Source organism: Tachysurus vachellii, chromosome 1 (genome assembly GCF_030014155.1).
Source record: "Tachysurus vachellii isolate PV-2020 chromosome 1, HZAU_Pvac_v1, whole genome shotgun sequence".
NCBI lineage: Eukaryota > Metazoa > Chordata > Actinopteri > Siluriformes > Bagridae > Tachysurus > Tachysurus vachellii.
Window position 1 is genome coordinate 13,185,322 of NC_083460.1, and position 144,179 is coordinate 13,329,500.

Sequence of the window (144,179 nt, forward strand, 5' to 3'; positions counted from 1 at the left end):
GTGTATTGCTTAAGAAGCTGTTTCATGCATTATTCATGTCTGCCTCCCACCGGCGCATTTCTTACCTGACACTTCATGATCCAATTAGTCCTGAAAATGACTCTGTTTGTACAGGGTGTGTGTGTGTGTGTGTGTGTGTGGTTTTGAAGATAACACTCGTGTAATGGCAGCATTCACATCCTTAAAGCATTGAATGTTCGATGTTTGGATGCATGATGAGATGAATGGATTTGGATACGGAAAATAAGCTTCTGTGATCGGTACACACATACACACACCCTCACACTACACTGCACATCTAAATATGTCTGTGTGTGTGAGATGTACAGACATTTCTTTTGGTGCTTCAGTGATTTTCAAGCTTATACAGAAATAATGCTACACCTCCTTCACTGTAATTGGCACATAACCACACCTTTTTAACTGAATGTTACTATGTTTCTTCCACTGAAACTTATTATATAAGCCGCACCCCCTTCATCAGGACTGACATGAACAGAATCCACACCTTCTTCACTGATACTGGCATATAGGCCACACCCCCTTTAGCAGGACTGACATGAACAGAGGCCACACCTTCTTCACTGAGACTGGCACATAGGCCACACCCCCGTCAGCAGGACTGACATCAACAGAAGCCACACCTTCTTCACTGATACTGGCACACAGGCCACACCTGTATTGTGACAAGCATAAAGGCCACACCTCCTTCCCCAAAACTGAAAGTCCACGCTTCAGCTCAGCAGTCTGTTTGGCTGTACGATGTACGATGCTCAAGGTCCACGCTATTGACTGTTAGATAACACACCTTCAAACACAATGAGAAAAGCTCTGAGTGAGAAATGAAGAGAACTGAAAAGCTTTTTTTCCTGCTAGTACAGTGTCTCGCTATCCTGTACTCATCCTGTATGCATCTCTGATAGTACTCTTAACACATCTGAAGTTCAACACTGACTTTGATCAAAATATTTCCACCTACATAATCACCCAATTTCTCTGTGCATTTGTTTGATAAAATCTGGTTTGTACAAAGACGTCTACAGTCTCGGTTTTAGTGTTAGAGAAACCAAAATACCATAACAAAGTACCATAACACTATTTATACAACAACATTGATTCTTTTTTATATCAGCCGCTCTGACTGTACTGCAGCTACAAAATCAAACTATTATTATAATAATATGAATGCACTGGTTCTAATATGTTATCGTTTCTATAGCAACAGCTCATTCACAGGGATGTGTACTGCAGAAAATCCACTGATAATAAAAAAGATTTAAAAAAAATAATTGCTGTAACAAGAGTTTTCTGTAAAGAGATATTTATTTAACATTTTATGTTAGGAGTCTCCAGCATCAGTGCTTTATAACAGTCAAAGGTAAAGCAGGAAAGAGGAATAAATCACTAGAGGGCATGCTGCTATAGAAAAATAATCAACTTCAGGATGGTAAAAGTAACTCCACCTCACTGTTACGTATTTAGCAAGCTATTACTTAAAACCATGCCTGCTTACTGTATATACAGCATGAACATTGTACCATCATCTGCACACAAATCTCAATGAATGTTGTTAAAATCCAAACTTCATGCTGTTTTTAAGAACATAGAATAAAAAACAAACTCTGTTCTGTTTGTCCTTCATGCTTGGCGATTTTCAGCTTGTCAGATTAATATCTGCGTTTTCAACAGTATAATATAACTGTGTGAAAAATAACTATTCACAGCGAAGGCCATAAAAATCATTCAGAAGCCTGAGGGAAAAGAACTCAAATTCCTGCTTCAGTGTTATATTTTCAGCTCTAAATATTCACATTTCATTTATTACTTCATTACTTGCAAACTTTGTTTGCTTAATGGATTCTTCATAAGATGACGCAGAAGTCATCACATCAACATTTAAAACGCTTAGCTAGAAATTCATACAAAGCATGAAACAACTCCAAGATTGTCAAATTTTCCAGAAATCCTCCTTTTTATACCATTGCATTGTGGGAAGTCTCTAGAAAGGATCATATTTTCAGAGGAATTCACCAGAAATTATAAGTTGTCTAAGAATTCCATGATCCCAGATGGCTTTAGGCTGCCTTTGCAATTAAAAATAAAAATGCAGCTCACCACAGGAAGTGCACACTGTAACCATAGCAACACCCACACCAGTCTAGCTAATACAGACTAATTAACTAGCCTAGTGTTAACTAGACTGATTTATCATCAGTAATAATGATGACAAAGATTTCTCAGCAAGTGCTGGATTACGAATTGGGAGAGTAGTAAATATAGCATTGTTAGCAGTGATAGAGTGTTAGCATGGACTCATGCTAGCTGAATGCTGAATTCATCATACATGAGGCTCACACTGTAATCTGCCTGTGTAATCTTTACATATAAAATAGGAAAGTAATTAAGTTGTTTATCTATCTTAGGTTTTACTTAGAAAAAATGCTTATGATAATTTATCATGTAGTTCTGTAAACAGATCATCTTCATGCTAATTCTTTTTTCTTGGCTGCTAGTTTCCATCACTAATTAATTTTTGTTAGCATGATGCTAGTTTGTGATCGTTCATTAGCGCTGCTTGTTGAAGAGGTTCCTGAAGGCGCTGTTGTAATTCTTGTTAAAGGCCGTGTAGATGAGCGGGTTAAAGAACGAGTTGGAGTAGCCGAGCCAGAGGAAGACGCTCTTCCAGGTGGGTGGTATGTGCCATGAGAAGAGTGGCGTGATCAGCTCAGTCAGGAAGAATGGAATCCAGCAGAGGACGAAAACTCCGATCAGGATTCCGACCATCAGTGCAGCACGACGTTCCTTCTGCTCCCGCCATGTCTCGCTGTCTGTCTGGAACGTTACAGTGGCACGACGGACCGTAAACGCCGTCTGAGGACGCTGCCGAGTTGCCTCTTTTGACTATAGTACAAATTGTGAAAAATAAAAATAAAAAACCTCAGTGATGCAGAGAAGATCTGCTACAACACTTCCTACTTTGATCCCAAAGCTCCATGCTAGCTACTTCTATATGAAATTAACATTTAGCTAGTGGGAAATTAGTTACCATTGTCTAATTAATCTTAGCATCTGTCTGATTAATTATTCTGATTTTATGGTATAAATTCATAAAAAAGATGACCACAGTATCATTGTTAATTCTTTTTATATTTTGAATTAGAATTTTTTTCATGATTTAAGACATGGTCATAATTTCTCCTCTGGATAAAAAACTGCATTTTGCTGCTTTCCTGATGTCATTAACGTTTTCTAAGCACCACACATATGACCCTGTGATATGTTTTAAGCCTTTGCAGTAACAGTAATAATGTGTTTATATATAATACTGTGATATATAATATTGTGATTGAAAATATTGTAAACTAAGTATTGGCACGTTTGTACTCTGTATGTAAAAGAAACCCAGTAGACTTGTGACATGACAGAGAACCAGGATCTCCTCAGAGGAAACAAAAGAATCCTTTTAGCCTCTGCAGGCTTTCATTTCTCTTGAGTGCTGTGGACATATCACTCGTTAAAGAATGAACAGGCCGGACGCTGTTTGACTTAACGGAGTCCTTAGAGATGTTGTGGAATATTAACAGCCTGCAATAAGCCACTGAAGCAATTACTAATGAGGTCGCAATACCAGGAATTGTAACTGAAATAAAAACCTATTTTCATCATATAACACCAGCTAAGTGAGACTATTCTAATGAAGGGTTTACATCATTCTTCCAGGAGTCGTAAGACTAGGGGTTGCAATTTATATTCCAGGAAGTGCAACTGTGGAAGATCCTCAGAGAAGGTCAGAAATGTCTACACCAAAACTCCAGTTTTTTCCAATTCATAAGGAAATTAGTGACATTAAACTGACCTGTACATGATTGTTTGAAGGTGTGTTTAAAGTGCCATGTGATAGACTGTCGTCCCACCAGTTGTACAGTATATTCCCACCTCTCACCAAGTGTTCCCGGGTTTAATCTCTGGATCCACCACCACTCTGACCAGGATAATGCGCCAGTGAAGATGATGAACGACTGAATGAATGAACCTTGAGAATAATTGTGGACAGACTTCATGTTTTTGCTTGCAATTATTTCAAGTAAACAGAAAGTAACACAAACCTCGACAGCCTCTGGAGCTGGAGTAACGGTATTGTTCTTCTTGGATCCGATGCGAAATTTGGCCGCTTTATAGATCTTCCAGTAAACGAACAGCACAACACTGAGCGGCAAATAGAAAGCACCAAAGGTGGAGAAGATGGTGTAGGATGGCTCCTGGCTCACCTGGCACTCCATCGCTTCTTCCGAGTATGTCTCTCCCCATCCGAACTGCGGTGAGAAGGAAATGATTGAGGAGAGCATCCATGTTAATCCGATCATCACGTTGGAGATCCTCTTGCGTCTCTTCAGAGTGTATTCGAGGTGACGGGTGATGGACCAGTAGCGATCAAGTGCAATGGCGGTAACATTCCAGATACTGGCCGTGCAGCAGAGAACATCAAAGGAGATCCACATTTGACACAGAGCTCGCCCGAGTATCCACCGTCGGCCATACAGCTCCCGGACGAGGCTCAGGGGCATCACCAGTCCAGCTACCATGACATCTGAGATGGCCATGGAGGCCACCAGATTGTGAGGAACACGATGGAAAGTGCGGACCCTTAAGATGGTCACGAGGACCAGCATGTTCCACATGAATGTGGCCAAAACCAGCATGGCTAGCAGGGTAAAGATCAGGACGCTGAACACTGTCACAGGTCTGTACAGGTTTCCATAAAGTGAGCTGTGATTGGACGATATGGAGAGGCTGGAATTGGACATCCTCAGGATGTGTTTATGAATCTTAATTAACACAGAATTCCTCAGAACTGCAACAGGCAAACAAAGAAAAGTTAGCTCAGGAAAACGTTACAGGCAGGGGGTTACATTTAGAGGTGAAGGATCTAGAAATTAAAATATTGGCAGAGTAATTTAGTGTGTCAAATAACAGCAAGAAGCCTCATCTCTCGAGTTTACAGATATCAGGATCCTTGCTGAGATTTTGTGAGTGTAAGTCTTTCCTAAGCTTTCGTCTCATCTCACTCCACATTTGCATTTTGATGCATAACCTGCTGTGAGAGAAAGTAAGCTTTTGATGATTTATTCATGATTAAAAAGGCTTACATTTATTTTTTTTAGGCTCAGGTCTTTCAAAATGACTCATGAACAACTTGAAAAATGTCTCCTTACTGTAATGGCTACTAATGGCATGCAGTGGAACCTCAACATTTGAGGTCTTTTGCTCCTGTGCACTGGTGTCATTGTATGCATTTCAAGTGGGTCCTCGGGTTTCCTCCCACCTCAAAAAACATGCCGATATGTGCGCTGATGATGCTACATTGCACCCTAGGTGTAAACTTAATTCATAGAGATAGTTGTGGATCATGAAAAATAATTTTTATATATTTCACACTGTATTCTCTGATGCTCCTGGACTGGATTTTGCCTGGTGTGTTTGGATCATATTTGGATAATTGGCACTTTTAAGAAGCCAGTCCAAATGCAGCTAAGTAGTTAAGGAAGTAATTAAACTGCAGATGCTGTATTTGATGGTAATGATATGAGGCTGATATGTGTTTCACTCAATATTCAGATGATAAACTCAGCAACTGATTGCCTTCCTATAATGAAAAGTTTTTTTTTTACATTTACATTTACATTTACAGCATTTGGCAGACGCCCTTATCCAGAGCGACGTACTTAAGTGCTTAAATCTCTAACATTGGATACATTAATGCTGGCTCACTAAGTTACATACTTAAGATACCATGAGTTTAAAACATTTGTTCAAAGTTACAATGAAAAAGTGACAAAGGTGTTTTTTTTTAATGCAAAAGATAAGGAAAGAAGTGCTAGTTGAAGTGTTTCCTGAATAAGTAGGTCTTCAACCGCCGCTTGAAAATAGCCAGTGACTCAGCTGTCCGGACCTCTAGGGGAAGTTCATTCCACCACCTTGGTGCCAGTACAGAGAAGAGTCTTGTAGTATGCTTGCCTCTTACCCTGAGAGATGGAGGAACCAGTCGAGCAGTGCTGGTAGATCGGAGGGTGCGGGGTGCAGTGCGCGGAGTGATGAGGGCTTTGAGGTAAGAGGGAGCTGGTCCATTTTTGGCTTTGTAGGCCAGTATCAGTGTATTGAATCTGATGTGTGCAGCTACCAGAAGCCAGTGGAGGGATCGCAGCAGCGGGGTGGTATGCAAGAACTTTGGCAGGTTGAAAACAAGCCGGGCAGCTGCATTTTGGATCATTTGCAGAGGACGGATTGCGTTCATAGGTAGACCTGCCAGCAGTGCGTTGCAGTAATCCAGTCTAGAAATGTCAAGAGACTGAACAAGTACCTGAGCAGCCTGTGTGGACAAAAATGGCCGAATCCTTCTAATGTTGTAGAGAAGAAACCGACATGAGTGAGTCACATTAGCAACATGAGAGGAAAAGGACAGTTGATTGTCCATGGTTACCCCAAGGTTGCGAGCTGTGGCTGAAGGGGAGATCAGATCATTGTGCAAGGATATACTGTAGCAAGATCAAGACCTGGGGATGACTCACCTGGGATGAACAGCAGTTCAGTTTTGCTAGGATTGAGCTTTAACTGATGAGCAGTCATCCATGATGAAATTTCTGCCAGACAAGCTATGGCATCTGAGGGTGGGAAAGAGAAGATAAGTTGTGTATCATCAGCATAGCAGTGGTAAGAAAACCCACGTGAGGAAATAACTTCACCAAGAGAGTGAGTATACAGGGAGAAAAGAAGAGGACCAAGTACTGAGCCCTGTGGGACGCCATTGGAGAGTCTGCGTTTTTTAACTCAGATGCAAAGATGGAAATCTAAATGAAGTCAGTACAAAAAATGTAAGATACAGGATTTAATTAATAAATATTGTGTTCAGTACACCACAGGTGACAGTGACAGCAGGAATGACTTCCTGTTAAACTCCTAATGAAGCACTGGGCTTGATTTTCTTTTAAAGACTTTGCAGGCTACAACAAACAGGTTAATCAAAGAGTGATTAAACCTCATTAAGATTGGAATAATCACCTTAAGTCCATGACCATAAAGTTCAAACATTACTACACAAGGAGCTTAGAAATGCTCAAGGTTGCTTAGTTACTTAAACCCCAGGAGAAATTTCTGATGCCGTGCCAACCGGCAGCAGCAACATCAGCTCTGGCTCTGAATAACTGAACACCGAGCACTTATGTATCAGACATACTGTACATGCATATATGCATAAATAAACACTCATCCAGGAACCTTTATGTTATGTACTATTAGCTGTGTGTTAGAAAGAATGATATATACTACAACAAAAGTCCATTCATTTATATACTGAGTATAAATTACGCCTTTCTTTAGACATCCCTAAAGCACTGTGGCCTTCAAACTCCTCCATGCGTGAAGAAAATGCTCCATGCTCTGAGTGCAGACTTTGGAAAATCATCTTTGTATTCGTGTGTAGGAGGCTTCAACCCACACTGACGCCACCTTCAACCCTTAATCAGTATCAAATGGCTGAAGTCTCATCAAATCATTTCTTTAATGACCAGATTGGAGATATATCTGAAACTGCTTAGAACTGTTAATCATACAGTGACCAGGGAAACAGCTCAGAAGCTTTAGCAGTTAACAAAATATCAATCACAGCATTATTACATTTTCACCTGCCAAGTATCAACTGTAGAAATGTTTAGCTAACAATACGAACATATGTTAATGTACCTTATATTCATATATTATATATGTTTCTATTTATGCAAATTAAAAATAAATAAATAAATAAATGCAATCTGTAATTGCTGGGAAAAGTTACACGTACAAGTAAGTATGATAATTTTTTTTTTCATAATAACTATACTTTTCTCAAAGTAACAAAATAATCTTTTTGAAACAACAATATGGTTTTCTTGTAATAATGATATGCTTTATCTGTAATAACAATATACTTTTCTCATAATAGCTTCATGGTTTTCTTGTAATGAACCCTTCATGTTAGAAATCAAAAAATAAATAAATAAATAAATAAAAATAAAAAATACACTATTATTTAGTAACAGCAATATGTTCATTTGTAAAAACAAGACATGTGATAATGAGTTGCTTTTCTTATAACAAGCTGTCTCATAATAATATGCCCAGATGTTTATGTGCTTTTCTCGCAAGAACATCATGTTTTCTCATAATAACGAGATGTTTCTTAATAGTAACGACCTGATTTTTCATGCTGATGAGACATAATGCAGAATGAAATCTCAGCTCAGAGTAAATTAATTTGATTTATCGTGTCTTACACTATGTGGTAACGGTTTGGAATTTAATGACATTTCATGCATTATCAAAACTTCTACAGAACAATCAGGACTCAGGAGAAAACCCAGTACGCACCTCAGAGAGACTCGCTTCATTTCCTAATTAAAGACGCACGCGCGCTCATGTATCACGGCGAACAGGATTACAGAATCTCAGCAAACTGGGAGAAACCGGGAGACGGAGGAAGAAGCGCGCGCCACCGACACTCACTCACGCGCGCGCTCACTCACTCACTCACTCACTGTTTCAAAGGCACGCGGACTGCAGCCGGTTTGCAGTTATTACCGTGCAGCTTCAACATACATCCTGAAACAGGTAAGGGTTTATTAGCACACGCTTTCTGTCCTGAAGAAACAACATGCAAAATGTTGAAGTATCAACACTGATAAACACATTATAGCCTACAGTGTTAGATAAACACGTGCACCATGTTTGATCACGTGTTTATCACGTACAGTATTGCTTACCTTAGGACAATTGACTCTATCCTAACACGGTGTTAAGTGACACCTTATTCTAATGAATTAACACCTTTTTTATTAGCACTTAGGGGTTCTGACTACTCCTAGTGATGAATTGAACTTGAATTGAATTGCTGATGTTCAATGACTTATCACAGTGTTTGGCTGACAACTTCAATAATAAATGGACACTTCAGATGAATGGAGACTGAATGGAGTCACAGTATTCAATGAAATTATATAGTGCTATATATCAGTAGTGCTCGATTGATTCATATTTAATTAACACTATACAACCTTGAGGAAACTGAGTGTTGAAATAAGGCCTACAATGTTTAATGGTTATTTAACATCTTAGTTGTTAGTATTGTGGTTACTCAGTGTGTTAAATGAATACAAAGTAGAACTAAATTAACACACTGGTAAATTACTCATATGGTGACCATTTTACAATGTTGAACATATCGGAATAAAGGATTAATTAACACCTTTGTGTTAGGAGGCAAGGTGTTTAATTAAATCATCCACATTATTTAGTGTTGCATAAACATCGACCTAATTAACGCAACATTACATTATGGCCAACAGTGTTTTACTTAATATTGCTCTGAGATACACCTTATAAAATGTTAAATGAAATTAGTGTTAAATACCTATGCATTTAATTGACCGATGGACACGTCCTCCTTTGGCACTCAACGTTTCAAGATCTCATTAGCACTTTCTACCAGAGAAAAACAAGGCGATCGCTCGTTGTTGATTAGGACAACTGATGACGCCGTGGTGATGCCACACTTAGCAACATGAGAATGATTCATCTTTCACAATTATTAGAGGTTGAGTTATTGGCAGAATGTTAAAAAAGAATGAAATCTTAAGCTAGGCTTCAGTGTGAATGTATTATGACTAATGCTGGTGTCAGTCAAGTGGTTAAAGTGTTGGACTATTGATCAGAAGGTCATGAGTTCAAATTCCAGGTTAGGGTAAAGAACAGCTTTAGCCTTCTGCTAAATTGTACATTTTCACCTGCTTGAGGACTTCATTGCAATTTTCATTCATGAGCTCAGAAGTACTAATACATTTTAATTTTCGATTTCTTTCTTTCAGCTTTCAAACTTTTAGATAATATTTTCTCCGAAAAAAAAAGACATATGTACTTCATCGTCTTTTCCAGTATTTCCAGCAATTCACGCCTTCATATTTGGCGCCTTAACTAGTCAGTGCGCGCGCGAATAAGAGTTTTCTCCGCCCACAAATGCTCCATGTTCCATTTTATGAGGGGTGCTTGAAATTTACATAATCATTTTTCTCTCTAAAAAACACAGGTTTTTGTTCTAATAAATACGCATGACAACACGTTATTTTTTTACATTGAAAAGCTATATATGAATGACATTGACGTAATTTGAGGTTAATGTGATACAAGCAGAAAACTATTTTCTTTCACCCTACTATCGTGCATGTATATCTTCCTACCGCCGAATCCTCTTTGGCGCTTTAGATACGTTTTTCGCCCATCCGTATTCCGACAGACCCCACCTTCTCTAATCGTATTGGCTACTACATAATAAAACGACGAAACTACAGCTGTATTACCCAATCATTGTACATGTTTTTGTAGCCAACAACCCAATGCTATCAAAGATCTCTGAATACGGGTAGGAAAACAAACGATGCGTCCAGTCACCTCTCTTCAGTCGCGAAGCTGTTCAGGAGACTCAATAATGTTTCTGTTATCGGCATAAGTTAATTCAAAAGTTTTGTGTTATTTATTACAATATAATAATGGTGGAAGAAGAGTTGAAAGTTCCTAATGAGCTTTTTAAGGACGTGAAGTTTTATGTCGTCGGGGATATTGACCAAAAGGTGAAGTTTTTTTCTGTCAATGTTAGCATGTTAGCATGTTTTCAGTGCTAGCTAGTTGTGCTATAAAGAAAACTGACTAGCATTATAAACGTACAGCTTTAACGTTAGCTTCTAATCCGGCGCCAATTTTAGTTCAGCTCATGAATGACGTTAAATACAATTATGTGCTAAAGTGTGATTTATGGAAGCTTTGGTATAGAGCTAACGCTAACTAGCCAGCCACCTATAATGAATAGTAAGGCGTGTTAGCTAGCATGCTAATAAATAAATGCCAGTTCTTGTTCGATGTGTTAATAAGACTTGTATTAACACTTGATATAATATATTAGCATTATAGTTTATTTATTAGATCGAGAGACGTTTGCAGGAAGACTAGCTTGCTAGCCCAAAGGCTAATATACGAAACTGTTCTGAGAGCTCAAAGTTTGTCTGAAACTGATTTAAATCAACAAGATTTAAGGTTTGAAAAAAGTTTTTAAGCCATACATTTCCTCAGCGAGTCTCTGTATACAGTGCTAGTCTCAAAAAAGTGTGATCACACACAAATCCATTTTCAGGTAGAAGCATATTCATTTTTATTTATTTTAATACCATGTATGTTGTTGACTGAAACTTCAAAGTAACAATTTCGTTAATATAAATGTAAGATTTTAACTGTGATTTGACTCATTAGAATAAGAGATGCAGAGATTTAATTTTAAGTAATTTCTGTCAATACTTAAATTTTGTAAATCACAAAATTTGAAGAACAAAAAAAAAACCCTCAGCTGTGAGTTGAAATGTGCCATCACGTTATCTGCGAACTAGAAGACGGACAAAACAAAGAGGGATGATCGCAGAATTCTGTGATACAGAAGCATTTTTTAATCTCAGTTCTATGGTTAGAAGATACATTCTAGTTCTATGGTTAGAAGATGCTTCATTGTGCAGTGTGATCTGTAAAAAAAAACATGCTGAGTGAGAGAGAGAGAGAGAGAGAGGGATCTTGTGCAGTTTGATGAGAAATAATTTCTAAAGAATCAAGTAGTCTGCTGAACTCTGAATGATTTCTTGGTGTGATTTCAGGTGGTGCAGCTACTAAAGTCGGGGAAAGGAAAGGAAGTGTCCTACATTGCCCTTGCCACGCACATCATCACAGAGGATGGAGACAACTCGGAGGTCAGCGAGGCACGCGAGGTCTTCTTCTTACCTGTAGTAAAGGTAAAGTTCACAAGAACCTCACAATCACTTAAGTAAATGGGGATGTGGTAGCTTCACTACTTTCATAATAACGGTTTTAATAATATATGTTGCGTTTTATTCCTTATTTTTTTTTTTTTTTTTTTTTTTTTCCCAGCCCACATGGGTGATTCTGTCAGTCAGATGTGGAGACTTGCTGCCGTATCCTTTCTTCAAATTTCTTCAAATGTCTATAAGAAGTACATTTTAATAAGAATGTGTACATGATAAAAATGTATGTGTGCATGTGATCCTGTGCCTCTGTGAATTTTTCAGATTACAGTTTTTGATTACTCTGAATAACAAATAATTGAAATGTGCAGCTCATTTATTGTCCCCTTGACCAGCTGTTAATCAGTGTTACAGGTTTTTCTCCCGAGTCCGGCCAGTTGTTCTCTGGTGTGCGGGCATGTTTGTCTCATGTAAGTTTTTGTGCCTCATTCCCAGTAATTAGAAAATGCATCCCAGTTTTTTCTCCCTTTTGTGTTTATTTTCAGTTTGTTCCTCTGTCTGTCTTGCAGCTGAAGGAGGATCTTAGCACCCTGTGGGCTTTTATTACGTTTTATGGAGGAGACTGTCAGCTGAATTTCAACAAGAAGTGTACACATCTGGTGGTTCCTGAACCCAAGGGGGTAAATAGCCATTCATTTTTTTTTTCTTTTCACCCCAGCTTTGGAGTTTATAACTGGTGTCTTTGATTTGCATTTAGATTTGACTTGTCCTTGTGAAAGCTGAACGTCGTGTTTTGTCTTGTTATTCGCGTTGTTTTATGGTTGAAGAGTGCGTTTAAGCTGCTTATAAATGGAGTTATGGTGGTGTTTAAGAGGCAGACACCTGCAGATCTTGTGTGTGTGTGTGTATGTGTAGCCTATATACTACTCGGATTTTATTGTTTTAAAGCAGGGTTTATTGGCCTGCATTTGGTGTTGCTGGTTTTTAGAGCTGTATTTGAGGATGAATGTATTTTATAGCCCTCACCCTGATATCTGCTCTAAACATTTATTCACTGTTAAGACAAAATCCAACCCCAATCCCCTGTTTCTCAGTTCTTGAGTTAATTATTCAGTTCCCGGTTTGTTCTGTTTAGCTAATGTTATATAATTTTAGTCATTGTTTACTGAAAACACAAGTTCACCATAATTCTTGTCGAAACAGACACACTTTCATACTTTTTAAATTTTTTTTAAGGATGCTTTTACACTAACTGCTCGTAAGAAAATAATGAACGGAAAAATAATTGACTGGATTGTTGGATGTTGGGATCGAAACACTGAAAATGGAAAAACAAGAACACAAAAAAAGAAAGTTGTTTATTTGCAAAGATTTAAACCTTTAGCCCAATCTCTCTCTCTCATAAAATAAAGCGAAGAATTGTAAGTATGAAGCAGCTGTTTGCAATAACTGATTTTTAAAAATGTAATTCTTGTACAAATTACCTGCAAAAATATTTCCATAGAGCTGCATAAAATAATGACTAAAGTCAAGACCTCAGTATATAATGTGGATGAGAAGTCCCCATTTGTAAAACCGATTTCTGGTCTGGAATGCTTGTTGTTGTATGCTTAGTCATTTTATAGACACTTTTCTGCGGGTTGCTGTAGATCCTGTGGGCAAAGCTTTGTGAACATGGCTGGGAATGGATGGTGTGGGCCCAAGGTTATACTTGGAATTCATTAAAAATAGTTAGCTGCCATTTAAACTGTGGCTCAAACTCTATATGTCCCTTTATTTCATTTTTTTATTTCCAGATCAATACTGCATGACAGATGTATAAAAGCAAGCGTTCAAATGTTATTTTATGCATTTTAAAAAGTTTTGCTCTGCTCTCAGGCGAAATACGAATGTGCACTGAGGTACAGTGGGATTAAAATCGTCACCCCGGAGTGGATCACCGACTCCGTTAAAGGCAAGAACAGGAAGGATGAGGCAGTTTACCACCCAAGGCTCACTTACTATGAGGAAGAGGAAGAAGAGGAGGAAGATGAGGTCAGCGAGGACGATCGTAGTTCACGCTCTGAAGGAAGCAAGCGCTCTAGCCCTGCCTCATCGCGAGGGCCGTCGCCTTCCAGACGTGCACGCTCACCCTCGCCCAAAGCTGAGGTCATGTTCGATGACTCAGACGAATCGGACAAAGAGGAGCTCAACCTGAACTGGACACTCTCTAAGCACCGCCTCCAACCAGGCAAGGACACGGCACTAATTAACCTGTGTGACAGCGTTCCTCCTGTACCAGGTAACGGCCAGGGGTCAGAGCGTCCAGAGATGGTTGGTGGGTGGAATTCAGGGCCACGACCATTACGGAATATTAATAAGAGCGGAGAGCAGCAGCAGCAGCTCCCACGACCGCCCAATGTTGCACATGTAAGAGACAGATATTTTATGTTTGAATAATGGATGAATTAAAAGTATATATTAAGTAATTAAACATTTAAACATAGTGCGGTTGAATTCATAGTGCTTAAACATAGTGCGGTTTTGTTGTTATTCATGCTTACAAATTAGTGTTGTTTTTGTAATTACAATTTAAGATTCTTCAGAGTCTGACTTCTAAAAGTGTGGAACCGCAGGGGAACCAATCTCGCGTCCCGAATCAGCTTCTCTTCAATGCGTCAAAACCTGCACAGCACACAGCACCACAGCATGCTCCTGAAGTGCAGCAGCAGGTACTCCAACACCAGCAGCAACAGTTGCAGCAGCAACAGCAGCAGCAAGCACACCCAATCCAACCACCACAGCAGCAACAACAGCAGCAGCAACATCCGCAGCAGATGCTCCAGCAGCAAACTATGATGCACCTGCAGCCGCAGGGCATGCAAATACATCATTCGCAGCAGCAGCAACAGCAGCAGCAACAGCAGGCAGGGTTTTCACAAATGCCCCAACAACCACATCAGTTCCTCCCTCAACAGATACACCAGCAGATCTACTCTCAGCATCAGCATCAGCAACAGCAGCATGGCTTCCTGCAGCAGCCACTGCGACCGCCACAGCAACAGCATCTCCGACCGCCCTTGCAGCAGCAGCAGCAGCAGCAACATCTTGCATTACAACAGCAGTTGCTGCAACAAAGACTCCAGCAGCAGCAGCAACAACAACAACAGCAAACTCAACAGCAGATGCATCATCAACATTTACAACAGCAACAGCACATGCAGCAACAGCACATGCAGCACCTGCAGCAGCAACACTTGCAGCAGCAGCAACAGCAGCAGCAACAAATGCAGAATATGCAGGCTCCGCAGCATCAGACACAGACACCACTGCAGCTTGTGCAGCTGCATCAGCTGCTGGGCCATGAACCAGGACAGGAGAGTAAGTAGGACAGTGATCATACATGCTGGGTACCAGTTTTTGTATGTAGTTTTTGTCGTGTATTGAAAACAAAACCTGTTTGCTTATTTTTTTATGTTTTATGGAGTTCATGTCTTCAGTTTGAATCTTAATTTAGTTTAATGATCGATTGTGCTGTAAAATCTTTACTTTCAGTTCCTGATGATGCTTTCCTTGTGGGGTGTGTCTTTGCCATCGTTGATTATCCAGAGCAGATGGCTGATAAACAGCTATTAGCCACGTGGAAGCGGGTATGATTCAGGATCTTTATCCAGCAGTTTATTCAAACTTAAACTGTTTTCCTGTCTGCTCTCTAATTAAAAAAATCTGGTTGTTACACAGTAGGTACATTTTCATTATTTTGTATACTGTAGATCATTCAGGTGTATGGAGGCTCTGTAGACTCCTCTTTGAATCGCTGCACTCATCTACTTTGTGAAAGTCAGGCCAGCAGCATGTACGTGCAGGTAAGCACACCCGCCTTGTGTTATAACAAAATGTAATAACATGTGGATTAATATTGAACATGCTGTAATATGAAGCTGTTTGAGCTATAAAGGCATTATTTTCAGTAATGTTTTGTGCTGTATTGCATCAGGCTTTGAGGGATGGAAAGCGCTGTGTTACAGCTCACTGGCTCAACACGGTGCTGAAGAAGAAGAGAATGGTTCCTCCTCATCGCACACTCCATCTGCCGTTCAATTTCCCTCATGGAGCCAAACCCTGCTCGCAACACGTACGAATACCACCACACTTAGTTACCTTCAGGATGATGTATATATCTCGATGGGTGATATCATTTTTTTTAACAATCTGATCCTCAGATTATTTCAGTCACTGGGTTTGTGGACAGCGATCGAGAGGACTTGAAACTTATGTCTTACTTAGCTGGAGCTCGCTACACGGGATACCTGTGTCGCAGCAACACTGTTCTCATCTGCAAAGAGTAAGCCTATAATCGTTTACTTATTCAGTCAGTTGGTGAACTTGGGGTTGTGACCTTGCCCTAAAAACAGGCTTTTTTTTAAAAAAAAATTGTGTGTATTATTTCTAGGCCAAGTGGACTAAAATATGAGAAGGCGAAGGAGTGGAGAATCCCTTGTGTAAACGCTCAGTGGCTGTGTGACATCCTGTTGGGACATTTCGAGGCCTTACGGCAGATACAGCACAGCCGATACACTCAGTTCAACTTAGCTGAACCGCTCGCTCCTAACACACATTATGTCCAGAACCTGTTGGGTACGAGTCTGATGATCTTCACTACTTTGTTATTGGAGGATTTTCCCCCTGAAATTCTTAAAAGAATTAAGTTAGCATTGCCAAAATTGTCTTAATAATCTGATGTCTATTTTTGTGTTTTACTGTCTTAAACTTGATCATGTATGAAATTGAGCACTATATCGCATTTACATTTATGGCATCTGGCAGATGCCCTTATCCAGAGCAACTTAGATTATCTCGTTTTTATACAACTGAGCAATTGATGGTTAATATCCTTGCTCAGGGGCCCAGTACTGGCACCTTGGTGGATTTGAACTTACAACCTTATGATTGGTAGTCCAACACCTTAGACACCAGGCTACCACATCTTGCATTGCTGTGAATAATGTGAAGACTTTTATGTTCTGTCATTTATTTGAAGAAATGTCTGTCTATTGTATTCTTTAGCTGCTTGGAGAAATCCTGTAAAAGTTTTGCCGGAAGCGTTGGTGGTAAGAGACTTTCTAAAAATGTTCTTTTTTTAACTGGACAAACGAAATTGAGACAAACAGGAAAAAAAAATATTTATTAGAATAGGTCTTAGTCTTGTGACTGGTGTGCTCTCTCTCTCTCTTTCTCTCTCTCTCTCTCTCTCTCTCTCTCTCTCTCTCTCTCTCGGTAGAGTTTTATAATGAGTTAATGATGAACCTTTCCAGTATCATTTGTGTACTGTCTCATTGTTAGAGTTTGTCTGAGTTATTTTACTCTGTGTACAGAGTCTCCGTCTGCAGCAGAAACAGAAACAAGCCGAGGGAACCTCACAGCCACCTGCCAAGAAGCCTAAGTGAGTTCTGGATTTAACTTAAGTGTGCTTATCCGATGAGTGTGTGTGTCCATGTGTGTCCGTGGTGTGTTTATGTTGTATTAATATATACGTGATTCTGATATTATAGTATTGATGCCATGGATAATTGCTTTGTCCAATTTCCTCTTTAAAAGGCTTTTTGTCATGAGCTCCTACTTAAAACCCTCAAATATCGGCTAGATCCTAAGATGGTCCTTGTGTGGTAAATAATCCAATCATTATTTCTCTCTTTAGAATAGAGGAACTGCCCCCACCATCTAAAAAGCTTCCTCCAGAGTCGACCCCGTATGTTTTCTTCACTGGTTTTGAACCTGTGCAGACCCAGCAGTATATAAAGGTAACTGAACATGCGGCCTCCTCATTTTTCAGTCATAGAGCTAGTTTATCATGTTGGTCTCCTGAGTACCAGAGACTATAGAGCATTTTCACCGACTCGTTCTCCAGAACACATTCAGGGCAGAGTACAGACTTAACTGCAGCTCGAGAAATCAATATTTGATCTGAGATGACACTCGAGCATTTGTGATGACACACAGCCTCTCACAGGCGTCTTCTTTCTGTTTCAGAGATTGTACGAGCTTGGCGGTGAAGTGGCAGAGAGTGTCCAAAAGTGCACTCATCTGGTGGCCAGCAAAGTGATTCGCACGGTCAAGTTCCTGACAGCCATCTCTGTTGTTAAGCACATCGTCACCCCAGAGTGGCTTCAGGAGAGCTGGAACTGCCAGAAATTTGTGGGTGAGTTTGAGTGGAGTAGGGTTTTAAGACGAAATGGTTTATACAGAGGTGCTGCTGTTTGTGAGGAAAGAAAAGGCAAAAGGTTTTTTAAACATAGTTTTTTAGAATTTTATCTTAAATCTAAAGATACAAGTAATATAACTAAACAAATAAAACCAAAGGAAAGTCTCTTAAATGACCTGTAAAATGTAATTTCAAAAAAATCCACCTTCTTGTGAGGAAACAGGAAGGACACCCCCACATTTATTTGTGCTTAAAAATAAAGTGACCTACAGGTGCATCTCATCAGCTGAAATATATTAGGACAATGTTACAGAACATTTTGAAGGAGTCTTGCCTTATTTAAACCTCAGAAATGTAATTTGGTTTGCTCTTACTTGTTGAATTGTGAGGTATCACCATGGTGAGACCCAAAGAGCTCTCTGAGGCCTTCAGAAAGAAGATTGATGCTAATGAGTCTGTTAAGGCATATAAAAAGAATTTCTCAAAAGATTTGTAATCAGCCATTCCACTGTCCAGAAAATCATTTAGTGGAGAACATTTAAAACAATTGCCAACATTGCCAGGTCTGAACATCCAAGCAAATTAACCCATAAGGGCAGACTGCAAGATGCTTAATGAAGTCTCCAAAAACCCTAAAATATCATCACCGGACCTACAGCAAGCTCTTGCTACACTTAATGTCAGTGAGACTGAACAACTTTAATTTTCATATGTGCATGGAGGAAACCTTTCGTGTCTAAGAAAAACATGAGGCAAGACTGAAGTTTGCAAAAGAACACAGCGACAATGCCCAAGACTTTTGGCCAAAAATGTAATTATTTGAAGACCATAACAGAGGGCATGTTTGGGTTTGGTGTAAACCAAATACAGCAAAAGAACCCCATACCAGCTGTGAAACATGGAGATGGAAGTGTTGTGGTTTGGGAAAGCTTTACTGCAGCAGGACCCGGCCAACTCATCATCATAGAATCCACTATAGATTCTATATTGTTATCAAAAGGTGCTTGAGGAACATGTGAGAGCATCTGTCAAAAAATTGAAGCAGAACAAGATAGTCAAAGCTCAGGTTTAAATCCTACTCAGATCCTGTGGGTGATGTGAAACGGACTGTGCATGCAAGAAACCCATCAAACATCACAATGCTGAAAGAATTCTGCATTGAGGAGTGGCTGAAATTTTCTTCTAGTTGATGTCACAAACCTGAAGGTGGCTACAAGAAACATCTAATTGAAGTTATTTCAGCCAAAGGCGGAATACTAGCTATTAGACCATATTGTGTCCTAACTTTTTCCTCAGTTGAAATACTCATTTTTGTTCATTTATTTTGTTTAATAAGTGAAAAATAGATTTTTTTTGTTTGTTTACATGCAATTACATGTGTACACTTCCATCTATGTGTACAAATTAAATCAAGATCGGAAATCGACATGTTAACATTTCTTAATAAAGAACTGAATATTTAATGGCGGTGTCCTAATTATTTCACACTATTTACCTTACTTGACTATTTACCTTAATTATTAATAATAAGTATAATTTCTGCTTGGAAGCAGAGATGTTTGGTTATATAAAATCACTTTTTTGGTTGGTCAGATCTGTTGGATTGCATTTCCAGGCAAGAGCCCTGTAACTGTGTGTGTCTGTGTGTAGATGAACAGAGTTACATGCTGCGGGATGCTGAGGCTGAGGTGCTTTTCACTTTTAGTCTGGAGGAGTCACTGAAGAAAGCTCATGTTGCTCCACTCTTCAAGGTAACTACCACCGTATTACACCACTATCACTGTCCCCCTCTCTCTTTTTTATTTATTTTTATTTCTATTTCTCCTTTTATTTTAGTTTTTCCTCCCACCTTTCTCATCTTTTCTTCTTCAGTCCATTCTCTCTTTCCTTTTCTACCTTCCTTCTTCCGTTTTCTCTTCTCTATCTCCTCTCCCTTTCTCTGCACTTTTCACATTTTCTCTGATTTTCTTCCTTTTCTTTCTTTTTTTTTCTTCATACCTTTTACCCTAACCATTCTTCCCATTGTATCTTTTCTCTTCTAGCTTTCTTGATCTTTCTTGTTCTCTCCTTACCTATTTGGTTCTCCCTCTCTTCTTTTCTTTATTAACTTTCCTCTGCTTTTCTCTTCTTCCTTTCCCACCTTGCCTCTTTTTTCACTGAATGTGATTTTCTGTCTTTAACTTTTCATTTCTCACTTCAACCATATCCTGTCCTCCCTTTTTTTTCTTTGGTCCTCTCTTCTGTTTGCACTTCTTTCCTATTACTCCGTTCTCCCTCCTCTCTCCCTCCCCTTTCTCCATCTCTGCCGACCAGCGCTGCCGTCCTGCGCTGACGTGTGGTGTAATTGGATGTCGCAGAGGACTTGCAGTGACTGAGATGTACGTGTATTAAAGATGTCCGTTATGTCTCCTCAGGGTAAATTCTTCTACATAACGCCGGGAATCTGTCCGAGCCTCAGCACCATGAGAGCCATCGTAGAGAGTGCTGGAGGGAAACTGCTATCCAGACAGCCGTCTTTCCGAAAAATCATGGAGCACAAGCAGAACAAGGTACTTTCTCTTTTTCCTCTCATACCTTTTAATATTCTTGCTAAAGCAGCTTTGGTATCAAAGTACCGTTTTCAGAAAGCAGCAAATCTGAATATTTAGTTCTCTATTTCAGAACCTACCAGAAATCATACTCATCTCTTGCGACAATGACCTGCATCTGTGTCGTGAATATTTTCTAAAGAACATTGGTAAGGACACAAAGAAAGAAATAAAACTCTTTAACTGTGCCGAAGCCATGGGTTTATACTATAGAGCTGTTGTATTCTGGATTCTGATTAGTCAGCAGGTGTTTATTAATTTTCTATAAAGTCATCTCTCACAGTAGTGCAGGTTTATTTTAATGTACTCATGTTCTTATGCCTTGCCGTTTCCATAGTAACAGCTTTTTCACATGTATTTGTACACATCTTACAAGATAAACAGATTTATAATTGATCTCAGTTTGCTATTTACTTATATATTTATACACATCTCTAATTGAAAGAACCCCAAGAAATAATTTTAATTGATGATCACAATTTGCTTAAATATTATCATTACCTTTAACATGAACAATGTTTATAGATCCATAGAGTTATTCATTATAGAAGGAAATTTTATATATTTATAATCACTCCCTTAACTTGAAGCTCATCATTTTTTGACTGTTCTTTTTTTCTCTCCCTATTTCTGTTAATAGAAGTACACAATGCTGAGTTCATCCTCACAGGAGTACTGACACAGACATTGGATTATCAAGCATATCCTTTTCACCAGGCAATAAAACCCACACAGCTCTCTTTTTTTACTTGTACTTCATCTGTCTAACCTGAACCTTTTTCTCCCTCTTTCTCTCTCTCTGTCTCTTCCTCACTTACCCTGTTTCACTACCATTTAAAAAATGTAGACCTCTTATATTACCTTGTATCAGTCTTGTCCTTAACATTCTCACTTATAAATTCACATGATCGTGGAAACATCCCCAGGAAGAGAACACTAAGCTCTCTCTGTGTTGGTTGACCCTGAAGGTTGCTTTTTTTAAATAAATATATCTAAAAGAAAGACAATACAATTTTTTTTTTGTTTGTTTTTTGTGTGTGTTTTTTGTACCGGTTGACAAGTCTTTTTTGTAGAAATTACTGGTGGAAAAAAATAAATAAATTGTTATTTTTTATGATTGTTTTAAATCATTGCAAATTTTCCCTGATTTGTTTTTGTCTCGATTTTTGGAATAAGTCTTGTTATTGTGACCAAACCAAACTCATTTTACATAAACTGTGCAGTATATGTAGAAAGACAAGCAATAAAAATCTATGTAAAATACTCTACTACTATGATGATGCTAATATGATTTATTTCCTTCTCAGTATAATTGCCTTTTTATATTTTTTTTAAAAATATATTTTAATTGAAAGCAGTGTTTAAATAAGACAAGATTTTCACCTCAGTCCAATCAGCAGCCCCCTAAATTTGCCCATTATTTAGAATGATTTATTTCTTATTGAACTATTTTATTTAATTTGTTTTGCCATATAATTCAATTTTATGCAGTTCTATTGTATGCAGTTTTATTCTCTGAGAAGGATTGGTCAGAACTAGGGAAGGCAGAAGAATAAAAAAGGTACTAAAGAACAATTACAGTATTCAGTATTTCATTGTAATAGTTTATAATATATATGATTTCATAGGCCGTCTATTTACTCTCCAGTTCTGATGTAGATCATTTTTGGTGTATGGGGGTAGACCTCTCTTTAAACTGTTATTCCTGATAGACGGAATTCAATTAATTGTTAATGAAGTGTTACGGGTACTTACCGGTGGAAGGGAATTGTGCGCTATGAGCAGTTTTGCCCTGGGCGATCCCCGTGCCCCTGCGCTGGGCTATAGGGGGGAAAGAACCTCTGCTAGTGCCCTTCTAAAAATGGAGAAATTAAAATGCACACAGCCAAGGTCATGTAGTACAAAAGCTACTGGGACATGGAGCGATGAACACTGCTGATCGGAACATGTCCGCTAAAGAAAATAAGAAAATGGTTGTTCCTAAGATGGCTTTTGTTATTCAGCAGAAAATAATAATAATAATAAAAAAATCTTTGAGTTTATCAATGTACCTTTCAAAAAAAATGGCAAATTCTCCATTCATTGTCCCAATTAATCATTATTATATTTTATTATTATAAACTTATGTTCCTGTTATTTACCTCTACAGAGATTTATTATAAACCTCCCTTGATATAATATGTATGTATATCTTTTATATATTATATATATATATATATATATATATATATATATATATATATATATATATATATATATATATATTTGCTTTAAATAATGCACTTATTTATTATAGGATTTATTAAAAGAGCAGTCTTTATCTCAGGAGGACTAATTTATATTTAGATTTAATATCTATGCATGAAACACTAACGGTATAATTAGTAAAACAGTCAGCACAAAAAAGAGTATGTGCTGATATTTAAAATGTCATACTTTTTTTTATCACAATATTTAATGATCTAATACACATGCATCATGATGTATAAGGACCACAGAATGAAGGAGAATGTGTAATTAAACAAAAATATGTTTACTCTTTACTGTGTACCTTTAGTTGTGAAACACAATAATGATACTTGAAGTGACTCATTTTTCTGTGCTGTGAGGCTATATTTACAAAATGTTATTGCAGTTTTTGAACAGCTGCAGATTAGAGATGGAGACGAAAGCACAGACACATTACTAACCACGTCACATATCTGGTGCCACCTTTGTCCTGCAATGCATGATGGGACAGGTCAGTACAAAATATGTCTGTCACGGAACATCTGATGATGTGATCTGTCTTTTAGTGTTGTACTTTGTTTAGAAATGTTAATGGATTGATGTGATAAAGTGGACTTAGTGTTAATACCCTGATACTTTGATAACACCGTGGCTCCATGTGGTTTATTACTCTTATAACACTGTAATAAGAACCTCATTTAATGTCCACCAAACTGGTTCATTCCTGTTGTTACTTGCATTATAGCAGGTATAAACAGTCTCTCCTTCACCAGCCTCTCTTTTATCAACCTTATCAAAGATTATGCACATTTTTATGTTTATGTGGACCATCTACTGTTTGAGTCACTGTGACTCAAGATTAAGATGTTACTTTAGAAACCATAACTTATTAGAAAGAGTGAATTAATATACCAGATTATTTATTTATTTATTTATTTATTTATCTATTTATTTATTTATTATTTTTAAACATACAACTCTTCTACGGTACTTTTTACTTCTCCATGTTGGGAAGTAACTTGAATTAAACAATTTGTCTGCAGCCTGAATGGAATCGTACCTAATTATTTGCCTTAATTGACGCACGGTTTAATTGCAATTAAAAATGCAAATGATAGTGCAGATCTTTGATTAAACTCTCTAAGTTCCTTGTTGGTTTGTGAATGTCCTGGAAGATTTGTGGCTGTTGACGCTCTGCTGCAATAAAACATCAGGAGACGGCGTAATTAACCTTAAACACTAAAAAGGATGTGTGTTTTAATTACCGTCCTCTCAGCAGCAATGCAGCGTTCGGCCTTGTCTTAGTGGTGTGTTATAATACACAAATTACATGCTAATTAGGCAGAACAATGCTTTGGGATTCACAGTTACATTTGCATATGAGCTAATTAACTTTCATTAAGGAGTGAGCTAATTACTAATTTCAGGAAGATTAGCTTGAGTGTGTAGAAGTGATCTGTGCGAACAGAGCTGTGTCTTTTCGTCTCATTTATTACAAATATTGGATGTACTCGGTTCTTATAAAATAATTATTTCTCTGATAACTACACAATTAATAATCAGAGCTGAGATTAAAAACAATGCTGTTTCTCAGACAGAACATTCGAGAAGATAAACGTTCTTTATGATCTTCTGTTATAATTTAGTGCATTTAACTAGCACTAATTAAACCCCATCACTGCAGAGTTTATCTTCACCCCACTGATAATGAAGTACATACATATGAGCAATTTAATGAATTATGTAAAAACTAAATCGAGCTTGTCAAAAAGGAAAAAAAAGTCACGCCCGACACAGGAGAAGAAAAAAAACCCTCCAAATTAATAGATGTGCCAATCATTTGTCTCAGAGGAATTTCCCTGTCCATATACATTAACAAAGGTATATGACTTTTACATCAATCAGATGATAATTGCTTTTGTGTCTGCTTAAATGAAGTTAGTGCTGAGGGGCATGAGCACCATTCCAAAACGCCCCTTTTTTCCCCTCAAAACCCATTTTTAAAGACTTTTGTTTAAGACGCTGATCGAAAGACAGGCGCTGCAGTTCTCTGCTGATATCTCAATATACTGTCTCGAAAATTTAGTTAAAACGTGTAAAGCGGTGAATAGCGAGCTCTCTGTGAGGCTTTCTGCTGTGACGAGCATGAAAAAGTGGCGCTTTGAGAGTTTTCCAGGATTTTAAACAAGCAGGTTCTTTAGTCTAGTCTCAGCTGTGTGCTTATTCCAATTTTTTATTTTAAAAAAGTCATGTCCTACATTTCCATAATACACCTATGCGTTTGTTTTTGAAGACTAATTTGTTTTGTTCTTACTTATGCTACATCAGCGAAAAAAGCAGTTTGTCATGTTACTGTGACGTCACAAACCGTAAAGTCTGTCCTGAAGATCGAAGATTACACAGTATTTCTTTTTTTTTACATTTTTTAGTCTGTTTACTATTAATAAAGCACCCGCTCAAGACAAAGCGCCTTGTTGTATGAAGCTGCTACTGTAGAAACTATAACCTTAATATGGACCAAAAAAGATTCAGGAACTGTAATGTCATCATCAATTCCTTCAAATTTTAAGAACTCTTGAAATCATGTACACATTTTTTAAAATCATGTACACTTGTTATTTATTAGTACATGGTCATAATATACTTCTGAAACATTTATATACATACTAATTAGTCTTGTATAGATTTATTTCTGTTACTTTAGTTCAACAAATCCAGTAAATTACATAAATCTCAAATGCATATTTCACAATAGAGGGTATATAACGTATATTTGAGGCCTAATTTGTCGTTTTTTGTCTTTAAAATAACTCAGCTTGCTCAGTCTGAATTGTTTATTAGATAAGTGTGTGAGTGCTGCCGTCTACTGGCCGGTTTGAGAATTACAAACGCTCACAACTGAGATCAGATTTACAGTAGATAGAAGTTTAATACTTGTCTAGAATATACAGAATATATCTAGAGTTCCAATGTGAAAGTAATTGATTTAAGCTAAATACGGCATATGGTTAACATTTATTTTGCTCATAGTGTTACAAAGAAATGTAATGTATTGGTGAATTATGCTGTGGATTAAATTTATGAACTGTAGCATTCAAATCTGCTGCACTGACCTGAGGTTTCTGACTGAAGTGTAAAAACAACACAAATGTATTTTAATCTGCAACATACAACTATTCTTTCATTACTGGGAATGGTAAAACAGCAGTTTGTTTTGTATTAGGACCACAGGAATAAATCTAAACTACAGTGCATAAACTTTGACCTTGCGAATCATTACAAATTGCATCTCAGGTCTTAAACTTGGTAGAAGACTATTATAGAAAATCTTTAACTTTAGAACGTTTATTTTGTTCCTTGTGATTTTATGGCTGCTTTTCTTAGGGCTAATTTTTCAGGGAACAAAAATTCTAGGTCTTAGTGTCCTTGTGCTTGTTCAAGTGAGGAATTTAATCATCAGGTTTTCTTTATTTGGACAAACTTGTGAAATGAACACAGAGAGCAGTGCTAAGTGACAGTCCTTTATTGCATAGACACCTTTTGTAAGAGCGTTCCTCCACACAGCCTTTGTACACGTTTTACAAAACCCAAGAACATATTTACAGCATTATTTTTTGTGCAAACTTGAGATTCTTTATGATGAAATACCTAGAAGACATGCATAGCAGAGAACTTTGGCCAGGTAAGTGAACACAGTTTTCTTTTATTATTAAACACATCACTTGTGTATGCAGTTTAACACACTATTAATGGCACAAAAATATCTAAACTACTAAGGATACTTTAGTAATAAGATATTTAAACATCAAACACACTCTTTCTCTACAGGTGGATTCTAACAGTATATAAGTCCTAAAATATAACTTTGGTGGTGTAAGTAAAATACTTAAAAAGAAAAAAAAACAAAAAAACTGAATCTGGCAGTGTGAAAAACCCTTAAGTTAAAACACTGATTAAACAGTTTACCTCTATAGGCTTCTTCTCAGCTTTCTACAATAAGGATAAAGAAAACAATGTCATACTTTTTTTTGTACACGTATGTTATTTTCCAACCTTGCAATTCTTGCAACTCTTAAAAAAAAAAAAAATTCTCAATCTAATCTATTCCCTCAAATAGAAAAACTAAGCGAAAGCAACAGCACTAGAACTCATCACTACACTGTTAGCAAGTGTTGTAGACAGTTCCTTAAATCATAATGCACAATAAACAACAAATCCCAAACACCCTCTCAAACACAACAGGTTAGTGGCATGTAAAAGATCTGGACACCCTGGCAAAGAGAAAAAGAATAACGCTTAGTGTGGGTCCACCTTTGATGATGACTGTGTTAGGCTTAAGCTCAAACCAGCAGCCATTTCGCATTGTGAAGGTCAAATTGTTTTCAGTGTTTGCTATTGGGACTGTTGCCATGGTTTCACCAGTAAGGCCACTATAGCACAATATGTCCACACAAACAAAATATGTAATGAGCTAGTTACAGAGCATCTTAAAAATAAAATTCAGGCAGAAAAATCACGTGTATGAAATGCATATGTGCTGCAAGTTTTGTCAGAATGATCATGAAATAGCAATGTTTCCATTTTTTTTTAAAGATCGAAACCCTTCATGTACACAAAGAGAATGACAAAAACACCTACGCAGTTGTGTTTTGGGAAAATTAAACAAGAACTGTGAGAAGGAACATACTGAAGCAGATAACAAGGATAAGATTTCACAGCTGAGCCAAAGAAAGACGGGTTTCTCACTCATATTGCTTCTCTGCTCATTTGCATACACCATATTAGGTTACTTATTCACTCACTGGTGCCAACTTCAATATTCACTCCACCCCTAGCTGCTTAGATCAGCAGCTCTCTTTAAAATTAAATGGCTTTTTACTAAGCACCAGAGACGCCATGGTTAAGACGTCACAGAGAACTTGATTAAGTACAAAACTAAATAACAGGTTTAGAGCAGGTTAAGTATTTATATATTTTGTAAGCTATGATGTGTGTGTTGCCACCTGTAAATGCCAGAATGTCAATTAACAAATGTGTAAATGAGTATACTTTAGATAAATACCTAGTTGTAAATGGTAACAAAAATACTTTGCTGGTTAGACTTGCTGGTTAGACACGTAATAACCACATTCTCTAAACAGAAAAATACAAGCAAAAATTTTTGGCATTTCACAGAAGCTAGTATTTCCCCAAATTAAACATTTTGGTATATGATTAATTCCCCCATTTATCCATACACATTGGTATTCATTTGATGTCCTTCTTGTGTTAAGTTCTAAGATTGTGTGACGCATTTACACATACATAACTACTTTTTTTTTTAACATTTATTAATTTCTCCAAAGCAAATTAGTCTTTAATTGAGCCATTGAAAGTTAAATATCTTCCTCAAAGACCTTTAAACCATCAACCTTCGGATGAGGACCTCAAAGCTTTAACCATCACTCATTACAGCAGATCGATGTCTGATGACTCAACAAAACCACTGACAGGTTCGGCACAAATTTGCGTCTTTAGCCAATGACATCCTGCATGCAGGTAGCTTTACAATAAAACTACCTGTCTGAACTGGCTCTGGGAGTCCTGGAGCTTTGGTGGTTTTGGAGGTTTTTCCACACTTCCAGCTTGTTGCCGTGACCTGGGCGAGGCAACTCGGGTTGTAGAAGATGAACCACTGGTGTTCTGAAAAGAAAATCGCAAAGGAAACAAATCAGAGATGAGCTGTAGGAGAATGGAAAGAGTGAGAGCAGCATATTGTGGTATTACAGAGACCCAGGAAAGTACAGCCAACATGCTGAAGTGAAACAACCTCACATCATGCACAATCAAGTGACTGATCACGTGAAGATCAAAGGAAATCAGTTGGATAGGGAATACCATCACCATATCAAAAAGTGAAGTAAAGACAAGAACAGCAACGCATCAAGACTCCAAAATCATAACAAATCACACACAGGACTGAACAAAGAGGTTTCCCTGTTGTGAATCCACCCCACAGGCACCTACAAACACATTCACGTTAGATTAAAGTCAGTGGTTAGAATGCAGAACCTCAAAGACAAACCCAAAGCACCGAGAAGCAGGCGAGAGGAGCTGAATGGAAAGACCTGTTTAGTGCTGCAGGAGGAAGAAGGTAGAGGAACGCATTGCACTTTGGACTTCTTCCTCTGAGGAGGCTTCTGAGGCTTTGGCCCTAGAGGAGCTGGTTTCCTTGAAGGACTGCTTTCAGCCTGTGCAGCTTGGTTCTCTGTGGCTCTTTTGACATTCTGATCTTTACAGGAGGTGTCAGGGGACAGTGCAGGGTCCATATTTGTGATTGTGGTTTCTAGTTGCTTAATTGTCTCCTCCAGGCTGTCTAAGGTTTTGTATGCAGTTTGGCAGATCTCATTAGTCCTTCCTGCAGAGGGTTGCTGGCTGATGGTCTGGGATTCCGTTGTCTCACCGGCCGAGACGTCAGGACTGGTAGTGTCTATACTGGCTTTAATCTCAAATCTCTTGGCTTCTCTTGCTTCCTTCAGCGTACCGTCTGGTTCCTCCTCATCCTCATAAACAACCACCTGCAATGTTTTCTTGCCTGTTTTTGTACCAGTACGAAGGGCCTGGCCGATAGCTGCCAGTTGCTTCTTTGGAAACTTGAACTTAAACTTTTTTTTAGCTTCTTGCTTGCCGTCACTGGGGAGGTCTACTTGGGACACATCCTCCGACACCACAGAAGAGCAATCAATGAGTTTCTGCTCTTGACCAGGTACTTGGAGATGATTACCCCTAGTGTTGTCTGATTTACTGCTGGACTTGAACTGATGGCCAACCCTATCCTTGGTCACCTCTTCCTCACTGATCTCCTCAGTATCCTCGATGATGCGCTCCTTTGAGAGAGTCCTGTCCAGCTCTTCTTCACATTCGAAGATGGTGGAGAGACGCTTGTAGGCCTGTCGGATGTCCATGGGCTCATCAAAGACAATGATGACTGGTTTTTTACTGAACTCACCATCCTCTTGGGTGGACACAGTCTCATCCGTTCCTACTTTAACAGTTTCAACGTCTTGTTCTGTGGAGCTCACAAGCTGCTGGTATTCTCCAGTGGACAGAGCCTGCACTCTGGTTTTGGTAATCATAAAGGCAATGTTATCAGGTGGAGGTTGAGGTTCCTCTGGGGGAAGGTCAGGGCTCAAGCTAGTCTCCTCATTGTATCCGTTTCTACCCTTAGACGTTCTCATTACCACCACCCGTGTCTCCTCCTGGTACCCAGTTTCTTCTGATGGCACCAAAGTTTCTTGTTGTACAGTTGAATTAGCCACGTTAACTTCAGATCCATTGCTGGATGGTTTCTCAGCGCCATTAATGAGATTTTCAGAAGAAACCAACAAGTGATCCTCTGGCTTGCTAGCAATACTTTTTGGAATATTTGCTTCCTCACCGTCACTGCTGATATCCTTCTGAGTGTCAGTTGACCCTTTTAGGCTTTCTTCTGCTGATTCAGGGGAATCTAAATTCAAGCCAGATGGCATTAATACGTTTGGCTGTTGAGTAAAATCAGGAGAATTCAGATGCGCCACCTTAGACAAGGAAATCACTCCTTCCCCGGGCTCGCTTTGGACTTCAGATCCTCCGAGTGGATTGTTGCTGGCTGTTTTTGCTGAGCCAGTAATGTAATATATGATCTAATGATAAACGAAAAAAAGATTTTTAATGTGAGACAACACAAATATTCACTGGAAAAAAATTAAGACAAGCCAAGAAATATTTTACCCCAGATCCAGGTGAAGCAAGAGGAGTGTTTTTTCCATCTTCGCAATGGAGAGCAGAGTTCTAACATTTTTTAAAGATAAAATGAAGTGTTTCAAATCTTACATTCAGCAACAACTTTGAAAGCTACATGTTGATAAAACAATAATCAGGAACCTTATCCACATAGTCTTGGTAGAAATCATGCAAGAAGCCTGAAAATTAAATGACTTTAAAAGGTAAAATATTTTATCAGTTGTTTATCAGAAGGCTAAAATTGGGAAACAAATGTATGTTAGTATATTCATTTACCATTCCTAGAAGATTTAGATGCCGATACATGATATCCTCAGCCTTGTTTAAATTGAGCATGCAACTGATGTTTCTCAAGTAGCATTTAACAAAGGTGGAAGAAAATCTAGAACATATACCATACAAATAAATCTTGAAGAACTCTTTAAATGGACCTAAAATGATCTTAAGCTTCTCAGCTCCTGAAAAAGTTTCTTTTGATGTAAATCTGCTAAAATTAAATCACACAAAGTAATACTTACTCTACAGGGAACATTAAAAAGGATTAAAAAGGAGATGTGAGACAGCATAGAAGAGATGCATATTTCATGACCCTTTAGTCCAGCAACATTTTAATGCCATTAAATCCATCAATCCATGCCTCTGTCCATCAAGCAACAGAAATGAAAGTGTAAGAGTGGGGTTAGAGACACTGCAGCATACCAGTGTGTCTCTTAAAGCACTGCAAGCATGGATAAAGCCAAATCAAGGCATAGTGTTAGTATTGCTGGTTAAAAGACCGTTAAGGAGCCTCGATTCAGGAGGATATCAGCATAATGGCGGCAAACAGCTAGGGGGCGCTAATCTGAATTAGTTACCTTTGGGTCAAACGAGGAAAGAGAGAAGGCGGGCTCCAGCTCTTGGTCTGGGAGCACGTGGGTGGTCAGGTCAACAATGTATCTGGGCTCTAAGTCTTTAACAGGACACTTCTCAAACACCTGGAGTGGAGTGTGCATTAACATTACACACTATTAGGTCTTTCAGAACTGGACAACACATCGTTTTTGGTGTAAAATTTCATATATTGAGCAAATATGGTCTGACATTTGTAGCCAATTGAAAAACACATGCCCTATAAGAGTTTCCTTATACTGATCTTGGTGTGTAAAGTAGACCTGAGAAGGTTAAAGAAGTTCAACTCCTTTTGAGGGAAAGTGTGAGAAGGTCAGCTCACCACTAGAGGTCAGTAAACACCAAAATATAGCACACAGCAAAGTTTACCACTTTAAGATGATACCTGAGGACAGTGTTGGTGTCAGGATGGGTGTGACTCTCATAAACTAAGTGTGTTTGTTATAAAACACCTCCACCCTACTGTGCATGTTAGACAGGTTTTTAGGTTGGTGTTTTTTCACATTACTTTATACCTTCATTCAGGCTGAGAGTTTAACTGGGTGTGATCAGGTGTGTGCAGAATATACAGCTATTCACCTGCAGTTCTGCTATGATCTTATCTTCATCGTGTTCCTCCTCCTCTTCACGTGTGTTGATCGGAGGAAGTGTGCGTGGTTTGGGTTTCAACTCTGGACGAACTCGCTGGGGTTTGGACTGGAGAGCTTCCTCCTTCTCTCGCTCCTGATGAAAAAACAAAGTTGATTGACACCTCAGTGGTGTTTACTAATGCACACATTGTAGTATGCTAATTTCACCTTTCAGGAAAAAAGTCGTAGTTGAAATAGCAGCTGAACAAATGAATGAGTCACTTTTGAGTTTATGCTTTTGTGAAACTTGAGATCCAAACGAAGAAAAAAATCTAAAAATGTAAGAATGTTGAGAATACTGCTGTACTGCAAAACATTAGGAGAGGTATACGCCATCTGTGGTAACTATTGTACTACACACAGTAGTAGCCTGATCTGCTGTAACCAGTAGTTACATTTAAATGTGCAAATGTTTGTGCACTCAATGTACTTATGATTAATTTCATAAATATTTGCATAAACGTCTAAAAGAAATTGTTGATTTTGTTAATCGCTGATACACCTTCTCATCAATCAGAATTCAGTACCTTCTTTGTTTATATTATGGTACTGTATGTGCCACTGAGGGTGTTTCGTATTTTTGGAAACTCATTTCACTTTATGTGAAACAATTGGAATATACAAAATACCTAGGACAGCATTTGTGCTCTGGGAATGTGGCTAAACAAGGTCTCGATCCATCACACACACCTGAGGGGGGGCGGGGTCCTGGCGAGTGGTGAAGAGGACCTCCCCAGAACGTCCGGTCGTCAGTCCTGTCGCTGACATGGGGAATCTTCGAGGTGGAGCAGGGGGTGGAGATTTGTTTGCTCCATCCTGACTGGGTGCTGCTCTGTCCACACTGGCTTTTTGTGGCTTCTCTTTAGGAGTTCTATGTACACACTCCAAGCTGGTTTGGACTGGTTTGTCTGCTACTGGTTCGGCTGGAGAGGTGGCCTCTGTTTAGACACGGAAACAAAGACGTGTTGAAAACATTTCTGTTTGCACATAGAAGGTGTTAAAGGCCAAGATGGTAGTAGATGTGGTTTTCTAGAAGGCACAATGACTTACACACGTGGACAAAATTGTTGGTACCCTTCGGTCAATGAAAGAAAAACTCACAATGGTCACAGAAAAAACTTTAATCTGACAAAAGTAATAACAAATAAAAATTCTATGAATGTTAACCAATGAAAGTCAGACATTGTTTTTCAACCATGCTTCAATGGAATTATTTAAAAAAATAAACTCATGGAACAGGCCTAGACAAAAGTGATGGTACCCCTAACTTAATATTTTGTTGCACAACCTTTTGAGGCAATCACTGCAATCAGACTATTCCTGTAACTGTCAATGAGACTTCTGCACCTCTCAGCAGGTATTTTGTCCCACTCCTCATGAGCAAACTGCTCCAGTTGTTTCCGGTTTGAATGGTGTCTTTTCCAGACGGCATGTTTCAGCTCCTTCCAAAGATGCTCAATAGGATTGAGGTCAGGGCTCATTAGAAGGCCACTTTAGAATAGTCCAATGTTTTCCTCTTAGCCATTCTTGGGTGTTTTTAGCTGTGCTTTGGGTCATTGTCCTGTTGCAAGACCCATGACCTGCGACTGAGACCAAGCTTTCTGACACTGGCCAGCACATTTCTCACTAGAATCCCTTGATAGTCTTCAGATTTCATTGTACCCTGCACAGATTCAAGACACCCTGTGCCAGATGCAGCAGAGCAGCCCCAGAACATAACAGAGCCTCCTCCATGTTTCACAGTAGGGACAGTGTTCTTTTCTTGATATGCTTCATTTTTCCATCTGTGAACATAGAGCTGATGTGCCTTGGCAAAAAGTTCCATTTTTGTCTCATCTGTCCATAGGACATTCTCCCAGAAGCTTTGTGGCTTGTCAACATGTAGTTTGGCATATTCCAGTCTAGCTTTTTTATGATTTGTGTCCTCCTTGGTCGTCTCCCATGTAGTCCACTTTGGCTCAAACAAGGACGGATGGTGCGATCTGACACTGATGTTCCTTGAGCATGAAGTTCACCTTGGATCTCTTTAGAAGTCTTTCGGGGCTCTTTTGTTGCCATTCAGATTATCCGTCTCTTTGATTTGTCATCAATTTTCCTCCTGCGGCCACGTCCAGGGAGGTTGGCTACAGTCCCGTGGATCTTAAATTTCTGAATAATATGTGCAACTGTAGTCACAGGAACATCTAGCTGCTCGGAGATGGCCTTATAGCCTTTACCTTTATCATGCTTGTCTATAATTTTCTTTCTAATCTCCTGAGACAACTCTTTCCTTTGCTTCCTCTGGTCCATGTTGAGTGTGGTACACACCATGTCACCAGACAACACAGTGACTACCCGGAGCCCTATATATAGGCCCACTGACTGATTACAAGATTGTAGACTCCTGTGATGCTAATTAGTGGACACACCTTGAATTAACATGGTCCCTCTGGTCACATTATTTTCAGTCTTTTCTAGGGGTACCATCATTTTTGTCTAGGCCTGTTCCATGAGTTTATTTTTTTAAATAATTCCGTTGAAGCATGGTTGAAAAGCAATGTCTGACTTTCATTGGTTAACATTCATAGAATTTTTATTTATTAGTACTTTTGTCAGATTAAAAGTTTTTTCTGTGACCATTGTGAGTTTTTCTTTCATTGACCGAAGGGTACCAACAATTTTGTCCACGTGTGTATATTCACTTAGTGACACTTAAAAACTAGAGACAACTTAGAGATACAGTGTGCATCTAGAAACATTAACCACTAACAACAACCACTAACAAACATTAACACATGTAAAGCAGTAAACATTTTGATTTATAATTATTTTGCAATTTTTCCAAAAAAGAATCTTAATGTACTAGCTTTTTAACCATTTTACCAAAACACATATTTTATATAAAAAGCAGCAGTTATTTAAAATTATTTCAGTCAATTTCTAAGAACAGATACTAAACACAACATTTAGATAAATTAAAGATAAAGATAAATTAAACCCCACCTCCTCTAAATAATCACTGTTTGCTGAACTAAACCTGGCAACGTTATTTCTGTTCCTCTGGCCACGCCTCCTTCAATGAGACTGACCAGCACAGAGGCGACGCCTCCTTCACTGAGACTGACCCATAATGACAGGCACGCTGAAGGTGACTTATTAGTCCAGTGAAATTTCATTTAATTTGATTTAATATGATTAAAAGCAGATAAGGGACAGACCTGGATGTGGAGACCGAGGTGTGTCCACTTCATCAGGCTGGATGCAAGCCTGATGAACATCAGCCTGATTTTTCAGCTCCAGGTCAGGAATATTCTTCATCAGGTTGACTTGAGCCTGCTGTAAAATGCGCTCCATGTCTGCTTCTTCCTCAGCCTGTCTCCTGTCCACTGCCTGCAAAGACATGCCCTCAAACTCTTTATAACCCAATATCACAGGTTTCAATACATCACACTTTTATATACATTAATTTGTTTGGATTTAAAAAAAAAAAAAAAAGATGAAAACTTCAAAAAGAAACAAAAACGTAAGAATGAAAGAAAGTTAGGGAAAAAGACAATAGAATCTAAACGTATAAGAAAAAGACAGACATTTAGGTATATGAGAGCCTGGAAAAAGAAAGGAAAATAAGGACAGATTTTAAACTGTGGCTTAGTAACATAAGTGCTGTAATAATGGAGGCCCTGGGTTGTGGGTGAGAGTCAGTAACTTGGCACTCCTCACCTCGTCTCTCTCAGTGCTTTCTCCGCAGCTCAGCAGTTTGTTCTGGACATCTCTTGCGGTCACTGAGATGACAGCAGGGGCATCTTGGCTAAGGCTCGGGACCAGCTCTGAACTGCAGGACCTCTGTGCCATGATGGGTGAGGAGGAAGATATTGAGACAAGCTCACTGTTGTTGGGATTAGATGAAGAGGTGATGGTAAAGTGGGCGGGGCTTGAACATAAAAGCTGCTGATCTGTGGCCGAGTCTCTGGGAGAATCAGGTGATTCGGGCTTCGTGGAAATTGGCTCAGCGGAGAGGGAGCCTTCTGTAGCTTGTCTGATCAACATACACAGCAGTATAAAACATCTCAATCTCCAGGTTAATGGATAAGATAAATAAAATGACTAGGAATGGTGGAATGAGCATCATTTTAACACTCTCTCTACCACATGACTATGAAACTATGTGGGTTATTCTGTGTGTGTGTCGTACATCCTGAGGCTGCTGAGCGTCTTGGTCAGGTCTTTAACCCTTTTCAGCATGTTGTCCATCTTCTGAGGTTCCTCCTTCAGGAAGCGCACAGCCTCTACCTCCATCCTCAACACCGAATGCATTCTTGACTGCAGAGCTGGGAACTCCCCTGCACGCGCACGCACACGCACACGCGCAAGCACACGCGCACACGCACACGCACACACACACACACACACACACACACACACACACACACACGACTACTCAAGCCTACTGAACAAATGTGTTTGTTCGCTCAGCTACAGGTTGTGTTGTGAAATCAAATGCATGAGAGTTATAACCATTGTGTTCAGTCTGTGGTGACAGTAATGACATTCCTAACAGAGCACTGTGTGATTACAGCAACCTTTAGGATTATTACTTGGCTTCTTTTAATCTTTTTTCCAGTCTTTATTCTTTCCAGGTTAGAAGCTGAAAGCTTTCTGACCTTTCTTGATTGAAGAGCCTTCAGCACATTCCTCATGAATCTTTTTATCTGATCTTAACACCATACTTCTGTGAGCCGTCTAACGTGAGCTAAGCAGAACACACTGATATATTGTATTGCATATTAAGGGTATGTTTTTCATTGATGTTTCATATCCGTGCCTGATCTTTATAAAACAGAGCACCTACACAAACTGTCTGAAGGTCATAAGGTTTGTAATGTGGTTCTCTGATATCACTGGGATTTAAACTGACATGCCGCTGGTGTTTAAGGCTCAAACACTGACCGACGTACCATCACTGTCCACTTTATTATTTATGTCCACTTTAAGCTAAGAAAAACTTACATCACATTTTATACATGTTCGTATTTAAATGCAAAGACATCTTGCTGCAGCTCATTTCCTCGATGCCTCTGACCTCTGAATATCCTTTAAGTTTAAAACAATCACAAGACCAGTCGTTTTCAGTTTCACTGCATCATGCGATGCTGTTTACCCTTCAGTGTGGCGAGCGTCTCGCCGACTTTCCTCAGATTAACCGCTCCGTCCTCCACGTCCCGCAGTGTGACGGCTCTCTGAGCTGAGCTGGAGTTCATCTTCAGCTGCTCCACGTGCATCTCCAGATCCCTGTAATGATTAAGCAGAAGATTAACAGTTAATTCTGCCTGGCATAAAGCAGTGAAATAGCAAAATAACACAATAGATTAGCCCTGGATGTGCTCTGCATTTCATTAAAAAAAGCAGGCACGACATCACCCTCTAGTCTTATCGCATTTACAGAACATTTATTAAATAATTGCTAATTAACTTCCTGTAGATATTTTAATCATATTGATGTACAGTACATGTAGCTAACATCAGCTAGCTAACAAACCACAAGTTGAAACATTACAACGAAACGCTCTGCAGAACCTATGACAAGTAAATGTTGAATTTAAAATACAAAGCACAATGACAAATTCCTTCTGGGTGCATTCACATACCTTTGAACTACTTCCTGTCTAATGTGTTATTTAAGGTTCATTTAAACCCAACTTTTCCAGATCTGTGTTAGTCAATTCAAATATAATTAGCACCTTAATTCGATTACATTTCATTTGAATAAATATATCCATCTTGTTTCTAATCTGGCACATCCAATCTATATCACACCCCAGAATGAAATAAAGCTCTGATTCCACCAGATCCTGATTTCTGCTGTATTTCTCACAGTGAATTCAACAGTATACAGAGCTTTTTGTTTTTTCCAGGAGCGCAGTGGAGATTTATTGCAGTGAGACAGACAGTGTTGAAACCTGTTCTACATGCTGGAAAGTGTTTACTCGGAGTGTGTGTGTGTGTGTGAGAGAGAGAAGGCGGTTTGGGTGTGTAGGACTGAAAGGTTCGCTTCAGGTACCAACAACTGCCAAATACTTCAACAGCAAAAACAGCAGTACTGATCAAATCTCCTAAAATGTGTGGAAGCTTCAACAACCATTTCCTGCTGAACTAACAGATCAGTGAGAAGAAAACCTCTGTGTGCTGCAGGCATTGTGTGAGGCCATACAAGTGTTTCTCACACACACACACACACACACACACAACACAACACACACAACACACACAGGTATCTCATAGCGTGATGTGAGAAAATGTTGCCTGTTTGCCTCCAGCTTGGGATTGTGAGTTCTCAGGAGGGGTCTGAGCTCCAGGGCAGTGTGACAAATCCTACTTATTTGATTTTCAAACCTACGGCTCAAAGTTGCACAGTCAACTTGTGTATGTGTGTGTTAAAAGGTGTGTAATTGTTGATATTTGGATTTTTTCTTCAGAAGACTTTCATGTAACATGTACAGTACGAAAGGAGTCTCCAGTGTATGTGCCAACAATAACGATCTCACTCAGTATTCAACGTAACACGTTATTTGTTACACAGAACATGAGGGACGTGAAGTCAGAACCCTGTGGTTGTGTTAAATCAGGTGAGCTGTGGTTAACGGTAACTTCTCACCCCAGCTGGAGCAGCATGTTCTCCTCCATGACCTCATATCTGCGTCTCTCCTCGTCCACCTCCATCCTCTGCTTCTTCAGCGGGTCGTCCAGCATCTGCAGCTTCTCGCACATTCTCACAGTCAGTTCCTCTTCCGCCTGCTTTAGCATCGTCCTCATCGCCACCTGGTTCTGCAGCTGGATACGACGTAGTCAAACAGTCAAACACACTGCACATGCAGGTTAGACAAAAGAACAAACATAGCGATGGAGACGTTCTTGCCTGTGCCTGTCGGATATGATGGAGCTGCTGGCGGAGGCTGGAGACATTTTTGTGGAAGGTGGACAGGAGTAGGCTCAGAGCCGGGTCTCTGGCTGAAGGAGGCACAAGAGGCTCAGACTGAAAAGTGGGACTCTTACACACAGCCACGGGGGAGAGTCCTGCAAAACACACACATGCACGCTTGAATACTACCATATATGGGCAAGTATACATTTACCTATATCATTCGGTACATGCCCACGTTTTCATATATGGTCCTCAAGCTATATTTACCCAGGATACAAACTCGAGGAAATGACTACATTCTCATGTTACTTTAAAGGCACGGCCACTTACCGTAGGGCATGCCAATATTTCCATTTATGGACTGAATGCCATGATTACATTCTCATCTAAACGTCAAGCCAGGACACTCAGAGAGAAACAAAATTTCTTTTTTGTGGTCCACAGCTCTTGACTAGTGTGTTAACAGCTAACCATGCTAAAATAATAATTCAAAAACGATTCGGAAAAAAATTACATGTCTAATACATTTTTAATTCACGGGTTATGACTAATTAACATATAATTACACTTTAGGAACAACGATACTAACCTCCAGTGTTTGTGTTTTGAGCGAGAGGCTCTGAGACCAATTTCTCACTGAAATCAGAGAAGTTTGATATTTGATATAGTTTTACAAAACAACAATTTGCACAAACTTTAATAGCGACTTCATACGAATATACTGCTGTTGTTTTTCTGTGTTGTTTACCTCACTGTCTCTTTTCCTCCGCTAGCATTCGTCCCTTTGAAAAGCGCGTGCTGAACGAGGCCAGTGAGGCTGGCTAACTGCTGCTCCATGACCTTCATGCGCTTGCTGAGGGAAAAGTAACCACAGTTAAAAACGTAAATCATTTACCACAACTAATCTAATACAACTTTATTAATCTGCTTCTTTGTGGCTCTGATCAGACCTGGGACTACCGCTGCCTAAATCATCACAGATTCATAAAATACAAGCACAGGCTAGCTAATGACAAAACATAATGCTAAAGCTAGGTAGCTCATAGCAATTTAATCGATAGAGACTTCAAAGCACATTTGTAAATTGCGCTGAATAATGTAAACGTATTTTATCTTTAGTATGGATGATATGAACGGTAAGTGTGGAAATGACACAAAATTAATATAAAAACCAACATGTCCCCCAGATGTGTGAGAAAACGATTTAGAAACAAGTAAAAACTCTAAAATTACACAGGAATAAATTTTTAGCTCCAGCAGCTAGTTGACTTCAGCACATCATGCTGATTTATTGACAACGTGAACACACCAGAGCAGAATTACATGAACGCTACTCTTCCTCAAACTTTCCAGTAAGATCAGTGATGTATTTTTATTGACGTGGTTTAGTTTGTTCTGGGTGAAGAAAATATAAGCTTTCATTTCAAACACAAAAGCAAACTTCCACATCTGCTGAAACCTTTACCTGATGCTCTGCTGCTGAACTACATGTTCACTTATGGGATAATTTCCAAAACTTACAAACCGTTTACAAACTGTGTCTTTAGGTGTTGACAGCGCAAATAACACATGCTTATACAACAACACCGGCTCTTCTTACAAGGTCTTAAAGTAGCGGAATGTGACGCGAGCCTCACCTCTGAGGATCTGCTGATGGTACGAGGCCCTGGAAAGGTCCACCTCCGTGTAAATCCGCGAACACGGGGGACGTCACGCTTCCTCTGGGCCTCGATGCCACCTCCAAAGTCCCATTGCTTTCCTTCCTGAAAGATCTCCGGAGGGATGAAGTCCTCTCCACCATCATGTGTGTGTTTTGTCCCGGGTGGATGTCGATCATCCTGACTTCGTTGACCCTGTGAGGTGAAGGAGGCGGAGTTTTCTGATTCTTCGGGCTTAGTGGGTTGTCACTGTACTTGCGAGATTTTTGCCTGTAAAGGGAGTGATGGTGGAAGACAGCGCCGTCGGGGGAGTCGGCCATGCTTAGGCGTGCCTCGGGAAAGCCGTATGAGTCCATGTCTTCGTCTGGTTTGACGTCCCGTCGCTCCAGGATGGCGCTGGAACACGGTATGCTGGACACACGATCGCGGGGAAGCGTGGCCCCACCTGGCATGGTGCGAGAGTTGTAGGTGAATCGCGATGGTGAAGAGGGAACTGAACGGGCCAGTGGTGGAGACAGAGAGCCCTGAGGACCCTGGATGGGACTTTGGGGTGTAGGAAGTGTGTGACCCATCAACTGTCCACCAGCCTGCTGCTGTCTGGAGCTGTAAAGTCTCTCACGAGTAATCTGAGGAGAAGATGAATGAAATTTATTACACTCAACAAATTGTTTAAAGTAAAACCAGATTACATTCAACTCGCCCTGTTCGTAACTCCTGGGCTTTGATCTTCATAAATACTTTTTTTTATTTGTAGTATTTATTTTAACCCTTTAACAACCTCACAAAATAATAAACACCTTAATAACAGATGAATAGTATAAATTTACATTTTTTTAACTAAACTCTACAAACACCTACAATTATAATGTAATTAATAAATAAAGCTCTATAAATATGCAAATTAGAACGCCTCCATCAGAGAATGCTCCGACCACATTCTCTGAGAAACGTGTGGTAAGGGGCCTGTATTTGTATACTAGAAAATGATTGGCTCTTCTGCATTACCAGAATTGATTTATTTAATAAACAAGACCATTACAATCACCTTCTCCACCCTGTGTGAAAATATTCGAATTTGTTTCACGTCAGTAAAAGTTGAACAAACATTTAAACGTAATTCCAGCTTGTTTCCATCACAGACTCTGTGCATCATGAGGTTACGGGACAAAAAAACGTTTACTTTCATTTGCATTTGTTTACCGGAGATTTGCACGCAACTGAACACACATGTGTGTGAAGCAGACAATGCACACCTCCATACCAGGGATTAACTTGTCTGTGGGAAACAACGAGCATCACCAAGGCAAATTTTGGAGGAATTAAGGAGGAATTTATTGTGAAAAGCTGGCGGTCTTCATCGTAGTTTAATGAAGATGAAAAGAATGAACCAGTGTCCTGTCTGAACGACTCCCCATTCACATTAATAATCCGTTTTAGAAGCAGAACAGAATCCAGCCCATGTGTTGTTGCGATTATGGATGAAAATAAAGACAGGAACAAAGGACTGAATGCAGCACAACAGCGTCTCTGCCTGAACCTGTCTGATCCGAGCAAAACGCAGAGCGCTGCAGGACAATCAAAAGCCGTCTGTCTCTCATCACCTTCACTATTACAGAGAGAAGAATGGGTCTGGTTATGCCTTCACCCCGGTCGCCTTCACCCCGACTGATAACACACACGAAACACTACAGCACAAAACATGACGCAGCACCACTTCTCCGGTTAATCAACGAGGCGGAAAACATCACAAACCCAAACATCACAAACCCAAACATCACAACCCTTCGAGTTGTGATAAAAACTCCCTTGTGATGAAGAAAGTCAGTCAATTTTATAAACCTCTTCTTTACAATTCAATCTAGTTTACATTTTCTCTACTTTTATTTGCATCCTTTAAATTTTATAACAAAATTTGCAGTGAAAATCAAATTATTATTTGTTTCAGAATGATTTCTATTTCAGGAATTTCTTTTGCATTTTAATTTTCATTATATCCTCATACTTCTTTTCTTAGGTGGTACATTCAATATGCTTTTTTAAATACAAAAAAAAAAATCATTATCAAACACATTAAACATTTAACTGAATTTTAATAGATAAAATGTGGGGATGTTGTAAATTGTCACCACAGTGATTTTACAGATTTGACAGGATATTAAAAAATCATTAGAAAATCTGTACAAATTGTGTGTTGATATATTAATATTACAATCTTAATTGTTTTTAATTAAAGAAAAAATCCATAAAAAGTCAACACAAAGACCCAACTGTGGCTTTATCAGTCTTTTATTGCTGTTTGCTAGTTAGCTTTATGCAAATTAGTTTCTGTTAGCGCCACCCACTGAATGGCACATATAGCATTTCTTCCTTTAATAAGATCCAGTATACGAGACACACAAAAACAAAGAAGGGGCGAGGCAGAGCGGTGCTTCTAATGCAGACGAATTACCCATAATCCTTGGGGGAAGGCATGTTGTGACAGGTGCTTAAACTCTGCTGCGTATAACCCACTCGACTAACGGTTCAAGTTTCTCATGTGAAGCAGAAACACATCAAACCCTCTTGCAAAACAGTGAGATCGTTAACACTTCAGCTTGCGGGAGAAGAGCTGAAGTTGATGGAAAAACTGGAAGAACGTGATCTCAGGATCCTGACCGAAGCTGACTTTTTGCCTTAAACGAATTGTTGTTCAACCCACTAAAGGTTTAATCCACAGCTGAACTGCTGAAAGGAGGCCATGAAACGCTAGAAGCAGACAATGAGTCGTTTAATAGCCTCAATGAACAGGTGTGTGACGTTAACATGCATGTCGAAGCACGTACGCGTTTGTTGTATTGTTTTGAAAATTCAGTGCGGTCTTGTTCTGTGGTGATGATGGGCGTGGCAGGAATGACACTGGGACTATAAGTGATGACAAAACGCCATTTAGTCCTCTGTAACTCGTTTAATAGTGATGAGATGTTTGCCTCTTTTCAACGAGTCAGATCATTTGATTCAACTCATCAAATTTCAGTCAAATCTTTTGACTCCCATTTGACTCCTTACTGACTCGTTCTCATACACTGTAAATCATGGCTTATAACGCTAAAGATGTTACACAGTCTGAAGAACAGAACGATCTCTGGATGTTGCTGAGAGGCAAGAAAAATCCTTAAGAAAACATGACAATGGTTAAGATGACAAAATATAATATCTAAATATATGTTTTGAAAGATACTGTAACTGTTACCGTCACAATTTAATAACTTGTCCGTGGTTTCTTAACAGACATAATGTTTCAAACAAGCCAACAGAGAGAAGTCCAAGAGAGATGGATTTTTAAAAAAGTCTGTAAATCACTCAAAGTATTTCCTTCTGTTGCGGGTGAAGTGCTCTAATGGCAGGTTTGATCAAGCGAGAATGCAGCAAGCGTGAGTCACACATCACACTCTGTGTGATCAGTAGTCAAAGGGCATGACCCCAGAGTGAGACCAACTGACAACCACACTCTTGCAGGAATATTCCAGTTAAGATTTGAGAATAAGAGAAGGGAAGAACAGTTGGATCTGGCACATCAGCCCTGAAATATTATTGTATTATTATATTTCAGAGACATTTCCATGTTGGAAAAGTCTCTTTGCCCTTTTGTTTAATCATTTAAAACACTGCTCATTACACAGCTTGTTTTCTGGCGAATCAGCATTTGGTGTTGTGTCATTCCTCTGTGTGTGTGTGTGTGTGTGTGTGTGTGTGTGTGTGTGAGAGAGATGGTTTCAGACAGAGAGCCAGACACACGCTCACTGTTATTAACTACAATTTGTGGTAACGCTGCTTCCCTAATCGACATCACTGGCGTCTTTTAACTGTCTGAGTATCAGACATGAAAAAAACAGCAACCTGGAGTCCAGGAGCAAAATCTGCTTTCGTTTCATCATGCTGAATGCTGGATTCTGATTGGTGAGAAGGTCAACACCTTCAGGTTCAAACCTAAAGTCTCTATTGTAACACCTCTTTCACAGGGACATCACAACACGGATGCTGCACAAATAATAAACAGATATCACATATATAAAATGTCACAGATATAAAATATGCTTAAAGTAAAGAGATGTTTATGTGTCATGTGTTGAAGGAGTCTTCAGTGTTTTGAATCAGTCAGAGGTAAAGCTGGAACTTGTTCTGTGATGTTCTGAAACAGTGAATGTAACTGGAAATGGATAAAAGACAGAGCTGTTGTTCTTGGCTACTTCTGGATGGTAAGAGTAACTCTGCTTCATCGCATCACATCAGATTAGACTCAAAACTGCTGAGTCACACAGTGACTGAATTAGCTCCGCTCACTCACTGGGCTGATATTATCTGAATAATTTCTAAACAATTTTTGACAGAATTTCTCTGCATTCTATTTTAATGTCAAATGGGCGGGGCTAAGATCAGATACAACTACAGGGAGCTTCACCAACAGCTGATGTCACACAGACTGTATCAAAAATATACACTCATCTAAGTGAGAATAATATTGATATTTTACAGCATTAAGCAGTTTTTTACAGCATTAAGCAGTTTTTCATAACTGACAAACACTTCTCAGAAGAAGACAAAAAAAGTCATGAATTTATGTGCGGTTGCGTCCAGTGATACGATAATACGAGATGATAAAATGTTCCTGTAAAGTCTTTACACATGGCTTTCATTAGACCACAAATAACAGCAGGTCTGGTTCCAATTTCAGCAGCTAATCCGCTCCACATGCTAACAGGAATGCTAATGCCACTGTCTGGCCTCCTGAAGCTGTGCGTCACAGTTACTGTGTTAGAGCAAAGCAAAAGTGCAGCAAATAAATAAGATCAAGATTTCTATGAGTTTTTTTAATATGTTTAAAAAAGAGAATTGATGGCATCATAAAGCAAACAAACAAAGATTATCTTATTCTGGTCCTGTCAGCCACCTCAATGATGTAAACATATTAATATGTCTTTTCTTTTGGGGGAAAAAAAAGTGTGCGCCCGCGTGAGTGAGTGGAAGAGAAAGAGAAAGAGAAATAGAAAGAGAAAGAGAGAGAGACAGAGAGATGTGAATGTTTCACTCACTCTGGTGTCTCCGTTGTTGTGTTTCGAGTTGTGATTAAAAGCCTGATTGGGATCCTTGTGATAAACCTTCAGGTAGGAGTTTGGTGTGATGCTCCTGCAAAAACACACACACACACAAAAAAGGTGATTCAGAATCAAAATCATTTGCCATGATGAATGAATCAATTACAACAGACTCATTAATTTAGTCACTATTTTAACACACATGAATACAATTCAATTCATGAATTCAAAGCAATGAATTTAATTCTTCTGTTGAATCAGAGAGGCTCTGTGCGGGGCCTGTCATAAGAGGAACGGTCCACAATAAAGCTAACTATAAATGGATAAAGAGTAATGCGTGTGAGGCTGTGTGCAGACTGTTGGGTGGCTCTCAGATCCACACCCTCTTCTGCACTATTCCCTGTGGTGCTCACACACACACCAGTAAAACAGGAAAGAGATAGAGTGATGCAGCGTGTGTGTGTGTGTGTGTGTGTGTGTGTGTGTGTGTATCAGTAGGAGAGCTGGGAGTGGTTGTTTATAACGTTTGAAAGTTATGGGAGCAAACGTGTGTCGACACACACCCCTGAGCCGTCTGTCAAAACACGTCGCTGTAATTTCAACAGGCATGAACGGATAAACAGGTAGATAAATCGCCGATGTGCTTTAAAACACTAATTTCACAGAGATGTGAAGGAATGTTTACGCTCAGTGAGCTGCAGATCATCAGCCATGTTATTGTCACCACTCTGAAGAGGACTCACTTCCTCTAGCAGCTCATTTATTATTTATTCTCTCTAAAACAACCAGATTTTAATCAGAATCAGATTTATTGGCCAAGTGTCCTGACACACACAAGGAGTTTGGTTCCAGCAGTTTGTGACTCAAAAGGTACAGACATAAATAACACTATACTATACAAGAAAACAATGCAGACGATGAGATACAATATAGACAGAATGAGTATAAAATATGAATATAGAATGAATAAGATATATAAAATATGGGTATAGAATATGAACGATCAGTTATGTACATAAAGTGTGGGAGTGCAAATATCAATATTGCGCAATATTATGCTTTTTGTGCAATATACAGCAGCAGTAGTGTGTAATATACAGTACAGATGATTTGATGACTGACAGTCCTGATAATGGAGTACTTATGATAAGAAGCAGGGAGTATAATTATGGTGGGTTGTTGATCAGGGTGATTGCCTGGGGAAAGAAACTGTTCCTGTGTCTGGCAGTTTTGGTTAACAAAGTTCTGTAGCGCCTGCCAGAAGGGAGGAGCTGAAAGAGGTTATGTCCAGGTTGCGAAGGGTCAGTAGGGATAATAAGACAAATAACTACTTTTAATCAGTTTATAGTGACATTTGATGTTGGAAGAGGTGAGTTCCTGATGCCGCTTACATTATAACAGATACAGTAGAAACACTCTCTTCTCTCTGAGCTCAGGTTTTCCTCCTCACAGGGGGTGTGTGTGTGTGTGTGTGTGTGTGTGTGTGTGTGTGTGTGTGCCTAATGGTTAGAGAGTCTGACTCCTAACCCTAAGGTTGTGGGTTCGAGTCTCTGGCCCCAACTGCTCCCCGGGCACCGCAGAACAAAATGGCTGCCCACCGGGTGTGTGTTCATGGTGTTTGTGTGTTCACTGCTGTGTGTGTGTGCACTTTGAATGGGTTAAACGCAGAGAACAAATTGAGTATGGGTCACCATACTTAGCCGTATGTCACGTCACTTTCACTTTCACTTAATGTTGATTTTAATGATTTTAAAGATCTTAATGATTTTATAAAAACGTAAGGAGTAAATTTACCTGACGTCAGTGAGCTCATAGTAGATGTTCCTGGCGTGGTCCTTCATGTAGATGGCCATGTTGGGCGACTCGAGCATGTTGAGCGTGAGCTGCTGAGGGAAAGCGCTGACGAACAGAGCATGCACGGTATCAGCACTCGACACCTCGTTAGGCATGAGGATCTGCTTCGTCTCCTCACCGTACTGCAGGTGCAGAACACCTGGAGAACACAGAGAACCCACAGCTGTCTAACTCATCTCTCATCACACAGTACACACACCTGTAGAGTTCTCTGACGTCTAAATCGTCTCAATATCGCCAGCACCATCGCATGGACCTATCAGGTGTCTACCATATCACCATAGCAACAGCTCAAAGACCTTAAAATTAATCACTGACCTTAAAATAACCTTTGTGTTGACCTTATCAAACAATACTTTCCACATGATCTCTACACATCGATGATGTACACATAAATCCATCACTCTGTGTTTATAATAAATGGGTGTGAATCAGGAGTTTTTCCAATATGATAGCTAACGTTTTTTAAGCTACAGTATAAGGAGAATAAAGAACTGCACTGACTTTAGAGACTTTAAAGAAAAGAATTTCAGTGTCAGAAAGTAAAAGACGCACATGTGGTTAATATCTGAGCTCATACTGCTGTCAGACTTTCAGTAAAAGCTAAATGCAGCCTCTAATGATCCATTTAAAGCCACATTTTATTTACTGAAGTGTAGAAACTGAACTGTGTGTGATGGAAATCTTAAACTCCTGCTATTTAAATTTGAAATAAAATCCAGAAGTGCCAGAGTTGATTCAGCTCAGCAGCACTGGATCTCCCCCACACACATGGCACATGGTACGATCCAAAACCTCGGCTTCTCTTCAACACCAGATTATTTGTTGGTACACGTTCAGCCCAGCCCTCGGGCTTCTCCTAGTCTCGGTGTTGTGTTTAAAAAGAGACGTAATGGGATACGATTCCAAATGGAGGTGTCGTACCAAACCAAACTGTTTCAACATGCAGTGGCAGATTTTACTGTGGAAAAAAAAAAATAGCAAACAGCACCATCACCATCACACCTCCACAGCAAAGAGAAAGGAGTCGAAAAGCAGTTTGGAGAAAATTCTGAAATACTTAAATAATATTTTGTAACTGAATAAAGATTGTCTAGCAGATTGGTGGTAGCCGATGATTGGTTGAAGCGTTTCCTCGGCAACACAAACAATTCACAGAGAAATTCGGTGGAAGTGAAACGTTCATGAAACATTTCATTTTTGCTGTACACAATGTTGTGGTGCTACATGGATGTAATCGAAGCATATTTCCAGAGAATTGCAAAATAGATCACATCACCATGCATGAAGATTTTTCAATGATACCTTTGATTTAAAACAGACCAAACATTTTCAATAGAAATATAGAAGATTATAAGGAATGTTGAAGTATCTGATGGCGATGTAAAGTGATATTGATGTGAAGGTTATGAATAGAGGATGTGATGGTGAATTGGATGGTGAAGCGGATAGTGATGGTAAATGGATAGTGAAGGTGAAGGTGGTGAAATGGGTGGTGAAGGGGAAGATGAAGGTGAGGGTGAAGGTGATGGTGGAGGTGATACCCAGCGAGCGCTCCTTGGTGTGGTTGCTGGACCTGACGACAGGGAGGCTGGCACGAGTGCGGCTGCCCCGCATGAAGGACGTGAGCGGTTCTCCTTCAGTCATGACCTCTCTCACACACCCCTGTTCTCCTAAAACACTGTGAGTCCTTATCTGGAAGAGAAACACACACGCACACACACACACACACACACACACACACACACACACACACACACATCAGAGCTTCACCACGATGGATTTTATTCTTAAAACTACATCTCAGGATTTTTTTTTTGTGTCTGTAAATGAGATAAAAAGAACAGACAGAGACATGTGGAGAGACAGAAAGAGCACAGGACATGTTCATTTCCTCCTGATGTCCCACACAATAAAATGTAAAGAGTAATGTAAATGTATGTGTGTGTGTGTGTGTGTGTTTCTAAAACCACATCCATCATGTGGCGAGTTTGTCCCAAATTATTAAATATTTAATATCCAGTTCATGAAGCCACGAGCTCAGAGCTGCACATTTTCCACCTCAGTGTGTGGGAAAGAGCAGAACACATGACGCCAAAACATTCTTCTGGAAGCTTGTCATAACGACTCTGTAGGCAAATAACCACAATGACTATAGAGCAAGACTCCTTCTGGAATTATTATTATTGCTACAGTAAGACGAGGTTCTGTGAAGGAGTGGAACCTTCACTTAAACTCATGCTTAAAAATAAGAAATTTGAATCAAATATGGGATCATGATCACACACACACACACACACACACACACACAGTGGTGGAGGCTTTGGATTTGTGATCAGAAGGCTTTAAGGTGATCAGAGAGAGATCAATTATAAATAAAATCCCTAGATAAGAAATGCACACTGTTCTGGATTTCAGCCAAACATGGACCTGCATCTGCGCCGTATCTGGAATACGAAGCTGCACGAAAACAGGGTCAGAAGCAGCTCAGGTTAATAAACAAGATCAAATGCAAACGGTCAAAAAATGATATGTAATATCTCACCTGTTTTGGAAGTGGTGCAAACTCAAGTCATAATATTATCTACAGTTTATAGTAATAAACAACCGAATTAAAAAAGAAGAGAAAAACACAAGCTCCTGCTCAGGGTTTTCTGAACAGCACAAAACCGCAGCTGCCATACAGCGGAGTCAGAAAGTTCCAGTGAGTGACAGCGCAGTGTGGTTTAATAGTTTATTTTTTAGCTCAACTGCTCACATATTCAGCGTTATGAACTGCAGGAATGTGTGAGAGAAAAGCAGCACATTCTTCAAAACCACAATCAAAACACCCGCCTCTGAAGCACTACAGAGTCTACGACACTAACTTCCAGTCTCCGGTTAACTCAAACCAGTTTCCACACCTCTAACTCCTCACAACACTACACAACAACACAACACTACACTACACAACTAACCACAAACCTCCCAGTGCCCACAAACACAGTGCAACTCACACGGCTATTCAAACCACAATTACAGCAGCAGCACAATAGACACCAGGAACCTGAGCTCGGTTGCCAGGTCTGGAATTTTTACAATGTTGTAGCCAAGATTCCCCCCATACACAGATTTAGGTTACTAACTGAATTAGTTAAATTCATGATTTAACTAAAACTGTTGACTAAAATATCCTGTAAGAAATAAAAATCTATAAAAGCCAACTGCTTTTTGTGTATGAATTTCTTATTAAGTGTCGGTGAACTGGTTTAACCAATAAAAAAAATATCACCACCATTTTTTATTTTATTTGATTTGAGGATTTAGTGCAGCCCAGTTTCTGTAGTTTTTGGAAATGGTTTTATTTCTTGCTGCAGACCTGGCAACCGAAACATCTCCATATTCATGGCCAACATCTCAATAATTTATGCATTTCCTGGCACAAACCCAAATCCACATGAAATACTTCAAACTCAAGCCAGAATGCTGACTGACACTCTGCTTTGGTGCCAAATGTTTTTCCACCCACTGAAAGGAGAGACGATTCCAATCATTAAAATTTCAACGCAAAGCCGCGGACATAAAGGCGCTAATAAACGTAGGAAGTTCACTGAGAGAGCAGGTTTACTCAGTCTCAGCTAAGGAACCATAAGAGCACAAGGACAAAATGACATCACACAGTCATGTAGCGTTCCTCAAGGTTCCATGCTGAGTCCGCTGTAGTGCTCAACGTGACAATGTATTAACATGGTAACAATAACTGTGTCAACATCTCAATACACTGTTCTGAGACATCATGGTAGTTCTAATCACATCCTACAAGACTTCAACATGCATATTGTGTATTAAAGAAATGTGTCCAGGTATCGTGATGTGATGTGCGTGTCATAATTTAACTCACCAAACAAAAGTGTACAAAAGATGGTGGTCAAACAGACAAAATCATCCAACTGTCTATCTAAAGGTAACTCAGCTGGCAAAACTTCCATGAAAATGTAAAAAAAGAAGGACAAAAGTTTTTTTTTAAAGCATTACATCCTAAATGTGATTTAATAAATACATCAGGAAGTGTGATTGAACATATTCGTATTCATAAAGCGTATATAATGTTGAGCAAATGCCTGAATCCAAGAAAACCAGACCTTCCCAAAAACATGCTCGTCGTCATCTCACGCTGCAGTGACGTTGCCCTCGGCTAGATTCTGGGTGTAGCTCTGACACTGCGCTGTGTTTGGATACTGAAGTGAAGCGGAGTTGTGACATGCAGGAACTGTTGCAGAATCAAAATAATTCACTTCTAGTGCCAGAAAATTGCAATTAAATGCCTGAGGTGAAGTTTCATTCCCATAACACAGATGATAATATTTGCATCAGGAAATGTTCTCAACATACACACTGCCCCCACACACTGTGGTCCAGAGGCAGGAGGTTGTGGTAGATGAGATCTCAGCACAGGTGCCGCTGCTGTAGATGTTTCTGTGCAGTCAGGCATAACATCACACTGCAGGAGAGAATAAAGGCCTCGATTGTCCACGCTGCCAAATTTCACATCCACTCGTCTTGAGGTTTATGGAGCATAGCAGGTGGCTCACTGCGCTGTGCGTGTGTGGAGTGTGTGTGGGGAGCCTGTGTAATGACTCAGCCTGCAGTGCCTTCATTAAGAACTAGTGTTAAGCAACAGGCTCTGAAAGACTAAACCAGTTTCAGCGTAGGACAAAACAGCAGATGGGGAACGCAGCATTCTTCAAGTTTCAAATGGACACAAAAGGCAGAGGATGTTAACGACGACGGGCGAAAGGCGTTCCAGCTGTAGACAGACCAGGAACTTATTTCGCTCCACGAGCCGTAAAAACACATGTAAGCGTTCAGACACTGTCATTACAGGTTACTTAGTCTGTAAGAGACAAAACCATTTGTGTAGTGACGTCTCGATTAGGGGAAAAGTTCGAAATACAAATCACAGAAGAAGGCAGAAGAACGCTTCCTTATGTCACTTCATCTGGTGTGCTGTGGGAGTTGTGGGTTTGTCACTAATCACAATTTCAAATAATCAAAATAATCACCCAAATGTCTAAAGGTAAATCTAACACATCTCTAGCTAACAGGCTTTACATTCAATACAGAACAGAACTGCGAAAGGTCACGCTTACAAATACAAACTCTAAAAAGGATGAGAAGAAAAGTAGCTTTCTGCAAAAAAACAGAACCTCATCCAACAAATCCAAGATGGAGGAACTTTATAGAATACGTTTGTCTAGAAATTCTCAACAAAATTAAACAATTTAACAGTGAATGAAGCAGCTGGTCAGATAAAATGTTGTACTGAAGGTATCTTTTTTTCAGTGAAGGCATCAAAACAATAAATAAACAATCAATCAAAAACAAAACAAAACAAAAAAAAGGTAAAAAAAAAAAAGTTGAGGCTGCATAATTCTTTATGGAATAAAATTCCAAAAAACAACAAAATAATTTTTAATTGTAAAGTTCAGCACAAACTTTTATCCAATCCACCGCTTCCACTCAGCTGTAATAAGAACAACTTTGTTTAACACAGCTTTGTAGCTGCAATATTTTCTAACAAAGTCGAACAAAGTTTTTCTGGCAAATTGTTGATTTATCTTCATGTATATTCTGCAGTGTAGAAACATAGTTGAAGAACATAAGAGAAGCAGTTCATCTGGACCTTTGGTCTGCTTCACTGCTCTCTCTAATCACAGCTGGACGAAGATACGGTTCATCTGCGCTGGTGTTGTGCCAGGCCTTTGAAAATCCTGCAACGGCCAGAATAAATCAGCCTCCTCAGGCCCAATCTCTGGCTCCAGAGGATATTGGAGGAGGGAAATTAAGGGCATCGCTCCCACGGCTCTGATATCGCTCCGAGTCAAGGGCACAGGGATTTCAGCCAATGAGAAGCCACACTGAACACGCACTGGCACCGGCAGGTCTGAGTGAGAGGCGGGGTGTGACAGGGCGGTAACTCTCGCTGGGGTGCTTCAGAAACACGACTCCTCGCCGTCATCTCAGGCACAAAAATCAGACAAACGACAGACGTCATCAGACAAGATCAGACCTCACAAAAATGTCTCCATCAGGTCTGTTTCCAAATTGACTTTGTGTTGTGAGTATGCTAAGTACATTACAGCTTCACCTGCTAATTTCCACCGTCACAGTATTCATGTAATTAGACATGAATTCCACAGCAACTGCAATGCTCCGAGTGTGCGGAGCTACACAGGGCTGAAAATAAATGCTTTCAAGTTACAAGACAGAAAAAACCCATAAATAAGTACATTCCTCATCGTAAAGCTGTAAGATGAGACATGAAACTGTGATGTTACATTTTACTCCTCTCTGTAACCATGTATGATTTTTCCCCCTAACAAATGTAGATAGTTCTCTTTATTAAAATACAAATAAATCTGTTTAACTATGAGACATGGTGCGATCGCAACTACAAAGAAAAACTGACAGACAGAGAGACATTTCTGAGGGTTTCTCAACTGAAACGATTCTCTCAAACGAATCCTCAGACCAATCTGATCCTTCGTCTCATGTGGTCCGACGTTTCTTCAGTTCCCTGCTCACAACTTTAGCTACGACTGCCAATTATTTCCCATTTACTGTGTAAAAAAACTTTACAAAGAAAAATAAAGTAGCAGAAGGTCGCTGGTGTGAGTGTGTCACTGGTACAGCTAGCTTGATTTGCTAATCCAATCTACACGAAGCCAGCCATGCAACATATAAACAATATTATATCTAATATCTAATACAGAAGCACAAGCCACACCTACAAGCAACAACAGTAGCAGTCTCTTCACACTCAGAAGAACAATAAGTGACAAGGGACTTGCACTGGTTAGCGTAAACACGGAGCAACAGAGATATCTGGGTTTTGCTTAATTTATCTTTGGCACTAACACAAGTGTGTAATGATGCACAAAATACTAAATTATCACAATGTCGTGTTTAAAAATGACTCTGTTGACAAAAAATAAAGCATCTGTTAAACTGGCATGTGAAGTCCCTTCGAAAGTGTCCAAAAGTCTGCATTTTAAAACAGCCTTCATCCTGCTGCTGTCTGAACAAAACAAGAACAAAACAAAAACAAAACAAAATTAAATGGCGTACTGGAGATATTTTGACAACAGCGTTGTGTGTGGAAGGAAATCTGTTTACAGAACATGCATGCTAAAGAGTGAATACTTCACTAAGCCCATAATTTAGTGAGGGATGAGTATAAACACCATCTACATAAGACACACACACACACACACATACATACCTGTACACTCTGCACAGTCATCATTTTTTATTAAATGCTGCATTATAAAAGAAACTCCATGCTCAAAGTTATAATCAGTGAAAAACAAAACTGTAATTTAGCCGACACCACTAATCAATATTATCACACCGTATCAATCACTCGAATCAATCACTCGTTTCCATCAGCATTCAGTTTTAAAGAAACAGCCGAAAGCTCAGGTTTATAATCCAGGTGCCCTTTTTTTTTTTTTTTTTTTACAATAAGCACAAAGAGGTTTTGCTGAAAGCAGAGCTTCAGCTTTAAAAATCTGGAGTTCAATTATTTTGTGGTTTACATTTAGAAAAGATAAAGCAATTCAGAAAAATATAAATAAGTGAAATACTTCTGAGCAACAATGCAGTTTGATAGTGGTGTAAAAGTTACTATGAAACCTGAGATAATTCCAGAAAAGTGCACTGTGGTATCAATTTATTGTGATATCAATAACATTCACACCCACCCAACACACACACACACACACACACACACACACACACACACACACACACACAGCTATTGTTGGTCATTTACATGCAAACCAAATACTGGAAACTGTTTATAATGTGCTTACTATTATAATTATTATTAGTAGTAGTATGCATACACATTGGTGCATTTTATAAAAGACTTTGAATCTTCCAATGATCAACAACAAAGGTGCAAAAATGAGTAAAGATCATAAAGCTTCAGAAAAAAAAACAGGTTCTTGAAAGTGTCTTGAGGTTTTTCAGCTTATGTCTTTTCCTAAACTAGTCTGTTAAATCTCTGTTCTTGTCTAATCTACTGCACTTGTGCTGTGCTTCCTGCCCCACAATCTGTTAATTAAAGCTGCGCGTGCAGAGTTAATTAAGCGGTGCAAGGTGACTTAATAAAGCTGGAAAAATCAGAACTGGATGAAAATAAAAATGCTGCTAAAAATCACAACACGGTACCTTAGACTGAGATCCGACAATTCCAAGACTTCACCGCGCACATAAACGCGTCCACAACGGGAATCGGCTCACGGAGGGCGGCATGAGCGAACCGAGTCGCGCGCCAGAGTGAAGCTCTAAACTTTCCGCTTAGATTCTCTTGCTATCGGGTTATTCTTTTGTGCTACACACACACTCACAGACACGCGTGTAACCCTGGTGTGAAGCAACGCGTGCGTGCGTGCGTGCGTGCGTGCGCGTGTGTGTGTGTGTGTTTTGAAATGAATCCCTGTTCGGCTCTACCTGTTAAACCTGCTCTTCAACTCCTTCCTCGAATAACCGATTCAATAAACGAACCGAATCCGCCACAGGGAATCGTTTAGTTTTTGAACAACAAACAATCTAAAACATAAACTACATTTCTAAAATGTAACATTTCGAAATACATTTGTATATTTAATGAATATTTGTTGATTAATTACCGTAATACACACTTTGTGTTATTATTATTATCGATTCGTTTGAACTGTTCCATTTAATCGACGTACGAATGAGTCGAATCAGAGATTTTGGCATGTAAACTTTTTTCCTTTATTTCAGCACTAAAAGCGTAGACATGAATTTCCACATCAATAAAGGTCAATAAAGAAACATCAACGATTCGTTTCACGTAAATTGTTTTGTTCCCAAAAGTCGGTTCAGTGTAGTGATCCGAAACGTTGTGAAATCGCGCCGTCTTGTGGTCAACGCGCGTCGGTACATTGTAAAGTCTGTAGTTCAAATCAGTTCTGCAGCATAGATCATAATGTCAAAGCGGTTGGCTGGTAAACGAGATATTTTAAGTGCTTTTAAAACAATCACGTACTTTTAATTATCCACTAAGAAAATAAATCCGAAAACAAAGTACATCCTTTGATGATCGATTTTAGACACACTCAGTTAATCAAGCAGAGACGACATGCTGGAAATGTCAGGTGGAATTGAACTGCTATATAATTGTCATCTTTACTAAGTCCATTAAGAGGAAAATGCTAATAAAGTGACAATTCATTGCACAGTAACATCACAAGAACAACTGAATTAATGTTCTCATTTAGAAAAGCTTCAAGACATACCGCAGATATTTATCCTGTCAATAAAGTGATTGTTCTGAGTTAAACATGACAGTGATGCTAATCACAACACAGGAAAATCACCAAACTGTACTCATTGCTGCGTCATTGAATGTAATATAGAATGATTAAAAGGAAATTTCATCTCCAGTCAATTATACAATAAACCATCAGATAATCGATGACTTTTGATTAGGCACAGAACTGCAAAACACAGTTTATGTAAGCAATAAAGTACAGTGCATAACGTCCCTGTGGATGAAATGGTATAGAAATGATAAAGCTGTGATTTGCTGTTGCGCTACTGTCAGAGATGCAGAGCTGAAAATCAAAACCTTCTGACCAATCAGAATCCAGATCCAGAACTCTACAGCACTCAAGAGCTTACGTGATCTCGGAGTCTCTCCTGATGTCCGGCAATAGCAGACGCGTGATGAGGGTATTTCTGCTTCAGGAGCTCCAGAAAGGCCTCTCTACGCTGCTCTGTATTCTGTACCTGCATGGTGAACGTGTGCTTTCGAGGAAGCGTGCAAGGGGACCAGGGGTTCAATTGGTCACCCTCGTCCCTGCTGCTTGTCTTCCTGTCCAGATTATCCACATCCTCTGCCGAGCACAGCCTCTGCTCACTCCTCACCTTCTCTGATGAGCAGATGGAAAAAACACATCATGAAAGTTGATAACTCTGTGAGGGACAACACAAAGAGTCTACAGGATTTATCATATATCGTATCCACACACAAATTATATGTATAATGAAATTATACAGGAAATTACACTTTAGTTGTTATTTAAAAATATGTTCAAAGTCAACATTAATCTGGGTTGCCAGGGTTGTGTTTTTTGTAGCTGGTAATGTTTGTGATTCCTGTCACTGCATCTAAACCCAGAACATGTTCGTGTTTATCTCATATCAGTCATTTCATGGACATTCATTATTACTGATCTGAACACAAATCCATGAGCTAAGTGTTTGTATAAAAATTAATTTCAGTCATAAGGAAATCCTGAAGGAATGTTGTTTGGAAATTAATACATAATAGTCTGTTGCTAATCAGCTAAAAATCTGATTAGCAGGTAAAAGCTTACTTTACACTTCTTTAATACCTTGTTGTATGAAATAATTCATTTTATAAAGTGATGCTTGCTAACAAGTACACCAGCCTGCTATTTAGCTATTTACATATAACAGCTATGATAAACTCTGTGGAATGTTAGCCTGCTAGCTACAGTGAATATCTTTTTAATAGAACTATGTTTAGCTAACAAAATCCAGTGACAGCTTGTTATGGTTCCAAGCGAGTTACCTAATTTATTATTATCAAACAAATCCCAGATATTTTTTTAAAGTTAGTTTACATCCTATCAGGTAAAAATGCATTTAAGACAGAGCCACAGTTTGAGGCCATCATTTTAATAAAAGCTGAATGACATCATAATCTGACTGAACTGTAATTACACTCCTACATGATCTGAGCCATTGTTTTGTACGGAAAATACTTCATAACTTTCCACTTTCCAACTCCACATGATGTACAGATCACTTCCTGTTATGATTCCAATGAGCTAATATATTCTAAGTAATATATACCAGGTTCTAACACAATTACAAACATATATCATGACAAAAAATAACACTCCTGCTTTGTAACAGTACAGCAATGAACAATTCCTCTGAGATTGATTAGTGGTTTATGCTAAATTAATCACAGTGTTATTTTAGTCATATGGAGCAATTTATTACTTATTTACCAGCACTTATGAGGTAAATGTTGATGTTCCTGATAATTCTGTATTGTTTTCATATTTGCAGTGTGTGTGTAAATGACTGATTACAGTAACAAACTGTTATTTATTCGGCTAATAGAACACTGAAACACTAGAACTAGCTAGAACTAGCATACTTAATAACACCCTAGCAAAGTCACTCAAATGAATAAAGTATTTTAAAGTGAATGCAGCCGCAATAATAAATGTGGCAATTAACATTAACAATACTCTTCCTTATACAGAAGCGGCTCCAGGCTCAAGACTCTTACCCAAGAAACTGAAAAGATTTGTGTCTGTTAACAGGATATCATTGTTTTGCTTTTCATGTACTTTCCCTCCATTCTTTAATGAGATTTAAATTCCACCCCAAGCCCATTTTAGAAGACAGACAGAACTGCGTGTTGTGGCTCATCCAGATCCGCTGGAGAGACAGAGGCTGTGAGATCAGTCAGTGTTTATGGTTTTTATTTAACTCCATATCACATGCACAATAACAGCTACACACACACATCTCTCTCTCACACACACTCACAGTACAGACACACACAGTAACACAGTAACATGAATAAACACAGTATTGTGTACACACACACACACACACACACACAGAGTACAGACACACACACACCCACACACACAGTAACACAGATACACACAGTTCCCAAACACACACACACACACACACACACACACACACACACACACACACACACACACAGTAACACAGATAAACACATTATCGTGTACACCCATACAGAGTAACACATGGGTCATACGCACAGTACACACACACCCACACACAGTAACACAGATACGCACAGTCACAGATATACACACACACACACACACAAACATGGCTCATCAGGAATCTATCTAGGAATAACTGCGATCTCAGATCAGAAATTCTGAGTGGAACCAGGCTTCAGGCCTCACCTGACCAAATCACATTCCTTTTTTGTTCACAAATATACTTCTTATACCAATACCATTTACACCACAGAGTTGCTGAGATCTGGGCTCTGATTGGTTAGAAGGTGTGTACTTGTCAGCTAATTAAAAACAGCAGCCATGACAGTGGCTCGAGTTTATATTAATATAATATATTAATATATTAATTAACTGATATAGTTCTTTAGTAACAGGTCATTCACCTGGCTGTGTACAGCACATTCTCCACTGATAATAAACTGGTTCTAAACTGTGTTTGTGTATCATGTGTGGAAGGAGTCTCCAGTGACAGCACTATATAACTATCAAAGGTAAACTGAACTTAACATATTCAGGACAGAAAAGTTTACATGCTTTGTTTCTAACACTTCGAACATCTCTGCTTACATTACACTTATCATCGGATTTCAGAGAATTTAAAATGAAGTAATTAAAACAAAAATGCTAAATTGCACGAGGTTCAGAAGCCCAGCCCCTTCACTGTGTATCTTGCATCTCACACCAGACAGATTTATTATATCGCTATACTAGAAGGCCTCTCATTGTTCTTCCACCAGATGCTGAGTATCTGTTGTTATGGATGCTGGTGTAAAATATGGCACTAAATGTTCAAACATCTGGAAGGTTCTGTGCACACAACAGCATCATTAGCACTTTTAGATAGGTCCTAGATGACTGATGACAGAGCAGCTGTTCACACACTAGTGTTCTTTGAAAACGTGATTGTGTTTACTAATGCATTGGACAATACACATACACACATGCAGAAACACAGAGAGAGAGAGAGAGAGAGAGAGAGAGAGAGAGAGAGCAAGCGAGACAGAGGGAGAGAGAGGGAGAGAACGAGAAGAATTCAGTTAGAGTGATATGTCACAGGTGTGTCAGATTGTAGAACCCAAGCAATCCACTTAATAATGAGATAATTACAATTTAATTGAAATGGATAATTATTATGAATTATTAGTTATGTCTTAATTACAAGCGAGCACACCTCACCCTAGAAATAAAAAGCCTCATCTGGTGATGATCTTGACCTGTTCTTTTAGACGGTAGCATTTGGGACATGCCTGTAACAACAAAACAAGTGTGTGTGTATTGGATCTCTGTTAATGTTTTGCTGCAAAAAAAGCTTCTTTATTTTCCTTCCCTGGAAAATCCAGAAGCATGGTGGAGAAAATCCAGGCATTGTCCTACTCCTAGCTCATTTTCCAACTGTGTGAGGTCAAGTGTAGGGGACGATTTCCTCAAAAACACACACACACACACACACACACACACACACACACGGATGTTTTTAATGAGTTCTCGGATCTTGAAACCAGAGCTCCCGGGAGTGGACTTAAATCATTTTAAAGTTTATATAAAGGACATTTATAGAAGAGACTTCTGCTCACTTATTAACAGACCAAAATAACATTTCATATCTCTACATGCTGATAGAAACGTCTAGAAATCTGCCTCCAATTAAACTTAAACCACAAACATGCTGGAAAATTATGAGAGAGTGAGAGAGAGAGAGAGAGAGAGAGAGAGAGAGAGAGAGAGAGAGAGAGAGAGAGATTTTCAGTATAGTTAGAAAAAAAATAAAATCCTTCCACACAAAGATCTTAGAGTCATATTTTCTACACAAAATATTCTGTGTAAAATCCTACAACAGAAATAATTCTTTAAATGCTTTAGGAGCTAGGAAACCTTAATCATCTAGTGAACCCTAAAAGAAAAAAATTACTTCCTCCACCTAAATCAACAAATAATTAATAAAATAATAAAGATATATTGCCAGTGTACATCTAAGCACTGATGGATTTCATGTGCATTATAGTAACTAATCCACAAGCTAGCATTAAACATGCTAACACATGAACTAGCATTACTATAAAGAGGCTGATTTACAAAAACAGTTAAACTGTTCCATGTCCTTGAGTAGCTGCAGCTTTGTCATTCAATTTTACTTTAACCCTGATTATCTCACCTTCAGATAAATCTCGGCTTCTATCAGTTCTTCCACGTGAGTTCGGCTGCAGGAGCTCAATTATGTCTGTATTCATCTCTCTTCCTTTGACAAGCTGCATATAACCTCAACATTAACACTGGAACCTGTGTGAGGAGTTCAAGCCAAGTTCTGCTTTCTAATGAGAAACTCAGAGAGAACCAAAGTTCCACTTGGGCAATTCAAATAATTACTGAAATTTGATTTGATCTAGCCAATAAAGAGCTGTGACACTTTAATGATTTGCAGACGAAATACAAAGAAAATCATTTCTCTTCCTCGTTATGATTCTTAAACTTGTTATTGAGATTTGACTTTCAGCTTAATGACTAATCCAGAAAGTCTCTTCCTTTTCGATCAGATTTAATACTGTGTGTCTGTGTGGTGTTAATTTAACAGCGTTACAATAAATAAATACAGACTCCAGCAGTGGCTCATCCACATTCAGCCCTCAAAATGAATAGTTACATATTTTAAATAATGGTCTCGGATTCACTTGCCATTCTAGATGTTGCTCACTGCCTTGTTTAACACCACAGAGTTATCATTACACCTTGTGGTTAAGCATGGGAACTGCTGCAAATGCAAATAGTGAATTGGGCCAAGAATCATGCTGCCCCAATGCTCAGGGTAAGAGCAGCAAACAGGACAGTTAATGACAGGGATGCCATATTGGGCTAATAGAAGAGCATCCAAGTTATTGTTTTATAGTTATGATTATTTACTAATTAACAGAATTTAATTTAATATAAAAAAGGCAGACTGTAAATGCAGGCAGTGTTTATATGAGGTACAGAGCAATGTCTATTGTAAGGTATATTGTAAATACTTGGAAATGAAAAGAGGGCATATGAAATGGATAATGACAGCACTACTGTGACCTTACGTTAGAGAGAAAGAAGAAAAATGTATCTCTCTTTCTCCAGTGGCTATTTTCTTAGTTAGGTTATTTTTCTGGGTTTTGTGGTCTAGTAAAACTGGACATTTTGCTAAAACCTGGTAAACTCAAATAATAATATCACATATATCAAACATAGCTGAACAAATCTACATCGTGCCCACATGCACACACAAGCACACACACCCTATGCAGATGTAAGGACTATACAGTAGCGTGACTTTACGTTCGCATCAGAACCACCCTCAGGATGTCTGTGACATTTCCATCATTGTACTGGAACTGAAACATGTCTCAGATTCCTACAGAGAGATGTCATGCGAAATAACTCAGAACTCAGACTTTATTTCAGGTCTATGTTACATGATATGAGGTGAAGGCAAAGCAGGAAACCGTGCAGCTTGAAGATGTGATATAAACATGCAGTTACAAGAAAAATCAGAATTAGTATGCCCATTTCTTCAAAAAGCCAAATTTAACAAACAAAATTCAGAACAGAGTTCACACATGATCCTGAAATATCCACCAACACAAGAGTAATTCGAAAGCTCCGTTATAACTGTGAGAAATTTCCTGAGACACCATCTTAATTTGCAAGTGGACATGAAACAAGTTCTTGTCTTTCACAAGTGAATATGTGACATTATGACACTCCGAGCCTTTTAACCAGAGTTTATTTGAATTTGCACCAGGATTGGACTGTGAGAGCATTAATATAATCCCGTTTTCATATCTGCACTGCTGCCAGAGCTGCTGGTCTCAACAATTACAATAAACTCTGCATAAATCTACAGTTTTAGAAAACAATCATGGCAGTGATTTCTGAAGAAATTCAAATATTTTCTTAGATCATATATTTTTGCATAAATACATTTTTTATATGTTTTGAAATATTTTTAAATTAATATTTTAATTTTAGAAGTAATATTTAATTTAAAATCTTCATACTTGCATTTAAAGTGATTAAAATTTATATAAATATCATATTTATCAGGTAACACAGTCATTTTGAATAAAGCTAATCTTAGCTTCAGTCACAAACGTTTTTACATGTCCTTTTTACACAACAATGTTTTAATGAATTAGGAATGAATCGTTAATAGCACCAAACTATAACTGCTAAAATTTCATTATCGTGGCCGTATCAAATTGAACAAAACTTCTTCACACCTTCAGTTATTTTATAAAAAATTCCTTCTCTCTGTTCTTCATTATTTATATGATTGAAATAAAAACTCACCAAGTCAAACGTTTTTCTTCTCTTTAAATCACACACGAGAAAACGTTGTGTCCAGAAATCGCTCTAGTCCTGCTTCCTAACACACTCTATTACACACTGAGTGTTTGTTTAACTCTGACCGTGTGTGTGTGTTTGTCTGTGTGTGATCTGCATTCAGAGGAAGTGCTATTGTGTGGTTAATGGTGTTCCATCTCCTCAAGTGACCTCACCTCCGTTAGGAGGATAAAAGGTGTGAAAATCAGAGTGTGTGTGTGTTTAGGGTCAGAGTTTAGGAGAGGGATCTGTTACACAAAGACATCCTTGAGTAGGGAGTCACCCGCATACCAACAGATTTCCCCAAACACACACACACACACACACACACACACACACAAGCACAAACACAAGCACACACAGACAAAAGTTCTAGTTATTTATTATTAGTATAGATTAGTATGTCTGTGTATGTGTGTGTGTGTGTGTGTGTGTGTGTGTGTGTGTGTGTGTACTGCTCTGATGAAGGCCTTTTGGGAGTCTCTGGGTTTGACAAAACCAAGCTGATTGATTTAGTTCAGCCGTGTCCTGGAGCGTTGATCTCAGCTCTGTAATGCTGTAACGCTTCACTACACAAACACACACAGTAGATCATGTTGTCCACTACACAGTGGAGACTCAGGAGTATCACTTCTATCTAATACACACATCTCCTTCACTGAGACTGACACAGAGGCCACACCTCCTTCACCGAGACTGATACAGAGGCCACACCTCCTTCATTGAGACTGGCACATAGGCCACACCTCCTCCACTGTGATTGATAAAGAGGCCACACTTCCTTTATTGAGACAAGCAAAGAGGCCAAACCTACGTCACTGAGAATGACACAGAGGCCACACCTCTTTCACTGAGACTGACCCAGAGGCTACACCTCCTTCACTGCGATTGACCCAAAGTCCACACCTCTTTCACTGAGACTGACCCATAGGCCACACCTCTTTCACTGAGACTGACCCAGAGACCACACCTCTTTCACTGAGACTGACCCATAGGCCACACCTCTTTCACTGAGACTGACCCAGAGACCACACCTCTTTCACTGAGACTGACCCATAGGCCACACCTCTTTCACTGAGACTGACCCAGAGACCACACCTCTTTCACTGAGACTAAGACAGAGGCCAAACCTCCTTCACTGAGATTGACACAGAGGCCATGCTTCCTGCAGTGACATAACATATACCACACCCCCTTCACTGAGCTAAAAGAGGCCTTCAGTGTCATAACATAGGCCACAGCTCCTTAAAACACTTAAGAATCAGTTCTAGTGAATCAGTCACTAGAACCCTGAGCAGTGAAAAAGGGCAGAAAACAAAGCTACAGTCCTGAAAGAGATGAAACTGTCCCAAGCGTTAAGTGACGAAATCACACTGATGTGTCTGAGGGGAGGGGTCGTGGCTGCTGAATCCACTCATGGATTCAAGGTCATGAAACGTCAGAAAATTTTCACTTAGCCTTGGAAGAAGACCTCTGCGTTATGAAACACTGTCAGACTACACCACTGCCTTACTGTGGAAGAGAGGACAAGGTTCTGCTGAGGCATGAAGATGAAGAAGCATATGTTTTTTTAAACTCATTTATAAAGCTTACACTTCTCAGAATCTCATCAATTTCTTTATTTTTATCTTATTTCAGCTAATATTATTGATTATCTGATCAATCCTGGATTCTGATTGGCCAGAAGCTGCACTACTTTTTGTCTTATTAACTTCCAGATGGAGAAGCCATGCTGATGCAGTGACATTAACCAATCATTGAGGGAAATAATCCTCTTTAGAGTGGTAACAATAACTCTGCTTCATCATACAACCTTGTCACTTAACGCTGAAACACACAGCAGAGTCGACTTATTGAACCAAACATCCAATATAATCAAAAATGTTTTAGTCAATTAATTTCTTTAGAATTGTTGAGCTCAACCTCACAGGTTTGTTCTGTTTGATAAAGTCCTAATCAAAGACAAGTCTCTATGTGTGTGTGCATGTGTGTGTGTGTATGTGAGAGAAAGAGAGAGAGAGAGAGAGAGAGAGAGAGAGAGAGAGAGAGAGAGAGAGAGAGAGTATGAGGATTGCTCATGGCGTGTCCCAGATGGGAGCTGGAGTGGAAGCACTGAGGAGGCAGCATGTTAGAGAGGAGCATGCTGTCTTCTTACTACTGCTGCTTTGAGCTTGTGTGTGTGTGTGTGTGTGTGTAAAATCATCTCTCAGACTAAATCACCGGTTGTGGGTTTGACCACCAGCACATGGAGTTTGGTGTAATTACTGCAGTGCATTAGTGTGGACTCAGGAACAGAAGGGCTCAGTGTGAAGCGGTTCTTTGACACACACACACACAGTGTTCGGTGTGTTTGAACAGAACCTCTGGGTGTTCTCCTCTTATGTGTGGTTCTTTAGGCAGGTTGAGAACCTGGGATCACACTGGTTTCCGAGAGCGTTTAAGTCATGTGGGTCTCGGTCTGCTTCAGAGTGTAGTGTGTTGAGAAAGTGAATCGACTCTGAATTGATTCCATGCAAGAAGTTAATCAAACATGTCATGTCTATTGGGTTAATGCTGAGCGTTCAGGAAATTTGAAGAAAATAAATGCTGGATGCAATACGCAAAATTCACCATTACTTTATCAGTGATTTAGCGCTGACATTGTGCTCACTGATCTCTACTCTCCAAATGTTTGTTGTCTTTTTTTCTGCTTTATCACAGCAACATGGCATTAATAATTTTACTATGACCTTAACTTACCAGGCTTTTGCTGTCATTCTCCTCTCTAACAGGCTGAAAAGAATGTTTTACAGAAAACCTCCATTTCTCTAGTTAGATATGAATGAAGGTGTGAGGTTTGCCGCCATATAATTTTGCAAGTGGTTTAATGGCATTGCTACACCATTCAGGAAAAATTAACATCAGACTTCTGCATTGCACAAAGACAGCCACAGGAGGTGCATTTTAAAAATAGTGTGCAGTTCATCAAGGCAGAAGCTTCTCACTGGTCAGATTTTCTGACTAAGGCTGCTGAATAATTTCACATCAACGGCAAAATATCCGCTATAGCATGAAGGATTTGTGAAGGCTCTGGGGTAATTCTGTTTCCTCTAGAGATCCCAGGACTGCCGATTCCATCCTGTGCCTCGGGTCTTGGGTTCGGTTCTCCTCCACCACCCAGCTAATAGAGTGTGATATCACTGGTGGGGAAAAACTAGTCACACATGGCAGAGTTATTTAATATTAACCACCAATTAGAGTGGTTTAATTTTGAGCAAAAACAAAATCACAGATGGAAAAAAAAATCAAAAACAGGAAGTGGAGCAGGAACTAGTGATGGGCCAAAATGCAAAAAAAAAGAGCTTTATACTTTTTAAAAACTTCCTGATAGATATCCTTTTATCTAAGTTGATTATGTTTATTACCAACAATACACTGTAGGTTTCATGTCAAACAGAAGGGAATAACCTTAAATAAACTTGCAGCGAAGGTACAGTATAAAAAAACAATACAAATGTTTTGTATGTAGTTAGCAGGTTTTCTAACCAAACCACTAATTAGTCAATTAAGCTCTTAGCTATATACCTAATGAGCTTCTGTAGAGAAATCTCCATTTCCAGAGAAACACCAGAGGATGCAAGGTGATAACTTTACTTGCCACACCTTGTGTGGGATCCAGAGTCTATCCTGGGCTTCACAGTTTGTTCACACATCTGGTGGAGACAGTTTTCTTAAAAAGTCAGCTTAAATTTATCCCATATTACAACATCTATCAGATATTACGCGCTTAGATTTCTATCCCTGAGATGAAAATATGATGCAACTGCTCATCAGTTAAAGCTCGATCCTAGCAAAACTGAACTGCTGTTCATCCCAGGTGATTCATCCCCAGGTCATGACCTTGCTATGTATTCCTGCACAACGATCTGATCTCCCCTTCAGCCACAGCTCGCAACCTTGGGGTAACCATGGACAATCAACTGTCCTTTTCCTCTCATGTTGCTAATGTGATTCGTTCATGTCACTTTCTTCTCTACATTAGAAGGATTCGGCCATTTTTGTCCACACAGGCTGCTCAGGTACTTGTTCAGTCTCTTGTCATTTCAAGACTGGATTACTGCAACGCACTGCTAGCAGGTCTACCTATGAACGCAATTCGTCCTCTATAAATGATCCAAAATGCAGCTGCCCGGCTTGTTTTCAACCTGCCTAAGTTCTCGCATACCTCCCCGCTGCTGCGATCCCTCCACTGGCTTCTGGTAGCTGCACGCATCAGATTCAAAACACTGATGCTGGCCTACAAAGCCAAAAACGGACCAGCTCCCTCTTACCTCAAAGCCCTCATCAATACTCGCACTGCACCCCGCACCCTCCGATCTACCAGCACTGCTCAACTGGTTCCACCATCTCTCAGGGTAAGAGGCAAGTATACTACAAGACTCTTTTCTGTTCTGGCACCAAGGTGGTGGAATGAACTTCCCCTAGGGGTCCGGACAGCTGAGTCACTGGCTGAGTCAACGGAGACCTACAGTACTTATTCAGGAAACACTTCAACTAGCACTTCTTTCATTATCTTTTGCATTTATTAAAAAAAAAAAAAAAAAAAGTATGTATGTATGAACCAGCATTAATGTATCCAATGATAGAGATTTAAGCACTTAAGTACGTCACTCTGGATAAGGGCGTCTGCCAAATGGTGTAAATGTAAATGTAATGCTTAAAAATAGTCCAGTGTTTTCTGCCAAGCTGCCAATCACCCCTCCTGTTTGTGCTGGATAAAACCCCAGCGGTTCTCTCACTTATAAAGTCACTCAAATGAATTCTGGACCAATTTGGCTTCTAAATAGACTTCATTTGAACAAGGACAGGCCTTTCTATCTCCTTTAAATAAACTGACTGTCAGGGGTTTTAAGTGTGCAGTAAACAGGCCGGACGTCAGGAGATAGCTGACATCCATCAGACACTGTCTAGTTAAAAAAAAAAACACACGTGACTATCAGGAGGCCTTCAGTCTCAGTATGGGCTGTAAGTGCTATAAAAAAGCCTGTGTAAAGTTCTGTGACAGGACAAGAGCAGTCACGAGAAGGCTGTAATAGAAATAAAGACAAATCTCTGAACTACGTTTATTTGATTAATGTGAAGATGTTTTAATCCTGGGAGCAGATTTCAATCCATACAAGTTACTGATAAAAGCCTTGACATGCTTTAATTTTTTTTTGCTTGCCTTGTACGAATCAGAGCTCTGTGTTGTGTGTTTTTCAGCCACTGTGCAGTATGATCAGCTTGAATGAGATCATGAGTGAGGGAATGTATGCGATCAGCAGGAAGAGACTGTGATACTAATCCACTCCGTACAGACGGGAATCAGGAGACAATACACATGTGTGCTACTGTCGCACAATGACACAGCACATGAGCCTTAGTCAGTCTTTATCCAGTATTATCCAGCAAAGCAAACAACACACCAGAAAGCCAGAGTAAGCAAACTTCACTTTTTGTACCAACAGAGAATAAATGTGGCATGTTTGTGAAATGTTTCATCATCCAGTCATTCAAATAACGAATAGTGGTAAGACAGAGTGCAAACATCCACCAATGACCGAGTAGAGTTTATAGCTAACACCTGGCTAATAAGGTGTTCCTCGAGGCTCGGTATTTGGTCCACTGCTCTTTGTGTTTTACTCTGCGTTAAAGGTGTAATGCAGTGACACTCTCACTATCTGTGTCTGTTAACCCGAAGTGGGCGTGGACTACAGCTGAAGACAGGAAAATGTGTTCAACCTCAGCTACATCACTTTGTTTCATATAATAAAAAAGATAAAACGGCGGCTAAATGGAGGCAGAGCAACTCCTAAATCACACACACACACACAAACACAATCTATTCTTCCTTTTAGAAACTGTCATTACTTTTGTCCTAATTGAAGGTCCAGTCTTAGTATTTTATTTATAGTATTTTTGTATGCATAAGTTACAGGGTTTTTTTTAAAGTTTAACAAAATACATCATTATTGGGATGACTAAAGGAATGTGTTGTGAAGCATTTATTAAATTTGAAATCTGTTTATTGATTGCATGCCTTTGTATGCTTTATACTTTGCCTTGTTAGATATAATATGCTAAAGTGGTAGCTATAGACATTCTTTACCTATTAACAACATTAGCCTTGTAGAAGAAGAGGAAAAATAAAGACATTTGTTGTCACTTTTCTTTTCAAGTTGTCTATCTGCAGTTTATTTCGGGTGAAGAGGCTTCAGCAATCGTATGAGGGTTCTCTTTAGTTCTGCTCAGGACGTAACACTACCCTGGTACCTCAGCAGTAAAAGATCTGATTCTGATTATATTTGGAAGCTTTTGTGTAAATAGCTGTTTTGTTTGAGATGACTAGTGCTGTGTCGAAGGTATGAGTCCTTACCTTGTTTGGTGATCACCTTCAGGCTGTGCTCCTGAAGCTCCTGGTGTTGGATCGGTGTGGATCTCAGCAGATTTCCCTCACTGCCGGCTCTCATCAGCCTCTCTCCCACGATCAGCATCGTGGAGCGATCCCCCGGCAGCTCCTTCCGTGACTGCTTAGCTGTTTTCACCAGACGTGACGAGATCATTTTGTGCTGTGTCAATGTAATGACGTATCCCCTCTCAAGATTGAGATCTCCAGATCTTCTCGCTTCTGTAGCATAAAGTCAAAGCTGTTTCCTTGTGCACAGGAACTTCATTATGCTTGCTCAGAAGTTTGGACAAGAAAAGAGGCCACTTCAGCCCTGTCCTGTCTAACCAGATCCGAGTCCAACCCTCCAATGCTGCTGTGCTTCACCAATCCCTCCACACTCAGCACAAACGCTCCCTCTGGCTCTGAGCTCAGGACTCAGATCCCTCGTACACTCGGCTAGCTGTGTGAGCTGCACATGGATTTAACGAGGCGAGACGATTACTGTGGAGTGAGGGAGCGAGACGGGCACAGAGAGACAGAGAGAGAGAGAGAGAGAGAGAGAGAGAGAGAGAGAGAGATTTATTCCCTAACTGCATGCGTCATGGCGTCAGCCTGAGAGAAAAGAACCTCGAAATGATGGACGTCCAAAAGAAATTGCAGCGTTTACAAAAATCAAAGTCGGCAGAAGCAGGAAGCTGGTTAGAACGTCAGGTTTACACACACTCACATCCACAACATTGTCATCAGCATGTCTCATCTGCTTACATCATCCACAGTGAGATTTTAAACTTTTTGTATCTTACGAATCCCATTCTTAATATGTGATTTTATGATTACTTGCATATATTTTCAAGGTCTAGGTCATGAATCCAGATTTTTTTTCTCAAAGCTCTCAGTGTGCAATATCAATATTATACCTGATTTACTTTTTACTAATTTTACTGATTATTTAGTGAAACATGCTCAATAAATCACAGGTTTATATTAATTTCACTGGATCTAATATATTATTGTTTCTATAGTAACAGCTCATTCAGAGGGCGTGTACTGATACAACTGGAATGGACTGAAACAAGTGTTTACTGCTTTAACTGCTGTAACATAAGTGACAACAAAAGCCACCTTTCACATCAGTAAAAGTAACTAGAAACAGATAAAAATGACAATATACCGGTCTTTAATAAATAAAAATTTTAACTTTTTGCTAAAAATTACTGTGGCATAATAGAAGTCAAAAACTTTAGTATGTGATTTCATTGACAAATTTACTCATTCCACTAACAAACTTTAGCTCTCTATCATCTCAGTAGCTAGCTGACATAAACAGCAACCACCTTTTAGTTAACACTTAGAAACATTATAAAAAAAATGTAAATAAAATTTATCTTAATGATGCCATTAGAGAATCATTTCACAGCCTTACTGCAGCATTTTGGCTTCTTTAAAATATGGTTTTGCAAATAATTGGTTTCCAACATTGAGTAAAATGAACTTTAATCAGTCTTTATAACAGTGTCAATGAAGTAACAAAGAATCATTGTATTATTATTATTAATTCTATTTAATCAATAATTCTCAAATGATTAACAGTAGCAGCACTGATTAAATGCCCATTCTCAATCAAAATACCAAAACACAAACAAACATCTCAAAGCATGAAATCCTGAGCGGAGTTTTTCTCTGCATCATTAAAACATTTTTTTATTGCAGGCCATGAGAAGCCTGAGGAAGGGCCGGCTCTTTAATTTTTTTCTCTCGTACCCTGGGGATGAAAAATAAATTCTGTGTGCAAATGTGTAAAGGTGACAAACAATCCAAAAATACTGCAGCTGGAGGCAGAGATGCAGAGCTACGCTAACTCACTCAACAGTGAGTTGTGCTGCTGCATGATGAGAAAAAGTTCTAAATGTTAACGCTAATCAAATGAATGCTAATTATTTCAACAAGAAATATGTATTTGTTTATTTTTTTTGTGTGTTTGGATTATGTACAAAACTTATCTATAATTTAGTGATGTTGCAATTTGCTATTGTTGCTAGCTTTAGCAGTAGCTACTTAACTTCAACAGCCAAAGTCATTAAGATAGCTAAATTAAGTCCAAGAATTATACTATGTTAGTGATAGTTAAATTACTCTAACTTTTGTATATTCAAGATCCTTGAATTTGACAGTCCACATTACTGATTGTACATAATAATAACCTAATGATATTCTTTGTGAAATTGGCAGAGGTATTGGATGAATAAAACATGCTGATATAAGGGAATAATCGACTCCTGTGTGTTCTAGCCTGCTTTGTAGATTATTTTTCAATGACATCTCTGTGGAAAACATTGACTTATTTATTTTGCTAAACTCTCCTGTATGTCTTAAAGCTGACATGTGTTTTAGATGTCACATTGGGAGCTTCAGCATCTCCACCTCAGCATCTTCAGGCCAATTCAAGCCTCTCATGAGTATGTTACTCTGATTAATCATTAACGCCCTCCACGTTTAGCCAGCACAATCTCTGTGTCTAAGCTGTTTAGTAATAAATGCAATTCAGAATTAGCATCTCCAAATATCAGGTGGGCCTTCTTTCTTCTGCCTCAGTGCTGCTGTGGGTCCTGCTGAGCATAAAATCCATCACACGGAACAATAACTGTGACACTAAGAAAAATACGGCTCCCATAAGCGTTGTTTTCAGTCATTAGTCTCTCTCCACAACGGCTCCAAACTATAACCACAGCGGAGGAGTGAGAAGACTGATGAGACCGCCGATCGCAACACGGATCCTGAGAGCCGGAGCTTTCAGGTCTAGTCTGCTCAGGTTTTTAATGGATTGTGATAAAAGAGGACAAGATGTATCTGCTCAGGGACCATCGCAGGAAGTGTTTACTCACAGTGAAAAATGTTTACAGGAATATACGAGGAAGGCTTGGGGCCTGTGCTTTAATGAGGCTGGGGCAGCTCTGATATCACCATGAGCTTCATTATGAAGACAGACATGCAGTTGTGCAGCTGTATAGATATGTGATGGTGTCATCCAAGGTTCAGTCCCAGGACTGACAAAGAGACACAGAACATTTCCCATAATCTCTTAATAACACATGATTTTGGGGCAGAATCTCTAACTGACAAAAATCCAGACAAACAACTTCTGGAGTATGATGTCCATAATAAACTATCAATTGGATTGTTACAGGATTAGGATAGGATCTACCGTAAACACCCTAGAAAATGGACAAACTTATGTCTGTGCTGGAAAAACACACCTCATGTAAACAACAAGACAAATTATTGTAAATGTTAGGGCTGCATGCTAAGTGTAAATACTCAAACTCTAAATGTGCAAATCAGCAAAAGTTGTCAAGTCATAGGATAACAGACAAATTACCTTAGTTATCATATTAGCATGTCCACCAAAATCACAAACACAAAAATTACTCTAATTACTATAAATACACTAACAAAATGACAAAAGCAACTAGAAAACAAACCTGCAGGCTGCTGTACCATAATTACAAGAACAAACAGGCAAATTACTGTAACTGCTTGGGAAACAGGTATACCGTAAAACCTCTAGGAAATAGACACACAGATACAACTGCTGGATAAATGCATTAACCATAAAACACCCACAAATGTGGAAATGAAATCACATACCATGACATGCTAAAGACACATTTACATCTGCTACTGCAGAGAGATTTGCCAATAGTCTCCCAGAATTATCATCCATGACTGGATCGCCATCTATAATGAACTGTGAAATGAAGCTGACCTATTATTTTCTCAGGAGCTCTTGGTTGCACAATTCCACTCTACAAACTGTTGTAGAAATTACATTATTTACATTGACATTCTTTACTGTCCAGTGACAAGAATGCTAGAATGTTTTTTTCTAAGTTTCTATAGTTATATGTCCATTGTTACCATGAGCACATGGACAAATATATACTAATTTCAGTCACAAAAAGAAACTAGAGTAACAGCTGCAATCTCACGTCAGAAAATTCTACACAGGAAGCTGTAGAGGAAATGTTCTTTTTTGCTTCCTGTAACCTGAACCCTGATACTCATATATGACATGAAACAAACTTTATTTATTTATTTGTTTATCCTCCTCTGTACTTCACTTCTAGCACCAGGTTCTTTTCCTGTCCCAGAGGGCAATGCAGTCAGCTGTGTGTGCTTACTGTGAATCAGCTTGTACTCCAGGGCAGTGACTCTGACTTTGGGTCTTCAGGAAATTAGATTTTTGAGCTGTTAATTCAGGTCACCTTTTCTGGGAGCAGAAGGATACGCGAGAGTAAACACTCGGCAGATCTGACTAACCTCTGAACTGGCAGAGTGTGTATGTGTGTGTGTGTGTGGGGGGGGTTGGGGGATGAATAAGTACAGACTCTCGTGCTGCTTATAGGTTATTGATTTTGTCCTTTCTTGGTCACAATGTCTCACACAGAGGACGGAGGGGGAGCAGAGGCAGTGAGGTGTCCTGTAGCTCTTTGACTCTTTCCCCTCCATTAGCCGTGGTGATAAAACTGTCACTTTGTTACCTACAGAAGAGGTAAAATACAGTGTTCATTATGTGTATTGAGGCTGAGGGGCAATAGCTATGTGTCCTAGTCAGGATTAGGATGCTCAGTGTCCAGGACTGCATGTGTAGTGCTGTATATCACATTGCTCTAAAGCTAAAATTACTTTTTTATGTAATGTTTTTTGTTATGTTTACATTTCCTGAAAAAAAGCTGATGAGATCCTCACAGGTTAAACTTTTTGTCTCACGCATAAACCGAAAAGTTTTCTGTAAAACACATTTGTACTACCGATCGTGATGCTGATTTATTTTGTTAAGAATTCTTTCCTGATGCCTGAGATGTAGGCATTTGAAGTGCGCTGCAGTGTAATAATCAGCACCGAGTTGTCTGATGCCTCACCTGACCGACATGCTCGAACCTCAGCCTTTGATGTCCACTGTGTTTCAGGCCTCGTTATCTTCCACGTCTCTGATCTTCTCTCTCACAGACCTGCACAGACGCTCGGCATGTGGACGAGTGCACATTAACATAACCTCTGCATTTAACAGCAGCTTTATTTACATTATTCAGTGGTATTTGCATAAAAGTGCTCACAGCTCATTCGCTTGTTAGTTTGAAAAACCTTAATTAAATATCCTGAAGTCTAAACTTGCTGCTTTTTATATAGTGTTGATTGTGTCCCATTTAAAAGACAAACATTTCCATATCCATCACTTTGTACTCACCATTTTCATCAGTGTAAGAGATCTGGAAGAGCATCATGACTCCAAACTATACTCAAGATATTGTGATATAACTCTTTTTTCAAAAATCTATAGTCACTGTAAGCATATGAACACCCTATGGTCTAGAAACACAATAAATCACAATTAGTAGTTTATTATTTTAATTTACACTTATCAAAATGTAAAGATTGCATACCCTAAAAGAAAATGTTAAACATTGCTATTTATTTGGAAAATGCAATGCAAATGCAAAATAATTTTTCTTATTTAAGTATAGTGGTCACGCGAAGTCATTAACTATCAAATAGTTTTCTGACTCCTTTTTAGAACCTAATGATAACTGAAACAACCCTGATCAAAAGTTTACATATCATTTGGCCACATTATGAACACACAGGTTGAAACACAAAGGTCTAATTCGCTATTAAAGGGAAGTTTCCATACCTGTGACTCATTGTAATTGTAATTAGTGTCTGTGTATAAATAGTCAGTGAGTTTCTTAGCTCATGAGGTGATGCATGACTGCACGATGGAAAAGGATATAAAAATATATCTCAACACTTAAAAATGCCAGTCAGTACTGATCAAACCCTGATAAACAAGTGAAAAATGAGAGGCTCTGTTGATTCTAAGCTATGGTCAGGTAGACCAAGGAAGATTGCACCCACCACTGCCAGAAGAATTGTTTGGGATACAAAGAAATACAGGCTGCGCTGGAAAAAAGTGGTGGTGTTGTTTCAAGGAGCACAATAAGTAAGTACTTGAACACAAATGACCTACATTGTCGAGTTGCCAGGAAAAAGCCGTTACTGTACCAGACTTCCTCTAGACAAGCCTCACAGCTTCTTGAGCAGAGTCATTTGGAGTGATGAGACAAAATTTTAATTTATAGTCTCAACCATAAACGCTATATTTGAAGATTAGTCAACAAGTCCTACGATGAAAAGTACACCATCCGCACTGTAAAGCATGGTGGTGGATCTCTTATATTTTGGGGATATGAAAACTCCAGTGGCACAGGGAAGTTAATGCATCATGTTATCAGAAATTACTGGCAGACAATTCAGCATGAAAGCTGCACATGGAACACACTTGTATGTTCCAACATGACAATGATCCAAAGCACAAGGCAAGGTTGTCCCTCCAATGGCTACAGCAGAAAAAGGTGAAGGTTCTTTAGCAGCCATCACAATCTCCTGACCTCAATATCACTGAGCCACTTTGGGGAGACCTCAAACCTGCAGTTTGTGCAAGACAACCAAAAGATTTACAGGAACTGGAGGCATTTTTCCAAGAAAAAATGGCAACTATACCACCTGAGAGAATTAAGGATCTCATGCACAATTATTACAAAAGACTGCATGCCAACATTGATGTTAAAGGGGGCAATACACAGTATTAATAACTAAAGGCATGCAAACTTTTGAACAGGGATTATTTCCTTATTTTCTTTTTTGTTAGGTTTTGTTTGTGGAATTCTGTTTTGCCTTACATATTAACTTAAGTCCTATAAGAAATAAAGTAAATTTGTTTTGCCTTCTTACTCATGTTTTTTTTTTAAACGTGGTACACATCTTGCAAATTCTGCCAAGGTATAGAAACCTTTGAGCACAACTGTATGTCATTCTGAGAAAAGACCTAAAGCATGTTTGTGATGCGTTAATACATTCTTAATTTTCCACTGCCTTATATACTGCCATTAATTATTATTACTGTTATTATTACAAATAAACATTTTGTTTTGATAGAAGAAATGCTATAAAGCTTCAAGTAAATATTAACTCCTTTAATCTTTAATTTTTTTTAAAATAAATCTTCAATTCAGTCTTGTTGCCTATTTGTTTTGCATATTATAGCATTCTTATCTCTACATGATAATTAAAACAAACTTAATGATGCACATTAATGTGAATTATTTCACACAAAAATATGTAAACATGTTTAATAAATATATGTCAGAATATTTGATGCAAAATTTATGGAATAAAAATAAAATAATGGTGCCTCTGCAAGTTGAATAAAATTTCCTGCCACAATATCACAGATATATATTTTTATGTTTGTGTGATTATAATTGTTAAATAACCGATCCTCTAGCGCCCCCATGTGAAAAGTCACAACAAAATCACATTACAAAAGAAATAGACTTACAAGAGCTCTGAGATCTGACCACTATTGAGCCTAAACCACAGGGATGAGAGATCAGATTTGAAACTTGTAGCTACATGAATCATAATAAAGCATCGGGTTTAGCAGAATAAAGCTTCATTCAATACTCCTAGACTGTGGTGGAAACCTTAAACACACACACACACACACACACACACACACACACACACACACACACACACACACACACACACACACACACAAACCACACATCACATTGTATAATTAGTCATCAAATTGTAATTTAATCATTTAATCTAATAATCTCTGCATTAAAGCGTTTCTTCATACAACAACCATCTGCCATATTTGATATCAGTGTTCCCTTATGCTCAGTAATTTATTTCTCTGTTTTAATTGTGGATTCACATCCAGTTTAGCATGAAGTTCTGTAGTTTCTTATTTTGACAAATTCTCTGAAAGATCCAGTTGTTCTAAAAGCAAAAACTGCATTTTATAATAAATAAATCTTCTTAATTCATTTCTTTTAAAGTCAATTTAATTTATTTGTCAAACAAGAGAGTTCCGAAAACTGATGTAAATCATCTGATGTAAATATTAAACCACTTATCCTATTATATTAAAAGGTTCAAGAGCCTTACACATGATGTATAATATTTAACTATAACTTTGACTTTGATAATGGATTTGACTAATCCAAGACTCTACAGACTGATCAAGCACTATACTGAACCCTTTACTCTACATTTCATGCACAAACCCACTGCTGTTATTAACAGATTGAGATGGACATATGTTTAAAAAAACAACAGAGAGTGTATGTATAATTTGGCTATTTGCCCATTTCTGGGTGTTTAAAGCCCAGACTGGCAGCAGCTTGCTGACCTCATTTCCACACTTTCATACATAAAGGGGATTAATGTGATTACTGCTGCGACCATAATCGTGATGAATTCATAAAAGAATATGTAAATCATAGCACTTGGATCCTGAAAAATAAAAAGTATGTTTAATATAAAATGTGTAATGGTTAAAAAGAAGTGTATTATTATGTGGCCACAAGAGGGCGCCAGGCAGCTTGGAGGAAAATCTATCTGCTCTGATAACTAAAAAGTCTTAATGTTTAATGAGTTATTCCACAATAAAACACCCATAAAGCCCCCAAAGACGACACAAAGAGTCGACTCATCTTCGAACGACACTGCTATTAATGTTCACTATCCTTGTTTTTATGCATATTTTTAAAGAAGTACTTAATAAATAAATAAATAAATAAAAAATCAGACTCGTTAGTGCGAGCAATTTGAAGGCGTTGCTGATCCGCCTGCAATAGTAAAGTTTCGTTCAAGAACGAGTCGACTCATACTTGCGAGTCCACTCTCAAGAGCCGACTCATATACTGAGCCGACTCCCCCAACTATATATATATATATATATATATATATATATATATATATATATATATATATATATATAGTGTATAATACTTATTAAAACAGGACGTTTTATATGATTTTACAACTATAACATATTGGCTATAAATTATGTGCTTTGTCTTTATTAAAGGTTAGGGATATATATATATTTAGCCTTTTAAAAGAGTCGGTTGATGTTCGATGATGCGTGAATTATTAATCCTGATCGCTTTGTACACACAATTAAACTGTTTAACACAGTTAAACTGTGTTTAACTCCTACACAAATGACTAAAACTGACAAAGTGGCTGCAAATCTCTTCTAAATGTTTATGTAGTGAAAATAGTGTCTATAAATCAATGACCTGAGAGAGAGACCGAGGAGTTGTTTATGTGAATTAAGGCACCATATTGATGCCCTCCAGGCAGACTCTCACACTACACACTGAGGGATTATGTAGAGATTATAAAGATTATTCTGTTTAGACAGACTAATCTATTTTAATAGACCTTTCCTGGTCTGGAAGAAAAAAAGGGAAACAGATTTGTGGGTCTAAAACGCACAACAACTTTTTAAATAGGACAAAACAGCTTAGATTATATAAGATCATTAAGTGGTTATTTGTAACCAGGAAGTTTAATAAGATTTTACAACTATAACATATTGGCTGTAAAAAATGTACTTTGACTTTATTAAAGGTTAGGGATTTGTAATGTATTTGTTTTACATGAGCTTATAATATTCTTATTGGCCTGATCCAAAATATCTCCCTGTTGACCATCCAGTTCTCTACAGCTGTAACTACAGAGTGTATCAGCTATTATATCACTTAGAATAATTACAGTGCACTTTATAAATAGTTGGCACTTCTTAAAGTCCTATATTTTATAATATTTTACCATCACAAGGACATGGATCTCATCTCGAAAGGAAACTCTCTAGATGAAGATGAGCAAGAAGAAATGATTTGAAAAGAGATTGCTGAGATTCATGGATAAAATACACATTATTACAGCTCTGGGCTCAATTTAAACGAAGCCAGACGTAGTTTAGTTGTATTGTATATTTGATCTATCATTAACATTTTGTTTAAGATAAAAATTACATCTCACCTCACATCTAAGAGTCGACTCTTTCGACTCCAAAAATAACTTTTTTTGTAAATCTGAGTCAGATTTGCAATATTTTGGCAAGTAGTTGTTATTATTTAACAACCTGTCTATATCTATAAACAAGATTGCAAGAGTACAATATTACGTACATCGTTAAATCAGAAAAAATACAACTCTCATAAAATATAATAATATAATTAAATAAAATAATATAATAATAAAATAAAAATACTCCCTTCTCATCTCATGAACCGGTTCTCAAACGAGTCAAAGAACGACACGTCACCATCATTAGTCACAGTTTACAACTGATTACTGAGCATATATCCAGATATGAATCAACCACATATTAATGAAAGACTAGACTTAATTACTGTATAACCTCTCTTAAAATCATTTATAAATATGCAGTTGAGGACATGCCTTAAGCCCAAAAAAATAGTTTTTGAATATCACAATAAAGAATTGTGTATTTACTTTACATCAGAAAACAGGTATCCTGCACCTCATTTTTGTCATGCTGACTTTAAGGGGGCATCAAGTGACCTCTCTATGTCCTGTACTTTAGGAACTCTCTTGGTTATCAGTTGAGGTTGGATGTCTTTGGTCAGGAGGCCAGCATCCAAACAAACATGTATGTTTGTGATGAGCTTCCTCTGGTCAGACCAATGTCCACTGAAACAGCACAACTCATGAAGGTGGTCGAGTTCATGCAGTTTTTGTTATACAATGTGTGGTGATGTGACAGTATATCATGACATAGTTATACAGTTGACCTTGTTTACACCACAGTGCTGTTGAATTCTGGATTGTGATTGGTCAGGAGGGGTTGATTAGTTTTATATAACAGCAGCTCAAATATATCGTTTTTTCCATAGAAACAACTTGTTCAGAAGGGCTCAACATTAACAGTGCAAAAATGTGGAAGGAGTCTTCAGTTTCAGGATGCAGGAGAACAGAGAACAGGAACTAATTTTTAATGTGACTGTAATGGGATATAAGTGATGTGTTATAATTTGTATTAGTTTAATTAATAAAGATTTGTTGACAAACACTCAAGAACAAGCTGTTATTAGAATTTAATCAGTTTCAAGCTGGTACCAGTAACTCTGTTTCATCACACCACCCAGTTACTCATTATTTTACTCTAACCACAGCACCCACCCACACACACACACACACACACACACATACACACACACACACACCAACACCTGACACTCTGCACTGCTGCTGCAATAATTAATGGTATTATATTCATATTATATGGAAGTTTTACATCTGTGCAGTGTATCATCATGAATCTCGCAGAAAGCAGCATCTGAATGAAGGCTTGGCTCACTCTTTAGACGAGCTTGACACCGTTGACACTGAGTGTCAGTGCATTCCGTTGGATTTGCTCTGCGAGTTCATTCACGCTGTGGCTCTTTTCACGCGGTTGCTGGAGGATTCCTGTGTGTGGTGGTGAGCGGGCCGGCCGGCTCTCCCGCTGAGAGGGCATATGGTGGCTTTGTGGCCTAAAACGGCGGCCTTCATCGTGCCTCCTGCCCGCAGAGTTAAACAAATTGATTGGCAGGCTTGCAGCTGAATGAGGGCCCCTCTCCCGAACATAATGCCTCATTATGTATTTATGTTTAGGCGACCCTTAGCATGCATGTTGATGATTTACATTCACAGGAAACTGCTTCTTCTTCTTCTTCTTCTTCTTCTTCTTCATCTTTGTAATAGTAACTCACTTTATATTTTCACCTAAAAACCGGACTTTTGAAACAAAGATTTAAAAACTTTTACAGACATAGCAAAACCTTTTTTTTGCTCACATTCTCACTGATTTCCTGGAAGGAGGTGGATGCTCTGAGAAGGAGATCAGAGAGAAAGTAAAAAATTTTTCCAGGCTCAGTTTGAGTCCACGCCTACCGTACGAGAATTAATTACAAAGTCAAAACCATTGAGGAGCAGCACAAAGAGGTTGGCTGTGCACACCGCTGCTGTCTCGATGTAATAACGTGATTATGAAGCGATTAAAAATGCATGACCAACCAGGTTAATGCTTTCCACATCCTTTTTGCTGCGTAAAACCTGACCATGTGGACTATTTCATCTGTTTTGTGGCTTGCTGTGAGTTGAAAGGCAGAAATAAGCCCCTTTAATGGTTCTGATTAGTGTATCAAATATTTCTAATAGTAATAGTTAGATTTCATTTATTTATACCACTTATAAATTCTGGATTGTGATTGGTCAGAAGGTTAGTTCATGTTAGTTGATTAGATTTCTTTTAAAGAAGCTCTGTCAGTGATGCAGGTGTATATGAACATGCGCACTCTGATAAGTTATTGTTACTATAGTAACTGTTCGTTCACAGGGACGTGTATGGCGGATGCTCTGCTGATAATAAACAGATTAAAAACTGTCAGGAGATGTTTATTTTTTAAACATAAAGGCAGGAGTCTCCAGTGTCAGAGGTAAAGCTATAAATGTAAGTTTTCTGACATCTTCAAGATAGAAGAGTTTACAATTCACGGTTCCTCTGTATGAAGAAGATAAGCTTTTTAAGTGTAACATGATAAGTAATGTTAACATGATAAGAAACTTCAGCAGTGAGTGCAACTATAAATGGATAAAAAGTATGATATGTTCCTTATTAAAGTCTAAGTTATAATTGTTGTGAGATTGCTGTGGCGTAAGAGGAATAAAAGACTTGTGGATGTGCTTTTGGGGGAAGATCAACAAACTGTCACCTGCAGCAGCTCTCATATGCCATAGATGTCATCAAAGCCATCTATAAGGTACAGAAAAGTATCCAGCATCATTTTTTTGCATATTACCTTTCAGTCCAAAACCGTTTTATGTAATATACTTTATGAAGAAACCTGGAGGGATGGAGGTGAGACCCAGAAACAACAGACGAGTGCAGCAGCTTTTAAATGAGATATGTAGAAGAATTTGAAGATCAAGAGCCTGAGTGATAAGATGAGGACGTACAAGGAACAGAAGGTACAGGTACCTTCACAAATCAACCAGATGAGAAACTATACAGAGGAGATATATGATTTAAAATCATCTTATTACTGTATCAGATTCTTCATATCCAGTATTTCATTAATGTTGAGATGAGATTTTCTCACCTTCAGTCACAGGTCTGATTAGAATATTTACCTTAATTGATTATCTAATCAACTAACAGACCAACCTTGAGTATATATGCGATGTGTACATTTACTTGTTACAGAACAAAATTCTGATTTGATGTCAAAATTAAATTTTTTATTTTTTTCATATAAAGTAACTATAATAGTGATTCAGACTAAAATCCCAGAGATCCTCTACCAATAATTACGTCACCCACCTCCACTAATATAGTCCACTAAAGCTAATCGTCCAAATAGGGCTATTTAACAACATTCTCAGCTTTTCAGATTTCACTATAAGAGACATTTACATAGTGTGACTTATTAAGAATAACTTCCTGCTTGAATGTCTTCCCTATAACTCATCTATATTGTAAATCTATATTTTGTATCCTTTTACCCCCAAGAAGCACTTAATTGTAGTTTAATGGCCCACTTTTGGCCTTCATGACCTCTCACTCTTTCTTGTAGCATTAGAGCTTTATCTGAGCATGCAGGCAGATGGCAGGTTATAACATCCATACAAATGTACTGCTGTTGGCGTGTGAAAACAGAGAGAGCATCTCAGCAGAGGAACAGCGTTGTTCTCAGGGCAAATGAGGTCTCCCTGCCCAGACGTCTCTGAAAGATCACCTGTAGTTCTGTTTCACAGCAGATGGTGGAGCCAGATCTGAGGGATGATGTTAGGTGTGATGAGCATCAACTAATTGGATCAGTGATAGTGTAGGAGAATAGCTAAAGTTATTAGAAAGTGGGTGGAGAACCAGAGCCTCCAGTAGAAGACATTTTGCCTCAGCATCTTAGATTCCATACCTCAGGCCATAAATCTGTGATAAACTCTGGTTGAGTCATGATAAGTCACATTTGAATAAACATATACAATTCTCAAAGTGGAGGATTCTCTCTATGACATTCAGCCATTTGGAATCATTTGAATGGGGCAAAAAGTTACAGAAGCATCTTCATACAGCCTACTGTCTTTGCTTTTCTTATGAATGAAGCAGAGAGAGAGAGATGGAGACAGAAAAAGTGAGAGAGCGTAACAAAACAAGGCTGAGGCAAAAAAACCCTTCCTTTTGAAAGCCTTTGAACGGCTGTACTCTCCTAAGTGTGACAGGCATGCAAAAGGCGTGTTAATGCGCATGGCCTGAATGGACATCACAGAGACCTGATGGACTCCATGCGGCTCTCGGCCTGCGGGCTTCAGCGCGATGACGGCTGATGTGATCTCGCTGACACTGGCAGGGAGAAATACAAAGACAACAACTCCCCCCCTCCAAATGGAAGCGGTGCTTACGGAGAACCCCCGATTCCCCCACCTTCGCCTTCTTCCTCCATCCATTGCTCCCTCCCAGACTGGCAAGGGCTACGCTCCTTCATCCTTCAGCTGCCTCGACAAACTTCCTGAATAAATTCGACCTGAATGACAGGGGCACCCGAACAGTATGATATGCCATTATTCCTGTCAATAAAAAAATGTCCCCGGCTTTGTATGTAATGTACAGCCTTCTGTCTTCCAGGCGCAGAAAAGAGAGAGGCAGAGTGGGCGAGACAAAACAAAATGCCCTCCTCTGAGACTTTTTTGTGTCTCTTTCTTTGTTATTCAGGGGGAAATGGTAGGAGGCAAAAAGTTGTCCGATGGCTTTGTCTCATATTTGCAGCGCAGCTTGAGCGGCGTGTCTTTTGTTGGGCACAGTAAAGGCTAAAGTAAAAAAGGGTCTTGTGTCATTTTTTTGTTTCAGGCCACAGATGATCTGGAGGAGAGTTGGCTGAAGGGAGAGAACAGCAGGCTGGAACGTGACGTCCATGTCCTGCACATCAAAATAGAACAAATTCAGCAAGTTCTCATGGCAAAAGACCAGAAGATGTAGGATTTGGGTAACGTTCACTGAATCAGAGGCTTTTATTAATGAACTGCCATTGTCAAAGGTTTTTAAAGTCAATATGAAAGAAGTGTACACTAGGCCTGGCCAATATGATGATATAATGATGCTATTGTGATATAATTACAGTATTATTGTCTTTAATATCTCATTAATTATTAACTTACACTCCTTAATTTTCCCTCCTTTTCTAAGTGAAAAATTATTTTAAATGTTGGGCAAAAATCTCTGGTCATAAAGTGGCCCTTAGGTGCTTTGTTAGGAAAATATAATTATACACATCCTGTGTTGTGAAGAAGATATAAAGAATTGCATACGATGTATTGCTCATATTGCCCAGTTTTAATGTACAGAACATTTCCTTTTAACTTTGTCATTTTACACTGGATATACAAGGCTAACAAAGCTCATTTTTAAGAAAGACTTATGGCTACCAGTTTCACATCACATAAAATTAATTTTTACATTGTTTGACTCAATAAAACTTTGAAAATTCTTGAATATCAGGCCACACTGAATTTTATAATGCTGTTGGAATGACACTAAACTTTAAGAAACAGAAAGTGATGGAGCAGTTTGTAACTCACCTAAACTGAGATCCACAACCTGAGCTGCCACTGAGGAAGGATTTACACATGCACACATCCACTCGGCACCAGGCCAAACTGGAGGCTAGATGCTTTTATTAAAAGTAAACGCTGGACACCAAAGTTGTCTTGGCTGATAGTGGTCAGTTCAAAGAGAAATGTTTCTTTAAAATATTTCAATTTCTATCAATCTTATCTTTTCCTGCTTTGTCTGATCAGAATACAATATTTGTGGACATTTAGATGGATCATGGCTCTGATCCTACAGCGTACGCTGTCTGTGAGAAGCAGGTAAACACCAGACAGGTGTATTTTCGAAGGTCAGCTCTTTATCTGTCTCAATATTTGATCTTCACTCGTTGCTTATGTAACTTTGGCAACCATCTGAATATTTTCCCCAGGGGATGTAGATCATGGCTGAGTACCGAAAGCAGGCGGTGTATGACCTGGATAACCAAAGTGTTCTTAATCTTTGTTAGATTTAAGAGAACATCAATTCCTTTGATACATTTCTATTCAAAAACCAAAGAGACGTCTGTTTAAAGGCTTTCGCATTGGCTGTGACTAACCTTAAGCGCTGTTTGGTGTGTAAATGGAAAGAAAGACATGCGAAAGCACACAGCACACAAACACGTGGCCCTTTAACCCAGTGGTCAGAGTTTGGTCAGATTGTGCGAGTGGACGTGTCAAAGACGACGGCCTGAGTCATTCAGAGCAGCAGTGAGCGTTGACCTGAAACTTATCGAAGGAACAAAGACCGCTCACCCAAACTTCTGCCTTCTTTCTTCTCACCTAAGCTATTTTCTGAATTTCTCAGTTCACTCTCTCTCACTATCTCTGTGTTTAGCAGAGGCTGGCAAGAAAGTCCTGGAAAAGGTAATATATTTTAAATCAGAAACAGAATCAATCAGAAATTCGCAACAGCTCATATGATACAATTATACAAAAGACAGCTGATGAAAAATATCCTAAAATGAAATGCTGGAATTTGAAATCTGGCTGGAATTTGAAATCTGGAATTTGAAATCTGGCTTTTTTCCCCAGAGCATTCAAAACAAACAACAAAAAAGTGCAGTTAAATGTAGAAGGTAAGAAATTAAGAGAAAGTGTATTGAAAGGCAACTAGTGAACTTGTGTATTCAACACTCAAGTGGTTAAGGTCATGAGAACACTGTTGCTAGACAACCCAGAACGTGGAGCTTAAGCTATGTAATGGCTGGGACTGATGATCTAGCTAGCTAGCACATGGCTGTTATGTTTTTTATGCAGACAATTTAAAAGACATGTTGACATCAAAAGAGAAAGCTGACAAATTTGAGACAATTTTGACACTTTTGACACAAATATTAAATATTTACTAAAAATAAAAACATATCAATGATGTAAACTCTGAGGTAGGTTCGTATATTGATGTGTTCATCTCATTTATGAGAAGATGTCTTGTAATTTGTCTTCATTACTTTAGAAATTTGAATAGAGAGCTGAGATGTGAGGTTAGCATTTCTGTAAATCTATTTACAGCCTAACTTCTGCCTTATTGAGTCTTTTCCTAGTTATTCATCAACATATCTGAGGTAAATGTTGTTATTTCTGTCAGGTTCTGACATCATTCTTTTTGCCACTGCTACACCCTAACTAACTAAATATAAACATTCTAGCCTTATTAAGCCATTTAAGCCCAAATTGTTTTTCTAACACATCTGAGGTGAATGTTGATATTTCTTCTTTGTCACCTTGTCATTGACACTATCTCAATCTGTAAAGCCAGCTAACTATTACTTTCTGACATTGGTTGTTTCTCAAAATGGGAAAGTGTGATTTTGATTTATCAACAGATCTGAGGTCATCTGTTACTTCTTGTCGTCTTTTCTTCTTTTGTTAGATTATAAACAGTGTCCAATTCAAGAGTTTGTTTTCAATGCACCATTTGAATTCCACAGGAGTGGAGTTATCATATGGAATGTTTGTGTAAACATGATGAATAAGCAGTTTATATAGAGTGTATATGCTATATATTTCATTTAATGTAGAGTAGATCATATGGTGAATGAAAACTACTGCTTACTCTGTCCATTTGTCACATAATGTTTCCTAAGAGGAATCAATCTAGTCTTACATGGATGTTGTGGCAGTTTGCCAGCTAGTAGCTAGTTTTAAAACATTTTCTCTAATGTGTATTTCCCATAGCCCAGCAATTTGCTTTACCAGAAATGTTTGCTGTGTACTCACTTGGACAAATATGGCAGCATATGTCAGATAAAGGTGAGGATAATTGTAAGCTTTACCCGCCATCAGATTTCTGAGTTGTTGTCTGAGTTAGCAAAGGGGGGCATGCCAACAGAGCGCACCTCTGAACCTCAGCCATTGTGGAGCAACTGGCAAATGAGAGTGATGGAGTTAAATAATTTTATTACCACATCTTATCTGGCTTGCTGTCGTGTCCACATTGATAAACCAGTGGCAGAACGACGCACAGTGGCATTATTTATGATACTGTTTATCTTTTACAGCTGCTGTAAAGATGGAGGACGTGTGTGATCGCAGCCAGGCGTCATGTTAAGATTGGCCTCATGCCAGAAGTTGGATTATTTTCTGCACAGCGTGCGGTGAAATCGTCCACCACTCTACCTCACCAATGGCTCTAGCAAATGCTGACCCTTTTAGTCTTCTATTTCACTGCAAGCATATTGAAGTGTTTTAATTTACATGCTATTACTAGAGAACAAAGCAAACCTCGTTGACGATTGAAAAAAGAAACGGACATACCAGCTCAAAATTAACTTAAGTGCTGGTTAGCAAGTAAGATATTGTGAGGAAATGGTGGGCGATCCCCAGGCGCCTTGTGCAGCTAAGCGAATTTTAGCTCCTCACAATGACAGAAATTAAAATATGAACGGCTGAGTGAAAGAACGAGCCTTGCTCTATGGAGCCTTTCATTTTTGGCCACACAGAAGCCAGGAGGTTAAAAGTCTCCCCCTGACCTGGCAGGGTTGCTTGGAGACAAACAGAGAGGGCTCTCTCCAAACTGGCAGAGTTTACGCAGCAATCAAATGCTCATATTAAACACAGCGCAAGAGTCAAGAGCCACTCCAGTCTGTGCATGTGGTGTTATCATGCTCTCATGACTGTAAGGGCCATTTAAGGGTTACAAAACACTAAACAAATCATATTCAAGAAAAGCAAATAAAAAACACTTCATCCACTCAAAGTGTATTGTAAAACTAAGGTGTAGTCAAACCTGAGCTGGGGAATTAAGAAAGGGATCATTCAAAAATTATCTGTTTTCTATTTATCCACTGTACAAAAATTATAGTACAATTAGTTATATATGTAAACACTATGTAAATTAGATACATGTACATAAATTCTACAGTTTGGAGAGGTTTCAAAACATCTAAAATTGTTCTATAATTTACAATTTATCGGAATATATATACTGATACACTGACAGAAGGCAAAATAAACAGTGCACAGTTAAATTTCCTCTTGTAGTTTTATTTTTAATTATGTAGTGTTTTGAGGCAAAATTATATTTTTTAAGGAAAGCTTAGAGCTACAGGTTTAGTGTCATGCACTGAGATGTAGCTTCCAAACAATTAGCACTTTGTCTTGAGTTTGGTCTCATTCAATACAAGCATAAGGGTCAGGTTGGTGGTGTACCTGATGTTTCGTGGTAGGATTGCACATTAAAAATGATTCTTATGTTCATAAAGGTAATATATGATTTGTAATTTATTTTTGTCTTTTTTGTGTCTAGTCTTAAAAAAATAAACTGGTAGTTCTAGAAATTTATAAGCATGTGCATTAAACAATTTTATATGCATTAAACAAAAGACATTTTTACCACTAAAACACCACAGATATACAGCTTCCACTGTTTCCACTTTATCCTTGCTTATTGCGTTAATGTTAGTTTCATAGACTCAAAGACACAATATCATCAGTGTCAATGTCTTTTCTGCTGCAAGCCCGTGAACACAGAGGTTAATGTTGGGGAGCAGGTGGTGTCCAAACAAATCTCCTGTGCAGAAGCTCTGGTTGAAAACCACTAATAAAGACATCCTTATGTCATTTCAATCTCCAGTGAATGGCATTGTCCATATTTAGTGTCGAAGTTCAGAGTGCCACCTATTCAATCCAGCCCACCTTTTGTTGAACAGCCTCTTTTGTGTCGTTGCCTGACAAACTCAATGTGAAGGTCTACCACAGAGGTTATGCATAAAAATGTAAAACGAAAAAATGACTTTTTTTTCCTCCCCTCCACATTATTTTTGGTGACTTTGATCAATGGGGCAGTGAATGTGTAGCGGTTGCTGGAGGGCCGGTGTGCTCAGCTGGGTGTTCGCTTGGCCTCTGTGAAAAATTTGGGCTTTCAGATTGAAACTGGCCTTCCACAAGACAAAGCCAGCGATCTAAAGCACCACCGGCTGACCACTGCGCTGCCTGTCTGAAAAGCCTCACTACTGTAGATAAATGTGTGTGGGGGTTCAAACAGGTTCATTTATTTGAACGAAACTAAGTTATTCATGAGAGTAATTCACCACAGTGAAATGGATGGAGCTGAGGAAGTGATAGATCATAGATAATTAGGCAGCTATGGGTACAGCTTTTGTACACTTTCGTTGACAATAAAACAGCTTGAGAGCAGTATGATAAGGTTTTGTTTGATTTTTACAGATTTTATAGATGAATTTTGACTTTCGGCTCTATGCCATTGAATCTCACTCCAGGAAATTTACAATATTAATTAAGTAATTATTTAACCTGACAGGGTGTTGTCATGTGGCTCGATGCTGACCCCACTTATACCTCATATATTAATTCTCACTTAGCAGCCAAAAAATATTTCCCTAGACAAACTTTCTTTACTCTTTCTCTTGAAGACAAATAAATAAAGTTTGTTGTGTTACAGGAAGGGGGCACGGTGGCTTAGTGGTTAGCACGTCCGCCTCACACCTTCAGGGTTGGGGGTTCGATTCCCGCCTCTGCCTTGTGTGTGTGGCGTTTGTATGTTCTCCCCGTGCCTCAGGGGTTTCCTCCGGGTACTCCGGTTTCCTCCCCCGGTCCAAAGACATGCATGGTAGGTTGATTGGCATCTTTGGAAAATTGTCCATAGTGTGTGATTTCGTGAGTGAATGAGAGTGTGTGTGCCCTGCGATGGGTTGGCACTCCGTCCAGGGTGTATCCTGCCTTGATGCCCGATGACGCCTGAGATAGGCACAGGCTCCCCGTGACCCGAGGTAGTTTGGATAAGCGGTAGAAAATGAGTGAGTGAGTGAGAGAGAGTGATAAAGAGAACAACTGTAATGATGTTATTCCTTTACCTTTGACTATTACATAGTGCTAATACCGGAGACTCCTTCCATAAACATCTCATTATATAAAACTTCTTAAGAGTAGGTTAACTTTTGACTCAGAACAGTGATCAGTCCTGGAACAGTAGTTTAATGGTGGCCATCTGATCATCCTGGGATTTTGTTTGGAGAACATAAAGATCTCATTTCCTTGTTTCACAGGCAGGTGGAGGCTGTCACTGTGTACCGATATGGGGTCACACCCACACATCTTCCTGTCCACCCACAGTGTCCTGGGTGGTTTTCACTGTGCATCACTTGGATCAATCAGACACTTAAACCTTTACATTTTCAGCAATAGTTAAAGAATATAAGAATGCTGGAGAATTGATTCTTTGGTCGTGAGTTGAGATCAGTGGTTTCTATAATGTGCAATGTCCACATTATTGGTGGCCGGTAAAGTTCTACTGTATCCAAAGACGGTTAATAACGACAGCAAACTCAAGGGACAGCAAGAAATATGGTACCGGTGATCGAGAAAGTGAACAAAACAGAAAAAATCTTCTTCTTAGATCAAACTCACTTTGAAGATGTTTATGTTTATGTGAGCCTGTTGCAGGTCTGTAAGTAGAGGCTCTTCATTGTATAATCTTACACAGAGTCACTTTGACTATGGCCACTATTCAGCACTTTTTCAAAACCTTCAGGAGTGTATGCATGCTGAAATCTGTAGAATTCCCACATGCATTGCAGTAATTTTTTTTATCGTTATCTTCTCCTCCACAGATGACCAAACAGGAAATGGAGAGAGAGACATTGACTCCATCGAACACTCCTTCAGAAGGAGGTGAGGCCCTCAACAGACACAGCACGTGTTCATGCTGTTATCTGACACATTTCAACTTGGCCTGGACGTTTACAGGTCACGACCTCTCAGGCGAAGGACAGTCCAACCATCAGTGGCGATATCAGAACGCTAAAGTAAAGTGAGAGGATAAGGAGCACACGCCAGGTCTCAGCCGTATTGATCACAGCCATGACGCCGTGGTTAAAATACAACCATCAACAGGGCAGCACATCCGTCAAGCACAGCCTTTTAACACCGCCCCTTCTCCTCAGCAGGTCTTGCTCTTCATCTCTTCATCTGAAGCTTGCTGTACTAAGATTTCTATAATTCATGAAAATAATTTGTCTTTACCACACAGCCATGAATGCTGCTTGTAACTATTTGTCTTATTCTTTTAGCATTATTCTTTTTAGATATCTCAGACAGGAACGCTGTCACCGCTACCGTTTCCTTTCCTTATCAAATAATGTTCCTGACAGAGCAAGCTGTTATCTATAAGGTTTGCTCAGCGTGCGCTATCAGGGTTGCCCAGACATTAAGCATTCAATACCTCCTCCTGCTTCTGTGTCTTTCCATTTGTGCCTTGGGAAAAGGGGTGTTATAGACAGGATGGCTGAGTGGACATGGTGTTGGAAGTTCTCACTTGCTCTCTCTCGTCGCAGTGCTCAGAGCGTTTGGAATGCAGCAGGCAGCTGACCTAACACACTGCCAGGCTGGAGTGGGTGAGGGGCTCAGGGGCTGAATGGCAGCTACACAATAGGCCCTGTTTAAAGTCCACTTCATGTAGGATCCTCTGCACTGTAGTAGCCAGTCACTGTGGCCAAGTGTGCACCTTCTTATCTGAGTCTATATGTCACGCCTATACCTCTTCCAATTTAACTCCCATAATTACTGACAATAATACCAATAGCGATTGTCATGATACTGCAAATATAGAGTGAACAATGACATGTGAAAGACTTATAGATTGTATTATTGTAGTTAATGAGACAGAAATAAATATAGTTTCATGTCTTGAAGAATTTCGTTTCGTGGAAAACTTTACCTCTGACTGTTACAAAGTACTCACACTGGAGACTCCTTCCATATAAGATAAATAAAAAAGTCCCTCTGAATGTGCTGTTACTAAAGAAATGATAACGTATTAGAACAAGCACATTAATTATAATGCACCTGCAGCTGTGTTACTGTCAGTGCTGCTGCAAAAGAAAATTCATCAACACCTTTCACACTGAATAATCACAACCTAAAAATTAACAGAACTGCGGTATAAATATCGATGTTGCATTAATATCATGTTCTGATTAGCCATTTTCCAGTCCTGGTCCTGGAGCCACCATAAACTGCATGAATTGCTGCTTCCTTGCTCAGTAATATCTGTTAGAGCCTTATGAAGGAAGTGTTTATGAATAAATGATTGTGAACAAGAAGGAGGCTAAGACTGTGAAGAAGCAGGATTGGAAACTTGGTCTCTGTCTAGCTTTAATTGCTGTGTGCATTGGCTGCCATGTTGTTTCTGGCAGGAGCAGTGACATTGTGGTGGTGAAGTTAAAAACACTGATGCTGATGTTTAATGATCTCACCAGCAAACAAGCAGCTGCTGATTAGTGTTTCTACACTGATCAGTTTCCGAGGTCAGGGCTGAAATCTTCATTAGTGTCCTTGTTCAGTCAGGCCACTTCACCCTGTCCACTGTTTTATTATCACAAACAAACACCGACGCCTACCCCCTTTTGCACACAATGGTCTTTTAAGAGCTTTTCCTTTCACTCTTTTTGTGTCCTTCAGTTTGCAAGAAACAAAACAAAACCTAGCAATAAAGCCCAAGCTGACACCCTTTTTTGTCTTGCGTTGGACGAACAACACAATCAGTGACCACTCTCACTTCGAGACACCCTAAAGCCCTCCCTCCGGCCTTTTGGATGTCTGAGCTGACCCGGGGTGACCTGACCTTCACACCCATATGAGCCAACACGTTCAATCAGGCAGCACCATTTGACTAAAAGATCTGTGATCGGACACGCCACATTGAGTGGTCATTCGGCATTGTGCATTGCCCAATGATGTAATGATACGTCGTCTCTGATGTCTGGAAATTGATCGAAGGTGGCATTTCACCTGCTGTACGATTAATCCTAACAATCAGCTGAATAATGAAGGAGGTACACACAATAAATCAATAACATTATTACCTAAATTAATAACTCATATTAACAGTTCGATTCTGAATGTGTAGGAAATGAATGAAGGCTGGGGTTTTACAGTAACTCTAATGCTGAGAGGAAAAATAAAGGAGAAGAAGAAGAAGAAGAAGAAGAAGAAGAAGAAGAAGAAGAAGAAGAAGAAGAAGAAGAAGAAGAACTCCACAAAATTCTGGAGAGTCAGATTAAGTGATTCAAGCAGTGTATGAGAATTTAAAGAAATATCATTGATGATGTGTGTGTGTTTCTGGGGTTAATGCTTTAATTCCCCTCACTCATTATAATGTGAATTGTTTTAAAGTGCCACTCTTCTAATCTCAGCCTTAACTCATAAATAAAATCATTCAGAGATATTAAAAACATTTGATTTTTTCTTGAAGATCCTGATCCTAATAGAGCAGTCCATCAACAGGTGAACGGTGCAGACATTAGGACAGATAGTAATTTTTTTCACACTGATATATGAGACACATTGCTTTGGTCTCTGTTGTGCAGAAACAGATGGATGGAGATCACAAAAGGAAAAATAAGTTTAAGATTCTCAGAAAAAGGTATTTATACCACAACACTGCTGAGTTCTGGATCTGCTGGGTCAGAAGGTGTTGATTAATTCTTTAGAACAGGTTTATTTTAATTAACTTATTGATTATTACCTTATTGTATCTATAGCAGCAGCTCATTCACAGGGACTCTTACAGCGGATGCTGCATGGTTATATTTCCTCTTTTGCTATAAAGCATAAGGTTCTTTTAGACAAACAACTTAAGTACTGGATGGGTTTCCTGTGTATCTCTGATCTTGAGGATTTTATATAACATTGATGTAATATTGTGAATCACCTATACCATATATATAACTGTGTGGTATTTTATCTAATCCAACACTGTTATGCTTTATAGTGACTTTAAATTGCTCTTTATATTTGGTGAGATTTTTCTACAATTAAGTGTAATGAACCATGAAACAGGTTACATTCAGTGTCCAGTGTAAATCCTTGACCAGATACATGGTGGGTCACATGATTAATATGAGATTAAATTAGATTACCTTCTACTAAATTGTTACATGCAGAGTGTTAGGACAAAGCCATAGAAAGGCAGTTAGCATTCAACCAGGTACATGGAAATAGCGAATTGGCCTTGAGGGAAGTTGTGCAGAAAAGCGACAAGAGTCTTCTATATGAATGAATCTAATCTAAGACAGAATAGAACAGATATCACACACTGCATAAACACTGATAACCAGGAAGTTCTGTAGGAGAGCCGGTGATACACAAGTAGGTGATTACGAAACGGCGTCCACATTCATGTTGAAACACTCAAGATCTTCTGCTTGAAAGCATCAAATTAAGGAACAGCATTAAAGCTCTTTAAATTCGAATGCGTTCTCATTACTAGCCGTGTCACTACAAATGAAACGTGCACCTGTAGCTTGCCACAAACACACATCAGAGGTTAACACAGATCAGATTTTAACAGGTGCAAGGTTATTAGGCCTCTCAATCCGGTCCTTAATTGCCTCCAGCTGATGAATATGCATAGGTTTGTGCTGTGTCTGTGTGCTGGGGTTTTGTGATACACAGCTCTCCATGTGGCTTTGTGTGAGAACGAAAGAATAAACCCTACATCACCTTATTCTGTCATCACAGCACTGTGCCCCGTGTCACCTGTTAACACGAGGGAGATGCCGTAAACGAACCTGACTGAAGTATCAAGCGGTGTGAACACAGGAGGTTTACTGTCTTGTGTTTGAGGTTTGCCCTGTCCTGCAGATGGAGATTCTTGTTTTGTCAGGCATGCGGTTGAGAAAAAAGTTGCTTTAATGTCATCTGTTGTTTCACAAACCCTCAGCTGGAGAGTCTGATTAACATGCTTATCTTCACGCACACTAATAATCTGATTATCATCTTATTTTCAAAACTCGTCTACTTTATTTACAAGATGACGCAAACTGCAAGTTTACATCTGATTTGATTGGTTTGACATTTGAACATTTAATTTCATGACAGGACTAAGAGGAAGTGCTATGATGAGACCATGGACAGTTGCATTCTGAGTGGACGAGGTACAAATTATCAGGTCACCGCCACAGGCTAGTTCTAGCTTCACCAAATCACCCTGAACAAACTACGACAACCAGTCAGCCTTGTGCAGACACTCGGAATCGTAAAGCGTTTACTCCACCTGATTAGCTTTCCCATTCAGCTTACTGCATTAACATTGCCATGACCTCTGCTAGCTGTATGTTAGCGCCTGACCTTTCCACAACATAGAGCCTGAATTGTCCCGCTTTTGCGCACTGTAATCTCTCCTTTTGCCTGATTATTGATTTCTTAATGATTGGGATCTCGGCTAATGAGCTCAGCAGTCAGGACGGAGTTAGATATCTGCATGCCTTAATTCCCTTGGTCAATACAGAAGCTCTCAGACAGGAAAGGCTGATGCACAGGAGCTAACAAATTAATCTGATAGATTGCACCGCTGTCCTGCGCACAGACTCCTAAGCAGAGACAATAGACGAGTGTCCCTTTTTTTCTTGCAGCCGTGCACTAAAATCCATCAGCTATCTCCAAGGCAAAGGGCAAGCAAGCGTACAGAGTTTCTTGAACTTTCTATAACAAATGGGGGAAAAAGTCATAAAGGTTAATTAAGTAAACGTGGAGTAAAAATGTTGACTATTGATCATCGGCTTCAGCGCAGGAGCACAAATTTGGATCATCTCAAAATTGTTCCATTTTGTTTCCATCATCAGACATTGAATTTTAATAAAAAATAAAGTGCTCTAAAGTTGCTGAAACTATTAAAACCATATTTAAATCCTTTTATTCAATACTAATCAATAATAATACTAATCACAGTGTCATCAGTTTATGAGTTATTTAGCTTAACTGATACATCATCCATTCAGAAAACCATTCAATACCAAATGGAGAGAATTAAAGAAATGAAAGAAATACTGTAAAATTTAACACATAGAACACAAAATATGGGGTCTGATAACTGAAGTGCAAAGGCTTAGGATATTTTAATTATATTTAGTCATAATATCAAAGAATAACGAGAATTATAAAATGAATTTCAGTGACTCCAGGTGATAAGGTTCAGGTGTTAAGGTTGGGCGATAATGTCAAAAAAATAAGGGAAATTTTAAAAGCACTTAGTTTCAAGATCTGACATTTTCTTTAGATTTTGTGTAAATCATACATATAGTTCATATATAGCATTATATCATTCTTGAAAATTAGTACTTGATCATAAAAAAGGCTTTGAATTGTATCCCAAATGTGTAACTTATGAACTGCGTATGATGTTCTAATGAAGTTGTGTAAGTGTCAGTGGGTCAGCATGGCTAACCAGCAGCGTGCCTGAGGACTGGGGTGAAAGGAAGGAGGAGGGGTAAATAGCCACTGGTCTGGTCACTAACCTTTACACAAATCTATGGGAATGCAGCCTATATGTCATCGTTGACACATGGTAATTGAGACGCTGCAGATAAGGCACAAGTACTAACACAGGGACAGAACGATGTGGTCAATCGCCAGATTAGGTTTAATCAGTCCTCGTAGTAATCTCAGGTGATCATCGATGTAGTGCTCACACACTCTCTCAATCACTCACACACTTTTGCCCACTCTCTCTCACATACCCTCTCACTCTCTCACATACTCTTTTCCAATCTCTCACTTTCTCTCACTCTTTCACAGACTCTCGCTCACTTTCTCACACACCCCTCAAACAATCTTACCCCCTCACACACACTTTAGCACACTCTCTCACTCGCTTTCACACATCCTCTCTCACTCTCACACACCCTCTTACCCACTTTCACACACTTTCTCTAACTCTTTCGAACCACTCTTATTTAAAATTTTATTTTATAAGGGAACCTAAAATGTGTCAAGTCTGCAGAGATATTTAGGACCTTGATTTTCATTTATATTTTTTAATCCCTATAGATTAAATATATTAAACATCATCTGTTTTAACTTTCTGTTTGCAACACATTCAACTATTCCAGCCATGTTCCGAAACGTGACAAAGCAGCTAAAATGTTGGAAGCAGACGCTGTTAGTGCTATTTAACTGTCACTTTCACAAAAGTATTCTCTTTTATTGGACTAGTGCTTGAAAGCTACAAAAGTCACTCTGCAAATGATCAAAAGGAGAGAAGAAAAAAAAACGCTAAGACACACAGCCATAAATTTTGTCCTTCTTTTTTTTTTTTTGAAACCATGAATACGTCTGGCCCATATGCTTGGCCGTGGAGCAACGTGAAAGGGGCATTTACAAACCCAGGCCCAACACATTAAACTCTATAACAATCTTCATTCATGGTAACTTATCAGACTCAATTAATCAACCTCAACAATGGCAATTCTGATGTGTTCAAGCACCCTGAAAGGCCTAGGTCAGCACCGGGGCACTGACGACGCCTAGCACTCCCTCGCATCTCAAAACTCTCCTCCCAGAATCGAGCTTCTCTGATGCTCCGGCCTTCGAGCCTGTCCTAAGAAGAAAAACTAGAAATAAGGTGAAAGAAAACAAACAGCTTTGGGGAGATCATAAAGAGCTTTCTTTTTCGTCCCTCAAAGGCGACAAAGCTGCTCCAGCGGATGAAAGCCTTTCTCTCAAGGCGTCTGAAAGGAGCATGTCTTCTCTGCTCGCCTCTGAATGGTATTGTTATGGCTATTCCAGCGGGCTGAAAAGGGGCAACCACTGGTTTGATTCGGTTACACGGTGCGGTAAAGTTCTCCCTCCCACCGCCATGGTGTGTATGGAGGGTCCGTGACCTGTTTACTCTCGGCCGGGGAAAATGTCATGTCGCCCCTCCCATGGGCAGTCCTCACATTCATTTGATTGGTACAAAAAAATGACTTGGGATGGTTAAAAAGCACTCGCACTGCATCACGAGTATTTATGGCTCATACTTTTACGTGACATTTTATGTCCTTGTTTGGAGTGATTTTACAGGCGTCATGCATCAAGAACTGTCACAGTCGCACTTGAGCTTTTAATGATTGTGTTTGGTTTTAGTTGTTTAATTTCAAGAATCTAGTTAGAGACTGAGGATGAGGATGAAGAAGATTTGAACCCAATCGTCACTTCTCCCTCCCCCTCCCAATAGCCCAGACTCCGGAACGTCAAGTACAAAACTTGTTTCTCACACGATTCATAGCATAGATATTTATACACTGCATTTTAAAGCGCATTTTATATAAATGATTAAATGTATATAAGATTATATCATTGTATATCAAGTGTATTAACCTTTGGGATGTTATGGGACATTATGAATTGTACACATTTCCTGTCATCTCTGTTATTAAATAAATTTTAAAATTTTGCACTCTTTTCTGGAGTTTGATAGTGAAGATTGGTATAGGATTTTTTAAAAATATATTTATAAGTCATATGAAGTTCTATAATTTGCTATTTAAATTACAGATATAACATTTAATTATTATTCACATAGTTTCTTAAAGATGCTTTAACATAGATCAAACGTATTGGATACGAGCTTAACCTAAAGATCCAGGGTTTGAGGACATTCTTTAATCCTACACACACACACACACACACACACACACACACACACACACACACACACACACACAAGCCTTAAATAACCTTTTGAAAAGGCATTCATTAGATTGTTTCTTCTCCTCCCACTTCACAGAGTTCCCATAATGTGTAAACAAAGCCTGCGCTGACTTTAACAGGCTTTAATTGACTCCGCGACTGAATGGATGTAATCCACTGCCACAGCAGCCTGAAGAAGTGTGTGTGTTCTGCCGCCAACATCATGAAACGTCCAAGAATGTCTTTTAGCTTCACAAGGTCTAAAAAAAACTTGGGAAGACTCAGGGCTTCAGAGGCTCTGGATGGTGTTTGAGGATGGAAACAATACAAGCCGATCTGTTTTAGTTCTCTAGAACGTCACTGAGGCTTGGAGATGAATCCACTTCAACTGTGTGGTGTAAACTTACACTGGAAAAAAGGCATTATATTAATCATTATCATCATTATCATCATCGTCATCATCATCATCATCATCATCATCATCATCATTATCATCTTTCTGTATAAATTTACTCAACAGAACATCTCTGGTAGCAACTTTTATTTATAAAAGAATAACACAATTATTCAGAAGGATTTAAATATCTGAGGGTTAAAAAGATTTGAACACCTCATAACATCATGGTTTAAATTCTTCAATAAAATGATCTAAATAGTAAAATTTAGTAAGTAAAATCAATAGTAATGTACAGATATTTTCTTGTTGCACGTAATGTAGATTTAATAGTAGGAAGTTTTATTTTAATTATATATTTTCTCTTAGAACTGATATTAATATTTTCTCACTAACATGGTCTTTTAATCTTTAAACTCAAACAGGTTTATTCCATTTAAATGAAGCATTATTTAGAGTTAGATAACAAAACAATAACACATTTTTACCACTTTCTCATTTTTTGTTTATTATCAATAGAAATATAGTATTTACTCCTTAAAATACTGTGAGAAAACTCTTAAGTCTTGTGGTGTAAAAATGATTCTGCCATGCAGGCTTGTGTATAATTGTGGAATTGTGTACATATATAATATCTGACAGTAGTATATAAATGTTTCGTTTTGGTTACTGAGGTTAAGTTTATGCTCGAAGGCTCTCACAAGGGTAGCAAGACAATGTGTGTGAGTGTTGCCCCTGAGTATGAATCCCCTGTGGTGATGTACTCCAGAGCCAGCTTCCATCAGCCCTCGTTGATCCTTAGAGACAAGCTTAGAATCAATTACCAATTTATCCTTTAACAGAGTGTCATTTCAGACGGATGTTCATCTGGTTATGGTGAGCAGGGATCACCATTTCTCAGCCCATTCGCACCGGGATTATGTGATTATGCTTTAATTCCTTCTAATCTCTTATTAACTAGGCTACTGCATGTCAAATAAAGCACAATGCATCACCCTTACAAGCTGTGTCTCAGTCTGTGACTAAGGCTGAAGTGCTTTTTTCTTTTTTCTTTCTTTTTTCTTCCACAGCAAGACCACAGTCAGGTGTCTGATTTATATCAGTACCTTAAACGCTCTCAGGAGGGGGGAAAGTCACTAAACACACACACTAGAGCACAGTTTGTAAAACAACAGGGGAAAAAAACGGATTTTTTGTGCACCTCAAGAAATTAATTGGTTGCATTAGTTAGGGGATAAATGGCGGTGGCTGGTGTGTTGGATTCCAGCAGAGTTCCACCATAGAGGGTTAATGGGAGTCAAGGCTGGAAACGTTCCCAGGCCTGGCCTGAGGCCATTAAAACCCAGTATGAGAAACTTATGGGGCAAATCAGCACTGAACTGCTTCTTTTGCAGCCTTCATGAGCACAATAAAGAAGCCGAGAGCTTCTTCCATTGACTGTGTTACCCAGGGCACACACTCACACACACACACTGAAAACACAACTTGTGATGAAGTTGAAGCTGAAGTGAAATGAACTTTGTTGCAGCTTTTACACTTATCATATAGCATTTTTTTAATGCCCATATATATTGCCATTTTCAGCTGAATCTCTTTTTCTTTTTCCAAATCCATCATCTATTCCTGTTGATAAAAAGAGAGCAATAAGGTTCATGGCAGTGACCTGAAGAGCTGCGTTTCTGTACTACATTTCCCTGTATTTGAAAAACATTAAAATTAAGATTCGGTGAAAAGTGAAAAAGTCCAAAAGAACAGAGGAAAAAAGATTAGAAAAAAGAGAAACTAACTTTTCTGAATCTCTCTATTCTGCTGATTGAACAAAAGCGGCGGTGCAGCGCGCTGGCAGTACGGAGCGCAGGACGCGCGCGGCGGAAACATATTGTCGCACCATGGTGTGCGGGGGCTGTCACCACTTCACCGCATTCACCCGCACAACGGCGCCCCGCAACATTTGCATATTTGTAATTTATTGCGTTTTTTTTTTCGCGATATTGACCGCTGAATAACGACGGAACATGTTTCTACAGACCTGCGCGAACACGAATGTCTTCATAATAATGAGGAAATATAAGACTTCATAGCTTTAAAATAGATTTTTTTAATCAGCTCAAAAACAGCTCAAATACTTTTATTCATACAAATTTAGGGGGGGCACGGTGGCTTAGTGGTTAGCACGTTTGCCTCACACCTCCAGGGTTGGGGGTTCGATTCCCGCCTCCGCCTTGTGTGTGTGCAGTTTGCATATTCTCCCCGTGCCTCGGGGGTTTCCTCCGGGTACTCCGGTTTCCTCCCCCGGTCCAAAGACATGCATGGTAGGTTGATTGGCATCTCTGGAAAATTGTCCGTAGTGTGTGAGTGAATGAGAGTGTGTGTGTGCCCTGCGATGGGTTGGCACTCCGTCCAGGGTGTATCCTGCCTTGATGCCCGATGACGCCTGAGATAGGCACAGGCTCCCCGTGACCCGAGGTAGTTCGGATAAGCGGTAGAAAATGAATGAATGAATTTAGTAGCTTAAATAGCAAACGATTCATTAGAACATGCGCATAAATATTATGGAAATAGCTGAAAATGAGACACTATTCTTTTTCAGGTTAGTATTTATACCGAAGTCATGTGCAATATATAAACAAATATTATATTAAAATTCTATCATAAAGCATTATTCAGTAAGGAGGTGGTGAGGAAATTTCGGGAAAGCATAAAAAGTTCGATAAACTATTGTTGCGTCTCGGGTAGGACTGAGGGACTGAATTATGCAGATTGTTTAATTACATTATCCTTTATTCTCAAGGGTCTCATTACAGCAAAGGAAAATAATCTCTCGGGTTTCGATAACTAATTAACCATCAGTGTGTCCCTCTGAAATGATATAAACACATCAGGTTTTAGTTAATCATAGGAGGATTTTTCTGTGATGACACCTCGGGCATGCATTCTCATTCTCTTGATGATAGGGAAATGATGATGAAGAAGAAGAAGAAGAAGAAGAAGAAGAAGAAGAAGAAGAAGAAGAAGAAGAAGAAGAAGAAGAAGAAGCATTAATAAAAGGGGAGTCAAGTGTTCTGGATGAACCTCATCTGGTAACTGCAGTCCAGGCGAATAAAAGAGAAGCAATAATTCATAGGATGAGGCATGCAAAAGCTGGACACAATGCCTATCCTATTAAGCACCATATTCGAGGCCATTCTTCTGAGCACAAAGATCATAGCACGACGCCTTTATGGCTGTAATGGTGTGAAAGGCGAGTTGGAGGGGGAAGGTCACAGTGGCTGTGTGTGCATGGCAGATCCAGGGTGGCACTGGAGCTCTGTGCGTGGCCAAGCAAGGCCAGCTGTCTCCACTGCACAGCTTATTATAACTCATCAGAGACGTGCACAACTTATTAAAGAGTTTTTTTTGTTAATATGCTGCGCGCTGGTCTGCATCCAGGTCCCATGGAGAGATTTTGGAACCAGGTCAAGTGTCCTTCTGACGCATTTATTATTCATTTTATAGATGGGTTTAAAGAAACTGCGCGCTTAGAAGGCGATCATCTTCATTCATTAGGAGAAATGAATGATGGTCTTATTGTTTGTAGCGACGAATATGTGATGAAAAGTACTTTCGCTTTCCGAACACACAAAAAAGTGAAAAATAAATCTTTTTTCTTTCTGGTCCAATGAAATTAAGATCACATGATTAAACATAATAAATATTTTAGTTTTAATGCCACTAATAAGACATCCAAAACGTTTAGAGGAACATTTCTATTTTTGAATGCTAACTCTAAGATAGCTACTTCTTCTTCTTCTTCTTCTTCTTCTTCTTCTTCTTCTTCTTCTTCTTCTTCTTCTTCTTCTTCTTCTTCTTTTTCTTCTTCTTCTTCATCATCATCATCATCATCATCATCATCATCAGTGTGTTAACTATAGCATAAAATCTAAAACATTTGTATTATTTAAGGACGTTTTTTTATTTTATTTTATGAGCTTTAATACACAGGGTATAACGGATGTGATGGATTAGGGCTATCAACAGCCTGAAGGTTACTAGAACACAACCTTGAACACTGACACATAAACGTCTACAGTGGAACATTAACTAGCATTTTCTGTAGCTCAGTTTGGTGTTACTTCAATCCCAGAATACTGACTTTTCCAGATACAAATGTTTTTAAATTTCACTTAAGTGCAGAAACAACTGATAACACTGGAAAAGCCGTGGAATCTCAGCAGACAATTTTCTAGCGTTTTTGACCAAAGAATTGTTCATTTAAATCCCACTACTCCCATACAGCCCCTGGTGGACACTTGGGCTCGACTCTTAACCCTCAAGTCTTCAGCTCTGCGTTCTGAATTCTGACACAATCATTTCTCTTTGGATAAACGTCTCCTTCAGATTTATACAGCGATTCATTTCACAGCTACAGCGGGCTTCCAAATAACCATGTTGTTAAATCCGGATGATTTGTGCTGTGTGGTCTTACCAGTGCAGCAGTGGAGACTTTCATAAGCGTTAATAACCGTTAAAACTGCCGATATTTCGGATTATCGCGCTTTCATTAGTGTTTGGCCATCAGGGTGCCAGCTGCTAGATCCAATAAACACCAGTGGAGTCTCTTTAAGCGTTTAACCCTGCCAAAATCTATTCCCTCTCTCAGAGGGGGGTTCTTTAATACCCCGCAAGCCCTCTCCCCCTTTAACATGATAACATAATCATGATTACTCCACTGGATTTATGATGAGAGCAACCCGAGCAACAGGTGTTTGAAGTTTGGTTCACACAAGGGACCCCCCAAAAAGGAGGGGACTCTCGGTGCCAAAGTAACCAAAGTAACCTCCAACAAGCGCACTGATATCTTTATTGCTAAGCGTAACATATCCATCCTTGTCCAGCTTTCTGTGCGATGGTTTCTCTGCACCTGGTTATTTCCAACTTCTTTTTATTTTCTTTCTTTTTTGTGTGCGTGTATGCCCTGGATAGCAGCTGCTTAAAGAGAGACAGAGAGAGGCCCTTACAACGTCTCCAAGACGTGTTGGCATGGTTTTCTCGCCTTTAATGTAGCACTAAGCTTTGTCTTTTGTACAATATGGGAACAGTAAAGCCCGACGTGTGGACGTAAGCGCACTTTTTAACTATGCGTCTCCGCAAACAGTTTTGTTTCAAGTCAATTTGGGTGATCAGCCAATTAAATTTATGTGCGTCGATTTTTTCAAACGGAGGGAGAGAGAAAAGAGACAACAGCACAGAAAGAGTGAGAGAGAGGGTAAGAAAAAGAAAAAGAGTGCTTTAAGGAGTTTAGACTTATCACCTGTCGTTCATTTTGCACAGAAGTGTAATAGCCAGGCGTTTCCAGAAAGTGACAATATTACCAAAAGGCACTCGCCATCCTGTGCGCTTTTGTTAGCCCTCAGTTAATAACTCATTACAGGGATTTAACAAATCCCTCACATGCATATGTTTGGTGTCTCCATATTTTTTGATCCCTGCAATGAAGCAGATGCTGCAATTGAAAATCCTGACCAAAAAAACCTGCTACGAGGCTGAAAGAAGGAGAGGGTCCTGAACAAAGAGGCTTCGGGAGATCTCTCAGGAAGAGAAAAAAAACATTTACGGCCAATAAACAGACTTCAACCTGCTCCATTTCAGCCATTGTGCGGCCGTTTTTGAATAATTAAGGTTAATAAGAATAGGTTTTGTGGAGTTTGAATGCCAGGCGCACAGGTGCGGCGTGACAGGATGAATGATGCGCCTGATTTTTGCCAAACTCGAGAGCCCTTCTCTCTGAGCCTCAAGCTGATGGAAAATATTGTCACTTCTTTAATTCACGGCATTAGACGTTCACAGGAAACAAAGGCGGCCGATGAAAAGCTCATGGCTGTAATGAAACACACTTATGGCCCGAGATAAATGAGAGCCGGAGTCAATGGCCAGGCGCGTTTTCGCTTTGCGCGCAAGCAGCCTGCTCCATCTAAATCAAATAAAGGGAACCTTTCCAACTTTTAAAAAGACCCCGTTTTCATTTTTAAAGGCTCTCAGCCATTTCCATTAAGCATATGGGGCTTTTGTACGCAGCAAAAGCTCTTGAGTAAGCAACCGGTGTCTATGTGGCGAATCATTATAACTTTCTGAGCTGAAGACGCATCCACACACAAAAGCGCACAGAAAAAGAATAAAGAAAAAGAGTTTAAAAAACATTCTGACATATGTTCGTTTGTGCTTCCCAGTCATGGTTTAGTCACAGGTTCCACAGGTTACTTACAAAACACAGGGATAATAGCTTTCTGAGGTTTTTTTAAGCAGTGAGAAGCATGTGACCATTGCGTACCAAGTTTTGCGCACGCACAGGAATGAGGATCAGTGTGGAGATGTAGTCTGTCTGCGCTCTCTCTCTCTCTCTCTCTCTCTCTCTCTCTCTCTCTCTCTCTCTCTCTCTCTCTCTCACACACACACACACACACACACACACACTCTCGATGTGTGTGAGTAAACATTTCCAAATCTATCCTCTCGGTTCTTTCCATAATTGTACCAATAATAAAAATTCAACCGCTGGAATTTTTATGATAATGTTTTTTTCTATCGTGGTATTTTTTCATGCACGTTTTACTTCAGGAGACAAGACGAACAATAAGCTTATTCAATACATATTTAGATTCACATGCAGCTGATAAAGAGTATAAGAAAGGATACAATTACAATCATTAGAAAAGTTTTGCCCAACAGTCTTTGGATGCGTCATCATTAGTCCACGTACCCAAGAAGTGTCTTCAATCTCTCTTTTTGCACTTTTGATTTATACTCCCAAAGGATTTTAACGAAATATCAAGTTCAGTAAAATTAGGCTTAGGTGCATTTGGTGAGGGAACAAACGTCCAAGATCACTAGTGTAAAAAACAACGTGTGTTACACGATTGTCTTAAATCCGGATTAAACAGAAAAATGTTCTGGGAATAAGTCGGTTCCATTAGAATGATTAGTAACTAATTAAGTCATGGTCTGGAAACAGTCGAATCTTTTAATCCTTATCCAAATTAATGCGTCTTGCTGCAGAGTTCATTTCCATCCACAAAACATCCAACTCGCCATCCTCATCCTCAGAGTCAAGAGTCCAAAAAAATGACGCATCAGATAAGTCAGAAGATAAAATATCGCTCATCGCTGTACTTTGGTGTCTCTGATGTGTCATGATCACACACATTAATCTTTCAGTGGCAGCGACAAGCTCCAGACTGCGACAGATGTGCTGTACACTGCTGCTCCTGCAGCCTCTTCTTCTACGTTTCCAACAAATAAACAAAAAATCCTCACAATTCCACACACGGTTTTTCCTGAACCAAAATGTTGTCATGGGTAAATAAAATAATCCATCAGCTCTTCATTTCTCTGGGTGCTTTATCCGCAGTCAGTCCTCGCCAGTTCCATTTGCCTTTCTAATGAGCCATAATGAAATGACACGCGCGTTACTTAGAGGCTTAATGAGGCGATAATGCGTTGCGTTTTGGATCATTTCATATTAAATGTAGACAAAAATTAATAGGACTAAAAAGACTTGCAGCAAAAAAAGGCAAATAACGGGAGCTCATTCAATAAAGTTCACCAAATTAATTGTAGAACTAAAATAAGAATAAAAAATGAAATTAAGAATAATAAGTATAAGCATAATAATGTACTTAATTTCACCTAAATAGAATAGTTCTTTTTAATGAAACGCTTGGAGCTTACCATCATACCGTTTCATGTCATGGTTCCTGACAGGCTGACTTTCCCCTTCCTTGTGGACCTGTGTGTGTGTCTGTGTGTGTTCGGATGTGTGTTTAGGGGCTATGAGAGTTTTTGAGTTTTTGGGTTGGTTCTTAAGAAATCTGTGAGCTGACGTAGAGACTGCAGAGAAAAAAGCTTCCACGGGAAAATTCAGCCTCTGAGCACCTGCATGCTTCCCCCCCGGGGCCTGGAGACTTCACCGCTCCACAGCACTGTTTACGAATAATAAATAAACACACACACACACACACACACACACACACACACACACACACACACACACACACACACACACACACACGCACGCACACGCACACAAACACACACACACAAGCTTTAAACAATCTGTGGCATATTTCAACTCTTGCATTTTGTGTGTATGTTGCAGCAGATTAGTCATAGCTTTAGTTTGTTTCGGCATCTATCATTTCAGCTGTTTATAGATAATACCTTGAATTTGGTTGAAAAAGTGTTAAGATATTAAAATTACTTCAAGACTAAATGGATTTTTCAGGGCAAAGTGCCTTAACACGCAGTTACACTGTTACTTAATCATGATCAACACACACACACACACACACACACACACACACACACACACACACACACACACACACACACACACACACACACACACAGTTAAATCAAGAAATTAGACACTTGCATGAACGACCCTATAAGGAGTTCTTGAGTTCTCATTGTATTTACAGGCATCACACGACACAATGACATAGACAACCCACATACATGATGATTCATGATGCACAGAAGTGGATCAAAACGTATAATCTACTTTAGTGAATGTTATATGAGTTCAAAATAATATTACATACAGCAGGATTTTGCACATGAATTCTGAGTTTGCGAGGCAGTGTAAAGCTGACATACTGTTCTAACTATAATAATTTGCCTATTTTTACTCTAGGCTACAATAATTTCGTAGAAATGGCTTTCTAAGATCTTTCTCGACCTTTATTCCATTCACTAACAACACAACAGAGTATATTTGTGTGTATTTGCAATTGGTGCAGATACAATTGCCACAGTGTTGAATGAATTGCAAGTTAATCCGATTAACACTGAAACTTTAGATTGGGTGTAAATAAATGATCTCCTGTTACAATGAAGTCATTTAGTTACTTGACATTTTCAACACAATAAAAGATCAGTCTGGGAGGGCTGTCTTATCCTCATGACTCTAGAATTAGTCTAATAAACTTCAAAATCTGGCCTTGAATTCACCACTTGTTGGTTTGAGCACATAATCATTAGTGTGAATGAACACCTCCAACAGCAATATTTTAAAGTATTAAAAATTTTACCAGCACATCAACACAAAACTATTAGATCAAATACGTCAATACGATATTGTATTTATCATATTATATCACACGAGGCAACGGATATTTGAGGAGATTCTTTATAGAACCATTTTTTATTTTGTGTAGTTTCCAAACGTATAATGTATTATGTATTACTGATGACAGGTTATGTTAGAATGAAACAGAAAAACAGACAGGCTTGTATGAATCAATAGGTGAATTTATTGAATCATCATCATCATCATCATCATCATCCTCATCATTATAAATATAGACCATATGAGACACGGTACGTTTCATTTTTATAAAAAATAGGTTCTGTCTCGTTGGACATCCGTAGAAATCAACGTTAAATTATAAAAAATATATTATCAGAAAATTCAATTAATCAACAATTAAATAGCGACGAACTACACAGTGATTGCCAGAGGCTCTAAGTTCAATTTCAGACTGGACAGCTGAAATAATAATAATAATAATAATAATAATAATAATAATAATAATAATAATAATAATAAATATTTACATAGTAATATAAACACAGTGGAGAATCCCACACAGTCCGTGCACCGAGTAAATAACGGGATTTACGCAGCTAGCTCAAACGGAGGCTCGTTCTCGATGTTAGTGAGCGCGGATTTGAAGTGCACTTTGCGGGGGTCCTCCGGGGTCCAGACCTTCGCCCTGCGGATGATGTTCTGTTCCCGGAGCTGCTTCTCATCCGTCCAGGACAAAGAGTGACCGGCCAGAGGGGGCAGGCCGTAATCTGGGTCATCAGGAGAAGGAGATCCTTAAAAAAAAAAAAAAATGTTATAATAATAATAATAATAATAATAATAATAATAATAATAATAATAATAATAATAATAATAATAATTCTTCTCTGGATATTAGTATAGGTTTAGGGAAAATTATAGGTTTTTTAACATAGGTGTTAAATCTAAATCCTGTCCTTTCTACAATTTGTCTCTACAGTCTGTATATCAGATGTCTTGTTTGTCGTTTCATGAGCATTCTAAATAACGAGAAAGAGCGTAACGAGTCTAAAAACATTAACACATCTGAAGATGACTGGAATTTGTGTAAAAAGAAAAATAATTAATGTAAAAAACGTAATAATAATAATAATAATAATAATAATAATAATAAAAATGATAATAATAATAATAATAACAACAACCAAAATACTACTACTACTACTACTACTACTAATAATAATAATAGTTAGCTATTATTGGTAATAATTATGCCACTACTATTAATACTAACAGCTGCATGTTAAGTGTGGTAATGTTTGAACAATGCTTACTTGTTCCTCTGTGGCAGATAATGACTTTTTTGGGCTGGTTTAGAGCTTCTTGATTGGAGTTCCGTATGGGCGCGTCGGACTGCACGAGTTCAGCCAAGAAGTTAATGTAGCCGATGGCGAGACGTAGCGTGTCTACTTTGGAAAGACGTTTCTCATAAGGCAGGGTGGGGATGTGCGAGCGCAGACCTTCAAACGCATCATTGATGGACTGCATGCGTCTGCGTTCGCGCACGTTGGCGGCCTGGCGCAGCTGCTGCATCTCCTGTTCTGACCGCGCTCTTCTGCGCCTCTTCAGCTGCAGCGCACCGTCACCTCGCCGCGGGGAAAAACCAGACACATCGTACGACGAGGAAGAAGATGAAGAGGAGGAAGAGAAGCGACCCATGTCGCATCCGTAGTCGTCATCGCGCGCACGGCAGTCCTCGTAGTACTCTTGGATTTGGCTCGCGAAGAAGTCGACGTCGTCGTCCAAGAAGTCGTCTGCTTCCATGTGATCGCGTGAGCATCGCTCGGTGAAGAAAGCATCGTCGTCGAAATACGCCGAGGAGAAAGAGTCCAAGCCTGAAAACGGATCTAGCACGGTCTCCATCCTATTTTTGCAGTTTCTGAAAAGCCGGCACGCGAAGACCTTTTATAAGGACATAGACAGTCGCGTGCCATTAACGGGGCGCGCCAGCCAATCAGCGGTGAGCAGAGACAGAAGCAGCGCACCTAAAGATAAGCCACGCCCACATTGTTTATCCCCTCAGATGCTTAAACTCAAGAAGACAATTATCTTTTCTATCAGTAATTAATTAGGGAACACATTTGACTGGTTAGTAGAATTTTATTGATTTATTCATATATTTATTTTATGGAAATGTAAATCAACAACAACAACAACTACAACAATAATACTAATAATACTAACAATAATAATAATAATAATAATAATAATAATAATAATAATAAGAAGAAGAAGAAGAAGAAGAAGAAGAAGAAGAAGTAGAAAAAGAAAAAGAAGAAGAGGAATACGAAGAAGAATCTAATTAATTTAAAGATAAACTGTTGTAAACAACCAATTCTATAAAAATTTGAAATTACAAAATCACAATAATTTCTAATTTGGTTGTTCTTTTTTTACAGAAATAATGTAATTAGTGCACATGCGGCTGAATATTATGCTAAGTAATTTCAGTACTTATTCCTTTATTCATAACTAATTCACAAACAGCTACAGAATATACATATTATCCAAATCTTCTGAATGACATGCACTTCTACACATGTTCATTAGGTCATTCGATGGCCTGTTGATATTAAACAATATTTTATTAACGCTTATGGTCTAATAATATTTTCAAATCATTTATTTTTATTATATAAGCCTTTATTGATTTCTCATTTGCAAACAGCTTCAGTCGGCTGCGCCCTTAAAGAGCCATCCGTCAGTTAAAAATAAAAGCTTTATGACTGGGTGAAAAAACCCAACAACAACAGTGGCTTGTAAACAATGGTTGAAGAGCCTCTCAGGTGTTGGAGGACTCTGGTTTGTCTCCTTCTTATTAGTGATTAAATGCTGTTTATGTTTGTCCACGTGCGCTTTTTTGCACCCACGGGAACCGGACAATGCGCCGGAGCGAGCACTGCTTTTGAAAGGTCACTCAGGCAGGTTGACCCCTGCGACCCTATTTTAAGGCTTCTCTTAAAAAAACAGGTAGCATTCAAGAGCTCGCGCACTTCATTACCGAGGGAGACGCGCGGCTCCGGATAGAGCACGAGCGCCGCCGCACAATGCAGCACAATGCGACACAATGAAATACAATACAGCACAAAACGTGGGCGCACGAATGGAGAGAGAGAGAGTGATGTCGGGAAGGAGAGGAACAGGGGGCCGTCAATCAGTGGCAAGTTTTTTTCCCCTCATTGGACGCACAGAAATCTCGCTTTCCGAAAAGACACTGAATAACGGAATAACTTCCGTAGATAAGAGATGGTTTGCAGATATATCAGTTAAACTTAATATTATACTAATTCTATTAGTAATACGTTGTTGCTCTGTAGTTCCATAATAAAAGGGTTATCAAAAGTTTCAAAGATGTGATTTGAGGTCAGAGGTGTGGCTGAAACGGCACCAGCTGTCATTTTATAGAACTACTGCGTCCTTGTCATCCGTTGAACACGTTAAAATTTATTTAAGAAAAATGGCTTGATATTGAATTCCTAGACTACCTGCAGTTTTACGCATGCGTATTATCCTTATATGAATGCGACTTTCTACAGATGTTTTGCTATTTCTATATCGATCAGTACAGAAATAGTATAAAATACTTTAACTGATAGACTGTTGATTGAAAAACAGACGTTTTATTTTAAACTCACGTGTATGTTAAAAAATATTGTAAAAAGATAGGTTTATAGTTTGTTTACACATAGGCTACATATTTGCATTATTGGGACGTTTATTATTTGGTAAAATGATTTCATGCACTCAAATGTTAGAAACTAAAATGTTCTAAGTCTCAGCTTTTGTTTACGTTTTCTGGCTCTTCTTAATTTGAAAGAAATTACAGCTGAGAAAATCGATAGTGTTTCTGGTTACTTTTGTACTACCTGTACAAAGTGCGCATGTAGTATATGTACACGATATAAAAGTGTGTTGATCATCTGTTTCCCCCAACACACACACACCACACCACAGCAGTGACACCTGTATCTTAAAGGAGCACCTGCAGTGTTGTATTAACTTTTGAAGTGAGCGCGCTAACACTTTATTCAGCGAAGCGTCAAGTCAACACTCCGAGATTTTTCTGAATGGGTCTTTCAGGACGCGAGGTTTTATCTGCTCGGGATTTAGCATCGACTAAGCCCACTTTATTTTACTCGAGAGGTCATTAAGCGACAAGGAGGAATAAATAAGGCCGTGTTTGGAGGACAGGGCGCGTATGGTTTTATTATAGAGGGGGGCTGGTAGCAGCAGCGTGGCTCTCAGTGGTGGCCAAATAGGGCCAACAAATTACGCTGGTACCTGAGATGCTGACTGGTTTGAGTCGATCAACAAACCCTATTCAAACAACGATGGAGGGGGGTCATTTTTGTTAGAGAACAGGAGGCTGTGCTAAAAGTGTAACGCTTGTCTCGGCAAGCTGCAGCGTGAGGCTCGGTCCGTGGGAATCTCGCCACTTGCGCGTTTCGAAGAGTCAAAGAGTTGAATAAACACCGCAGCCTGCAGCAGCCTGTATGCTAAAGAGCGCATCTGAAACGGTGTCCGTATAAAAAGGTAGTGATAAATGTGCTTCACGTTTTGGGATGTGCTTGTTATAAAAAAAAAAAAGATTTTTTGTGGTGTCGGAGCGCCGCGCAGCCAGGGGTCTGTGGCAAAAAACAAATCGCCCAACAATTCAAAACCTGCAACTTGTTAGATAAATAAAGCTACAAGTTGCGACTCTGGTAAATAAACTTTGCACTTTTTTTGCAAAGGCATTTGAGCCATCGTTGTTCCACTAGGTGCGCAGTTAGCGGATAATTATTCATTCTTGAAACAAATATTAAAGTCGGCATTTAAGTTTACAATAATTCCCTCATACTGGATGGCTGGATAGATATAATATGCATAGTTTATAATAATTAAATAATTATATAGTGCTTTGTTAATGAAGAAATATTTTTAGTTAAAAAAGAAAAAAGTAGTTTATATTAGTAACCTGAAATAATTCTTTACATAAATAGATTCACACATTAATGAAACAATAACAATATATTTTTAAAATATATTTAAATTATAGTAGGTATATTTAAAGTATAGTATGTTGGTAAGTTTAACTACAAACCTAACATATGTTAAATGTTATGAAAGACTTACCCTGCTTATAATATCTTTAACATTACACAAGTCTTCATATTGTAAACGTTATATCAGTGGAATCAGCTCTGAAAAATTCACACAGGTGATTAGATGATGATAATGAAGATGAAGGTGATGATAATTATGTTAGACGCGCCAACGTTTAGCCAGAAATCATAACGTTTTGCAAATAATTTGCCTCAAGTATGTAGTTTAGTTGCGGGTTATTTTTCTAAAAGTAACTGTATGATACGTAACATTATGAATTATTTCAGTTATTTCAGTTGTTATCAGTGCCAGTGTACATTTTTAAAGTTTGGCCTTGACAAATAAATTATGATGAAGTTAGTAATTGATATATGGGATTCTGCGCATGCGCACGTCAATCATACATTTATTTATACTTTATCATATATTTAATGCTGGAAGCATTTTCTGATCATAAAAATGACAAAATATGTTACATGTTACATATGTTACATTGACAAAATATGTTACTGACAAGACTATTTACAGCATTAAATTGAGACACAGTCATGAAGTAGATACAGCAGTAGAATTTGCGCAAAATGTGCGCTAGAGTAGGACAGCAGATCACTGAGAGCTGTTTCATCTTCATATTAAAATAAATACAGAGTGACACGGGTGAAAAGTACCAGTGATGACCCTGCACCCATTGATGTGTAACATATTGCACTAGCTAGTGTATAAGCATTCAGGGGAATAGTGGAAGTGAAACACAGCCACTCAGTCACCACAACACACTCGTTACACTTCATGTTTCGCTTTTTAGTTCCCACTTTATCATAAGCATATATAACAGTTATTTAAATTAAAACAAATTCTGAATTCCACGCGATCTCTTTCACGCGCATTCTCTAGTGCAGAACAGGTGGAACGGGAAGCGCACTGGTGGAGGAGCGCAGACGGCGCCACCGTGACCGCCACCTTCACACAATCAATTAAGCGAAATGTCAGAGCCTCAGCGGCGGCGGTGACCGCTGCAGACCGGGGGCTGGCCTGGGAATAGCAACACTTGGATCACGGATTTTTTTTTTTAACAGACGGTACAATGGGGAATATTATAAATGACACATCTTGCCGCATGGGCCACGTGATATCTTACAGTCTACAGTCGGCGCTAGCTGGAAGCCTGCAAGAGCAGATGAAGGACGCCAAAAAAAGGATAAGAATGACTTTTTTTTTTTTGGGAACATGCACTTTCATTATTTGTGTTGCCAAAAGGTTTAATCCTTGGTCATATTGGCTAATCCGTGTAATCTTCAGTGTCAAACCGGATTTAAAACGGGGATTAGATTAAAAACAGATTAAAAGAAAGGAGGAGGGGATAAGGAAGTTCAGTGACATTAATTGAGTGATCTAACACAACATTTCGCTTGTTACCGTATGTCGTCTGCAATGTAACCTCATTATGAACTACATGATAAAAAGAGATTTGAGGTAAAACAACCAAAACAATGACATCACTCCCAAGAATTTATGTGAAAGATTTGCACTTGTTGCAGTCTAGAAAGAATATGCAAGAGTACTTCTTAATACTTAAATTGCAGTTTGTTCATTTTGGTTAAAAAAAAGTGCTGAGACACACATTCAGGTTTTATGTAAAGAATTTGGATGATTTAGAGGTTTTTCCAACACTTAAAAACACCACCAGGAATCTTGGTTAAAACTCCATACTCTGATCCTGGAGTATCCTTTTTCCTGCACACTTTTCTTAACACATAACCTTCATCTTAGGAAGGGCTGCTAATTAGCTGATTAATTGAAATTTAATGTGCAGGTCAGGGGGTACTCCAAGATCAGAGTGGGGAAGCTGTGATTTTGATTGACGTTATAAGCAAATGAGGCACCATATGAATGTAGAACACAGCAACACTTTTAGCACTGCAGTTCTGTCCTGTGAGCTCTTGGGCACATTAAAGCTGTAATTAAATACTGGTTTTGATGCATTACTGAGCAAGTTGGGCACCCTTTTTAGAGAGTTTTCTTCACTAACCTTGCTGCAAAGGCTTGGGAAACATAAACTGTCAGTACAATAATGTTAATTTCAAAATGTAGAGAATAAATAAACTGTTTGGATGATTATAGATTACTAGAAACTGCTTAAATGATCATGACAAACTCACACAGTATAAAAATCTCAGGTTGCTATTTTCTGTATATAGAGGGTTTACTGTAGGTTCTTCTGATTATTATATCAGAATAGCTTAAATTTCCTCCAGAAAACTTGTTGCAAATAAACAAATGTTTCCTAAAATGATCCTGCCAATGAATTTAAAACTAAGTAAATAAAATGTGAGTGGTTTGGTCGCTGGCTATTGAGTAGGATAAAGTTTACTTGGCAATCCTTAAACCATAACGAACAGCCATCTCATCACCATCTAACTATCTGCATCAAAAAACTCATGACTCCCAATTACATTCCCAAATCTGGCAACCCAGACACAGCAGTTAGGGAGTGGGGATGGAGTGTGGGGATCCTGGGAATCCCACCACATGTAGCACACGACGCGCAGAGAGCTGCTCCGCTCTGCAGACTTCTGGACAAATTAGAGGCGCGCTGGAGGGATGCAGAGCATCAACACTTGTTTTTCAACTGAGACATTGTGTCCTGATTTTCCGGTCTCCGTGTCCAGCAGCAATGCATGAATTCCACCCACTGCACGTAGTGCACATTAAAACACTCAGCATGGATAATACAACGATTTATAAACTCATACACTAAGTCCTTGCCATAAGCTCTATTCGAGCATAAAGGCAATACAAATGATTCATCAACTAATTTATGATGTCATCATTACTAAAGTTTATTTTTTCACATTATTTTATAAGAAGATACGTTTATTTTTGGATAAGCATATGTCTTACTTATTACTAACCAAGTGTTTGAATGTAGATGTTGCTAATTAGACTATTAGATTGTAATTAGATTAAATAACTCCCTTTCCTTGTTACTTTCACATAATATAACTACAGGGACCATTAATAAGGTGCATAATTGGATTATAATAACATTTTTGAAAAAAAAATTAAGGATGCTGTGCATTCTGAACAGAACAACCCCAGAGACAAGGACTAGTCTGGATTAGTGCACCTTTCTTCAAAAATACCTACATAGATATAATGCTCATATTCAATATATAGTTATATATAGCTAAAATAGCTACCTATATACATTTAATGCTCATATTTCATCCACTGGAAAAGGGAAACACTTGGTTTAAAGGTGCTGTGCAGATTAATAGGTTTATCCTATTTAAGATTTCAGAGGATTATTGATTTACTCATCATAAGCTAGACTCATTGATTTCTGTGTTAATCAGGAGAAGCTGTGTTTGCCATCAGGCTGTTTCTGAGTTTCTGAGAGCATTCAACAGACTCCCACAGAGGAGCGAGCTTTACTTTAATGTACCTTTAACATCATGCAATACAGATAATTTACATCATTGTAGAAGCTAAAGGGGGCTTTGGTTTTAATTAATTAAAATGGAATATAAATAGCTCATTTTAATCAGCTCACATAGCTAAACATATCTTGTCTCATGCTGTTGACTTTGGTGTGGCAGACTGTAGGATTAAGTCCCAAAAATTCACTTTAACCACGATTCAATGGGGAAAAACAATCTCAAAAGTTTATTATATATAATGCAATATATCAAACAAACAAAAAAGCTTCACCAAGGAAAAAATATTTGCACACAGAATATTAGAAAAAAGTCTTCTTAGAGTTTTAGTTGACTTTTTACTTGACTTTTTTTTTAGTTCCTCTGAGAAACTTAAAAAACTACACCAGGTTACGTATGTAACCCGGTTCCCTGAGAAGGGAATGAGACGCTGCATCAGCACTGATGCAGCTTCGAGTTCCCTCGAAAGGGAACTGTATTTTTTATCCACCACTAATAAAAAAAAACCTTGAAGAACCCATATGTTAAACACCTAAATGGTTCAAGCAGGTTCAAGCAGGACTGCAAGGCTTTATGAACTAGGGGACAAGAAGTAGATAAGGTTCTGTGTAAGAACATAAATATAAAAAACCCCTTGTGAAAAGTTTCTAAGTAGAAGCCATGTAGAAAGCGCTAAAGTCCACCCAGATGATTAAAAAGACCCATTTTTTTTATAAAAGTGTTTAAAAAAATGACCTTGAATGACCTACATACCTTAAAATACACCTCCATCTAGCAAGCTGAAAAGCTCTTTGATTTGTCCTCAGAGGAAACAGTAGATCTGTGTAAGATACTACAACATTATTTTTTTTCTTATTCACAAAGGTAACTATTTTATGTAGGTTATAAAAAGTGCACATAATCTTTGTCCTCTGTCCTACAGAACCACTAAAGGTTCTAAGTCAGAGATACAAGAGGTTTTCTTAATCTTCCAAGTTAATCACATTTAAGAAGAAAAAAGAAAACAAATTGTCTAAAATTTGTATTCTTGATACTTGTATCAGTAATCAATTCTGTTAAGCAGTAAAAAATCCACCGTCCCTTTAAGATTTTATAGCTGTACACGCGCCCTCTGGTGTCTGAAGGCGGAACTGCAGCTGTATTCTGTACAGGCTATGACTAAGCGTGTCTTCATTACTTTAATCAGTTTTAATGACTCACGGTTGAGAAAAGAAGACCAGCTGGCTTTGGAAACTGGTGGCCAAAAATGTACCGAGCATGTTAAAACAGTAAGTCATGTAAAGACACATCATTTCAAAAAGCTAACATCAACACTGGTAGTTAGGGCCTGAGCAGGAAGCTGTTTGGGTTCAAGCAGATGACATTTGAAGGTGCTGAAGGAACAAGGGGCCAAGCAACTTGCAGTTAGGGCTGAGGAGTTAGGGCATAATACAGTAGTTAGGGGTTAAGGAATTAGGGAATGAGGAGATAGGTAATGAGAAGTTAGGGGTTGAGGACTTAGGGGATAAGAAGTTAAGGGTTGAGTAGTTAGGGAATTAGGAGTTAGGGGTTGAGGTGTAGGGAATGAGAAGTTAGTGGTTGAGGAGTTAGGACGTGATAAATTAAGGAATGAGGAGTTAGAGGTTGAGGAGTTAGGGGTTGAGGAGTTAGGGAACGAGGAATTAAGGAATGAGAAGTTAGAGGCTGAGGAGTTAGGAAATGAGGAATTAAGGAATGAGGAGTTAGGAATGAAGAATTAGGGAATGAGGAGTTAGGGGGTTAGGGAATGAGAAGTTGGGGGTTGAGGAGTTAGTGTTTGAGGAGTTAGGAAATGAGGAATTAGGGAATGAGGAGTAAGGGGGTTAGGGAATGAGAAGTTGGGGGTTGAGGAGTTAGGGAACAAGGAGTTAGTGGTTGAGGAGTTAGGAAATGAGGAATTAGGGAATGAGAAGTTGGGGGTTGAGGAGTTAGGGAATAAGGAATTAGTGGTTGAGGAGTTAGGAAATGAGGAATTAGGAAATGTGGAGTTAGGGGTTAAGGAGTTACGAAGAATTAGGGAATGAGAAGTTGGGGGTTGAGGAGTTAGGAAATGAGGAATTAAGAAATGAGGAGTTAGGGGGTTAGGGAATGAGAAGTTGGGGGTTGAGGAGTGAGGGAACAAGGAGTTAGTGGTTGAGGAGTTAGGAAATGAGGAATAAGAGAATGTGGAGTTAGGGGTTAAGGAGTTACGAAGAATTAGGGAATGAGGAGTTAGGGGTTGAGGAGTTAGTGACTGAGGAAATAGGGAATGAGAAGTTAGGGGTTACTGAGCTAGGGAGTTAGGGAATAAGAAGTTAGGGGTTGAGGAGTTAGGGAATGAGGAGTTAGGGGTTGAAGAGTTAGGAAATGAGGAGTTAGGGAATTATAGATCTGAACGCTAAGGATTAAACTCCTAGAAATCCAGCAGATGTAAATCACTTTCCTCCACATCAGTGGTGTGTGTGTGTGTGTCTGTCTGTGTGTGTGTGAGTGTGTGCGAGTCACAGTACAGACAGCAAGAAGAATAAAAGTTTGCAGAATTTATTGTGTGTTCGTCGTTTGTCTGCACACATCATGTCTATACATACAGTACAACATATTCACAAAATGAAGGGAGCATATGACCGATCACTGAACAGAACCCAAACCTTACAAAAAGAAAATCAACCATAAATAAATACATTTAAAAGGTAAATAAATTAGTAAATAAATAAATACAAGAATTAAAGTACAAATAGGATATACAGTGTTTCTATGGTAACAGGTCTGCATGCGTGTCGGCGTAAAGTTTCTGTACAAACACTAGAGACTAAAATAAGGGTCGTGTGCACAGATTTAGGAGGCTACTCGACTTCATCCGAACAGAAACGAAGTTAGGAAGCACTTTTCGAGACGTACACGCAAAACACACATACACACACGCACCCACACCCACACACAGACACAGACGCTCACACACACAGAACACGACCACTGGGAGACCCTGATTTTGCTGCGCCCACTGCGTCCATGTTTCGTCCTGAGATAAGTCCGGCCCATCTGGCAGGATTGGACAAACTGAGTCACATGACCGAGAGCCATTCCCCCAATGGGCGACAATACAGTGTACATTAAAAAAAAAACAAAAAAAAAACAAACAAAAGAAACACGGTAGTAGGCTATAAGAAGTATGAGCTTAACTTGTACGACGATGAAAAGTTTGCGTTTTATAATTTTTGTCTCATTTAAACACTTGATAAAGTTTCTTTTTTAGGGGGCGGGGCTACATTAAGCACCGCTATTGGCTTATATCCATAAAAGATCTGAATTCTACATAAAAAAGGAAGTAAATCTGTATAATATGCACTAAACGATATGTTTCTAAAAGTGTCACAGGTTTTAAAACAGAGAACACATTTCCTGGAGAGGGGCGGAGTCACTGAGAAGCGTTTACTATAGCAAGCGACAGTAGAGGAAACAGAAGTGGCTACAGAATAGTCAAGGCATCTTCTTTCGTTAGCAATAATCCAACTTTAACACGCAGTAGGCCTCTACAACATCAGTGTAACGCTGATTAGTAAGGAAATATTGCTTTTTAACATAACATACCCTGTCCTGCTGCTGCGGTTCACCCAAACATTACAATTAAGGAAAAATGCAGTTGGAAATATAGAAATATAAAGTCTCACGATGGAGAAAACAGCAGATAAAATCTGTTCAGTTAAAGTGTTTAAAGGAACGATTTGACGAAAGATTAAACCGACCGCTAATGTATTCAGTGATGTAATCAGACAGGAGGCTAATCAGGCTAACAGTCAATCTCACTCAAAATGTTTAGTTACATTTAATGTGTTCTGTTTTTTATCCTATCTGCTAAAACAGGCTAATTAGCATAAGCCTCATACTAAATAAATGAACGCTGACACTGCACTGTGTTAGTTAAACATAAATAGTTATTGTTGGTGCAGAGTTGACCCTAGCTAGCTTGATATCCAGTTGCTGTTACACTGAAACTTAGGTGTTGTCCTTTAAAAGCCCTTTGTTTCCATTGCTGCCCTTCTGGATGCCTGAAGTTTGAAGGCGGAGCTTAGAAAGCTTGATAATGTTGTTCAAGTGTTTATTTATTCTTGGTGACTGTCGTTGAACATTAGCTACAGTAGCCTAGTAGACTCACAGACACTGAAACTGACAACATTAGGGCTAAAGTTTAGACATCTTTGGCCAGATCGTTCCATTAAGTTCACATTCGTGGGGATAATAACAATGCTGTGTTTCCAGTAGGTGAGGTCATCACTTGACCTTTGCCCTCTGATCTGATTTCTTGCGTGTGACTTGGGCCGGGTTACGATGAGCAGGATTGTCTCTTCCAGAGAAGGAAGGTGGATGTGTTGTGTATGATGAGGAGTGTCCGTGGTTCCAAAAGCACTAGATTAGATTAGATAAGTTTAGAAGTGGTCCAGGCTTTAGCAGGAGACGGGTTTGATGTTGGAGAGATGAAGAGAGATATTTTACACGGCGAGGAAGAGTTCAGAGACAAAAATTGGAGAGGAAAGAGTTTTAAAATAGATAAGTAAGTAAGTAGATAAATAAATAAATAAATAAATAAATAAAAAAACCCAGAGACCTGCTGTGGTGTCCCTGGTAGCAGTAGAGGAACAGTAAATCACAGAATATATACAAACACTCCACCCATCCGATCGGCGCCAGGACACTGTGTGTGTGTGTGTGTGTGTGTGTGTGGGTATGCACGTGTGCTAGTGAAGTGAGTGTAACATGTAACTGATGATCTGATGTACAACATTTCAAAAATTTAACAATTCGATTCAAAGCTGATTCGATACGATATCATATGATACAATTTGATTCAATATAAAATTTTATTGTGTACAATAATTTGAATGAAATATATATCTAAATATTTAGAATATTTATAAAAAAAATACATAACACATGATCTACTTTCAGTTGCTAAACCTACATCTAATAATAACACTGAAGTTTTTTTTTAACTGAAATCATTTCATGTTTCTCTGTGTATGTGTAGAAAAATGCAACAAGACTAATTTATTTTTATAAACGCAACATGTTTTTATGGCTGTTAATATGTGGTTAAAACTCGAACCGAGCTCCGTTGTGTATCTAGTGCACTATGCTAATATGTTAAACTCTATGTACTCAGCATTTATAGTGAATAGGAGGCAGTTTGGGATTTAACTGTGTAGAAGGGGCTTCAAGTACATTCTGAAAATAATTTGACAATAAAATCTATGAAGAATTAAAAAAAAAAAAAAGAAAAAATCTGAGGAACTTTTTTTTTTCTTCACAAAATTTATATTACCGGAAGATTATAAATATTTTTATAATTTTAACAGTTAAACTAGAACAGTGAATATGGATGAGATGATAATAACAAATGCAATGTCATGGTGTGTGTGTCTGTGTGTGTGTGTGTGTGTGTGTTGGCGCGCCTCTCTCTGAATCAGACCAGGCTGGCGTGTTTGTGCTTTCAGTAGTAATGTGCGTGAGTGCAGTATAGTGTGTGTAGGTGTTCAGAGTCTGGTCTGAGCCTCAGGGATGTAGATCTCAATGCTGTCTGCGCTCTCGGTGGCTGAGTTCTGGCGCACAGACGCAGCTCTCTTGGCTGCCATTAAGCGTTTACGAGCCTCCTGCCGCTGCTTCTCTGAACTCTCCAGAGAACGATCTCGTGCCAACGGAGGATGGCACTTCACTGGTTTCTTTGGCACAGGGGGAGGCAACCTCCTCTCCTGAAGGGGAGATGAGAGACGGGGAGAAAGAGAAATGGAGAGTGAGAGAGAGAGAGGGGAGAGAGAGAGGGGAGAGAAGCTACGTTTCCATCCAAATGTTTCACAGATTAGCAAGAAGAAAATGTGTCACTGCATATGTTTTCTTTAGCATATTTTGCTTCATATGTTGTCTTGTGCAGTAGGGGTCAGTGTGTGTGTGTCTTTGTGTGTGTGGGTGTGTGTGTGTGTGTGTGCGATTACTAGGGCAGTGTGTTAATGTGAGCACTAGGGGGCAGTGTGTGTTGGGTATGTGCACCATACGCCATACAACTTTTACATCATGTCCTGCCTGTACATTGTATTGTTTTTGCCACAGAAACAGATGGATGGAAACAAAGACAGGGTGCAAGAGTAACAGAGAAAAAGCACTTGTATGTGTGAGTGTGTGTGTGTGTGTGTGAGAGAGAGAGAGAGAGAGAGAGAGAGAGAGCGAGAATGGAGCAGCCCAGTGGGAAAGGGTTTACAGTGGTTTTGAGAGCTGGATGGAATGATGTCTGAAAATGACACACTGTTGAACAGACAAAAAAAAAAAGGAAAATAAGAGTGAACGAGAAAGAAAAGCAAAGAAAAGACATTTTGCAGCCATGATGATCAATGAACACAAACTACATTAACACTGATATGAGAAGACAGAGCAAATGTTCACGTAACAAACAGCTCATCTAGAAACACACAGAAAAAGCTGTGTATAGCTAATCGTTAAAGCACAGGATGTGTGTTTAAATCACTCGGGAGTTTTTCCACTGCACACCAACCTGACAACAACAAAAGAACCTGAACTGGAACCTTGTGGTTCTCAGACAAGTTCACAATGCAGTAATGTTTAATCCACAGACCGGATCTCACTCGGAAATGCTTCTTGCTTGGAAAGTTTGTTTTTCTGTGACAAAATCAGGCAGCCAATCAGATTGCAGCATTTAAGAAGCTGAGGACCATGGCCTGTTAGCAGAGCATTGTAATGCTTGTAATATCACTGTGCCCCTGATATAAAAATAAAAAGTATTTTGGTTTATTGTGTTGCAAAGATTTGTGTTTATGCACAACCAATCAGTGATAAACAGCACTGTTAGCTCCGCCCCAAGTACCATTAAGATATCTTGGTGCTGATCAAGTATCAAAAAGCAAACAAGTGGAACCAGCGGCTAGTTTCAAAAAATAAAAAGAGCAGGATTCCACTTCTCTGGTGCGAAATGTTGTGGTACTTCAGTGGAAAAAGGCCTTTTTGAGGCTAAAGCATGCACATGAATTAAAAAGTTAAATGTTATCTCCATCTAGCATGATGATGAGGTGTATTAGTATTATTAATATTATTGCATTACACTTATGACCAGTGTGTGTAAGCTCCTGAGCGCTAGCGCTCACTCAAACACAAGTTTTGTTGTGACTCTATCTGTACTTCAACCCTCATACATCCTGGATAACGTTGTTGTCTCTGTACCTTTCTCTCGGGTGGGTCGAGGGGTCTCCAGTTGTTGGCCTTGAGCTGGTGCAGCTCATCGAACTTCAGGCTGATGTTCTCAATGGAGAGCTGAAGCATGTCCCAGAAGCCTGCCAGATCCTGAGCCACGGGCCGTGGGTGAGCGTTGGGATTCTGTGAAGAAGAATGCGTTAATCGTGATGATGCAGATCACAAGAACAAGCAGACCAACACTCTGAAGTGCCATGGGAATGAGAAAGTCACATGAGCTCTCAAATGAGTAGCAGAAGTGACCACAATGTTCATGCTGCATTGTGAGTATTTACTACTTTTTGACCACTAGAGGGCACTACTGTTAAACCTTCTAACTGGCCAACTTATTTTTATTAGAAGAACACTTTTTTCACTCCTCCTCATATAACACAGTGTTATATACTCATGGAGTGTTCGATACACATTTTTCAGCACTCATGCATGTCTTATAAAACTTTTACATACAATAGAAAACTAAACAGTAATACAAAATCAGTGCTACTGGACATGTAGTGGGGTTAATGTTCAAAAAATAATTAAAGAACAAATTCTAGAACTTTATTACTAAACCCACCAGGTTCTCCTCACACAGCTCTCTGAACTGCTGGAACTTCTGAGACATAAGAAGCTGTGCGCTGCCTACTGCACTGCGGATCTTCCCCAGAACTACACACACACATACACACACACACACACACACACAATAATTTTATATAATTATTAACAGATAGGAAGCAGCTGATTAGATGTTAGGATTTTGTCTTTAATCTTCTAAAAAAGGTATATTTATCCACAAAATTTTCAGTATTAAACAGTTTTTTTTTTATTATTTTTTAATAAATTGTCAACGATAAATTTATTAAAATAAAAATGGAATCAAATTATTTTCTATACATTTCATAACATATAATAAGCAGTTTTTTTAAATGCAACACTACTTTTTAATTTGATAGATATAATGTATAGATGTGATATAACTTACTAATATTTATTCTTCATAAATGACCTTGCAATATGTTTATTTCAGAGAGTTTCAGGTTGTTTATTTGTGTATTTGCTGGAGCTGCTGATTGGTTGGTTGGTTGGTTGGTGTGTTTGTTTGGTTGGTTTAGGTGCCTCTGGCTTTAACTAAAATGAGATGTGCTAAATTGAGCTGTGGTCCTGTAGGGCTGATCTCTGTGCACTTCAGTGCTCTCAGTCTTAATACACCTCATTAAACATGTTCACTAATTATTATGCAGCTCTTGGTGAGTTGAAGTGACACTGATGCATTGTGGGATTTCACGAGGGCACTGGCTATATTTACTCTACACTTTTTTGGACTCTCAAATTAGCACACTATAAAGTGAGTGAGTGTGTGAGTATGTGTGTGTGCATGTGTGTGCGTGTGTGTGTGTGTGTGTGTGCGTGTGTGTGTGTGAGGTGACTCGACTCACTGTCATCAGGAAGATCATTGTGCAGCTCTTCCTGCTCCATCTGCCTGCACCATCCCTCCATGCGATCGGCTTCGGCCTGCAGCAATTTGAGGAACCAGCGTCCATCACGCTGACACACAGAGCGGCTCCGTGCACTCTGGAGTGGGTCTTCGGGGATGCCGCTGTCCACCCAGGGCTCAGGAGGCGGCAGCACGGACGGGTCGAAGCCCACAGAGGAGTAGTCGTCTGAGGTGCAGGCATGGTAGTGGTTCCCTGAGCCCTGGATGCTCACCGTGGAGGCTGTGGCATCCCGAGAGAAGGTGATGTCAATGTCTGGACCCTCGGTCGGAGAGAAATCGGGCATGTCCAGGTCGGCCTGCACCGCCGCCGTCACGCTGTTAGAGCGCATGATCCGGCGATGACTGCAGAGACACAGAGAGGAACATAAACACCATCACAAACATCTCAACATCAATACTGCAGTGTGGCTGTGTCCCAAATCACACACATTATAAATGCCACATTAACACTATTATCATTTCATTGTGGACTTGTCCCAACTCACACCCCATATTCGCTATATAAACCACATATCCATTATCATTATGTTCTATACATTTGCTCATTATAAAGTGCACTATGTAGTGAAGAGGTTGTAGACTAAGGCATGATGATAAAAACTGTGATATTCTCAGCTTGTTCTGCCTGTGGCTAGACTAATCAGACTCTAGTGTAGCAGACATGAGGCATGGTGTAAGGTCAGGCTTGTGCCTGTGTGTGCCTGCGTGCGTGTGTGTGTGACATTTCGGAGAAAAAAACACTAATATTTAATCTGAGTCACGAATGTGATTCATCATAGATTTGTACAGGTAAAGAGGTCAAACACACACTTGCGCACACCCACACACATACTCATCATACTTATACTCATGCACACACAGACCTTCTCTCGTCCTCGACTTGAATTCCTACTGACTGAAACTTTGACTGGTCCTCTGCCTCCTGATCTTCAGGTCCATCGACCTATAAACACACACGCACGCACGCACACACAAACACAAACACATGGTCATCACTGAAGTTGTTCTTTTGTTCAACACTTTTTCTGAGTGACTAAGTGGTTTTCAGCCTGTGCTTTGCTGCATCCCAGTGGACAGTGCTGGTACTTCATTAGTGTTAAAATTCTTGTTAAAACACTTGCTCACTCACTCACTCACTCATCTTCTACCGCTTATCCGAACTACCTCGGGTCACGGGGAGCCTGTGCCTATCTCAGGCGTCATCGGGCATCAAGGCAGGATACACCCTGGACGGAGTGCCAACCCATCGCAGGGCACACACACAAACTCTCATTCACACACACAATTACACACTACGGACAATTTTCCAGAGATGCCAATCAACCTACCATGCATGTCTTTGGACCGGGGGAGGAAACCGGAGTACCCGGAGGAAACCCCCGAGGCACGGGGAGAACATACATCTCTCCTTATTGTTCCCTACTCCCTTACTCTTTCACTACTTCTATCTAATCTCTCTTCCTTTCCCTTTCTCTCTTTTTCCATCCCTCTCTGACTCATTCTTTCCAAGTCTTCGTTTAATCTCTCGTTCTTTCTCTTATTCTATTCCCCACTTTCTCCAGCTTACCCCCCTTTCCTGATATCAAACATTTGCTCCAATAATAGTCTACCCTCTATTTCTTTCTTTCTCTCTCTCTCTCTCTCTCTCGCTCACCTGTATGCCGATGGACAGACACCGGCCCTTGCGGAGAGCATCTCTGTGTGAATCCTCCTGTGTGGGGACCTGTATGGGGACAGGAACGGGGACAGGGAGGGGCAGGGGAAGGGGCAGGGGCCGGGGGAGTGGCGAGGTGGGGCCACCAGTGTTGCTGGAGTTGACGTGTTGACTCGCAGGGCCGTGCACCTGTGCGTTCGCTGCCTCGATGGCAGCCGTCAGAGCCTTCATGCTGTCAATGCTCTCTGTGGAGTTACTGAGGGCAGAGTGCAGTGCTGTGTCGCCATGGCGATGACCCGGGCCATCCATGTAGGCGTCCTGCGCCGACTCGGTGCTGCTCTGAGCTGTGATGCTAATGAAGGGCTTGGTGGAGGAGCGCGGAGGCACTGGTGGAGGCGTCTTCTTATAGGTGGTGATACACGACGACACTGCAGTAGAATACAGAATACTAATCAAATGATGGCGTCACGAATATTCATCAACAAAGTGTTATTTATTCATGATATAAACGTAAACTAAAGAAACACATGTACAGAACATATACATGCAGAATTTCCAGAAACCGTTACTAAAAAAACTTCATTAATCAACCAATCAATCAACCAGTAGTCAAACAGCTACTTCAATAAACACAGGATAAATTGGACTTTATTCTTCCTAGCTAAGATTCCACAAAACCCCCAGAAATTGTACTGATTTTATTTATAAAGCTATTAAAGCTCTATCAACTTTCATCATCCAAATGTGACATTTGACAAACTGTTCGCTACAAAAAGAGGAAATCATCAAACCCCACATCAAACACTACATAATCCCCAAAGCCTTTTGGGGATTTCTTCATTTGCATTTTCTGCTGCTGTTTTACAGAACAACCACGAGAGGGCAGAAAGGAGCATGAAAATATCCAAGATGCTCTGTTCTATCGTCGTTTCACACATGACATAACAAATATTACACTTTCTTCTCGCTAGCACACAGTGGCTTTACACACAGGAAGTCTGTGTGGATGAAATAATCTCTCTCTCTCTCTCTCTCTCTCTCTCTCTCTCTCTCTCTCAGGTCCAGCCTTATAGTGTGTGGAAGAAAACACAAACACAAAGGCTCAATGGTGCTAACACACACACACACACACACACACACACACACACACACACATACACACACACACCAGCTGAATGTGTGCTGTAGAGATAAGGGACAGAGGCAAACACACTCCATCAGCTTCAGAGATTTGCTTCACAATCTCTCTCTCTTCTTCACTTCTCCATCTTTAAAAAAAAAAACACAAAAATTAAATGTACACCATTTCTCATTTCCCCAAAATATAGCCGATCAGCCGATACACGTTCAGCGTTTTATGCTGATTTCTGTAGTTCTACGCCAGAGCTATGATCTTTTTTTTTTTTTTTAAAATCATCGTCCTGTATTGAAATACTGTAAATAAACCAGCGCTTAAATCAAAGCAGCTTCCTGTCACTTCTGCAGTGGAATCTTTCCATTACAGGACAGGATGGCAAGTGGGAACACTTCACACTGTATGGTGTATTACTATAGAAATATAATACACATTGCTAGCATGCATGTACAAACTGATGGTTACAAGTAAAAACAAAATTCCCTTAAATTAATACAATAAAACATCTAAATTAATAAAGTGTTTAGCCAATAATTATAGAGTTAAACATCGAGCAGCTACATGATTGATCTATTTTCATAATGTATTTTTATTAACTTAATTTTTAATTTCTTATTGTCTATTTATTAAAGGCAGCTCAAGGCTCACATCCCATATATCATTATTAACAGTTAACAGTTACATGCCCCCCCTCTAGTGGTCAGATTGGTGAACTGCAGGAACACAGGGAGTGAGAGTGCACAGGTCACTTCATCATTAAGGATAGAAATAGACCTTATTACAAGGATGGAAAAGAAATACAAATACAGTTTCACAAAGAACATTCATGAATAATGGCCCATAAATAGTTCTGGAAACGGATATTTGTGGCGAGTCTGTGGAGACGCCTACACCCCGCTGAGCGTAACGCAGTCGGATGTGACTCACTGTTCATCAGGAAGAGACCAATTACAGAGGGAGTGAGCAGGGAATGAGTATAATGTGCAGTGTTACATACATACTGACACAGAGAGAGAGAGAGAGAGAGAGAGAGAGAGAGAGAGAGAGAGAGAGAGAGAGAGAGAGAGAGAGCGCGAGAGCGAGAGAGAGAGAAAAGACAAACCGGAGGCCGGAGGACTTAGCAACTTCATTATGATCACCACAACGAGATCAGAATTTTAGCTCAAGTCATAACACTTCAGTCAAACCTGCATGACATGGAACAAACATGAAGTCAAAAATATTGTGAAACAAACGTATTTGAGCCTATATAAAGCAGAACAAATCAGTTTCACATTTATCTATTTATTTCTTTTTAGATATGTCCATGGCTGCATTGTAAAGCATTGCTAACATTATCTGTGTAGCTAAAGCTACAATTTTACAAGAATCTGTCATATTGTGTGTGTGTATATATATATATATACACACACATATATATATATATATACACACACATATATATATATATGTATATTCTTTTTTTTTTGTCAATAAATCTGACGGTTTTAAACAGACTGCAAACCTGCAAACTCAGAGAGGAAACATGAGAAACCGTCTTACACCACCAACATCGAATGGAGAAGCAACTGAGAACGTCATGCGAGGTTGTCACGTCATGTCTCATAACACAACAGTGATCCCTCTTATTACTAAAACACAAGCACACACACACACACACAAAGCCCAAGAAAATGACCTTAAGTTCCCTAATGCACGTTTGTGTGGGTGTTTTGGGTTCGTGTAAATGAACATTTGTATAAGCAGCCCTTCAAAAATCCTGCATTATAATCCACGAGAAGTAATTCACGACGAGAAAAAAAATTAAAAAAGACTCGCTATCCTACTTGAGAATCCTTTATGGCCAACAGATTTAAAAATCTCTTCAGAATTTCCTCAAAACGGAAATCGCAGACCAACACGCACACACACACACACACACACACACACACACACACACACACACACACACACACACACACACACACACACGTAGGGAGAAGTGTCCCACATCACATATGAATAACTCTTGACCCCAGTGCTGTAATGAAACTGTTCTTCAGTCTCATAATTAAAGGAAATAAAGCTCTTAGCATCATGCTTTAAAAGGAAACTAATTAACAGCAGGGTGGTTTAACTCCTCTCACACCACTGCAATCTGCCGACAGATACAATCACAACAATAATTTCTATCAGATTTTCTGTTTCTATTTATAACCAATCAGAATCCAGACACCAGAATTCAGCAGCGCTGTGGTCTGAGGTCCAGCAGTGTTGTCCACACTTTCTTAGTGCTAGTCAGAACTTTTTAACAGGAGTCAGTCATGTCAGAAAGCCTTTCTTTCCTTCATGCATAATAAAAAGATAAAAATCTCCATTTCTGCTCTGACCCTGTTGATGCTGTCGGCTGTATCGGGGCAGATGGCGAGTCTGTGCCATGTCTGGGCTCTCAGCTGGGGTTTTTGGATAGCCAGAGGGGTAGAGGGCGATATTCTCAATGTCAGACCTGTCAGCTTTTCCCAGAATACATCCTGGTGGATGCGTGTGTTTGTGTACGTGTATGGTGTGGTGTGTGATGGTGTGTGCGGGGTGTGTGTGCCTAGTGTGCTGTATGTGATGGTGTGTGTCTATATGTGATGGTGTATGCAGTATTTGTGTATGGTGTGTGTCTGTGTGAATGGTGTGGTGTATGTGATGGTGTTAGATGTGTGTGTGAGGTAGTGTTGTGGTGTGGTGTATGTGATGGTGTTAGACGTGTGTGTGAGGTAGTGATGTGGTGTGATGTATGGGATAGTGTAAAAGGTGTGTGTGAGGTAGTGATGTGGTGTGATGTATGTGATGGTGTGAGACGTGTGTGTGTGAGGTAGTGATGGGGTCGATTGTATGCGATGGTGTTAGATGTGTGTGTGTGAGGTAGTGATGTGGTGTGGTGTTTGTGATGGTGTTAGATGTGTTTGTGTGTGAAGTAGTGATGTGGTGTGGTGTATGTGATGGTGTTAGATATGTGTTTGTGTGAGGTAGTGATGTGGTGTGGTGTATATGATGGTGTTAGATGTGTGTTTGTGTGAGGTAGTGATGTGGTGTGATGTATGGGATGGTGTGAGACGTGTGTTTGTGTGAGGTAGTGATGTGGTGTGGTGTATGTGATGGTGTGAGACGTGTGTGTGAGTTAGTGATGTGGTGTGGTGTATGTAATGGTGTTAGATGTGTGTTTGTGTGAGGTAGTGATGTGGTGTGGTGTATGTGATGGTGTTAGATGTGTGTTTGTGTGAGGTAGTGATGTGGTGTGGTGTATGTGATGGTGTTAGATGTGTGTTTGTGTGAGGTAGTGATGTGGTGTGGTGTATGTGATGGTGTTAGACGTGTGTGTGAGGTAGTGATGTGGTGTGGTGTATGTGATGGTGTTAGACGTGTGTGTGAGGTAGTGATGTGGTGTGGTGTATGTGATGGTGTTAGAGGTGTGTGTGAGGTAGTGATGTGGTGTGGTGTATGTGATAGTGTTAGATGTGTGTTTGTGTGAGGTAGTGATGTGGTGTGGTGTATGTGATGGTGTTAGATGTGTGTGTGCGGTAGTGATGTGGTGTATGTGATGGTGTTAGAGGTGTGTGTGAGGTAGTGATGTGGTGTGGTGTATGTGATGGTGTTAGAGGTGTGTGTGAGGTAGTGATGTGGTGTGGTGTATGTGATGGTGTTAGACGTGTGTGTGAGGTAGTGATGTGGTGTGGTGTATGTGATGGTGTTATAGGTGTGTGTGAGGTAGTGATGTGGTGTATGTGATGGTGTTAGAGGTGTTTTATGTGAGGTAGTGATGTGGTGTGGTGTATGTGATGGTGTTAGATGTGTGTGTGAGGTAGTGATGTGTTGTGGTGTATGTGATGGTGTTAGATGTGTGTGTGAGGTAGTGATGTGTTGTGGTGTATGTGATGGTGTTAGATGTGTGTTTGTGTGAGGTAGTGATGTGGTGTGGTGTATGTGATGGTGTTAGACGTGTGTGTGAGGTAGTGATGTGGTGTGGTGTATGTGATGGTGTTAGAGGTGTGTGTGAGGTAGTGATGTGTTGTGGTGTATGTGATGGTGTTAGATGTGTGTTTGTGTGAGGTAGTGATGTGTTGTGGTGTATGTGATGGTGTTAGATGTGTGTTTGTGTGAGGTAGTGATGTGGTGTGGTGTATGTGATGGTGTTAGACATGTGTGTGAGGTAGTGATGTGGTGTGGTGTATGTGATGGTGTTAGACGTGTGTGTAAGATAGTGATGTGGTGTGGTGTATGTGATGGTGTTAGATGTGTGTTTGTGTGAGGTAGTGATGTGGTGTGGTGTATGTGATGGTGTTAGACGTGTGTTTGTGTGAGGTAGTGATGTGGTGTGGTGTATGTGATGGTGTTAGACGTATGTGTGAGGTAGTGATGTGGTGTGGTGTATGTGATGGTGTTAGAGGTGTGTGTGAGGTAGTGATGTGGTGTGGTGTATGTGATGGTGTTAGACGTGTGTGTGAGGTAGTGATGTGGTGTGGTGTATGTGATGGTGTTAGATGTGTGTTTGTGTGAGGTAGTGATGTTTTGTGGTGTATGTGATGGTGTGAGACGTGTGTGTGTGAGTTAGTGATGTGGTGTGGTGTATGTGATGGTGTTAGACGTGTGTGCTGAGGTAGTGATGTGGTGTGGTGTATGATGATGGTGTTAGGGAGTGTGTGAGTAAGTGAATGTGGTTGTGTGTGGTGTATGTGATGGTGGTTTGATGTGTGTTTGTGTGAGGTAGTGATGTGTTGTGGTGTATTGTGATGGTGTGGAGACGTGTGGTGTGTGGGGTAGTGAATGTGGTGTTGGTGGATGTGATGGTGTGAGAAGTGGGTGTGAGGTAGTGATGTGTTGTGGTGTATGTGATGGTGTGATAGAGGAAGTGTGTGTGAGGTAGTGATGTGTTGTGGTGTATGTGATGGTGTGAGACGTGTGTGTGTGAGGTAGTGATGTGTTGTGGTGTATGTGATGGTGTGAGACGTGTGTGTGTGAGGTAGTGATGTGTTGTGGTGTATGTGATGGTGTGAGACGTGTGTGTGTGAGGTAGTGATGTGGTGTGGTGTATGTGATGGTGTGAGACGTGTGTGTGTGAGGTAGTGATGTGGTGTATGTGATGGTGTTACATGTGTGTTTGTGTGAGGTAGTGATGTGGTGTGGTGTATGTGATGGTGTGAGACGTGTGTGTGTGAGGTAGTGATGTGGTGTATGTGATGGTGTTAGATGTGTGTGTGTGTGAGGTAGTGATGTGGTGTGGTGTATGTGATGGTGTGAGACGTGTGTGTGTGAGGTAGTGATGTGGTGTGGTGTATGTGATGGTGTGAGACGTGTGTGTGTGAGGTAGTGATGTGTTGTGGTGTATGTGATGGTGTGAGACGTGTGTGTGTGAGGTAGTGATGTGGTGTGGTGTATGTGATGGTGTGAGACGTGTGTGTGTGAGGTAGTGATGTGGTGTATGTGATGGTGTGAGACGTGTGTGTGTGAGGTAGTGATGTGGTGTGGTGTATGTGATGGTGTGAGACGTGTGTGTGTGAGGTAGTGATGTGTTGTGGTGTATGTGATGGTGTGAGACGTGTGTGTGTGAGGTAGTGATGTGGTGTGGTGTATGTGATGGAGTGAGACGTGTGTGTGTGAGGTAGTGATGTGGTGTATGTGATGGTGTGAGACGTGTGTGTGTGAGGTAGTGATGTGGTGTGGTGTATGTGATGGTGTGAGACGTGTGTGTGTGAGGTAGTGATGTGGTGTATGTGATGGTGTGAGACGTGTGTGTGTGAGGTAGTGATGTGTTGTGGTGTATGTGATGGTGTGAGACGTGTGTGTGTGAGGTAGTGATGTGGTGTGGTGTATGTGATGGTGTGAGACGTGTGTGTGTGAGGTAGTGATGTGTTGTGGTGTATGTGATGGTGTGAGACGTGTGTGTGTGAGGTAGTGATGTGGTGTGGTGTATGTGATGGTGTGAGACGTGTGTGTGTGAGGTAGTGATGTGGTGTGGTGTATGTGATGGTGTGAGACGTGTGTGTGTGTGAGGTAGTGATGTGGTGTGGTGTATGTGATGGTGTGAGACGTGTGTGTGTGTGAGGTAGTGATGTGGTGTGGTGTATGTGATGCTGTGAGACATGTGTGTGTGAGGTAGTGATGTGGTGTATGTGATGGTGTGAGACGTGTGTGTGTGAGGTAGTGATGTGGTGTGGTGTATGTGATGGTGTGAGACGTGTGTGTGTGAGGTAGTGATGTGGTGTATGTGATGGTGTGAGACGTGTGTGTGTGAGGTAGTGATGTGGTGTGGTGTATGTGATGGTGTTAGATTATACTTGTTTGAATTCAGAAAATTTTGTTCTTTGGCACCAAATATTCAGTTTGTGCAAAAGATTTAGAGTTGTGTCACAAGAGCAGGTTTTTCATATTATGAAAATGATATTAAAAAGGCACGAGCTACTTAAGACATTAGGGCAAATGTTTAAGGGATACCTTATATAACAGGAAATAGACTTAATTTTTCATTTCTTTAATTCACATGGGCACATCTCGTGTTCGAAAACAGACAGAAATCAAATTAGACGCAGCACAAAGACTCTAAACGCAGCTATTTAGTGCAGAGAAAAGCACTTCAGATAGAAAGATGAAACACAAGTTTGTCTCTCATCCATTCGATGACTCTCTCAGCGTCACTTTGTCGCATGAGTGCCACAATAAGTCACACCTCAACTGCTCCTCCTACAGCGTATTAATAACATCTTTTCATCCCAAATGCATTCCATGTGACTAAACCCGAGTGCCTCTATTTGAAGGTCAAGTCCGTCAGCAAAGAAGCATTTTCTTATTTTCTTCTACAATTAATGCCACGAACAAAGCTTGATAGTATATTAGGGCTCAAAAAAATAAAAAAATGTATGAATAATAACAGAAATTTTATAAAAGTAACAGTTTTTGAATTATTGTGAATTATTGTGAAACAAATGAACATGAATGTAACGAATTATTGTGAAACAAATGAATCAAAGTGAATCAAATTAATCAAATTGAATCAAATGAATCAAAGTGAATCAAATGAATCAAAGTGAATCAAATTAATCAAATTGAATCAAATGAATCAAAGTGAATCAAATGAATCAAAGTAAATTAATTCATTCATTCATTCATTCATCTTCTACCGCTTATCCGAACTACCTTGGGTCACGGGGGGCCTGTGCCTATCTCAGGCGTCATCGGGCATCAAGGCAGGATACACCCTGGACGGAGTGCCAACCCATCGCAGAGCACACACACACTCATTCACTCACGCAATCACACACTACGGACAATTTTCCAGAGATGCCAATCAACCTACCATGCATGTCTTTGGACCGGGGGAGGAAACCAGAGTACCCGGAGGAAACCCCCGAGGCACGGGGAGAACATGCAAACTCCACACACACAAGGTGGAGGCGGGAATTGAACCCCGACCCTGGAGGTGTGAGGCGAACGTGCTAACCACTAAGCCACCGTGCCCCCCTCAAAGTAAATTAAATGACTCAAATAGAAATGAATGCAATAACTTCCTTTTTATTTCATTTTCATCCTGAGTGTGTTGCCAGATTGAGATATTTGGCTCCTGCTTTGGGATGTGGGTTTACATTAAATCACATTGATAACATTTTAAAGTAACACCAGCGTGGTTATTGAAGTCATCTACATTTTAAAAATAAAATTTGAAACAGACACTTGTCTCAAAAACTAGAGGACTAGAGGGAAAAACGTGACCTCACCTTGGATACTGTGGACCCGATGATGCCATCAGTTGTCTAGGTTTATGCACTGTTTCCTGATTTATCTCTGATTTATCACTCTACAGCTTGGGTACGCTGAGCTTGGTCAATTTACACGTCGTTACGACCAAAAACATTTCGCTCCTCTCACGTTCCCACATAATAATTCATCCGTTTAAACAGAATTCAATCAACAACAATCAATATGTATTCCCTTACAGTCCTAAACGCTGTAATATACAACCAATCAACCACTTCCTGTTCTGAGGGTAACCACAAGAACAAATCAATATCGATTCATCTAGCAATTCACCAGAGCTGAGGGATCGGTTTAAAGCCGAAAACGTTTGACAGGCTTTGTGTGAAATCACACTGAGAGGCTCAGGTTAGAGATTTGTAAGAAGCTGTTTTGAAATGTTCACTCTTTGACGTTAAAATGACCGTAAAAAATTTTACTTGGTTTGGATTCATGTCAACTTACACTGAATCATTTTCCAGTAATTAAATCTTTCCACATAAGAATCACGTTCTTGCTGGGAAAACAGTTATCGCTTCTTTTTAAAACATATTTTTAGCATCATTATTTTTAAGACCTAGACATAATTCAGCAACCATAAACATCAGAAAAAAAGAGCACAGTGCTAAATCTGCATATAAAGCCAAATCTTTTTCTTAACATTTGTTTATAGTCAGTTTTGGAAGTATTGCTACATTTTCAGATTTGTACACTGCTGATATTTTACACCACCTTAGATTGGATCTCTTGTTAAAATTCAGAGATAACCACAGCCCGTGCATGTGTGCTAATGGTCAATGAAGTAAATTCCATGTGCACACTGTGTTTATATTCTGACCTGTGCTGCTCTGAATGGTCCGGACCGTGGTGGTGGTCCGTGGTGGTGACGCGGGCAACAATGGTCCATCCTCGTCCTGTGAGCAGCCCTGATCGATGGCACGCACGTAGCTGTGACTCCGCATCCGGAAACATCCGGGAACCGGCAAGTCCAGTGCAGCCCTCTCCACGGCCTGAGACTCCATCTCGCTGAAGACACTTTCACACACGGCCTCGATCTGACCGTTCACCTCAACCTCGCTCACCTTCAGGAGAAAATATACAACACAGAATTCATGATATCTGTATTATAGATCCCTAAAAAGAGGGATTGATCAGAGGTCAGAGCACACAAACCTGGCTAATGGTGCTCATAGCCCTCATGTAGCTCTCGTTTCGTGAGCGGTATTGAGGTGAGGCGAGAAGAGCTTTAGGATCCAGACTCTCCATACTTCTGTTGATGGAAACTTCGCTGACAGCCCGCAGGTAGCTGTGACTCCTTATCTGTAGCTTCGGAGAATGTTCTGTAGAAATACTGAAGAAAGACGTAGAGACGGTTCACTTCAGGTCATTTGATCCAATTCATTAATAAGAGTCTTTTAACTCCTAAAAGAGGCAACAATTTTTATTTCTAAATTCTGCATAGCATTGACCCGTGATTGCTTTTCCTCACCTAAAGACTCAAACTTATAAGTTATAAGTATGGTAATAAAAGAAAAACATTTAGCATTTTATTTTATGTCATTTTTATTTACATTATTCCTTAATTAGCAATGAGCTATAAACATGCAGAGAAAGTACACATTAAATTTATTTTAATAATTAAAAAAAAAAACCAAGAGATTTTTCTAATATGATCCTTAAAATGAAGTCTTTAAGCATTTCAGACGGCATCCTCATAAAACTGTGTACGGTTGCATTTACAAGTACTGTCCAAAATTCAGCAATCAGGCAACAATACACACAAATGCCTGTCCTGCTACATTTCATGATCCGCTGACAGTCTGAGGTTTTATTTATAGAGCTGTGAATGACAGGCATGAGCGCTCGCTCCAGCTGAGACGGTCCAGGCGTCAGATGTGCAAAGCGGATGTTAGGGAGTTTACAGAGCTTTGACTTCATCAACATTTAAAACTGTGAAATCCCCAGCAAAAGGGACAGGCAGATTGGGAGGATATGGGGGAGCTGGAGCTTTTTACCCCCTCAGAGCACATGCTCAGTGTGTCGTCGCCATGTTCACGTCACTTCCTCAGTGAGTGTGAACAGCGAGAACACATACTCGGGTGAAGGCCTGCACTATGTATGGAGAGAGAGAGCGAGAGAGAGAAAGAAGAAGAGAAAAGAAATTCATTTAAGGCCATCCACGCAGTAAACACACACACACACACACACACAAACACAGCTGACAGGCAGACACACTGCCTCCAGCTGCAGCAGCATCAGCATCGGCAGGCCAGACATCAGTGGAAGCTACATACACATGCACGCACACAAACACACACACACGCGCACACACACACACACACACACACACACACACACACGCACACACACACACACACACAAACAAAGCGCTGCAGGCCATTCACCCCCGCAAAAGCCTCCTCTCTCTCTCTCTCTCTCTCTCTCTCTATCGCTCTCTCTCTCTCATACAAATCAGTTTGTGTACATTTTCAAAATAATTTGATTTCCATTAAAGCATGATGTCACCAGCAAACCTTGGTTATCTTGCTCTATTAGCTGATTAACAACCCTTATTATTTACCATTTATGAAAGGAGTCTCCAGTGTCACAGATGAGAAACCGTTTTGAGCTTCTATTTAAACATGAGGGAATTAGCGCAATAATCAGTGTGGAAATCGGTCGGTTTGGTATAGCTTCATTCTCAGGTTGGATTAGCAAAGCAAGCTAACGGTTTAGCTTTCTGGCACTCCCACGATCTCAGTATGTAAGTCTCTACACACATTTAACGAAAGAACAAGAGTGTGGGCAACTGATGGAACGTCAGCTCACACGTGCAATAGGGCTGGTCTGAGGAATCGATCGAGACAATCGTTTGGATTTGTCATCATACTTAATTTAGATACAATTAAGTATATAATTGTTGCTTTGACTCTGCAGTCACACCTTTGTGTCACGTTATATGTGAAGAAAATGAACTGTCGTATGTCAGTTTGCTACTTGCTCGTTTAAATGCATGGAAACAGTCAGCTATAAACAAATAAACCGGTCTGGCTAATTATCCGATTATGGAATCGTCGACTCCTCTGACTGTAGCGTTTATAGTAAACTGTTCTCATTACTTCAGATCCTCTGGATACACTTCACACCAATAATACTGCAAGCCAGCAAAAATCAATTCGGCTCCTGCCGAGAATGCGGCGAGCTTTTCACCTGCAACACCTCCGACTTCAAAACGGGAATAAAATGCTTTCACGGTGTCAGTGCAGCAGTTTTAAAAAAAGCCCACAGCTAATTAAGAGTAATTACTCATAGACTCGATGGAAAATGGGTTGCATGGTGTTAATTAAAACTGCATGGATAAAGAAAGGAACCACGGTTCTGTCGAGACTCTAATTGAAATCAGCACCGAGGGAGGATCGCCTACAGAGCCTCTGTGTTTCTGTAGCACACACTCGAGTCCACTACTAATCATATATTCTTAATGTAAAAAGTAATGTTAAAAATATCTTATGAATGATTTAGGGGTAAAGGAGGCGGAGCCACTGCTAGGGACGCAGTGTTGGTGGGGTCAGGCAATGAGGAAACACCCTAAACAGAAACACGGTGAAAATGTGTGTGTGTGTGTGTGTGTGTGTGAGAGATGCTCTTACTTGAGCGTGGTCATTTCTGTGAGTGATGGCTGCGTAGCTTTGAGGTAGCTGGCTCGTCTCGCCTGCATCTTGGGTGACGGTTTGGGGCTTCCATCAGAGTCACCACTGTCGTCCTCGGCCATGGCTTTAACGTAGCTCCCACTGCGCATGCGTCTGCATGGGATGTCATCTTCCTTCCCCATGGGGAAAGCCCCCCACTCGTCCTGAGGCACCTGCAGGGTCAGAGGTCACACGCCATAACATACAGCCTAAAAAGTCTCTACAACAGCCTCGGTATGCTTTACACCATATCTCACTCCCTGTCTCTCTCACACACACACACAGCACAGTGGGCAGAGATAATTAATGAGGCTGCCGGTGTGAGCTCGCATGATTGGGCTAACGATGCCTCCCTGCGTATCACAACATCTGTCTCGACTCAACTCACTCACACAAACTCAGATTAGCTCCATTAAATAATCCACATGTTCCAGTTTGCAGATTTATAACAATTCACACAATCTGACCTTAACCAGGGTTCTGAAAGCTTAAAGTACATTCACATACATAAGTAAACCAGCTGAGACATGTTGTGTGTGTGTTGTAACACAGAATTTCTTTCTCCCGGATTTCTCACGACACTGAGCGAAAAATCCCACGTTATAGAATTCCTGTGCCACAGTGTGAATCAGCGCAGAGCTACCGTTGCCGTGGAAACAGAGGGCCCTGGCGTCACTGTGGGTATAAAAGGCAGTTAGTGATAAAACCCAATGTGCCCACACACACATACACACAAAACCACGGATGTGTTTATTCCTTAAAGACGGTGCTGTGAACTGATCAGCACGTTACAACAACTGTTTTTGTTTTAAGTTCATGTGACAAGCAATGTCTCCTTTCACTTACACAAGGCTTAAACTTATAAAAATCTGATGGCGCTTTGATGTCAAGACACGATGCTTACAGAAATATTCAACTCCAGTAAGCAGTGTGTGGCAATGGCACAACAGTACATCCTAATATTGTGAAATAAAACAGTGATTTTTGTGTATGTGGTCTCATGTAGCTGCTACATGAGCAGCATCCAAAGCATTAAAAGCTCTATCCAGGGCAGGGTATTTGAGAGTGGCAACATGGTGAGGGTAACCCAGGCGACTTTATTGTTTATCTTGTGAAAACAGACAAAACACAAGTAGCCCGGACGCATTGATTTAAAAAAGATAATGACCGAAATGAGTTGATGCAACAATTATAAATCAAATACTACTGAAAAAGAAAAACGACTGTTATGTAATAAATAATTCATACACTTTAACAGGCTAGCAAGATGATCTACACATAAAAAGTCCTTCCTGGGACTATCATTATTTATGAATTAACAATACACCTACTGGAAATTCTGAGACATCAATCACAGGATAATAGGATTCAGGGGTACCAGCAAATACTGTGTTACATGGTATGACATCTTATGGCACTACAGCACGCCCGCTGCTGAATTTTGGTATCACACCACACCACTCACTCACTCACTCACTCATTTTCTACCGCTTATCCGAACTACCTCAGGTCACGGGGAGCCTGTGCCAGGAGTCATCGGGCATCAAGGCAGGATTAACCCTGGACGGAGTGCCAACCCATCGCAGGGCACACACACACTCTCATTCACTCACGCAATCACACACTATGGACAATTTTCCAGAGATGCCAATCAACCTACCATGCATGTCTTTGGACCGGGGGAGGAAACCGGAGTACTCGGAGGAAACCTCCGAGGCACAGGGAGAACATGCAAACTCCACACACACAAGGCGAAGGCGGGAATCGACCCCCCAACCCTGAACCCCCAACCCTGACACCACACCAAAGATGTTAATTTCTGTGAATAAGCACGCATGTGCGATGCTCCAGACGAGGGCGGGATACATGTGGCATACATCTTGTGTTTGGAAGTACACTTCCAGCTTTCCTTATGCAGTGACACAGGCAGCCGAGGGCACTACAAATATCGCTGAGCAAAATGATAAAACAAAATCAATATCATAATAAACTCAAGTGACAACAGGAAGCTGAGTGGATCTCATATCACATTAAATCTGCCTAATTTTCTTTGTAAATTTATGAAATACTTAATATTATAAAGAAGCTTTTTCTCAACTCTTACTTGTGCCTTACATGTTCAAACTGTGCTCTCAGCTCTACTAGCTTCATACTTTTTTAGTTTGATTTAGCTACTTTAGTTCATTTTAATTTGTGTCGTGTTTGTGTCTCTGTAGACAGGAAGTTTGATGAAAAAAACTAAATCGTCCCCTGATGTATGCTAGATCTCTGTGAAACTCTTTCACAGATGCTGTCTTCTTCGACTTTCCAAAACACACTAGGAGTTTTCCCTGACAGTCTGAGCTCTAAGCACCCAGCTGAGCTGAAATCCACAGCAAGGCTCCCAGCACGCCAAACTGCTCTGACTTCCTGTCTCATTTAGGGGATAAAAGATCCTGTCGAACATCACAGCATACAATTCCGTTCGTTACAGCCATCCAAGATACTTTTCTGGATCTTCCTTTGGAAAACTGGTATTTTTCACAGCAGGCTTCCGAGACAGTCTAAAATGCTACTTTTAAATGCTTGTGTTAAAAGGTCACAAGTGAGCTCCCAAAAAAAGGTCCCTGTTTAATTCACACACTTTTAAGGAGTTAAATTTCTAAAAGCACAATGGCTAGTTTGGGGGATGCTAGCATAACCTCACCAAACTCCAGAAGCTTGCTCTCTCTCTCTTTTTATCACACACTTTTTACACACATACAATTTACACGAGATCTTAAGAAGTCCTAACAGCTGTTAGACACGCTATCAAAACATCATTACAGATAATTTGGCAGGGGGATCATCCAGCGCTCGAGTGGGATTAACCGCCTTGCTCGAAAGCGAAGTGCCATCCCGCATCCCGCAATCAAAGTGTTCCGAAAAAAAAGCACTGAACATTCATTCAGAGTTACTATGGCAACCGGGGTTCTGAATTTAGCACGTCCAAAAAAAAAAAGAGAGAGATACAAGTTATTCTTTGCAATTTCCGAGCGTGAGAGAGAACATGGCAGAAACCCTCTCTTCAGAAGGAGGAGGATGTGTGACTGAGAGGCTGTGAATCACAGTCAATCACTCCTAATGCATCTCTCTGCTTCTAGTCTGTTAAAGGTTCATTTTTTAAAGTGTTCTTTATTACAGTTGGATGAGGTTGCTATATTAGTCTCTGATTAAATTCATGAAGCATGCTTTGGCATTGAAAAGGTGCTATTTACATTTATATAATTTTCATTTTTATTACTAGTATTACAAACCAATAGAGAAAGAGACAATACACACACATACAGCATGTAATGTGTATGTGTGTCTGTGTGTGTGTATGCATCACTTCCATGGCCACAGGTCTATAAAATCAAGTACCTAGACATGCAGACTGCATCTACGTCTACAAACATTTGTGCAAGGATGGGCCACTGGGAACAACAGCAACTCAGCCACAAAGTAGTAGGCCACATAAAATCACAGACCGGGGACAGCGCACACAGATGTACAGTGCAGAGAAGATTCTAGAGCAATGGAGGCATGTTCTCTGGAGTGACGAATCATGCTTCTCTGTCTGTCATTCTGATGAAGAGTCTGGGTTTGATGGTTGCCAGAAG

General features: G+C 39.5%; 5 protein-coding genes and 1 long non-coding RNA gene across 13 annotated transcripts in view; 1 reads left to right on the forward strand and 5 right to left on the reverse strand.

Annotated features, from left to right (window-relative positions):
• Positions 1–2,565: 2,565 nt before the first annotated feature.
• Positions 2,566–4,805, reverse strand: htr5aa (5-hydroxytryptamine (serotonin) receptor 5A, genome duplicate a). Its single transcript, XM_060859014.1, has 2 exons — positions 4,107–4,805; positions 2,566–2,901 (listed from the first exon to the last, which is right to left on the reverse strand). Exons 1-2 carry the CDS (start codon positions 4,803–4,805, stop codon positions 2,566–2,568), a joined length of 1,035 nt encoding a protein of 344 aa, XP_060714997.1.
• Positions 4,806–10,456: 5,651 nt separating this feature from the next.
• On the forward strand, positions 10,457–21,705 carry paxip1 (PAX interacting (with transcription-activation domain) protein 1). Of its 3 annotated transcripts, XM_060873404.1 has the most exons (21): positions 10,457–10,652; positions 11,718–11,852; positions 11,989–12,032; positions 12,229–12,292; positions 12,368–12,502; positions 13,701–14,231; positions 14,399–15,182; positions 15,357–15,451; positions 15,575–15,667; positions 15,799–15,936; positions 16,025–16,146; positions 16,255–16,439; positions 16,869–16,912; positions 17,177–17,244; positions 17,500–17,602; positions 17,832–18,000; positions 19,654–19,754; positions 20,418–20,552; positions 20,665–20,740; positions 21,232–21,291; positions 21,483–21,705. In XM_060873404.1, the coding sequence occupies exons 1-21, from the start codon at positions 10,572–10,574 to the stop codon at positions 21,497–21,499; spliced, it is 3,180 nt and encodes a 1,059-aa protein (XP_060729387.1). In that variant the 5' UTR covers positions 10,457–10,571; the 3' UTR covers positions 21,500–21,705. The 3 variants fall into 3 exon arrangements, with proteins under 3 accessions (XP_060729387.1, XP_060729382.1, XP_060729385.1); XM_060873399.1 differs by lacking the exon at positions 21,483–21,705 and having other exon boundaries at positions 21,232–21,475; XM_060873402.1 differs by lacking the exon at positions 21,483–21,705 and having other exon boundaries at positions 12,392–12,502; positions 21,232–21,475.
• Positions 21,706–26,328: 4,623 nt separating this feature from the next.
• Positions 26,329–70,635, reverse strand: si:ch211-207d6.2 (sickle tail protein). 4 transcript variants are annotated; one of them, XM_060873411.1, is made up of 20 exons: positions 70,156–70,634; positions 57,274–57,524; positions 49,125–49,275; positions 47,521–47,719; positions 45,724–45,817; positions 40,634–41,280; positions 39,745–39,849; positions 39,586–39,632; positions 38,991–39,148; positions 38,730–38,905; positions 37,236–37,366; positions 36,270–36,417; positions 35,798–36,113; positions 35,296–35,467; positions 32,789–33,036; positions 32,049–32,192; positions 31,436–31,555; positions 30,570–30,629; positions 28,928–30,481; positions 26,329–28,502 (listed from the first exon to the last, which is right to left on the reverse strand). In XM_060873411.1, exons 1-20 carry the CDS (start codon positions 70,340–70,342, stop codon positions 28,365–28,367), a joined length of 5,046 nt encoding a protein of 1,681 aa, XP_060729394.1. In that variant the 5' UTR covers positions 70,343–70,634; the 3' UTR covers positions 26,329–28,364. The 4 variants fall into 4 exon arrangements, with proteins under 4 accessions (XP_060729394.1, XP_060729407.1, XP_060729400.1 ...); XM_060873424.1 differs by lacking the exon at positions 70,156–70,634 and adding an exon at positions 63,729–63,862; XM_060873417.1 differs by lacking the exon at positions 31,436–31,555 and having other exon boundaries at positions 70,156–70,635.
• Positions 70,636–97,010: 26,375 nt separating this feature from the next.
• On the reverse strand, positions 97,011–107,777 carry LOC132847941 (uncharacterized). The gene is made up of 2 exons (XR_009648680.1): positions 107,687–107,777; positions 97,011–99,996 (listed from the first exon to the last, which is right to left on the reverse strand). It is a non-coding gene; the product is annotated as an uncharacterized LOC132847941 (long non-coding RNA).
• Positions 107,778–109,246: 1,469 nt separating this feature from the next.
• On the reverse strand, positions 109,247–110,952 carry ptf1a (pancreas associated transcription factor 1a). Its single transcript, XM_060859148.1, has 2 exons — positions 110,357–110,952; positions 109,247–109,837 (listed from the first exon to the last, which is right to left on the reverse strand). The coding sequence occupies exons 1-2, from the start codon at positions 110,943–110,945 to the stop codon at positions 109,635–109,637; spliced, it is 792 nt and encodes a 263-aa protein (XP_060715131.1). The 5' UTR covers positions 110,946–110,952; the 3' UTR covers positions 109,247–109,634.
• Positions 110,953–120,126: 9,174 nt separating this feature from the next.
• dlgap1a (discs, large (Drosophila) homolog-associated protein 1a) overlaps positions 120,127–144,179 on the reverse strand; it is a 73,418-nt gene continuing 49,365 nt past the window's right edge. For 2 of the 3 annotated variants that reach the window (XM_060873461.1, XM_060873453.1), the window contains exons 3-11: positions 140,521–140,732; positions 138,044–138,221; positions 137,709–137,952; positions 127,984–128,411; positions 127,193–127,272; positions 126,271–126,671; positions 125,409–125,500; positions 124,823–124,975; positions 120,127–123,345 (exon numbers count right to left, since the gene is read on the reverse strand). In XM_060873461.1, coding sequence (XP_060729444.1) covers positions 123,130–123,345; positions 124,823–124,975; positions 125,409–125,500; positions 126,271–126,671; positions 127,193–127,272; positions 127,984–128,411; positions 137,709–137,952; positions 138,044–138,221; positions 140,521–140,732 — 2,004 coding nt within the window. In that variant the 3' untranslated portion in view covers positions 120,127–123,129. Of the gene's footprint in view, positions 123,893–124,822; positions 124,976–125,408; positions 125,501–126,270; positions 126,672–127,192; positions 127,273–127,983; positions 128,412–137,708; positions 137,953–138,043; positions 138,222–140,520; positions 140,733–144,179 lie in introns of all 3 variants that reach the window. The other variant, XM_060873467.1, reaches the window with a different exon arrangement.

Coding starts and splice junctions, on each gene's coding strand:
- paxip1 (XM_060873399.1), top strand. CDS start 10,572: ATGGTGGAAGAAGAGTTGAAAGTTCCTAATGAGCTTTTTAAGGACGTG. Junction 12,033..12,228: donor AGATGTGGAGACTTGCTGCC/GTATCCTTTCTT, acceptor GCTGTTAATCAG/TGTTACAGGTTTTTCTCCCG. Junction 18,001..19,653: donor GAACTGCCAGAAATTTGTGG/GTGAGTTTGAGT, acceptor GTCTGTGTGTAG/ATGAACAGAGTTACATGCTG.
- htr5aa (XM_060859014.1), bottom strand. CDS start 4,805: ATGTCCAATTCCAGCCTCTCCATATCGTCCAATCACAGCTCACTTTAT. Junction 2,902..4,106: donor CAGCTCCAGAGGCTGTCGAG/GTTTGTGTTACT, acceptor TTTGTACTATAG/TCAAAAGAGGCAACTCGGCA.
- ptf1a (XM_060859148.1), bottom strand. CDS start 110,945: ATGGAGACCGTGCTAGATCCGTTTTCAGGCTTGGACTCTTTCTCCTCG. Junction 109,838..110,356: donor TATCTGCCACAGAGGAACAA/GTAAGCATTGTT, acceptor TTTTTTTTTAAG/GATCTCCTTCTCCTGATGAC.
- si:ch211-207d6.2 (XM_060873411.1), bottom strand. CDS start 70,342: ATGATCTCGTCACGTCTGGTGAAAACAGCTAAGCAGTCACGGAAGGAG. Junction 37,367..38,729: donor AACATGCTGCTCCAGCTGGG/GTGAGAAGTTAC, acceptor TAATCATTACAG/GGATCTGGAGATGCACGTGG. Junction 36,114..36,269: donor ACGCTCAGCAGCCTCAGGAT/GTACGACACACA, acceptor TATGTTGATCAG/ACAAGCTACAGAAGGCTCCC.